Genomic DNA, 142861 nt, shown 5'->3' on the forward strand with positions numbered 1-142861 from the left:
CCTGTTAGGAACACTTTAAATCAAATGTGTCTTTTCCCAGTACATGCAGGAGAGACACCTTTGGTTTCAAGGTGTTTCCAACTAGTGCTACATTTTCACATCCTCCTACACATCATCACATTTTGCCCCTCAAATCTGGCTTGCTGCATAAACCAGGTAAAATAATCTTTTGGACTGATCTCACCAGCTGGACTCTTCTTGGGTTTGGATCCTGCTAGAGTGGAAAGAAAACAAGAAAAAGCAGGAGAATGTTGTCGGTAAAAAGGAATGAAAAACATAAGACAAGGCATTTGCACATAGATATGTGATCCTAAGATTGGGGATGCAAGATTGGGGATAGGCACCGCACATTTGGGAGAACCCAATAATCCCAGGTAGATTACACATACCATCAGCTGGCCAAAAATGTTTTGCTGCTTGAGATTCAAGTCAAGTCACAGAAGGTCAGCCAGATTTGCTGCGTGAACACTGCTGTCTGTGGCAGAGGTCTCACAGTCTGGTGGACACATCTGGAATTCTGAAATATTGTGGATGCCTAGAGCATCTGGGGCAAGAGTAAAAAAAAAAAAGTTAACACCGTGTGTCCAATAGACTGTGTGGTTGAATCCACCACCTCACCTTTCAGATTTTCCTGCTGGTTTCTCTCATTAAAAAATTTGCCCTACTGAATTTTATATTTACGCAATGGCTGCCAGGAAGAATGTGGCCGGCTGAAACATTAATTTACTGGAAGACAAGCAGGCAGGATTACTTCCAGCAACCCCTTTCTAACTCTTAGAGATGCTCTTGACCTCTCTATTTTATGCTGCCCCTCCCTCCATGTGTTACTTGCTTCTTGGTGACTGAATATTATCACACTGAAGGTGACTATTTCCTGGTTTGCCCATTGAGGACAGGATGAAGAGAAGATATATTCCAGCAAACTAAGGAAAGCAGATATGGTTCAAAAGATCTTGATTGCTGGCCTGATAGGTTTGCCATTTCAGTACTTGCTGGTAAAAATAGCAATTTTCAAAATCAAAGAGAGCCTCTCAAAAGATTTCATCTCTTCTTGGGTTTAATTTCAGTCCTTCTCTGAAGACCAATTGCTCCACTGCGTCATCCTTCCCAGCAGCCACTCTGGTCAGCCTAAAGATCCAGGAAACAAGCTGCAGAGAGAACAAACACCACTCTTCGGGGAAACTATTCCTTCCGGAAGCCATAATCCTGAAGAGTCTTTCTTCCACCTTTCTTATAGTCTCAGAATTGTCAGTGAATAGCATGGATAAATCTGTAGTGCTGGGTGCTAAAAGAGGATGCACAGCTGACTTTGCGATGACACATGGGGCCCTATAAGAGCCTATCGGCTAACGAGATATTTCTGCATGGTATCACAAGGCAAAGAGCAGTAGTAGAAAGCATCCCTGAGAATTAGAAAGGGTTTGCTGGGGTAAAAAAATCCTGGCTGTTTTGTCTTCTAGTTAAATAGGTGTTTGCAGCTGGCCACATTCTTCCTGGCAGCCAGGTACACAGTTTGCTAGTGGCCCTGATTTTTGGAAACTGCACACTCCCCGTCGCAGAAGATGTGAGCTGGGCTTCCTATCTGCCTTGTAAAGTAGGTTGGATTCATGAGGAAGTTGGAGGTGGGGGGGGGGGTACAGCAATCTGTGCTGCTTTCATCCAGCAAAGATGCAGCCACTTCTGCATCTCTCCACATCCAGCATCTTCCTGCTCAACGAGGCAATGTGCCATGGTCTCTTGGGTTGAATCGGAAATGAGAAGGAGGACTGGAAGGAATAATCCAGAGCCTGGGTTGGGGCTGGGGTGGTGGAACCGCAAAACCAAAAAATTTGAGAACCGAATTCAAGTGAGGCAGAGTGAACTGGGCCCCGAGGTAATTGGCAGATTCAAGCAGGCAGATGGCCTTGGCTACCACTGTGGCTCACAGCTTTTTTCAGCAGCTGAGAACCCCCAAGCAGATGCTCTGCCTTTTCAGTTTGTTCGCCAGGACAACACCCAATGCTTTATGTATTGCAATGCCCTTTGTCGAATAAAGTCATTTTGAGGGAAGCGCTCCCCACAAACACAAACACTTTAGCTGCACAAAATGCTGAAACTGCTAAATTCTTTGTCTGCCACTCATGCTCCAGCTCCTGGCATTGTTGTCCTCCTACAAGGCTGGATCATCTAGCCTCCCTGCTGCTTGTGTCACCTCCAGATGTGTTGTCCCTTCACTCCCAGCCACTGCCACGCAGGATGGGGGCAGTTGTAGCCCAAAACACCCAAAGGGCAGAAGGTCAGAACAGTTCTTTTGCACCCCCTCTTCTTTCCTATCAAATTGTGCTAGGATAGTGACAAAGCTAAATGCTTCTCTCTCTCCCTCCCTCTCTCTCTCTCTCTCCCACCCCCACCCCACCCGAAAAGCCAACAATATACAGACTTTGCTTGTATAGCTATGCTTTCCAATAGATTCATTTGTCTCACATCTGCTGCTCTCTCAAGAGAGTCAGGAGTATGATGCCTCCTATTCTTGTCCATCTTTCTCAAATCTAGCTGTTCAAGTGCCAAAAAATCCCACCTGGTTTCAAAACCAGCTTCTGAGCCAGGCCAGCCAAGGGAGCTGGAGACTGGCAAAAAAGAGGCTGAAGGAATGGATACTGAAGGGAAGGGGGAAAATTATAAGGGACATTTCCCAGTGGATCACTTTACCGGGCCAAAGCGGGATTCAGAAAAGAAAACATCATCACTTCCGGAGGGGGGGGGAGGAGGGAGAAACCCTCTGGTAGGTCCAAGTACCTGAAAATGAATTTCTCTGACTTAACGGGAGAGGCTTTTCCCCCCATTTCCTGTCGTGTGGAGATGCCTAGCAGTCATTCAGTGGACGTACCCTCTGCATTTAACTTTCAGTAACTGGCACTTTATTTGATCCCCGCCTAAGATTTTTCTGGATCCCTGGAAATCGGTTACACCGAGTTGGTTGAGCTCCGGGGATCCCAGACCAACACGAAAGGCTGAGAAAATGCGACGGGGATGGGAGCGAGGGTGGCGGGCTGAGTAGGAGGGAATGGGTGGGTGAGCCGCCACAATCTTATCTCCCGGTTTGCAAGGGGGCCGCCCTCCCTGCTGGAAGGGCATCCGAGAGAAGAAGCCGCCCGAAAAGGCCAACCGCAGCTGCAGCTTCTCCCGACGGTCCCGGCTGAGCCGTCTGCGAAGACGGAGAGTTGGGGGGTGGGAGTGGGTGGGGGGCGGAGACGGCGGGAAAAGGCGCGGGGCCGGGAGCGCGAGGACGCCGCCTGTCGCCGCGCGAAGTGAGCTCAATGGGTTCGGCTGCTGGGCGCACCCCCTGCCCCTCCCCCTCCCCGGAGTAATGTGATTATTTAGCGCTTGGCACGTCCCCGTCCTCGTCCCGTTTCCCCCCCACACACACATTATCCGAGCGGCGCGTAACGGGAGGAGGGGGAAGCGAAAAGGGGCGGAGAGGGATGCGCGGCGGCGGCGGCGGCGCGCGCGGCGCTGGACCTGGAGAGCGAGAGAAGAAGGCGAGGGCGAGGAAGGCGCTTGGGAGCGGCGCGGCGGGGAAAGCAGCGGGGGCGGGGGGCGCCTCCCTCCCTCCTTCCTTCCTTCCCAGCTGGCACCGCACTCCGGGCCTCGCCGGCCGGCCGGCTCCCTCCCCGTCTGTCTATGTCTTTTTCTGACTCCAGCGCTACCTTCCTGCTCAACGAGGTAACTTAACAGGCACCGCGCAGCCGCCGCCGCCGCCGCCGTTGCCATCGCCTATCACCACGCTGTACTCAACCCCTCTTACCTTCTCCTCTTCCTCCTCCTCCTCCTCCCTGTCTGCCTCCCTGCTCCGTTTTCTCCTGCTGCTGCTAAGCACCAGGACCGGCGCGGGAGATCCTGCCTAAGCTCTCTTTCCCCCCAGATTCCCCGTCCGCCTTGAATGCAACTCCTGGCAGAACCGGAGCCCTTGCCTGGCGGAATTATGGGCAGGAGGCGTCGGGGAGCAGGAAAAGAGGGACCGGGTTTTTGTTTTGTTTTTTCTCTCCCCCTCTCTTTCGGTCATGGTTCCCCTTCCCGGCATTCCGATGATGTGTGTGTGGTTTTTTTTTTGTTTTTTTTTTAAAAAACATCTCAGCCGGGAATAAGGTGAAAACTCCTGTTAGAAAACAGTGTGAAGAGACGATGAGATCGGATCTCCTTTTTTTGCAAAAAAGCTGGTGTTAACCCCTCCTCCGCCAAATATATTGGACAGCTCTCCAACTTTGGATGGGAAATGGGCGTGGGGCGGGAGATTAGGTTGTGCCAGCAGCTCTGGCACTGAAGTCAAAGAGGCAGATGGAACCAGCGCCTGGGGGATTGCAGGGGGAAAATCCCCATCTGGCCCATTTCCTGCAAAGTCCTGCCCTGTCCTCTTTGCCCCTGCAAGCCGTGTTCGTTTCTGTCAGCCCAGTGCAGGTGGGTAGGCATCATCTATCCCAGAGTTGGTAGGGTCAAGATGTAGGTAAGGGTGGAAATCTTGGTTGGGTCATGCATGTGCAATTGGGCATGCAAAGTTGAAGAGCTCTGCAAAAGTAAAATGGGTTGTAGTCTTCCACGATCTGGTGATGTCCAGAAGTATTGGACTGTAGCTCCCATCCTCTAGGGAATGATAGAAGTTGTCCAATGCAGCGAGGGAGAAGAAGTTGGTTGGTGAAGTATGAATCGAGGCATCTGTCCAAGAATGCCTCTCAAGATTGTCAAAGGTTACAGAAAAGACTGTGCTGGCATGAGGACTAGGAATGTAGTGTGCAGGAAATTAGGATTATTGGTAACTGGGTAAAAGCTGATACTAAGGAAACTGGTGTATGATAGAAGGACTATCTTCTGTGATTCCCTGTCCATGGACTTTGTTTGCCCCGTGTTGCTATGCCCATTCCAGCCCACCTTGCATTATTGTGGCAGGTAACCCCATGAGAGGTCCCCACCCACCCCCAGGTTAGATGTCTCAGTATGCTTTCCTGCATCTCGGTGGTAAATTATCTGGTACCCACTTAACTCTTGGGAAGCATTCTAACAAGGGTTGCATTTGCTGGAAAGTGTGGTTACACTTCTTGTTCTCCTCCCATCCGGTGGGATTGTTCCACACTTCCAAGAACCCTCTTCATGACCAGCTCTTTCCTTGTTGTGTCCCATTGCTTCATGCCCCCTGGCACCCCAAGCCTACATCTTCCGTGTCGCTATAAGGAGGTGCGGATAGAGCTGCACTGTCCAGATGCCACTGCCTGCCTCGCCTCCCTCCTTACTTGCCTGTCTCTGTGCCTGCCCCCAAGGGAGGGCTGGTGGGTGGGCGCTATTGTTTTTGCTGTTGCTGCTCAGCTGAGAATGAGAGCATCCAGGGTGGGGGAATCAGATCGATAGCAGGCTGAGTTGCTTTGCCACTGTGTGCCAGCCACCTGCTGCCCCCAACCCAACAAGGGCAGGGGGCACAGCTGTAGACCTCTGTCCATCTGGAAGAGCTATCTTTCTTCCCTCTCGGCTCGGCTTCCTCAACAATTATTTCCTTCCCCCATGTATGACGACTCCTATCTCCATGGATTCGAAGACTCTGAAGTGGTGAGTCGACAGGATGAGAGAAAGGGTCTATTTTAAGCTGGGAGACGCCCACTTAAAAGAACTTGGCCTCTTCCTAGTTGATTGTTGAGGGGTGATGATCTCTGGGAGCTGTTGTTAAGGACTGTTGGAAAGTTGGGGCTAAGGAACCTCGGGGGGGTGCAAGGGTTTGCCACCAGTTCATCGCACGGTTGCTGGGGATTGGGTTAATGGGCATCTGGGAGGAGGAGCAATATTTTCTTATTTACTGGGACCATCTTGACTGGCTTCCCAAATCAAGAGACAATATTTTGTAACAGAGAGATCTGTGGTGAAGAATCCCTGAGAAATAGATGGGGACTGAAGGGATTGCATTAGTTGGCTGGAGCAAGACTGGTAGATAGTTTTGGTCTCGAAGTCTTCCTCAAGGAGTAGAAGAGAGATGCTGTGGGTAGGTGAGCCATTTGGATATGGTCCAAACCTGGAGATTCCAGCTCATTAATAGCGCTCTCCAGACAGCTCCACCTGCTGGCTGGTGAGCCTAATGTATGTACTCTAGTCCCTTCAGAAGGGTGGTGGGGCATTGACAGATCCCGTGTGTTCCCATTTGGACATGTTCTACATCCCATCTTTGTGAAGGACGTGCTTTCTGCCTTTCTAAAGCTGGGAGGAGAAGGGGTAGTGTAGTCCATATAAATAGACAGCCCAGTTGAGGTTCTTTGACGCTGTTTTGGGGAATCATCAGTTGTTTCCGAAGCGGCTCCCTTAAGATAATCCCTTTCTGAAAGAGATAGAGAGCTTGAGAAGTAGCTTCGGAAATCCTGGATGGGAGTGCACGAGTGATAGATATGGTTAAGAAGAGAGGTTATTTGGGAACAACAATAGGAGGGAGAGAGAGTGAGATACCCAGGGAAGTCTCCACCGATATGCCAGTTCAGCAGTGTCGATCACTAGGGGAGCCCTCAGGGTTTGGGGTTTCCTGCAGGGGGGGGGCAGAGTTTTTCTTATCATCTCCAGACCTGGGGCTTCCTGCCTTCTAGGTTGGGGTCAGGCAGCCACAGTAGGCACATCTGCTTTGCTTTCAGATGTGTGGGTTGGAGCCAGTGGGGGAGGTGGATGATCAAATGGCATGACGGAACTAGGTCGTGGGGGGCTGTGGCATTTCCCCAAAGGCTCTGCTTGAGCTGGAGGGATGGGAGAGATGCACTGAAAGATGTTCAAAGGGTGAATTGTTCTCTTTCCCCCCCATCCTCACCTTCCGTTTTTAAGATGTCTTATCAAAATCAAAAACTCTTTCTGAAGATTGTACTGAGTTATTATTTCCCTTCTTCCCCTAGATTATGATCTATCTCAAGAAAAAGAGAGAAAGGGGAGGGGGTCTTTAGATAGAAACTGGGCAGATGATGCAAGGTCAAAAGCCAATTGAGGGTCATCACCTTTTCCTTCTCTATAGGTATCGTGGTTTCTGTCTGATATTTTTGGGGTGCAATTATAAATTCTAAGGAACAAGATCATGAATCAGGGATCATGGGAACTATAGTAAAAAACAAAAAATCTTAAGAGGCACCATATTATTAGAGAAAAGTATTCCTAAATGCTAATGTCAGGTTTCTAAATTCTCAGAAAAGTTGGCATTCTGCTTATTCTCTTTATAAACTTGTTGATTGTTTAAGTTTTGTTATTAGATTTATGATTATTGTGTATAGTGTTTATAGACCACTCAAATAACGGTTAGATTTTTGCTGAGTTTAGCTGTTTTCTTGCAGACTTTCGTTACCCAAACTTCATAACATCATCTGTGCTAGTGTTACCTAGTTAGCTACGTAGAAGTTACCTAGTTTGGGTAATGAAACACCTGCAAGTAAATGCCTGTGGAGGTTCTCAGTCATCCAGGTCATGGTTGTCCCAAAGGTGGTTTTTCAAAAGGCAACTGGATTTTCTTTGGTTTTCCTTGAAGATATTTTACTTCAGAACCACTGAAGAAGCTTCTTGGATGAGAAGCGAAACGTCTTCAAGGAAAAACAAAGAAAATCCAGTTGCCTTTTTAAAAAAAACATCTTTGGGCCTGCAAGAAAACGACCAAGCTCAGAGGAACCCCTCATTTCAACCCTGAGCTACAAATATTCTCCTTTATTTAGAGTTTCTTTCAAAACTTGAAGGCAGACTACATGGTTTTCCTCTACTCCTTTGATCTTCTTGCAGAATCCCAACCTTGCAGAGATAATTAGGCTGAGAAACAATGATTTGGACCCAGAAAACGTTTTGGGCCTTGTGGCTGGATTGGTGGTCCAGTGGGAGTTTTAAGTAATAGACCCATATTCTTACCTTGCCTTCCATTAATCCTGGTGGCTCTGATGGTTGGGAGTACATAGACTTAAAACCTGGGCAATCTGGAAGACCCTTAATTTGTGAAGGTTTCTGGATCCACTATACTACCAAAATGTGTACTGTGTACTTGTTTGAGGGTTAAGCCAGAAACAAGACAAACAGCCCTGATGATAAATTGAATTTGAGTGCCTTGGATCACAATCACAGCCGTTCCTCCTGTCATTTTGAATTCACCAAGTATAATGGTAAATTAAATAAAATAGCTGGTACAGGAGCAAAAGATGGGCCAAGTTCATGACTCTGGATATGAATACTTTGAAGATGGTTTCTTGTCTTCCTGTGTTTGTCTCCTCCTGTCCAATTACAATTGCTCAGGAAAAAAAAATACATTAAAAAAAGAGCCCAGTCCTGCCTTCTGGGTTTCTACTCCTCACTGTAATCCATAATCCCTCATTTGTAGTATTTGCTTTTAGTATCCTCTGGAGAAAGCAGGTGGTTGGCTGCCATTTACATTTGCCTTCAAAATAAGGAATCTTCCTTTCATTTTATATATATATATATATATATATATGGACTGGAGACTAAAACATATAAAGAATGGTTGCTGGAATTGGATATGTCTAGTTTAATGAAAAGAAGGGCTAGGGGAGACATAATAGCAGTGTTCCAATGTCTAAGGGGCTGCCACAAAGAAGAGGGAGTCAAGCTATTCTCCAAAGCACCTGAGGGCAGGACAAGAAGCAATGGGTGGAAACTAATCAAGGAGACAAGCAACCTAGAACTAAGGAGAAATTTCCTGACAATTAGAACAATTAACCAGTGGAACAACTTGCCTCCAGAAGTTGTGAATGCTCAAACACTGGAAGTTTGTAAGAAGAGATTGGACAACCATTTGTCTGAAATGGTATAGGACAGTGATGGCTAACCTTTTCCAGACTGAGTGCCCAAAGTGTGCGTATTTGTGTGCGAATGCATGTGAGCGTGCCCGAATCCCCAAAAAGCAATGTGCCCTGCCCCCACAAATGTGCAACAGAGACCTGAAGACCAGCTGGGAGGCGGGCACGCATGTGCGGAGGAGCTGAACTGGGACAACGGCTCGCGTGTCCACAGAGAGGGTGCTGCATGCCACCTCTGGCACACATGCCATAGATTTGCCATCACAGGTATAGGGCTTCCTGCCTGAGCAGGGGGTTGGATTAGAAGACCTCCAAGGTCCCTCCCAACTCTGTTATCCTGTTATGTCAGGACCATGCTGCTAAATTCCGTTTAAGGTGAATTATTGGTCATGCCTGTACCCAAGAATCTAATCAATGAATGGTCTGTACTAAACTGGATCTAGATGAGAGTTAATGAAATTCAAGAGGGACTAGATGTGGACCACTTTGAGAATGTAAGGACTTCATGCCGATTCCTCTCTTAGGTTTTTAAGGCATTGTGCAAAGCAGAAAGAAGATGGATTCAATAACGAGCTTAAACGAGCCTTGTGCGAACCACAGTCTCTTTGAATTTTTTTCACATTCTCCATATGCCCAAGTGACAGAATATTGAGTGGGGAAGAAAAAAGATAATTTTGGAAGAGGGGGGGAAATAACCCCAGTTCTGGGTCTTCATCACACTGCATTTGCACAAACAGAGATTGAGCAGGCACTTCTGAAAAAAGGAAAAAAGCATACAGACAGAAAAGGATGAGGAATCAGAGGAAACAGGTTCACTCTAGTATGCCCTACAGTATTCCAAAACAGGCTTTTATCAAGAGTTTGCAAAACATGGTGGTCAGAAGCGTTTTGTTGCCGAAGGAGAGTAGAAAATATTTCCCCGACACAACCAGCTTCTTTGGATCTGAAGCATAAATGCCCTTTGGGAGGGAATACAAATACAGTATGATCACCAGAATGTGTATCCAGTCACTGTACTAAGGTAAACTGCCTGTCTTCGTGGTACTCGTCTGCCCTGACACATGACAAATTTCCGATCATCTTGGACATAAACAAATGCAGCTTTGGAGGCTGTTAGTTTGGAGTGGAGGAGAGTAGCCTTCTCCCTACCAGCTGTTTCCACGGAGCTCACAATCACTGCAACCCCAAAGGAAGAAAGCTGCTTTTGTGTAAAAGGGAAAGAGAAACAACATCTGTCAAGAGCTTTTTGTTCCGTTCATGTGCACGTAATGGGTGGTTTGCAGCTTACACGGCACTGCTTTTTACTCCCACCCTTAGGAGATTGGGTGACTCTTGTGCTCTTGAAATACTCTGTAAATGTTTCAGTTTACAGAGCGTTTTGGGAACAACCTTTGTGAACGACTGCCGTCCGTCCAGGAATCTGAAGTTTGAGATTGTGATTGTGTCATGTTTGTGTTTGTGATTGTGACATGTTCGAGAACCAGAAACTAAACACTTGTTTGAAGGTCTCTGTCTGTATCGCAAAGCCTACCGAGTTAAGGCAGCTGGAACAGAAGAGACAGGGAAGCAGGTCGTAATTTCTTTTGGCTGGAGCTGGCATCCGTTCACTTTGCCACTTTTCTGCTTTCTTTTAGTTGAATGGGAAAGGGTGAGCCTACAGCTTTGGTTGCTGCTGGGATGATAATTGATTAATCTCAATTTTCAACGTGTCTCATTCCCTCTTTATATACTGGAGTCAGTCTGGTTTTCAGAATATTTCAAGACAGCATTAAGCTTCAAGATGTTTCATTCTTTCTGTATATGCTTCGCAGTTCCTACCGTCGGGGATCTTCAGCTAACTCCACCCCCCCTCCCATCTTTTCCTTGTCTTTGAACAAATCCTGCATGGATCTCTTTGTTAACATCTTCACAAAGATGTTAACATCTACTATTCTCCCCTTGTGCCCCACATTTGAACATAAAACCATTCTTCTTCTCAGACCAGCTTTGAAGCTCCAACCATTGCAAATGTCAAAACAGCACCAGTCATGCACAAGTGGGAAATACCAGCCTAATAGGGAGTAGAGGAACAGGGAATTGAGCATGCTCAGTTGCTGCAGATTGCCAACTAACTCTTGAGGGGAGGAAAATAGAAAACTCAAGAGGGAATAGCTGGAATCTTCATGTGTAGCATGCTGCACCGTCACATTTTGTTGCACATAGTTTTTGGTTCCCGGTTCCCCTTTACACAAAACTCAGGATGGGAGTGTATATGATGTTCTATTGTGTGTTAGGGTTAGAAGTGTATGGTCTTTATGGCTGAGTAAGGAGAGATGCAATATTTTGAGGCCAATGATGACTGATGATGAGACAACTGCCCTCTTTTCTAAGATGCAAGGAATCTACTAATGACAGCTCACTGAGTACTGTTTGTCTATTCCCCCAAAGGGGAGACCAGTTTAATAAAGTTTGTAAAACATGACTCTATGGGATTAAGTTATTTTCTGAAATGGGGAGATTTATCAATAAGTCCAGGGTAGACAGATTCGAGGCATTTGTTTGTTTGTTTGTTTGTTTTTAGTAGGGCCTTGGACTGCCCAAGCAGAGCGAAAGACAAAATAGTGGCTTGATAAAGCCTACCCTTGCTGAAAAAGTGCTTATGAGTGCTTGCTCTGTTCATCCCTATTTTATTTGACAGGGAAAAGTGCCTTAAGTTGACAGGTGCTATGCAGCTGAGGATGGATGGATGGATGGATGGATGGATGGATGGATGGATGGTTGGTTGGATGGATGGATGGATGGATGGACGGATGGATAGATGGACTGAAAAGTTTGAGGATGTTCATGCACGCACATATCCTCTGTTCCTCAGCAAGCAAGTCCTTTCTTGACACGAAGAGAGAAAACTTTCTCAAGGCTCCCCCCTTCATATGCACATTATCTGTTTTGTTTCAGATAATATAAATCTATATTGCACTTAGATTTTAATGGGGCATGGTCAAACAAAAAATGTTTCCTGGTTACACCAAGAAGAAAATATCTTTTTGTCCTGCTTGCACAGCTCTGTGGGATCCTTGCAAAGATCCATTCGTTTACTTACAGGAATGGGTCCCTTGTGTAACAGGCTCAAACTAGAAGTATTGCCTCTTATCTACTCTCCAAGCAAAATCTTCATTACAGTACTTCTCCACCTAAACCTAGGTTTGATTCTTTTGCAGAGAGAAGCCAGTGTGTGTCATTTACTCAGTCACCACCCAGGCATTGGTGCCTACCCTTCCAGGGTGGCTTGCGCTGTTGCTGGGAGCAACTTCCTTCCCCACCCTTGAGGAAGCTGCCATGCCCACAGTTAAAGGGAGGGGAGAGCAGTGGCTGGCATTCAGTGCTGTACTGAACAGTTTTATGCCAAGTTGGGAGGGGTGAGATTATTGCTTCGTGGGAGAAAGAAAGAGAGAAAGGGAGAGAGAGAACTTCACCCTTCTTCTTCTTCCTCTTCTTCTTCTTCTTCTTCTTCTTCTTCTTCTTCTTCTTCTTCTTCTTCTTCTTCTTCTTCTTCTTCTTCTTCTTCTTCTTCTTCTCTTTCTCTGCTTTATTTCTGTAAGGTGCATGTCTGAAGTGATGCAGTGTCCCATAAATGCATATTTTCAGTTCTTGGGGAAAGATAAGATAATCGCCTGGCAGCAACTGTGAGATACTACCAAGAATAAATACACAGTCTTGCTGCTATTGGTTTGTCCCAGATCTTAATCTGTGAAAACATAAATGGCAGAAACAAATGCAAATCTCCTTAGTTTATTAAGCCTCCACACTCTGTTTTTTAGAAGAGCCATGAAAATCTGGCTGTTCATCCACTTCTTCTTCAACAAGAGAAAGTGAATCTCTTATTTCATTGAGCTTGCCACCTTTTTTTTTACTTTTTTAAAAATGCTTTATTGTAATTTCTTTCTTTGATTGTTATGGGCCTTTCAGAGTCTTTGAGAGTTGGGCAGCTGATAAATTTAATGATTTATTTATTAATGAACCAAGTCATTAATTATTTATTAATGATCCAGGTCATCATATAATGAACCAAGCAGGGGTGATCATATTGTTACCTGTGACCCCTCATACGGTCATCTAATACACTAGCAATAGTATGACCAGATATTGGCACGATTACCTTGGTTCCATTTTCCACATGGGGTGGTTTTAAGAATTGGGAAGAGAGTAGAAGGCATCCCAGAAAAAAAAAAAAGCTTCCCTCTGTAACCTCCCTCCCAAATTTTCAGCCACATTTTTCCAATGATGCTAGATGGATTCACGTGGCGTTTGATTGAGTGGCTGACTGATTGATTGACTTCAAAGACTTCTGTCCTTCTCTCTCACAAGATTTGGGGTGGTTCACAATCCATAAAGCGGTACTTTGAAAACTCAAAAACATCCATCAAGATTATAGTCCAAAATGCAATGGCATTAAAATGAAATAATAACAAAAGTAACCCAATAGAAAGGTAGCTTCACAAACAGCCACTCAAACCTCAAGCACCTAGTGAAACAAGATCAGTTTCACCACCTTCCTAAAAAATCAACCATGTGGGAACTATTTAGATCTCTTCAAGCAACTCATTCTGTAACCAAGGGGTAAGCCTTAAGAAGGACTCTCTGTAAGAACCCAACTCTTCGTTTCTCATAGTACTTGAAGCATCCACTCAGGGTTCTGTATATTCTGTTAAGAGAAAATAGGGTTCCAGAGAATAAAGGGAAACCAAACCACTCAGAGTTGGCACCAGCATTTCAATCATACTTGGGAATCTATCAGCAGTCCATTCAGCACCCTCCAGCAAGAGGGCCACCTTCAACTAAAGTTTCCAGGCAGTCTTCAAAGGAGTTGATAGCATACCTACCATAGTCAGACTTAAAGGTGATGAAAGCACAAGTCATTGTTGCTATGAAGCATTTTTGCTCCAAAAAGAGATGGAATTGGTACACCAGCCAAGGCTCTGCAAAGTATTTATGCCCCAACAGTAACTCCCTCTTGCTAGAATTCTGTTTTAGCTTGGTCAAGTTTTTATTTGTTCGTTAGATTTAGCTCCCTCTTTTTATATAGCAAGTCAAGGTGACACACATAGTATTCTTCCTCTTTTTCTTCACAACAACACTCTGAAGTAGGATGGGTAAAGACAGTGAGTGACTGGCCCTCACACTCTGTCCTCCACATATTAAAGGTAATTTTAGATTCCTAGCAGAGGAAATGTTCCTTCGGTTAGGTCATTGTAGAAAGGAGAACTTCACTATTACAGCACAGAATTTACCACAGCAATGCTTTATTTTGCAGGATCCCAATCTGGGTCGATCACCAGAACCAGAGATTTAGTCTTCTGAGTTTTTGGATTCATGCTGGAGTCCATCCTCAAGAAACTTCTCTCTCACCAGAATTTGCATTCCAGTAGAAGTTCCCTGAGGATGGGCTCCAGCATGACACCAAAAGCTCAGAAGATTAAAGCCCTGGTCCCTGTGACCCATTCAGATTGGATCCTGCAGCATTATTCTGGGATACATAGTCATTCATTCATACTTTATTTTGCCCCAAACAATAAGTGCTGGCATCTGTCCTCTTTGCAATAGGGTTTGCTTTAACATTTGCAAATCATACACTTTCTTTTCTCAACTTTTTTTGAAACTTGGGAGTTCCTTACAGAGGCAGAGACCTGGAATTTTCTAGCAATTTGTGGCTTATTGTTTTTGTCACTGGTTATTGCAGTCTGGTTGAGTCTGCTGAGACATGGAATAACTGGAAGGTCCCAAGTTCCCTATTTTTTTTTAAAGTACATCCATTAAACCAGAATGTATTTCCAAAACAGATGTTCCACTTACAGCCCAGTTCATTATTGAAATAAAGTATATCCTTTAAGATGCTTTGAGTATTTTAAAGTGGCCCTATAAATTATTACTACTACTTTTCAAATGCTTTGAATATTTTAAATATGCCTTGCTTATTAATGCATTGCTTATTAATGTTGTCAGGTAGAATTTTGGCATGCCAATCATAAGCTTTTTCCTGGTGGCCTCACCGTTGATGTCTGGTATCTCAAATTCTTCTATTGAAAAATCACTCCTGACTTTCAAGATCAGCAAATGCTCCTTAAATCTGATCCCCCTGATAAGTGGCATTTTTAAAAAAATCTGTCAAATGGGTCCCTGGCATTTTTGTTGGTTTAACATACATCTACATGGCATATGTCAACATTTCATTTGTAAATGCCTGCTGACTCCTTTCCTGTAAGAAAGGAAAACTCCACAAAAGAGAGAACACCCCGGGAAGAGCAAAGAAACTGAAGGGTCATGAGAAATGAAGTTGTTGAAAGTAGCATATGGTGTTACATGGATTAATGTGGGACCTGGAGTCTGGGGCTTGGCCAAAGGGTGGAATGAGGGTAAATAGGTTTTGAGGAGGATTTTGTAGGTAGAGAATGCTTTAATAATACCCAATGCTATAGTGTGGTGGAAAGATTAGCTGTTTGTTCACAAGAACATGATTGTTAGCAAACTAATAAAAGCACGGACAAAATTTAGCACTGAACTTGTCACTAGAGAGCTGACAGCCCGAGTTTGAGGTTTGAGCTCTGTGCAACAGGGTGACCTGAGCTCCCATTACTTGCCCTAGCTCCTGTCCACCTAGCAGTTCGAAAGCAGGAAAACACAAGTAGATAAATAGGTATCACTTTGGTGGGAAGGTAACAGCATTCTTTGCACCTCGGCATATAGTCATGCTGGCTACATGACCATGGAAGGTTGGCTTCCATGCTGGCTGCCTCAGGTAAGAAACGGAGATAAAAACTGTGCCGTAAACTGACAGGGAAATCTTTACTTAAAGGGATTGCTAAATCCAGATTACTTTAGCAATCCTTTCCATAACAGTCATAGAGGGCAAAGCAAACCACCACCACCACCACCATCATCATTATTATTGTTGTTGTTGTTATTTACTGATTGCAAATCAAAAGGATGGAATGCATGGAGGCCACTATAGAGTCAGTCTTTGGAACGTGTTGAATTAGGACTTCTGAGTATTTTGGTACTAGCATCTTGTTTGTGTATAGTAGGAGCCTCCTTGGTCCACATCAACACAGAAAGTTGAGCTGCTCTTGTTCTGGCTGAGAAAAACTTCATTGGTCTGGGTTACAAAATAGAATAGGAGCAAAGCTGCAGCAATCCAGCAATTACTATACTATTCCAGCTATACCACATCATAAATTACAGTGACCTTATATTTCTACCTTTCTCTGTCTTATTTTGCCTTCAGTATTGTTTGTATTGACATCTGAGACAATGGCAGGCTTTCCATTCAAGGCAGCCATGGTGAATGTGGCTGCAAATGGGTGTGATTATAGCCACCCCATAAACATAACCATATCAGTTGTAACCAGGGGTGAAATCCATTTACCTTCTCTACCAGTTTGCAAATGGTAACACCTCGCACGTGACACCTCTGCGCATGCGCAGGACCTTCTGCGCATGCACAGAGTGTCAAAAATGGGACGTGATGACGTCCGGGTGGGTGGGCGGAGCTTCCCGCCGCTGGCGCTACGGGTTCACCCGAGCCAGATAGAACTGGCTGCATTTCACCACTGGTTGCAATTCACTGCTTTATTATGGGGTAGGAGTCAGTCTGTTTTCACCCAAGAGCCAATCTGACTCTGAGTAAATGGTCAGGGAGGGGTGCAGAGGTACCTGCAACAGATGGACAAAATAATCAAATAGGCAGGGCTGTCTCATTGGAGGCATATCACACATAAGCACTGAACTTCTTGAGTGCAACATATTCATTGGAAGCCAGCAAAGGAAAAGCTAGTACAAGTAGCCCTTGACTTATGACCACAATTGAGCCCAAAATTTATGTTGCTAAGCAAGACTAAGTAAGTTAACTTTGCTCCATTTTATGGCCTTTCTTGCCACAGTTGTTAAGTGAATCACTGCAGTTGTTAAATTACTAACATGGTTGTTCAGTGAATCTGGCTTCCCCATTGCCTTTGCTTATCAAAAGGTCGCAAAAGGGGATCACGTGATCCCAGGATATTGCAACCACCATAAATACGAGTCAGTTGCCAAGCATCTGAATTTTGTTCACATGACCATGGGGATACTACAACGGTTGTGAGCATGAAAGATGGGCATACATCACTTTTTTCAGTGCCGTTGTAAACTTCAAATGGTCACGAATTGTTGTAACTCAAGGACTACCTGTAGTAAGTATATCCCAGAAGAAGGGCCTCCAGTGCTTTCTATACTATAGAAGATGGAATGTTTTTTGACAATAATCTTTAGTATGAAGGGAGGCCTGTTTTAAATATACAAAAGTACCTTTTTAAATCTAGGAATGAAACTTTAAGAAATGGCTGCATTCATTCTACATACATTTAACCTTGTTGCTGACTTAACTAGTTTTCTGCATTCATACAATATACCAAGTAATGAAATAAGCTGGGTTCCAAAAATTCCCACAACAAATGAAGCAAAGTTAACTCTTAAGTAAGCTTAATATGTTGTGGAAAAGCACTTGCTAGGGCCTGGCATGTGCTGGTTAAACATAGATATTTCAGATTTCAACATTTTAATAGACCACTTTCACTACTTGTTGGTCTTCAAATGAGAAATTGTAATCCCATAACTCCTCCCAGAATATTATAACCTAATCAAAACCTAAATCCTTCATGCATCCAGTAGCCTGTAAAATTTGACATTAGGAATTGTGGCACAAATCACATTGGGGATGTACAGTAGTGGCCAAAATTGTGGAAACCCTTTGGGGAAAGTGTATTTTCGAGGTTTGATGGCTAATAACACCACTTTTTTTTGGAGTTTCAAGATAATCATATTCCACTGCTGGAATGGCCTGGGAATAGCCCAGACCTTAACCCAATTGAAAATCTATGGAGCCGACTAAAGAAACTTGTTAGTCAGAAGCGACCCAGCAATAAAACCCAGTTAATCAAAGCAATCATTCAATCTTGGTTTCACATTATAACAGCTGCAGAATTAAAAGACTTGGTTTACTCCATGGGAAGACATTGTAAGGCCATAATTCATGCTAAAGGTTACTCAATTAAGTATTAACTGACATGGTGATAATTTTTGGCATATCTCATTTTTTTCTACGTGTTTCACTTCTTTATACTGTAACTGCTATTCTAATAGCAAATCCTTCATAAAAGTTATTGCATTACATTCTTGATTAAATTATCTTTCCATTGATATATAATTTTATGGAACCACTCCAATAAAAAGTGGTGTTATTAGCTAGTTTTAGAAAATATACTTTTCCCAAAAGGTTTCCACAATTTTGGCCACTACTGGTGGTACACACTTATAGGTGATTGTTCTAAGACCCTTGGTTCTTATGGTTAGTAATACAGGTTTGAGACTAATTTCAATGTGTAAAATATCTCGGTAGCTGAGATCTTCACTCCAGCTGTGTTACTTGATAGTGTAATGGCATGTGGGAATGACTTTGAGTGATAGGAGAGAGGCACAAATTGGACAACCAGGTGTGAAAAAAAGAGAATGAGGGATGGTATGGGAAACATTTCAGAAGGGATTCTCCATAGTTTTCCAGAGAGTAAAAGGAAAAAAGGGAAGAAATACCTTTAGTCTTGCAATATTCTGCTAACATTATATTCTGGGCTAACAGGTAAGAGAGCCCAAAAAGCCAGTATGAATTCTAATCTCCAGTCCCCAAAATAGCAATAGCTATTACTGCTTCACAGTGATTTTTTTACAGTCCTCTCTAAAAGGTTTGCAGAGTCAGCATATTGCCTCCAACGATATGGCTCCTCATTTTGCTGACCTCAGAAGGATGGAAGGTTGAGTCAACTTTGAGCCGGTCAGGATCGAACTTCTGGCAGTCAACATAATTAACTTGCAATACTGCATTCTAACCACTGCGCCACCACGGCTCTTAACATATAAATAATTTGTGGTTATGTACATACATACATACATACATACATACATACATACATACATATATATTTCTTGCATTTGTCTCAGGGCTCTGCTGATTCCTACACTAGCCGCCCATCGTTGGATTCCGACGTGTCGCTAGAAGAGGAACGTGAAGGGGTGAAGCGCGAAGTGGAGAACCAGACCCAGCAGCAGCTTGAAAAAGCCAAGGTAATGGATGGGGTGGGCAAAATCTTGGTTTTTCTCAGGGTAAATAGGTTACAGCAGGTGAGGATGATTGCCCCTGTAACAGTCCAGGTTAGTATAATGCAGTCTAGTTTTTTTTTAATTGTTCAGTTGCTCTGCTTCAATTATGGAATTCCCCAGCTGGTTAGAACACTTGTCATCTTTCTCTGTTTTCCCACTCTTTCTGCCTTATTTTTCTTTTAAGCCATAGAGGATCAGCTAAACAGCTAAACAGAGGAAGTTGTAACAGCTACACGGTACAATGTTATTGGCAATGTGAGAAGCTGCTGTTTGGAAGCATGGATTAATTCCTGGTAGCCCTAATGAATCTGAATTACAATTTGATTAAAAGAAAAATATTATAAGCAGTAGAACTGTGGGATCATGTGACAACTATGAAGACAAGCTGCAGGATTGCAGAAAAAAGTATTTTTAAAGAGTATGCAGGTGCTATATTTATACTCATTTTTGGAATAAAATCTGAATTACTGCAGAGAGCTGACGAGGAGAGGGGGAAAAAGCAACTACTAATACTGATCTCTTTAAAGTTACTTATATAGCCAAAAAAAATGCCCCATCCTTGTCCAAAAGTTGGTATCATCAGGTTTGAGAGAACTCTTTAAGATTGTCAAAAGTACAAACTGTCTTGTGGAGAGGCGGTATTATGACTATAACTAAGGTGTCAGATTGCAGATTATAGACTCATAGTCCACATCCCTGTGAGTGAGAGAAGGTTCCTTGTCTCTCATACACAACCCAGCCCTTCCTTTTGCTAAGTAGTGTATAGAAGGTGGTTTGATCTTTTTAAAACATGGGAGAAAATGTCAAGGGAAAGAGGCTGGCTGGGTAAAACACAAGGTTTCCATCTCCTGAAATTTGTAATGAATATTTGGAAACACAGATCCATTTGCTTCAGTTGTATAGAAATAGAAAAAGGAATAGCCAAATAATAGCTTTTTATTATTATTATTATTATTATTTCCATTTCTCTTTAGTATGTTGGGCTAAGTCTTATTTTCTTTAATTTGGTGCACCAATTGTGGAATTTCAGCTTCTTTCATATTTCAAACTATGTACATGAACATATTTTTTTCTTTAGAATATTCTTGTGGTTTGTAGTAATAATTATAAATCTTATCATGGGGGGCTGTTACATGCTTTTTAGATAGAGGGTTCTTATTTATTTATTTATTTATTATTTAGATTTTTATACCGCCCCTTCTCCCGAAGGACTCGGGGCGGTGAACAGCCAGAATTCAAAAACATACAATATAAACATTAAAATACGTTTAAAACAGAATTAAATCCAAAATGGCTCCCCAATTTAAAACCCCGTACCCATGGCCCTATAAATAAGACGAATTTAAAATTTAAAATTTCCACAGTTAAAAGGGAGAAGATCTAGGCCAGGCCAGCTTGATAGAATAGAAAGGTCTTAAGCGCGCGGCGGAAGGTGCGCAGATCCGGGATCCTACGTATCTCCGGGGGGAGCTCGTTCCAAATCGTAGGTGCCCCCACAGAGAAGGCTCTCCCTCTAGGGGCCGACAGCCGGCATTGTTTGGCCGACGGCACCCGGAGGAGCCCCTCTCTATGGGAGCGTACTGGCCGGTGGGAGGCTATTGGTGGTAGCAGGCGGTCCCGTAGATAACCAGGTCCTAAGCCATGGAGCGCTTTAAAGGTGATAACCAGAACCTTGAAGCGCACTCGGAAGACCACCGGGAGCCAGTGCAGCTCGCGCAGGAGAGGTGTTACATGGGAGCTCCATAACGCTCCCATCACCACCCGCGCGGCCGCACTCTGCGCCAGTTGGAGTCTCCGAGTGCACCTCAAGGGGAGCCCCATGTAGAGAGCGTTGCAGTAGTCCAGACGAGAGGTAACGAGGGCATGAGTGACTGTGTGTAGGGAGTCCCGATCTAGATAGGGGCGCAACTGGCGGATCAGGCGAACCTGATGAAAAATCCTCCCGGTCACGGCCGTCAAATGCTCTTCTAAAGACAGCCGTGAATCCAGGAGGACACCCAAGTTGCGAGCCCTATCCGTGGGGGCCAATGATTCGCCCCCAATAGTCAGCGATGGCACAAGCTGACTATATCGGGACGACGGAAACCACAGCCACTCGGTCTTGGATGGGTTGAGCCTGAGCCTGTTCCTCCCCATCCAGATCCGTACGGCCTCCAGGCACTGGGACATCACTTCAAGGGCATCGTTGGGGTGGTCCGGGGTGGAGATGTACAGCTGGGTGTCATCAGCGTACTGGTGGTACTTCACCCCGAAACCACGGATGATCTCGCCCAGCGGCTTTACATAAATGTTGAACAAAAGGGGTGAGAGGACCGATCCCTGCGGCACCCCACATATGAGGGGCCTTGGGGTCGACCTCTGCCCCCCTGTCAACACAGACTGCGACCGGTCGGAGAGAAAGGAGGAGAACCACCGTAATACGGTGCCTCCCACCCCCAACTCTTCCAACCGGTGCAGCATGATACCATGGTCGATGGTATCAAAAGCCGCTGAGAGATCTAACAGGACCAGGACAGAGGAGCAACCCCTGTCCCGAGCCCTCCAGAGATCATCAACCAACGCGACCAATGCCGTTTCCGTGCTGTACCCAGGCCTGAAACCCGACTGGAACGGATCCAGATACGACGCTTCATCCAGGTACTGGGGAAGCTGTCCCGCAACCACACTCTCAACAACCTTCGCCACAAAACGAAGGTTGGAGACTGGACGATAATTAGCCAATATTGCCGGGTCCAGGGAAGGCTTCTTGAGGAGGGGCCTCACCACCGCCTCCTTAAGGGCGGCGGGGAAGACACCCTCACCCAATGAAGCATTTATAATCCCCTGGAGCCAGCCTCGCGTCACCTCCCGGGAAGCCAGCACTAACCAGGAGGGACACGGGTCCAACAAACATGTGGTCGCGTTCAGTCTACCCAGAATCCTGTCCACGTCATCTGGGGTCACAGGATCAAACTCATCCCAGATAACAGTCTCAAGACCCGCCTCTGTCGCTCTCGCTGGATCTACCCAGTCAGAGTCCAGACCTTCCCGAATCTGAGTGATTTTGTCATACAGATACTGAGCAAAATCCTCGGCTCTTCCCTCCAAGGGGTCCTCCCGCGCTTCCTGGTGGAGCAGGGAGCGGGTCACCCTAAACAGGGCGGCCGGGCGATTATCTGATGACGCAATAAGAGCAGCATAATGCGTACATTTTGCTGCTTTTATCGCCACTAGGTAAGTCCTAATATGGGATCTTACCAGTGTCCGGTCCGATTCAGAAAGACTAGCTCTCCAACTACTCTCTAGGCGTCTTTTCTGGCGCTTCATCTCCCTCAGCTCCTCGGTAAACCAAGGAGCCAGGCGAGATCCACGCCAGGTCAGAGGCCGCAAAGGCACGACTCGATCCAGAGCCCCAGCAGCCGCCCTATCCCAGGCGGCCACTAGGTCTCCAGTCGAGGTGCGAGCCAGAACCTCAGGAATTGGCCCAAGCTCCGTCTGGAACCTGTCGGGTTCCATCAGGCGCCTGGGGCGGTACCATCTTATTGGTTCCGCCTCCCTGCAGCGGGGTACTGCGGTACGAAGGTCAAGGCGAAGGAGAGAGTGATCCGACCATGACAAGGGCTCAATGACTACATCCCCTATCTCAAGATCACTCAACCACTGTCCAGAGACAAAAACCAAGTCCAGTGTGTTTCCCCCCATGTGCGTAGGGTCATGAATTAACTGGGTCAGGTCCATGGCCGTCATGGAAGCCATGAACTCCCGAGCCACCTCAGACGTCTCACCCACGGACGGCAGGTTGAAATCCCCCATGACCATAAGTCTGGGGGTATCAACCGCCACCGCGGCGATAACGTTGAGTAGCTCAGGCAGGGTTGCTGCCACGTGGCAGGGAGCCAGGTACGTGATCAGCAAACCCATCTGAACCCCATGGCCCCACTTCACAAGGAGGGACTCACAACCAGCTGTCTGAGGTACAGTGGTCTCCCTCGGCCTAAGGCCTTCTCTAATAATAACCGCTACTCCCCCGCCCCTCCCCTGTGACCTCAGCTGATGGAATGCATGGAAGCCTGGTGGGCACATTTCTACCAGAGGGACCCCTCCCTCTGGGCCCAACCAGGTCTCCGTAATACCCGCCAGGTCCGCTCCCCCCTCCTGAACAAGATCACAGATGAGGGGGGCTTTATTTACTACGGACCTGGCGTTGCACAACATCAGACGAAGGCCCGGGCCGTGAGGATCTGTGCAACCTGGCGAACGGGTGGAGCCTTGGGGGCCGGAGCACCCTACCGCTTGGAGACAGCGGGTGCGTGCTCCCTTAACATGATATGGCCCCCTGCTCCCGCCATATCTACCCCTCCCACTCACAGTACTGATGGTAAAAACACAATCTGAACAAGCTCGACCCCCTCCATTGCCCCCGGGTCCCGCACCCGCCCCGCCGCGCGTCGTGGCCGGGCCCAACCCTCCCCTTGGTGGGTTATCCCCCAAACCCACGACCCTAATTCCAATACCACCCCCCTCCCCCCTCCCCAAACCCCTTAAAAGATTAGACATAGACAATTTTAAAAAACCCCGCAACCCCCTCTTTGTGACATGCCACCTCTCGGGGTTCCAAAGCCCGTCATCGAGGTAGGCCCTCGATAGAGTGGAGGGCCAAGCCTGCGAGAGGGGGGAGTCTCGTAGACCAAGAAGCTCCGCTGCTGAGTACAATTTGGTCACAGTGGCTAGACATGACCATATCCTGAGGGTCCTTAAAGAGGACAGGGGAGAAGACAGAGAAATGGGGAATCTCACACATAATTCACAGGACCAAGTCCACTGTCCCCTCACAACAGAGGACACAGTCACAATCCACAACGACCACAATCCAAGGGGGAAAAACGATCCAACCACCCTCTCACGGTGGTTAGGTCAGCTGGTCCGCCCCCATTTGTGGTGAGGTGGCAGCAATAGAGTCAGTACATCCAAACAGTGTCCAGGGATCAGGTCCAAAAACCGCCCTCTCACGGCGGTTGGTCCGATGGTCGGTCCCCACCACTGGTAAAGTACTTATGTGTGAACCCATCTTGATTCAGCCCTCAGGAGGCCCCAACACCAAACCACCCTCTCACGGTGGCCAACTGGTGTCCAGCCCCCTTAGCTGAAGGGATGCAGCCATGAACCGACCTCCATTATCCAAAGTCCTCTCCACAGTCAGGGGGGTTTAGCTGGTAGTTAAAACATGGCGAAAGTGAGTCCCACAAACTAAAGTTGGTCCGAGTGGGCCCGATCTTAAAAGGGAGCGCTGAAGGAAAGAAAAGTGGGCCGGAAGTGGGGCAGTTGTTTCAAGTCCCCAGCCCCCGCACAACCATAGTTTGAGGCCACCTGAGGCCTGGGAAAAAAGTCACACCAGGTCCTTTTCGCCCCAACCATGGTTGGAGGTATCTCGGTCTTATTTAGTTCTCATTGGTTCGTTGCCCCCCAACTCCTAACTCCAGCTCCAAGGGGGGGTCGCCCTCTGACCGCCAGGTAACCTCCACCGCCGTCGCCATCGCCGCTGCGCCGTCACTGCGCCCTCGTCGCCAGAAAAGCCTGGCGACGCCCCAGAGATCTTCGGGGGTGCCCGGCATGTCTCATAACTCTTCGGGCAACCCCCCACGGGCTTAAGGATTTATCGCGCGGCGGCGGTCCGGCGCAACGCCGCCCCGGCGCAGCGCCGCCCCGGCGTTTGGATGGCCTCCGGCTCCGGCTCCGGCTTCGGAAAACGCCGCCGACGCCCAGCTGATCAGCCCCAGCACTCCCGACGTCGCGCTGTCCTCTCTGCTCAGTCACGGAGGAGAAAAAACCCTCTCCGTGCTGGCAGAGAGCTCCCCTGACCAGTCCTAGGGGTCATAGCTCTTCAAAGCGACCCCAAAGGACCCATAGGTAGGTCGGCGCCCCCATCCTCAAATTGCGGTCCCAGCGGACGCCGCCATCTTGGGCATGCGCATCTTCATATGTGGTAGGCCAGTGTCAACCTATGATCAAATGTTTCCATTTTCATTTGAATGCTTCTTTAACTACTTTGCAAGTATTACTGGGATCTGGACAGTTCTGTATTTATGTTCCCTTATATGGAAGGTTTACATTTTGGTACTTAAAAGTTTTTTTTTTTTAAATCTTGAAATAAAGTTTCATTTTGTTTATTTCCAGTGAGATTTGTCCACCTTTCAGGACACAGTTGAAGGGAGAGGAAAAGAAGGGCTGAATTCTTTAGTCATCGTGCCTATATGCCAGGAGGTGGCACTATGGAAATTATTTCCACATTTGCTTTTTTAATTATTAGAAAGGCATCAGAGAATGTGAAAACTCCATTTCTAATGCCTGCTAGGTTTAGGGATTGTTAATACTAGGTGAAGTGCCCTCTGCAACAGCTGAGATTCTGAGCTACTATGACAAAACTGGAGGTGGGAGCAAGGTGAGAAGAATTTTGGAACCTCCCTGCAGGCAGGGCCGGATTTTCCTATAGGCTAACTAGGCTTCAGCCTAGGGCCTCAAGATCAAGAGGGGCCTACATTCAAATTGTTAGCAAAATTAAAATTACACTTTCACTATAGGTGAAAGGGCCTCATACGTGGAATAGCCTAGGGCCTCTTTTCATCTAAATCCGGCCCTGCCTGCAGGCCTCAGCATTTACTAGAAGGGAGAAATACTAAAAAGGAAAAGCTTTCCTTTTTCTGTTCAGGTTTCCATCGATCCATTCCATCTCCTCTCCCCACTTTTACTTTTTCCCCATCAATATTCAGCCAGCATTCCATATGCCCTGCCTGGTTTGTTTGCTTGTTTGCAATGGAAAGGATTGGCATAAAGCAATTTAAAGCGTGGCCTGGGAACAGAAAGTGGATAATGGAGCTTTGGAATGGCCGGAGCATGCTCCTCCAGGAGACAGAGAGATGGACAACCCGGAAACTGTCCTACCACACTTTAGGGGTATATTAGAAAAAATATAATCTATGTACCCATCTCATTAAAGAAAGGCAGTAGAAACTGAAGAAGAAGAAGAAGAAATCCTATGCTTAGGCCCCGTGACATAAAAGTGAATCCTGCTTTAGATATAGGTAATCTCCAAGCAGTGTTGTGTCAAAAGGATCAACAAAGGCTGAGTGGTGTCTCCCTTTGAAGGCATGGTCCAGCTTTCTTGTTCGTGAATCCCTATAATTCAGGGGTGTCAAACTCAAGGCCTGGGGGCTGGATCCTAAGCCCGTGGGGTGCTTAGGTCTGTCGCTCGTGGCTGCCCTGGAAACAGCGAAAGACCAGCCCGCGGTGCCTCTGCCAGTGAAAACGGAGCTCTGTTTTCACTGGCAGAGGGTTGCAGGAGCCAGTCACAGCCAAAAACGGAGTTCGAGTGGGCCGCAGGCAGCCCTCCCGAGCTCCTTTTTTGCTGGCAGGGGATGGCAGGAGGTCAATGCAGCTGAAAAGAGAGCTTGCAAGGGCTGCCCACGGCCCTCTCGAGCTCCATGTTGCTGGCAAAGGGTTGCAGGGGGCCGTCGCAGCCTAAAATGGAGCTTGGGAGCCCGTTTTTACTGGCAGAGCACTTGGGCCGCTACAGGCACCCCTGACATTACTCATATCGAGCTGGCCATGCCCACCCCAGCCCCTCCTGAGGCCAAACACAACCCTGATGCGGCCCTCAATGAAATTGAGTTTGACACTCCTGTTATAACTGTTCTTGGGTGTCCCTTGAGCCAATCAAGGTGACAGAAATAGGAGAAAGAGGAGGAGAGACATTTTATTTAAGGTGTTATTTTAGATTGGGACTGACCTGGCACCGATAATTCCTCTTTGATTTCTTTTGCTCCTCAGAACAAACCAGTTGCATTTGCTGTCCGTACTAATGTCAGCTACTGTGGCGCATTGGATGAAGAATGTCCTGTGCAGGGATCTGCCATCAACTTTGAAGCCAAAGACTTCTTGCATATTAAAGAGGTGGGGCATTAGATGAGCAGAAGCGACCTGCACTTGGATTTGTGAGGGAAGACATTGCATTGCTGCTGCTCGGGGTTGAGGTGGAAAGGGGATGGTTTACAGGTAGTCCTCGACTTATGACCACAATTCAGAGCAGAATTTCTGTTCTAAGCAAGGCAGTTGTTAAATGAGTCACACACCTGATTTTACAACTGTTTTTGCCATAGTTGTTAAACGAATCACTGCAGTCCTTCAGCGAGTCTGGCTTCCCCGTTGACTTTGCTTATCAGAAGCCAGCTGGGAAGGTTGGAAATAGTGAACACATAATTCTGGGATGCTGCAACAGTTGTAAATACATGCTGGTGCCAAGCACCTGTGTTTTGATCTTGTGACTATGGGGATGCTGCAACAGGCATAAGTGCGAGGACTAGTTGCGAATCACTTTTTTCAAGGCCATTGTAACTTTGAATGGTCACTAAATGAATTGTAAGTTGAGGACTATCTGTACAGTGGTGAAGGTAAAAGGACTCTTAAGTTGAACTTGGTGAACATATCAACAAATTTTATGCAAGAAGCTAAACAGTAAAATTGATTTCCCTCCCCCAAGAATTCTATTGAAAAGTTCATCACAAATGAAGGCAAATATACGTGTCTCAGGATAATGTTTCAGGATCCAATCTGGGTTGGTCACTGGGACAGGAAGTTTAGTTTTCCTAGCTTTCGGATTCGTGTTTCTGAATCTCGGCAGCTTTAAGAAAAGTCGCTTCTCAAAAAATGTTCTCAAACTTCCCATATAGAAATGGAGTTTAGTTTTTCAAAATGAAATGGGCATTTGGGATAGGAGACTACCAGAAAATCCCAAGGCTCCAAGCAAAAGTGTCCGCAGGATCTCAAACTTTCACCAGAAGGATGAAAGCTGCATCATGCTGTTGTGATGCAAGCACAACCCATTTCACACGGGGGTGCGATGTATCAATACATGTACATAAGAGGTGGAGTTTATGTTGTGACATTGCAAACTGCTTTCCGCATTCTCCTCCACATGCCAATTTTCCCTGTGGATGTCTATGAGTACAGGTTAGGTAGGGAGAATATACAACCCAGAAATAGACAAAGTTGAAGTATTTGTATATTATTGCCAAGAAAACAATGTAGATATATTGATGGAAATTCCAGGAGTTGACTCGCTTTATTTTTGAATAGCCTAGAACTTTTGTTTCTCAACCTTGGCAGCCTTTGAGATGTGTGGCCTTCAACTCCTAGAATTTTCCAGCCAGAAAGCTGGGGGTGGATTCCATAAGCAAGTTACCAAGGTTGAGAAATACTGGCCTAGAAGGTATGGATGGGTTGCAATATGTAACACGTTAACTGATTTCAGAATCTTAATTAAAGTGCAGGTAATCCTTGATTTACAACTGTTGGAGTGATGATGGCCTCACAAAGGGTATTTTATAGCCTGTAAGGCATTTCTGGCTGTCATAAAATGTCACATACACACACACAGAGCTGTATTTTGGGTGTTTTATATTTATGACTTGTTGCAGCACCCCACGGTCACGTAACTGCAATTTGCAATATATTTTTTTTTGTCAGTTTCTGGAAATTCTGTTCCCAATTGCAGTTGTAAATCAAGGATTACCTATATCATAAATGTGAACCTATTTATTTCTGAAATTTATGTGTTGCTCAGTTTTAAAAAGGCTTCCATTTGATTGCAATAATAATAGGAAAATAATAAAAGAAGATATAATAATAACCCCATTCCAATAACAGCAATACACCTTCCATTCCATTATCATACCAGGAAGATCAGTTCTTACTATGAACCTTGCAAAGGTTTTCTGGAAGAGACAAGTCACAGTGACTTTTCTTGATCTCCAACAGGGTTAGGGCTGACTGCTTCAAAGATATTATCTTGTTAAACAGTTATTTGTTTAAATGGATATATAACCCAAACCCAATACAGGTTGAGGAAAAAAAAGAGGAAAAAGTAGTTATTCAGGAAAGGGAATTGGGGGGAAAGAGAAGAAATAAAAATCAGGCTTTTGAGAGCCCTAAATAGATAGGGTATAATTTAATTTAGGCCTAGCATCTCATTCCTTGGTTGCTGTATCCAGAAGATCAACTGTTTAATTTTAAATAATTTTTATTCCAGGGATGTAGCTTTCCAGTATTGGAGGAACAGATGTTTTGCTATAATGGCTACCCACCAAATGCTATGTTTAATGTATTAGTACTCATACTAAAAATATATAATTAGAAAAAAAAAGCACCTTCGAAATTCTGCTCTCATCCAAATAGCTTAAGAAGGAGAGAGAGAGAGGGGGGGGAGGGAGGGAGGGAGGGAGAGAGAGAGATGCGGGCAGACAGACCCTATATCCTCTCTTTTTTGCTTTAACAGAAAAGTTGAGTTCACTATTTGGCTTGCACATGACTTTCTTAGCCAAGCCAAGGGTTCACACATCGCACTAAACCTTAAACTATACTCTGCAAACGACAAAGGCCCAAACAAAATAAATCCCGTTATGATTATGTGTGATACATGACTTTAGCCCAGTGTTTCCCAACCTTGGCAAATTTTTTTTTAATTAAACAAATTTATATAGCAGCCCAACTCACATATAGATGGCTCTGACTGGCTTGCATTTAATTTTTAAAACATCCATTGTATAATAAAATCATTAAAAAAACACACACACCCCATTCCCCATGGCAACCACAATACAATCAGATTAACCACTTACTCAGCTGTCCCAAAGGTGCTTTTTTCAGGAGGCAACTGGACTTTCTTATGTTTTCTTTTGAAGACGTTTCACTTCTCATCCAAGAAGCTTCTTCAGCTCTGACAGGATAGTGGGGAATGGAAGGATTCATATTCCTTGCAGACAGCTGGTCATCTGCATCCTTTTAGAGGGTCATTGACTACAAGAACCAGGAGCAGTACTTAGGTGACCCTGAAGACACAGATAAACCTCCAAATGCTTCAATTACCAGCTGTCTGCAAGGAATATAAATCTTTCCATTCTCCACTATCCTGTCAGAGCTGAAGAAGCTTCTTGGATGAGAAGCGAAATGTCTTCAAAATAAAAAAGAAGAAGAAAGATCAGTTGCCTCCTGAAAAAGCACCTTTGGGACAACCATGACCTGGATGACTGAGAATCTCTACAGAGATTTGATCAATTCCATTTCCATTTGTAGTCGTTAGGCCTGCTGACAAAGCCATGTCATTAGGGCCTTTCAGTAAAACAGCAGGGATGGGAGCCAACTGCACTTGAGGGACAATGAAGTTCCATAAAGAAGGGGCCACCACCAAGAATACCCTTTTTTGTGGTCCCACCAGATCATCATCTCTAATCGATGCGACCCACAACCTACCCTGCCTTCCTGCCCTGATGGGAAGAGGTAGGGGGGAGAGGTGTTGCTTCAAATAACCTGTCCTCAAGCCAGGTTATAGTCTATAGGAGCTGTGGTGGTGCAGTGGTTAGAATGCAGCATTGCAGGCCAACTCAGCCCACAGCCACTAATTCAATCCTGACCTGCTCAAGGTTGACTCAACCTTCCATCCTTCTAAGGTCGGTAAAATGAGGACCTCAATTGTTGGGGACAATATGCTGACTCCATAAACCACCCAGAGAGTGCTATGAAGCACAATGGGGCAGTATATAAGTCTAAGTGCTATTACTATTTAAAGGTGATAACCAGCACCTTTAATTATTCCTAAAATTTTACATACAATGCCGGGGGGGGGGGGAGCTTCAATCCCTAGAATGCTCCACAACGGTTGTGTTGTTAAGCCCAAACATTTAGAAGCTGTCAAGGTTAAAAACATTAGTCTATCTTATATGCGTAAAGGTGACATGGAGATTAAGTTGGAGATCAAGCTTATGGCTTTTCCTGTGATATTCCCTTCAGAAATACAGCAATGACTGGTGGATCGGGCGGCTAGTGAAGGAAGGGGGAGACATCGCCTTCATCCCCAGCCCACAGAGGCTGGAGGCCATACGGCTGAAACAGGAGCAGAAAGCCAGGTGAGATGGGACAAGCATATATAGAGCGTTTAATTCCGGCAACAGAAGGAGATGTAAAAAGTGTCTCTGTATAGAAGTCTATGTGTGTCTAAATATTTAGATTACTTTGATGCTTCTTTTAAGGGTAACATCAATGGAAAATAATTTGGAAGGTCAACAGATATGTCAATATTTATTAATAAAATAGAACCTTGGGAGGGAATGTGTCATATGCAATAGATCGGGAGTGTCAAACTTGTGGCCTGCGGGCCGGATGTGTCACATGCTGGCCAGGAGTGAAATTCACTTACCTTCCCTACTGGTTCACAAATCTGCGCTCTGCATGCGCATAGGCTTAAAATTGTCGCAAAAAAGCGACGTCATGACATCTACACAGGTGGGTGGAGCCTCCCGCAGCCACCGCTATCGGTTCTCCCAAGCTGGATAGAACTGGCTGAATTTCACCCCTGCTGCTGGCTCCGCCCCGACCCGGTTTAGCAAATGGGAAAAAAGTCCCGATACATCACGTGACGCCACCCCACCGTGGTGATGTGAGTTTGACACCCCTGCAGTAGATGGATTCTGAATCTGTAAACACACAACACCACTTTTTAAATCGTAGGGTCTTACCATGTCTTTGCTTTCCTCTCCTACCACTAGGCAATCTGGGAATCCTGCTGCCAGCAACAGGCGATCGCCTCCCCCATCATTAGGTAAAGACATAAATAGAACTAACTTCTACATATTTCTGCTGATTTTTTTTTTTTATTTTTCATTTTTTTTAACTTGAGAAAAGATGTGTGTCGAATCACACTGCATATCATTATTTTGAAAAATCCCAACCGGTTAGAGTTGGAACTGACCCACCTTGCGTGTTTCACCTGTGCACTGGAAATGGGGAGGGGGTGATGAAAAAAGGGGGAACAGCTATTAAAGGAAGGAGGGTTTACCAGGTGTGAGATGAATGTTGTCTGGATTCTCAGAAAGAAATGTGTGGTGTGAAGTTGGTAACACCTTTTAGGAGTAAGGCAGATGCTAAACGAAATCTTCAGTAGCTAAGAGCCTTTTCCCATAATTAGCAAAATAAAAAAAAATGGTAGCAGCTAATTTAAATAGTGCAGAAAATGGGATATCGTAGTCATTAGATTTTGCTTACCTTGGCTTGTCTCAGATATATAACATTTTCAGTGAAGTTCTAAGTGCAAACAATGACTTCCAATTTTGTAAATTAAATACAGGTAGTCCTCGATTTACAATAGTTCATTTAGTGACCGTTCAAAGTTACAACGGCATTGAAAAAAAGAGACTTATGACCATTTTTCACACTTATGACCATTGAAGCATTTCTATGGTCACACGATCGAAGTTCAGATGCTTGGCAACTGACTCATATTTATGGCGGTTGCGGGGTCACCTTTTGCAAGCTTTTGACAAGCAATGGGGATGTCAGATTCACTTAACAACCATGTTACTAATTTAAAAAACTGCAGTGATTCACTTAACAACCGTGGCAAGAAAAGTCGTAAAATGGGGCAAAACTCACTTAACAAATGTCTCGCTTAACAACAGAAATTTGCGGCTCAATTGTGGTTGTAAGTCAAGGACTACCTGTATGTGTGTGAACATGTCTTGCTGCATTTGGGAAATATAATGTCAAGTATTTTCTGGGAGAAGCCTCCTTGTCTTGTTGCAATCCCAGGAGATCAAATCTCCACCACTGCAGAACGCCAGTCCTTCACATAGTTTTTCTCTTGCTAGTTCATGACTGTTGACAACCCCGTATCTTTTTTTTTTCTCTTCCAACAAGCCAAGCAGAAGCAAAAGCAGGTAAGGCCTTAACGCTGGGGTGCCTTTCTTGGATGCTACTCCCTTTCTTTTCCAGACAGTTCCCAAAGAAAAGGCAGGATGAATTCTGAGGCTGTCTTGTCTAACTTCATATTTGAGCAGGACAAATCTGGATGCTAGGACAAATCTGAGAGCCGCTTTTCCTGGAGTCAAAATAACTGTTCAGGAATGGTGGAGTTTCCTCTATCACAGGACTTTCAAAAGGCAGAGTGGGGCTGGAGTCTATTTGTCTTACAGAAAACCTGAAGCCTCCCCAAACCGGGATGTGATATTGTAGCAAAAGCAAAACAAAATGGATCCCAGGGGAGGTGGGGGGGTGATCCTGATGTTTGGGTCATATGTGTAAAGTATTTGGTGAAATGTGAGGCTTGGAGAAACCCCTCTCTGCCTTTACCACTTCCTTTTTTTCTCCTTACGATTAGCAGCAGACTTTTAGCTGCGGGATAGGGGAGAAGCCACTTCCTGTGACACACTGTCCTTTTTATAGACAGAGCACATCCCTCCATATGATGTGGTTCCTTCCATGCGGCCAGTGGTGCTGGTGGGACCCTCACTGAAAGGATACGAGGTATGGGGATGGGCAAGGGGATGAAATTCACCCCTATATTCTCTCCTAAACCCACACCAGATATGCTAATGCTGACTGTGGCTGTCAGCTAACTAGTGTTTTTGCTCACCTCTCAACTCACCTGTCTTTCTCTTTCCTCCAGGTGACGGACATGATGCAGAAAGCTCTTTTTGATTTCTTGAAGCACAGATTTGATGGCAGGTGAGGCATTAAAAAAACACACACCTTTCTCTTCCTCCTCTCCAACCTCCTCTCCAACCTCCCAACTATGTCGGCTGGCGACACCCAAGGGGAGAGCCTTCTCTGTGGGAGCTCCTGCCCTTTGGAACGAACTGCCCCCGGAAATACGCACAATCTCTGACCTCCGAGTTTTTCGCTGTGCCCTCAAGACCTTGCTCTTCCGACAGGCAGGGCTATCTTTGTAAAGGAGTTTTAAATTCGGAGTTTTAAATTTTTGGGTTTTTAACGAATCTTGGCCGTAAATGTAATAATTTTAATAATTTTTAAATTTAATTGGGATTTGTATTGTGTTTTTTACTTGGCTGTGCACCGCCTCGAGTCCTTCGGGAGAGGGGCGGTATAGAAATAAAATTATCTATCTATCTATCATCTATCTCCCGCCCACCATCTCCTAAAGCAGAGGTGGGGAACTATGGCCCCTCTCTGACCTATGGACTTCAACTCCCAGAATTCTAGGAGTTGAAGTCCACAAGTCTTCAAGAAAGGGCCATCATTCCCCACCCCTGTCCTAAGGGCATTTAGCAGAGCCATCCTATCTTTCAGAATCTCCATCACGCGTGTTACGGCAGACCTGTCCCTGGCCAAGCGCTCGGTGCTCAACAATCCTGGGAAACGGGCCATCATTGAGCGATCTACAACCCGGTCTAGTATCGGTGAGTCCTAAATAATTGGGATCAGTCTAGCCCCTGATTCGTTTCCAGAAGAACCTCAGTTTGGAGGGTGTCTCTGCCACCTAGAAGCTTGATATCTTCAGGGATTGACACAATCTTTTTAAAATGGTGCCTACTATTGTTTTATAAACAACTGTACAGAGATCTTTGAACCTGGAGTCAGCTGTGAAGTAGGTCTGGAAATTTGCATCTTATAAAAAATATAGGCAAGCAACATTCTTTTTTCTAAATCATTTTTGGGTTCAACTTCAGAGTTTTATAATCCACCTGAGACCTTATTAAAGAAATTCCAAACTGAAGCAGTTCAAAAGTGTCAACGTGTTTATGAAAAATTAGCAATAATATAGAAGTAGTTTTATAACCATCACACCTTGAAAGGCAAGGGAAATCCCTCTTTCTCATTTTTATTGTTGCTGCAACTATTTCATTGGTTAGTTGTGTGGAACCAGAGTAACACTTCCAAATCTCCTGGGCAGAAATCTGTCCTTCTCTTCTGCTCCTTTGGTATATCTCTTGTTGCTCAGGCAACTATGCCTAAAACGATATTTCCCATCTCATTCTTGTCATTTCGGCACAAGCATTTATGCAATTGAATGGTTTATATTAGGGGTATCAGTGGTGGGTTTCAAATTTTTTTACTACGGGTTCTGTGGGTGTGGCTTGGTGGGTGTGACATGGCTTCTTGGGCGTGGCAGGGGAAGGATACTGTAAAATCTCCATTCCCACCCCACTCCAGGGGAAGGTTACTGCAAAATCCCCATTTCCTCCCAATCAGCTGTGACTTGGGAGGCAGAGAATAGATGGGGGTGGGGCCAGTCAGAATTTTTACTACTGGTTCTCCGAAGTACTCAAAATTCCCGCTACCGGTTCTCCAGAACTGGTCAGAACCTACTGAAACCCACCTCTGATCTGCAACCTTAAACACTCAAAGAGCCATTTGGACCCATTTCCCACAGAAAACACTGGGAGCCACAAAACCTGGGTGGGCGTGGCCAACTCAACATCACTCCCACCCAGTCACATGACACCCTCCCAGCCATGCCTACCTGGGTTTTGTGGCTCTGGGTGTTTTCTGTGGGAAATGGGTCTCTCTCTCTCTCTCTCCCTCTTTCGTTTTTCTCTTTTTCCTCTCCCTCTCCCTCTCCCCCTCCCCCTCCCCCTCCCTCTTTCTTTTCTTTCTTTCCTTTCTCTCTCCTTCTTTCTCGTTTCCCTCTTTTCCCTCTCATTCTCTCCCCCCTTCTCTCTCTCTTATTTGATTTTCTCTTTTTCCTCTCTTTCATTCTCTCTCTCCATCATTTTCTCATTCCTCTCTCTTTTTCATCTTTTCTCTCTCTCTCTCTCTCTTTCTGTGTTCCTTCTTGAACCATTTCCAAAAACAGGCGAGGGTTGGGTTTTGGGTTTTTTTTTTGCTGATGTTCTTTCTTTTTCTTTGGGTGCTTTTTACCATATGATTTAAATCAAGAGTCATTTCAGGTTCCCAGATAAATGAAGCTCTTTTGTCCCCCTCCTTTGGCTCCCTGTCGGCTGGTTGGCCTTCTCTTCGCCCTCCCAGTCACTCCTCGCATGGCCTGAGAAGGTAAGGGTGACAGCAGGGATGGAGACTCGCTCCATATTCCAGAGCGGGAGGGAAGCGCCCCTATACTTGCCTCTCATCTCGCGGGTGCTTCTTCCAGTGCTTCTTGGTGCTGCGCGCACCTTGGTCACTTGGGGAGATGCGTGACTTTCTCTCCGCCCTGAGACACTGGCCCCAACCAGCTGCGGCTGATGCTCTGCTTTGTAATGGGCTCCAGGAGGAGGAGGGGACGCTGTCTCCCCTATTGTGAAGCATCTAAATTTAAGTTTGCTGCGCAAGGCGCTGCGAGAGCAGCGAGCAGGCCATGGAGGCGGCGAGAGCAGTGGCGTCAGTCACAGCCGGGCCGGGCCAGTGCACCAGACTTGCAACTTGCTCTCACCGCCTCCATGGCCTGCCCGCTGCTCTCGCAGTGCCTTCCGCAGCACACTTAAATTTAGCACACTTCACAATGGCCAGAAGAAGTGCCTGCGAGATGAGAGGCAAGTACAGGGGCACTTCCCTCCCACCCTTACCTTCTCAGACCATGCAAGGAGTGACTGGGAGGGCAAGAGGTGGGGGCAACCAGCCAGCAGGGAGCCACAGCAGGGGGACGAATGAGCCGCATGCGGCTTGGGAGCCGCACGTTGCCGACACCTGGTTTATAGAAACCATTTTCCCTAGGTTTCAGGAAAGGCATGGAGGAACCATTTCATATTGACTGTAATGTAAAGGGTGTTTATTGGAGTTTAAAGGCACATAGCTCAAAATAGGCATGAGTAGGAGGAAATGGGGGTATTGCTAAGTGAGTATAAATAGAGGAAGAGGAGGGAGGGAAGATTCAGGGGCAAGGCCAATACTAAAATATTGTAATTTGAATCATCAGTAGGGGTTTAGGACCAAATGACATTGTAACACCTAATCTTAAACAATGAGCCATGCATTTAACACCGCTGTTGTGGGGAATGACAATGTCATTTGAGCTGTTGAATTGTGCAAATTGTGCAAATTTTTCCCACTCTGCTGCCATCCCAAATAAAAATAATCTCAAAGCTGCTCCTATTGGAGATTCATGAAAACCTACCAGTTCAGTAAGAATTGTTAGTTATTGTCAAGAACCCTCATGGAAATATTAGCGTGTGCTAGCCATTAATATATGTAGCAACTTGTTTTCAACACACACACACACACACACACACACACACACACACACACACACTATGGAATCCCTTCTCTGTGTGAGGCACTCTGTTGATGGTATTTTTGCAAAATATAGGAGCTGCAAGTCATTAATATAGTGTTGCTCTTGTTATGAAGAAAACAAGAGGATGAGGCCCGTGCTAATAGATAGCAAGCAAAATATAGGTGAAGTAGTATTGCACAGGTCACATATTTTACAACCCAGGGCACTGCAGTTGAAGGTTCAAATTGCTGCAGTGTTTTAGTAATTCTGAAGTCTGTTCGTCCTCTCTTGGCATGCTGATCTGTGCAGAAATTAAGTTTAAAATTGGTAATAATTCATTTAAAAATTTTTATGCATTTGCACATTGAAAATAGCTTTTAGCTTTTGAAGCACGTGACCTTAGAAATGTATCCAAAAGAACTACTTTAAAAGCAATCTGTGAGCAAAGTGGAAGATTGATGGAAAGCCTGTCTGGAGGATAAATGGGAATATATACCACGGCCCTGGTGAATGACTTAGATGTCATAGTAAGGGAATAAAATATTTGTAGACACTAATACCTTTTTAAAGATGCAGCTACTACCCCAGATTAAGGCAATACAGTACTAGTATTATTGTTTATTAAATGTATGTGTGATCTAAAAACTCCTGCAATTTTTCCATGCCTCTTCACGGAATCAAACAATCTGTTCTAATATTTCTTGCTGATATCCAAGAAGTTACAAATGTGGTGGGTGTGAGCAGCCCATAGACCTATAGGCCAAATGCAGCTCTTTAGAGGGCTCATTTAAACTGCAAAATTATATTGGTGGGATTTTTAGCTTAAGTTTGAAAAAGAAGAGATGAATAGAGAGCTTATAATCGCTTTCCCCTCCTCTTTCCTGGTGGCCTCAGTGCTATATCTTCTGTAGCTCTTTCAAATCGGGGGAAAAAGTATGCAAATTTTTAGTTACAAAACGGTTATCCTTCCCTAACATATGGGCATGGATTTCCACTGGTTGAAGCAGAAGGCTGTGACGAGTGAAAAAAGTTGGAAAATTGTAGAGATTTTACTTTCATTTGACATTGCATAGCAAACATGGATCAGATAACCTGATCTCTCTGTCTAATCATTCTCCTTGAATATACTTGCTAGCTCGAATTTCTCAATTTCTGCTATAGTTAACACATTGTATTTATATTCCTTTTATGTTCCATCAGTGCAGACTGTAGTATTTCTATGCATTTACCCAAGCTTTGATTCAAGAACAGCGATCCTCCCAAATTCCATCAACAATGTCGTCTATGCATGCTTATTCAAAAATAAATCCTACTGAGTATTTTTCGCACTATAGGACGCACCTGACCATAAGACGCACCTAGGTTTAGAGGAGGAAAACAATAAAAAAAATATGAATATGGAGCGCCGTCTCACTGTGAATATGGCGCGCTGAATAATGAGCAGCAAAGTATGAGGGCAGGAGGCAGAGCCTGAGAGGACCACAGATAGGTGTCCTCTAATGTGCCAGCTCTGCCTATTGACTCCTGCACTGCGGAAAAGAGACAGAAGAGGCGGGGTTCAGCACTGTAAAAGGACCCTGCCGCCATGGCCCAGCTGCTATTCAGCCTATTTGCTCCATAAGATGCACAAACATTTCCTCCCACTTTTTTGGAGGGGAAGTGCGTCTTATGGAGGGAAAAATACAGTAACTCTGAAATACGCACAAAACCAACCTCTGGAAATATCCAACGACATCCCTTAAGCCAGGTGCTGAAAGTTTATGAGTTGTTTCAGCACCTTGCCTAGTGGTAAATGTATGAATATTCTGCATTCAAAAAGTTTCAGCATGTTTGTTTTGCTGTAAGCTTGCAATCACTGTATTATATGGGCCACTATTTATAGTACTGTAATACTAATCCCCAAATTGCAAATTAGTTGCTTATGAAAAATTGGTTGGTTACCTCTTGCTACTTTACCAGTTTTGGAAAAATGAATAAATAGAAAGTTTTTAGATGTGTGTGTGTGTGTGTGTGTGTGTGTGTGAGTGTGTGAATAGATTCCAAGATAAACCTATTTTTAGAATCAACAAATGATATTATTTTCAGGCAGTGGTTCTCAAAGTGCAGATCCTTTCAGGGAGTCCACAAAGTTAAATCAATAAATATTTTAAACTTTCTCAATTTTAATTTCTGACACAGTAATTATTGATAAATATAACCCACATAAATCAAAGTTCTTTAGGGTCCTCAATAAGTTTTAAGAATGGAAAGGGTTCCTGTGACCAAAATATTTGAGAAACCCTGTTGTAACATTAGCCTTGGTAGATGGCAACATCTGGCTGACCTTTCTTGGTTCAGAAACTATATTTAGCATTAGGATTCTTCGCACAGTCAGCCAGATGTTCAGACTGGATTTGGCTTTTTTGTCTGCCTATCGAGTTCTTTACAAGGACCTGGGATAGGCAGATATGGATGTTTGATGATGTTACAGATACTGTGGCAGGATGTAAGCTGTTCTGAGTAAAGCTGCCTTTTGCAATTGACTGGTGGTGAATTTGTAGTCAAGTGGTCCTCCAGTTATTTTGGGATCACACTATTATTACAGGTAGTCCTCAAATTATGACCACAATAGACACCAAAATTTCCGTTACTAAGTGAGACAGTTGTTAAGTGAATTTTGCTCCCTTTTATGACCTTTCTTGACACAGTTGTTAAGTGAATCACAAAAGGTGATCACATGAGCCCCCGGACTCTGAAACTGTCATAAATACGAACTAGTTGCCATACATCTAAATTTTGATCATGTGACCATGAGGATGCTGCAAAGGTCATAAGTGTGAAAAATGATCATAAGTCACTTTTTTCAGTACCGTTGTAACTTCGAACGGTCATTAACTGAACTGTGGTAAGGTTCTGGAGAACCGGCAGCAGAAATTTTGAGTAGTTCGGAGAACCGGCAAATAGCACTTCTGGCTGGCCCCAGAGTGGGGTGGGAATGGAGATTTTGCAATATCCTTCCCCTGGAGTGGGGTGGGAATGGAGATTTTGCAGTATCCTTCCCCTTCCACACCCACCAAGCCACGCCCACCTAGCCACACCGACAGAACCAATAGTAAAAAAAAATTGGATTTCACCAGTGGTTGAGCTTCACCTGACAGCATCTTTTTAATGTAGACTGAAAGCACTTCCTACACAACCACTCTTCCCTGTTGCTGTATTCTGTATCATTGTGTGAACATTCCCTTGCCTGCTTTCTGGGAATGGGAAATGGCTTTTCCTGTTGACCAATAAAGAAAGGGGGGGGGGCGGAAAGAAAGGGACCAATAAAGAAAAGAAGGGGAAAGGACTGCCTTCTACTGCATAGCTCCCAATAACTGGTAAGATCCCACAGAGTTGGTCTCCTCTGGGTCCCGTCAGCTAAGCAATGTCGGCTGGCGGGCCCGTGGGGGAGGGCCTTCTCTGTGGTTGCCCCAGCTCTCTGGAACCAATTACCTCCTGAGGTCCAGACCGTCCCCACCCTATTGGCCTTCCAGAAAGTGGTGAAGACCTGGCTTTTCCGGCAAGCCTGGGGCCTTTGATCTCGCTGCTGCAATCTTGCGAGACCCAGCCATGAATGGAGTGTATGGGTTTTTAATGTTTTTTTTTAAAACAACTTTTATTGTATATTGTTCACATTATTTTTTGTTGTAAGCCGCCCAGAGTCCCCAGGGAGTTGGGCGGCATAGAAATGCGACAAATAAATAAATAAAAAATAAAAAATACTGGTATTCCATCCAATGCCCAATCTCCTCAGTTCGTTTCCCCCCCCCCTCCTGTGAGGAGAAAATGCAGGGAAACAGCAAAGCCACTTTTCCAAGCATTCTTGAAAGGCGTCAGAAGGAGAAACCACGATTCCTTTCAGATGAATGGAGGCAAATCTCGGGAGACAGAATGAAAAAGGAAGGAACTTTCTTTCCTTCAGAGCTCAGGAGAAGATACTGCAAAATGTTTCTCGAAGCATTTCTCCTAGAGAAAGAGGCAAACAAGTTCAGCCTCTGAAGCGCCCCCACCCCCATCCCAGAAGCCCTATGAAGATGCAGTGAGTTGGCACCAGGATCTCCGATTGGCACTTCCTCAGTGTATGGAAATGGCTCAAGATAAAATTAAACTCATTGATCAGTTGTGAACTATTTTAGGAAAGCATCAATTCTATAACTAAATTCAGCTTTCTGAATAAAATATATGTTTGTTGTAATGTCCTTAATTTCACTTGGGTTAGTTCTCAAGAATCAGAGAGGGCAAAACCTCGTCTGTCACTTGAAATGGCTCTTTCATTCCTTGAGCTTTTCTCTTGAAAGTTAACTCAATTTTCTGCTTAAATCTTCCTTCTGATTGAGAACGAGGAGGCAAGTCAAGACATCATTGTTACCTTTCCTGAAAGTGACTTCTGCTGACTCTTTGCCCAAAAGTTCTTCTGAAGAACCACCTCCAGAAAACTTCCTTCTGGGGTAACTCTTGCAGCTTTTACTCTGGGAGATCACAGTTAGTTTTCAGCCTTTTCCTATACTTTGTTAGATACTATCTCTCCAGACATGCTACTCCATGTGTAAACCCAGAATGGTTTCAAGTTATCCCTTTTAAAACAGGTAGTCCTTGACCTACGACCACAATTGAGCCCAAAAGCTAAGCAAGACAGTTTTTAAATGAGTTTTATTTTACGACCTTTCTTGTCCAAGTTGATAAGTGAGTTCTGTGCTGCCAAGTTAGTCATATGATTGTTGAGTGAATTTGGCTTCCCCATTGACTTTGCTTGTCAGAAGGTTGCAAAAAATGGATATGTGACTTCGGGGACCCTGCAGTTGTCATAAATACATGCCGGGTGCCAAGTGTCTGGATATTGACCATGTGACCATGGGGATTCTGCAATGGTCATTAGTGTGAAAAATGATCATACGTCACATTTTTCAGCGCCGTTGTAACTTCAAACGGTCACTAAATGAATGGTTGTAAGTCATATAAGTGCTACCTGCACTATACTTGATAGGCTACTTCTCCACGAAGGGACATGAAAACTGGATTTGTTAAGCATGAGTTATTGAATAAATAAATTATTCAATAAATAAAATACATTCAATGCACTAAGCAATTAACAGTACCCGAATTTAGATACCACATTATGCCTAGCCCAAACAAACCACATTATAACTTAGTTTGATATGTGAACTCACTCACTCATAGTTTTATAATTTCTGCCTGTTCAGTGAGTGGCATCTGTCTTGGAACCAGTTCAAGTTGATTGTAAATTCTTAACTGACTTGTTTAACCAGGAATTTTGATTGGGTTTAATTTATAACCTTTAAAGATGCAATTGTGAGTTACTAGGAAGCAGCAGCACCAGTAATGGAATTTGGCAAATGGTCAGCAACAGGCCTCCATCATAAAGTGTCTTATTGGTAATCCTATCTGCCTTTCCCAGATAATATTATCATATTAGTCAAAATAAATTTATGAGCCATGTAATCAGCTTTTACCTCAGAATCGGTAAGTGATTAAAAATTCCTATTATATGCCTTTAACCTTTCCTTGTGACTCAGAGATATTCATTAGATTCATCTGATATTAGATTTAAATGGGAATTTAAGCTCCTGACAATCCTTACCGTAAAATCAATTTTTCACAAAAGGAGAAAAGAAAAAAAAAAAAGATGGGAAGGGTGGAACAGAAAAGAAAGCAAACTTGAACACAAATTCTTAGCCATAAGGTTCTTATTCTGACCAGGTGGATCCAAACGGCTTAAGAGCCATGGGCAGGGGTGGGCTTCAAAAACTTTAGCAAGGGGTTCTCTGCCCAGTTGCTGGGTGGGCGTGGCCATGGTGGGCGTGGCCTAGTCGGCCTCCTGCACAACGGGGGGAGGGGAGGCGTTTTTGCCCTCTCTGGACTCTGGAGGCTTTCCTCGAGTCTCCGGGAGGGTGAAAACGGCCTCCCCAGGCTCTGGAGGCCTTCCCAAACTTCCGGTAGGCCCGTTTTTTGCCCTCCCTGAGCCTCCGCGCGCACCCTGCACCTACCTGCATCCAAAACGGGCCACATGGGAACTCCTGGGAGGGGAGGGGAGGGGTGGGTAGGGCCAGCCAGGAATGGGATTTGGGGGTTCTCCGAACTGCACAGAATCTTAGCTAGAGGTTCTCCCGAACTCCTGCAAACCCCCAGCAGCCCACCCCTGCCCATGGGAACCAATTTGGTGCACACCAAGGAGGGAGGGGATGGTTAATGAACAAGCAGGGAGCAAAGCCTGATGGGCTGGTTTCCCATTAAAGCCAAGGGAAGAGGCTTCTGCTATATGTTACCTCAGCATGGCAGCTTTTGTGATTGCAAGTGGGTGTCCCTCTTTGGGACTTCTCCTGGGGATGATGGTTTCCCAGTGTGTAGTAAAAGTCTTGTCTTTTACTACAGAAGAGGAAGACGAAGAGGAATATTGGAGGTGAGAAATGCAAGAGATACAAGTAGTCTTCGACTTACAACCATTTGTTTACCATGGGTTCAACATAACAACAGCACTCAAAATAGTGACTTATAATCAATCCTTACACTTACGATTATTGCAGCTTCCCCATGATTAAAATTTGGATGCTTGGCAACTGGCGTGTATTTACAATGGTTGAGACAGGGGTGAAATTCAACAGGTTCTGGAGAACTGGTAGGGGAAATTTTGAGTAGTTCGGAGAACCGGCAAATACCACGTCTGGCTGGCCCCAGAGTGGGGTAGGAATGGAGATTTTGCAGTATCCTTCCCCTGCCATGCCCACCAAGCCATGCCCAGAGAACCAATAGGGAAAAATTTTGAATTTCAGCCCTGGGTTGCGGGGTCACGTGATCACCATTTGCAACCTTCCCAGCTGGCTTCCGACAAGCAGAGTCGGTGGGAGAAGCCAAATTCACTTAACAACCCTGACATTCACTTAACAACTGCAGTGATTTGCTTAACAACCATGGGGAAAAAATTGCAAAATTGGCAAGACTCACTCATAACAATGGTGTTGCCGAGTAATGGAAATTCAAGCCCCAATTGTAAGTTATAAGTCAAGGATTAACTGTATCTGAGACGTACAGAGGGAAGGAACCTGAGAAAATGGCATTTCCTCTTGGAGAGAAGGATGTCCAATTCACAGTCCTTCTGTTGCTTTTACAGCTGAAGTCCAGAGCGAGATTGAGCGGATCTTTGAATTGGCCAAGACCTTGCAACTGGTAGTGCTGGATGCAGACACCATCAACCACCCAGCCCAGCTGGCCAAAACCTCTCTGGCTCCCATCGTTGTCTATGTCAAAGTTTCTTCCCCAAAGGTGAGCTGGGAATAAGGGGGTTATGCCCAACCGGCAGCTTTGCTCCCATCCCAGAGGTGCTTTCCTGCTGCCTCCTTGTGGTGTTCCCTGGTGATGCTCCTGAGCTTACAAAACTCTAAGCCTTATTTATCTTTACAACAGGCCTCACAACAGGGAAACAAACAGTTGCCATCCAAATAAAGTTAGCAAGTCAGAACAATCTTTGAATACCACAGAGAGAGTCTCCTCCTCCTTCCTTCTCTGAATTTTGCCTTCCACTTCCATTCTCTGCTTTAAAAAAGACAAGACTCCAGGTGCATGTTCAATAGCAGATGGTGATGGAAAAATACTTAGTGCAGTCTTCAGGATTTTATGCTAAAGCTGCTTGTAACAGGGTGACCCGGATTGCCCTGCCGTTTTCTTTTTAAGGAAATTTGATGGGAAATGGTTGTTTTCCATGACCAGAGAAGAGGCAGAGCAATGCCAGCCTTGATCTCTGAGTGAATAGCCTGATAGCAATAGCAATTAGATTTATATACCGCTTCACAGTGCTTTACAGCCCTCTCTAAGCGGTTTACAGAGTCAGCATATTGCCCCCAACATTCTAGGTCCTCATTTTACCCACCTCGGGAGGATGGAAGGATGAGTCAACCTGGAGCCTGGTGAGATTTGAACTGCCAAATTGCAGGTAGCCGGCAGTCAGCAGAAGTACCCTGCAGTACCACACTCTAACCACTGCACTACTGTGGTTGATAGTCCCAAAGGTGTTTTGTTTTTTTATAGGAAATCCAGTTGCCTTTTGGAAAAAGCGCCTTTGGGATTACTAATCTCTACATTTTGTAAAAAACACCTTTGTCACAGCGATGACCTGGATGATTGAGAATCTCCATAGATATAGGGCCTGATAGGAAGGTGGGCTACTCTCATAACTAGCTGGTCTTCAAAGCTACCATATCAGAAGAAGAAGCCACATCAATCAAGAGAACACCCCTCCCTTCCTTAGGAAGCCCATATTCATTTCCAATGAGCCTGGATAGCTCTGCAGACAAAAGCACTGTAATTTAACACCAGCTGTCTGCAATTACTGTAAGTTTGAATCTCGCCAGGCTCAAGGTTGACTCAGCCTTCCATCCTTTCTAAGGTAGGTAAAATGAGGACCCAGTTTGTGGGGGCAATAAGCTGACTTTGTATAAAATATACAAAAGTATGAAAGCTATTGCTTAACGCACTGTAAGCCGCCCTGAGTCTCCGGAGAAGGGCGGCATATAAATTAAATTTAAAAAAAAAAAAAAATGAGGCCAATCAACCTTTGGGTGACTATGGGCTATCTGTCGTAATTAGGAGCAGTTGTATCTACAATACACGAGGGAATGATTCAAAGGGGTCTGGACAAGAATTTTGCTTGAGGAACAAACTTTGGAGATGTGTCTTTCTTTTTCAAGTTATTTTAGCCAAATCATATCGGCTGCGTAACTGTTTTCACACGTCTCCTGCCTCAGAATAGCTGAAAACTGTAACACCAATATTGCATATATGTACAGAGGGATATTTGACCTTCTGTGGACCAAGGAAAAGGGGCTAAGGGCCACATACAAGTTAGGCTGTAGCAGCATAGCTCAGCAGATCTGTAATTTTCTCAGTTGGCCAAGGCTGAGAAAAGGAACTGAATGTTTTTGAATGAATGTTCCTAGCCAGAAAGCCAAATTCATTCCTTGGCCACTGTCTTACTTATGTACAGCAATAGCTCTAGATCAGCTCTTCCCAATGGCTGTAGATCAGCTCCTCCCAACAACCTGCCAGATGTTGGGGTTAAGGAAACCCAAGGTAAGCAAGCCAAGACCGTTCTTGAGAGTTAATTAACCCACTTGGGCTTTCTTAAATTTGGGTAAGGGTGTTCTAGATGTATTCTAATTCTTAACCCAAATCTGTTGCTAAGACGTTACAGTAGCTCTAGATTTCATGTGGCAACTTTTAACTCTTTGCCTGTATCTTCTCCTTTTTCTGTCGAAGGTGTTGCAACGCCTTATTAAATCCAGAGGGAAATCACAGGTGAAGCATCTCAACGTGCAAATGATGGCTGCTGACAAGCTTGTCCAGTGTCCTCCGGTGAGCCTTTTATGCGTAATGTTTTTGATTCATCTCCCATCTCCTCCTTGTCCTGGCTCTGCTTGTGTCCACTTTGGTGGCATGAGCAAAATAAATTTCTCTGGCTGCACTTCTCTACTGATACCCTGCCCCTTTCTTAAAGAGACTGATATAAAGTTACATTCTAGAATCAGTTTGTTTTTGGAGATACACAAATGGTTTTCCCACAAACCCCAACCAACACTAGTCTGATTTTCTATACAGGTAGCCCTCGACTTACAACAGTTCACTTAGTGACCGTTCAAAGTTACATCACTGAAAAGTGACTTATGACCATTTTTCACACATACGACCATTGCAGTATCCCCATGGTCATATGATCAGACAGTTGGCGACCAAATCATATTTATGACGGTTGCTGTGTCCTGGGCAAGGGTGAAATGTAAAATTTGTTACTACGGGTTCTGTGGGCGTGGTTTGGTGGTGGTGGGGTAATGTGACTGGGTGGGCATGGCCAACTTTTTTTTTTTTTAACTTTTCAAAGCATTTTTTCTAATGGTTTGAAAAGCCTCTGCCAATCAGGCAACTCAGCTGGGATCGTCAGAGACTTTTCAAAGCATTTTTTTTACCACCTCTTCAGCCAAAAGGTTGCAGAAAAAAATGCTTTGAAAAGCCTCTGACTATCCCAGCTGAGCCACGCAATCATCAGAGGCTTTTTTTTTTACTTTTAAAAGCATTTTTTCGTTGGAAGAGATTGTAGAAAAAATGCTTTTAAAAGTAAAAAAAAAAAAAAAAAAGCCTCTGATGATCCTGCGGCTCAGCTGGGCATGGGGAGGGGGGGCAGGGATTTTTGCTACCGGTTCTCCGAATCACCCGCTGGCATCGCTACCGGATCAAGTGATCCGGTCTGAACCGGGAGCATTTCACCCCTGGTCCCGGGGTCATGTGATCCCCTTTTGTGACCTTCTGACAAGCAAAGTCAGTGGGGAAGCCAGATTCACTTAACAACCGTGTGACTAACTTAACGACCGCAGTGATTCCGTGATAACAACTGCGGCAAGAAAGGTCATCAAATGGGGCAAAAACTCACTAAATCAATGTCTCACGTAGCAACAGAAATTTTGGGCTCAATTGTGATCGTAAATCGAGGATTACCTCTACTTTGCAATGTCTAGCATCCATACAGGGAACATACGCAAGTTCTCAATTGATAGGTTTATTTATTCAGAAATCCAGGCTGTCCTTGAAATTTGGGAAACCATTGAAGCATTAAATTTACAATGATAGTTCTATACCTGTTTTAAGAGAGATGTCATTTTCCAGTACTTAATCATGCTCACTACTGAACACTGAATACTGAATACTGGATGCGGTGGCTCAGTGGTTAAGACACTGAGCTTGTTGATCGAAAGGTTGGCAGTTCAGCGTTTTGAATCCCTAGTGCCGCGTAATGGGGTGAGCTCCCATTACTTGTCCCAGCTTCTGCCAACCTAGTAGTTCGAAAGCAGGTAAAAAATACAAGTAGAAAAATAGGGACCACCTTTGGTGGGAAGGTAACAGCGTTCCGTGCGCCTTTGGCGTTTAGTCATGCCGGCCACATGACCACGGAGATGCCTTCGGACAGTGGTGGCTCTTTGGCTTTGAAACGGAGATGAGCACCGCCCTCTAGAGTCGGAAACAGCTAGTACATGTGTGTGCGAGGGGAACCTTTACTTTTACCTTACTGAACACTTGTATGATGCCTCAGCAGCTGTTGCCTCTGTTCCAGGCCTCCTTTGCCTGCCCCCTTAAAGATGTGTTGGACCAGAATTCCGATTCTTCCCCTGCCATTGTTGTTCAGAGTTTGGGATGATGGGAACAGGAATACACAATGCAGGTTGTCTTCGACTTAGGACAGTAAATGGAGACTGTCTATTATCAATAAAGGAGAATATTTGTAGCTCAGGGTTGAAATGAGGGGTCCTTGATGCTCTCTGAGCTTGTGTGTTTTCTTACAGACTAGCTTGTTTTTTTGCAGTGACTAGCACTGAAGAAGTTCCCTTGTTAGGGTAATGAAACATCTGCAACAAAACAAGCAAACTCAGAGAGCACCAAGGACCCCTCCATGTCTATTATGATTGTAATAATGGTCATAAAGTAGATTATTATGTGACGTCCTACAACCACTGTTACTTTACAGCGGTCGTGAAGCAAATCACCATATTTGTTAGGTAAATCTGCAGTTGTAAAGCAAAAGCTGTAGTTGCTAAACAAATCCATTGTTCGCTCTGACCTGCTTTTGCTGAAAACTAGAAGTAAACGCTGGGTTTTGGCAAAAACCTAAATTGCAGTCATATGACTACAGGATGCCGCAAACAGCTGTAAATGCAGGCCAATTGCCTGAAATGCGGTCATGTGACTGCAGGGGAGGGCAGCCATGAGAACTTCACCACCAGGTTGTAAGTACCTTTTGCGGGAAGGGGTGTGTATCTGTTGTAACTTTGAACAGTTGCCAAGTGACTGGTCTTAAGTTGAGGGCTAGCTGTACAAAGGCAGCAGCAAGGGCAGATTGCCGTGCAGTTTATAGGTCTTACTCCTTCCTCTTCCTTATTATCTTTGCTGTTTGTTTTCCCCCAAGGAACTCTTTGATGTGATCTTAGATGAGAACCAGCTGGAGGATGCTTGTGAACATCTGGCTGAGTATTTGGAGGTATACTGGCGAGCAACCCACCACCCTGCACAAGGCCTTGGGAGCCAAAACCTCCTGACTCCTTCCACTGCCATTTCTGGCCTGCAGGTACGACAAATTGCCTTCTTGCCCCAACTGAAAAGGCTCTCTAGTACAACATCCATTTTCTAGCAGTGACTGTGACAGATGTTTTGCAGCTCATTGGGGGACTCCAAAGGCAATAGGCTACCTTTGTTATCTCCAACCATTAGGAATTGCTATTATGCTATTATACTACATTCAGTTTTGGTCGCCACAATGTAAAAAAAAGATGTGGAGACTCTAGAAAGAGTGCAGAGAAGAACAACAAAGGTGATTAGGGGACTGGAGGCTAAAACATATGAAGAATGGTTGCAGGAACTGGATATGTCTAGTTTAATGAAAAGAAGGACTAGGGGAGACATGATAGCAGTGTTCCAAAATCTCAGGGGCTGCCACAAAGAAGAGGGAGTCAAGCTATTCTCCAAAGCACCTGAGGGTAGAACAAGAAGCAATGGGTGGAAACCAATCAAGGAGAGAAGCAACTTAGAACTAAGGAGAAATTTCCTGACACTTAGAACAAGTAATCCGTGGAACAACTTGCCTCCAGAAGTTGTGAATTCTACAACACTGGAAGTTTTTAAGAAGATGTTGGATAACCATTTGCCTGAAGTGGTGTAGGGTTTCCTGCCTAAGCAGGGGGTTGGACTAGAAGACCTCCAAGGTCCCTTCCAACTCTGTTATTCTATTCTATGTTGCCCCCAAACTAACCCTCAAATGGGGCAGTGAACCTTGGCCCCACCAGATATTGGACTTCAGATGCCATTAGCCATTTCCAGCATTGCCGGTGGTCATTCTTTGTGTCCAAAAATATTTTGACTGGCAGAGGTTTTCCGTTTTTGAGTTATTCTCTTAGAGAATCTTCAACCAGCTGCACCTCATTCCAAAAAGCTAACTTTGGGTGAAGATGAAGAGACCAGTATACAGGGTGTTCTGGACTTAAGAGCGCATTTCGGACCAAAACTTCTGTTGCTAAACAAGGCGATTGTTAAATGAATCAGGACCAATTTTATAACCTTTTGTGCTTCAGTTGTTAAACAAATCACTGTTGTTAAGTGAATCTGACTTCCTCCAGATGTTGGAAGTTGGCTAGGAATCTTGCAAATGGTGCCAGAATTTTGATCATGTGACCATGGGGAGACTGCAGTGGTTGTAAGTGTGAGGATCAGTTGTAAGTCACTTTTTTTAGCCCAATGGTAACTATGTAGTCATTAAATGAATGGTTGTAAGTCAAGGACTACCTAAACAGCTAAAAAAAATCCAACAACATACAGCCTTATTTAACCCATGAAGAAATATAAGCAAATTTATTGTTTCTCCTAGCTGATTGATTTGATTAAAATGTTTGTCGGGAGATTAATTAGTACTGAAGCAAAGAATCAGTCCTAATCCAATTGAAATTTCTTGATCATAAATACTGTAATTGGAAACAGAATGTATGAACCGTAATCCTATCTAGTGCAAATCAATAAATTGCAGGGCACGGGTAGAACTTATTTCTGGTCCATTTCCAAGGTTTCAATATTTTTGGTGAAAGTATAAGTGCAATGAACAGTGCTGTAAATCAGGGGTGGGGAACGATGGCTCCTTTACGACCTGTGGACTTTGACTCCCAGAATTCCTCAGCCAGCATGGAATTCAGGAATTCTGAGTGTCGAAGTCCACAGGTCGTAAAGGGACCATCGTTCCCCACCCCTGCTGTAGATGAATTGGGGATCCCGAATCTACAGTAGTCATATGGAAGCTCTTGGATGGAGCAAATTAAGGGCTGAATTCCAACCCAGCTCTGGCTGTCATGTTGGGAGAGCCCCAGGCAGCGGAAGACTTGCTAACAACTTCCTCCTGCCCTTCCTTCCCGCAGAGCCAGGCCCCGATGGGCGAGCAAGAGAGTGAGCGCTCCCCGGTGGAGCACGACAGCTTGATGCAATCTGACGAAGTGAGTGACGCCTCGCGCAAGACATGGACGGCGTCCTCTCAGCGAAGCTCTCGGCACCTGGAGGATGAATACTCCGACGCCTACACTGACCTGTACCAGCCTCACCGCAACCACAACAGTGGCCTCCGCAGCACCAACGGCCATGACTCGCAGGACCGTCTTCTGGAGCGCGACTCTGAGCACAATCACAATGACAGGAACTGGCAACGCAACCGGCCCTGGGCCAAAGATAGTTATTGAAACTTCCTGGCCAGGCCTCCAGGGACACAAGACACGGCTGCTACTGTCTTTGCCATCTCCCAAACTGAGTTAATTGCCTGATCTCAAGCCTTTGTCTCTTTCCCTTTGTAGCTGAGCCCCACAGAGTGCAGGTCCTGCCCCAGTACACAGGTGCTATCTAAGGAAGCCCAGACATAGCCATGGCTGCCTAAAAGAGGTTGGATGATTTGTCTGGCCCTCCTTCACTTTAGATTATGTAGGCCATGATAGTATCTTTGCAGGGTAAACTTCACATCCCAGTTCCGTTTGGGAGGGGTGGGGAGGCTAGGAGCTGGTTTGGGCTTCTGCATCTCAGAGGAAGAAAATTTTTCCAAGAGAGAAGCTGGTTGTAGCTCCATTTTTAACTGAGCAGGAGATCAGAGCTGAAGATTACAAGGGAGAAAGTAAGCCAGGCATGTAGAGACCTTAGGATGAGTTTACTTCTTCCAAGCGGGAGACCCAGAGCCTCACTTTTTGCCTTGCTGTAAGGTTAGACCTGTGTGCACATGTCCCAAGATCTGTCCGGAAATTGAGATTGGTGTAGATAACCAAGATTGCTAATTATAAGAGTGATACACTCTAGAAATTGATATGAACAGCCAATACTGATTCAATTACAGGGCGTGATCTTCACGGCATTGGCAGCCATTTTGTGCAAATGCTTTGGTGAATCATGTGCAATAAGCAGCAGGTGACACTGAGACACAATATTTCAGCCTGCACAGAAAAAAATAATATATCAGGAAAAAAGGTAGAACTAAAATGCTCCCTGACATTGAATGTTCTGCATTCGGGGGATTTAGTTTCATTTAAAGTCGATGAATGATGAAAGATCATTCAACTATGGCAGGATGATCTAAGAGATTATCGATAAATTATCTGCTGCTAATTTGGATATAATCCAAATATCACAAGGCCAAAAGATATCTATGTAGCGGTGGCTTTTCTACAAGAATATATAAATGTTCATGACTATCACTGAGAGGGCTACACAGCTTCCATCTTCTGTTGCCCTTGCAATTATTGATTAGATGGGTAGGGCCAGATACAAAAGAAAAAAAAAGTTGCTTCAGATTTACCCAAGATTTTCTTAGTTTTCATATTCTTTTACGTAATTCCCATGACCTTGAAGCGAGTTATTGATTCTAAGGAAGCTGAGATGCAAATTGTACTGTGCACTATTAGCACATGTAAAGCAAAGCCTCAAGGATCATTTGGTAGAGTAGCAGCAGGAGAGAGGTTTAACCCTTTCCATCCTAGCTCCAAAGTATTCTGTGTCCAACATATCCCAGCCAACTGGCTGCCTTTTCTAGATGGAGTTGTAGATTCAAAAGTGTGAGGGGAGGGGAGGAAAGGGAGTCTTCAGCAGAGAAAGTTATTTTGCACAAAAAATAGCTGGCAGAGAAAGGTTTAATTAGGCCTTTCCTGACTCTTGCTGGCCGTCTATTCCGAATCTATTTCATCCCCAAGTAGAGTGAAAGCCTTGAAATCCTTGGTTTCCTAGGAACCCCAACAACCCCAACGCTCAGTCTTGTTCCTCTTGTCCTGCTAGGTCATCCTCCTGCGCAGTCACTTCTGTTAGAGGACTAGTGGGAAGACATTTTTTAAAGCCACAGTATGGGATGCTTGAGTCTGTATCCTCCTCACTTGCTCCAAAATTCCTTGCTAATTGCATGCAACCTTGATCTTCCACATTCCACTTGTGTTGCGGGAAGTGGGAGGAAGATGAGGTGCCGAGTAATCGGTGCGTCCTGCTCTTTCATGGTGACTCCTACCCTCAGCACTTTGGGACTTCCATCTTGTGGAAGTGGCCCAGGGCTATAGACATCCTACTTCCTGCTTTTTCTAATGCGCAAACCCTGCTCTTCCATTCTCCCTCTTCCATTCTCGGGGCAGTGGGTGGCAGCCCCTTCTTTTCAAAAGCACGTACAGCTACCAGAAATCAGCCTGTAAATATTGCCCACTAGCATTGGGAGTTGTGTTGAGTGTGTGTTGTACCCCTGGATGGTCCAGAGCCGAAGGGGAAATGCTCTTCCCCTCTTTTGTAGCTTAGGTGGCTTGAGGACGGGGAAATATTTCTATCCCTGCGGTAGTGGTTGTTTGATGGGCTGCTGCAACAGCTTTGTTACTCTTCTTTTGTAGAGAGCACTTATTTCCCCCAAAACTTGTAAGCCTGTTTGAAACAACAAACATTTGCTATTTATAACATGTGGCTGAGTGGTTGTTATTTTGAGTACAGCTGCGAGGACATTGGAATGGACGGTTTGAAGGACAGAATTCAAGTTGGTGTTTTGGCTGGTGTTCATAACACCCTTCCCTGATGCAACACTAAACCCTGCATGATTCTTGAGCCAAAGATTGGGATGAAGAGATATCCCATGACCTGACTGTTCAGAATTGATCTATCACAATTTTCAATTGGTTCTAGAACTACTCTCTTCTGAGGTAGGAGTAAAGCTTAGACTCCTCTAATTTGTAGGACCTTAGGCTACAGTTGCCAGAGTTCCTTGGGCAAAATATATGGCAATTATATGGGATACATAAGCCACACATTAGCAGTATAATTAATTGTCTCAAGAGTTCAGGCACAAGCAGCTTTCATGTTAAAGCGGCAAAGGTTCAAATACAGTAGCCAGAATAAACAAGGCCCTCTTAGTTCAAATGGCATTTGTGCAAAGGAAAGTAAAAAGCAGGTAGGTCAATGAATGGGTTGCAGTCAAGTTCTTGATTTATTTACCCATCAATTGCATTCAACCTAGGAAAGGTGCGGATTGAGTGGCATCTAACCTTCCTCAGATAATAACCGAAACACTGAAATTGCCTTTTAATTAAAATGTCAGAAGTCTGCCTATTAACTGATACTCACGTAAATGCACGTTAACACACCATTTAAGTAGCATTTCTGCTTGCTCCCTATGCATCAATTCTGACTTTCAGATATATTAGAACAAACATCGCCTAGCATCAATCTTTCTCTAGCTGTCCGTCAGAGGGCTTCTTCCCATTCACAAAATGCATTTTGATGATTCTCACTTTGAAAATTATTGTTTTGAGGAGTGGGTACCTATAGAATGGCTCACTGCTTTCAAGAAATGTTTAAAAAAGGCTATGGTCTGGAAATCTTATCTTGTCCCAATACAAGTTAGTCTGTAAAGCCATACTTTTGCAGAAATTTCAAATTTGGTTAAAATTTGTGTGTGTGTGTGTGTGTGTGTATGAATTGCCTTTAAAGTACAAACCTAAACAACAGTATTTAGTAGAACCCATCAGTTGCAACAAGCTCATTTTAGACTGTACTGTTGCTTAACAAATATCTCCTCTTTGCCATCATCCTATTCTAGTTCTAGTCCTGCCATAGCCATGGAAGCCAATTGGGTGATCTTGGGACAGTCATTGTCTCTCAACCCAACCCACCTCACAGGGTTGTTGTTGTGGGGAAAATAGGAGGAGGAAGGTGTGTTGAAGATGTTTGCCGTCTTTGAGTTATTTGTAAAAATAATAAAGTTGGGATATAACCAATTAAATAAATAATATTGGGGATGAAAATTGAGAACAATCATGTTCATAAGCATAGACGTTTATGTTATCAGGTTTTGCAATTTTGCATAGTTTGAGATTCGGTGCCAGCAGCTTTTTCCAGACGTTTCTCAAGCTTGTGCTATTGAGTTCATGAACAGCCAGGAATATCACCTTAAGAGCATGAAAGTGTATATAAACAGGGGGCTCTATAGTAGCACTAATATAACTTATGGCACAATTGAAAACCTTCACCCTCAAACTCTTGGTATAGTAGTAACAATACTTTGTTGTAATAATGCAACGTTTTGTAAACAAAAGAGAACCCAACATTTGTCTCAATTGCTGGCTCTTTTTCCTGAGACTTTTGAAACTTGCACATGGTTATCACTGTTAATCATTAAATGAGAATTGGTCAAAGGAATTCCCCCTCCCCCGCCCTCCCAAATTCAACTTACAACCTACCTCAGAAGAAAACTATAGCAACTACTGCAGAGGAAATTATTGGCTTTTCAGGAAACAAAGACCTTCCTTTCCTTGATTTCCCCAGATTTCTCAATTTAAGTATTATTTTGCTACAAGCAGTGCTGCTGTTTCCCATTCACATATAATGTAAAATAGCACAGCATTAAGCCACCAACTTATTATTTCTAATTGGTAATCCTTTTAGTAGAACTGATTCATTCAAAAAGAACAGCAGCAGTATAGCTATGGCAGCAGTATCACAGGTCTTTACAACGTATATTTCTACTTATGAAAAACCAAGAATAAACAGGCAGGACAAAGTTTCATATGGATTTATAGTAATTTTTTTCAGGTCATTGAAAAAAAAAATAGGAGTCTTTCTGTACATTACCTGCCCTTTTTATGTGGACTGGGGGGGGGGGCAGTTGTAAATAAAACAAAAACACAATTGCATCGAAACATAACAGTTCAGGATTAGAAATGGGGAGAAGTCCTCATTGGAACAGGAAAAGAGAGTCTGGAGAAGTAGTGATCACAAACAGAATTCCCCTCTTCATTGGGCCATGTCCAAGAAGTCCTCCTTGTCTGATTTATGGAGAAGATGGCAAATGTAAAAATCGATAACTGAATCCTCCCCCCCTTCAAATATGTTTGGAAGTATCAATCAGGAAGGCAAGATTGCTAGCCATTCTCAACTGCCACAACAACAAAAAAATACAAGTTTTCTTATAAACACCATCTTCAAAAAGAAGAACATTAAAGTATCTGTGGAGATCAAGATTTGCAAGATGACACCCTATCTCTTGGAGAAATGTTCCCATTGTTCACTCTTCAATTCAATGCAGGGTTATATATATAGAGAGGGAAAAGTGTATTTACACTCACAGAAAATGAGAAAATGAAACAGCCACTTCACTATTAAAGACTGGAAGAGCCACTATGCTTTTACCCTGTGTCATTGCCTAGGCCTCAAATGGTGGTCAAAGAGTGACCCTTGATTATAATACAAGGGGGTGGGGTGGGGGGAGAGGGCTCTTTGTAGGCTAACTACACACTCAGGCAAAGATAGTCTCCTCCCGACGCTTCTTAGTGAGGATGGTTCCTGGTTTGTGTTGGGCATCTGGATGGTTGGCCAGTTCTGGGGGGCATGAAGACACCGGACTCTCAAGGATAGCTTGCTTAAGGTCATAGAAGACAGCAGAATCCTCTTTGGTGACAAAAGAAATAGCGACGCCACTTTTCCCAGCTCGTCCTGTTCGACCAATGCGATGGATGTAATCTGCAACAAAGAAGGAATTGAATTAAGGCACAGACACTGCTGGTACATCAGATGCAGTTTGGAGACCTAGCATAGAGTTCCCCAACCTTTCCGGCCTTGCGGACCAGCGGGGGGTGGATGGTGCTGCTTGAGCGGCCGGCAACTACGTGCGAGCCGCTCCATTTGCTTGAGCGGTGTGTATATGCACCCACTGCTCATTGCAAATGGAGCATGTGTGCACGCGCTCACCCACTGCTCGCACAAGTGGGGATACGCGTGTGTGCACTCGCCTGCCATTTCCACAGCCTGGTTGCAAACACGCCGCAGAGGTTGGAGACCCCTGATCTTGTGGACTCTGGAGAACTGTATGGCTATGCCTTAAGAATAGCATAACGTTTAAGAAAGCAATAAGCAATGGATAGAGCATTTCAAGGCTCCGAGTACTTTCCATACATTATTTCAACAATCCTGGGACTAGCCTGTAAAACAAGGTGCCAAGCGGTTCTGCTTTGTAAAAACTGTCTAATAAGAAGGCAACTGGGAGAAGATTTACAGTAAATTACATGTGGCTTTTGTATTTTGCCACGATACACCATCAGCAATGTACTGCTAGGAGAATCCACATCTCTACGAGATTGACTGGGGATATATCTTCTAATATTCCAGTCCCCCTGCCTTACTGGTATTCACACATGCTCACAAACACTAGTTCTTCCAAATTTCATTCAGAGAAAAAAACTATCAAACATTCCACAGATGGGGGAACTTGAAAGAAAGGAAAAATAAAAGGATAACTCACCTTCTATGTTTTTAGCCATATCGTAATTCACCACCATGGACACATCATGAATGTCAATACCACGACCGGCTACATCTGTGGCCACCAAAATGTCCTTGGCACCAGCTTTCAAATTGGAGAGGGCAAATTCACGTTGCTCTTGACCTTTACCACCATGAAGGGTGCAAGCATTGTACTGCAGAGATAGAGATAAGGAAAGTCAAATTGTTGTAGTGAGGTTGGTGCTGGAGAGAGCAGGAACTAATATTGATTATTTCAAAGGCACAGATATTTTGAAAGGGGACTGCAGCAGAAGTAGTTCTACCAATTTCCATATAATTTTAGAGGTATCTTGCAAGTTACTTTAGGGATAAAAATAATTGGCAGTCAGCAGAGACAGTCCTCTTTTAGTAACAAAGTTCCTAGATGAAAAGCTCCTGCGGACAGAGAGTTGTTTATAAAATTGATGAATACATATTACAAGCTATTTGTTCAACAGTCGACTGCAAGAGAACAGAGGAGAGAGAAGTACACATTGTCCAAAAGATAATGAAAGATTCCGTTCTGGGATGCCTCAAAAGACGGCCCTGGAAACCCTAAGAAACCTTGACCTCAACAAACATTTGCAATTCTGTAACTCTAAATAGGATAGTGACTCACCCCCATTTTCTCCAAAGATTTGGCCAATACATCACAGCCCTTCTTTTGATTGACAAAGATGATAATGGGAGGATCAAAACCTTGCTCCAAAATAGCCAACAGTTTCTTTCTGTGTAAGTAAAAGAGGGAAAATGGTAAGGAATAAACAGGAAATAGGATCTTTCAGTTGAGAGTGGAAGGTATCACATATTAAAACGAAATGTCCTGCTGCATTCTAGCTTTCTGCTCTAGTACTACATGTATATCACAGTACGCTGAAGCCTTTTTCATCCCTGGGCCACCATTTCAGGAATAATTTAATGCCCTGTCATGCAAGAACACCACAGACATAATCCTGCCTTGGAATCTGCCCACATCATTCATTTCAAATAGAGACACAAAGAGCAGACATGAAGAAAAACTCTAAGGCAACTAATAACAAAATAATCACCTGTTGCTACCTGTTACTTCTTCAAAACATTTTAATTTCTAATGGGGAGATTTTTATCTGAAATACCAGAGCAATGCATGCCATGTAAGCAAAGGATAAGCAGCATAAGACATCTCTCCAATGAACGAGAAAGATGCATTTCTGCCCCGTTAGGGACAGGGCATGGGGATTTTCACTCAAGAAGGTACAGTGCTTATGGACGTCTCCTCTGGACCAGCCCTCAGAGGATGCCAATTAAATTTTAAAAACATTTTAAAGTACACTTGACTAGTAAATGCAGTAAGTGTCCAAACTAATTAGCTTTATATTGAATAAGTATACAAATTGTAAGTGTATGAGTAAATCAAATTATCCATACAGATAATACTCTCTTAACAAACATTTGAATTAAAGATGGCTTCAGAAAGAGTGCCTTAGGGCCTGTAAAGCACTTCTCACTGTTGCAAAATATTGTGCGCGCACACCCCTCGCAGTCATGTGATGACGATCTCAATGCTTACCAATCTACTCGCATTTATGATGGGTTGCCAAGCGCCCCATGATAATGTGATCACCATCTGCAATCTTCTCTGCCAGCTTCCCCAGAAACTCAATGGCAAGGAAGGTTGCACACAGAGGGAAGGGGAAACCCTTCTGGGATTGCAGGAACTGAGCTGAAATCCTGAAGATGTCATCTCCGTTCCTGTAGCTCATTGAAGGATTTCCCCACCATGCACACACTGAAATCCTTTGGCAGGCTGCAGAAATGTTTGAGAGCGCAAGGGCTACTTGCTGGGAGGATTTCACCTCCACATGGAGCTGAAACCCTTTGGCAGGCAGCTCTTTTGCACCATCCATTTAATGACCCAGGAAACTGCTTAATGACCAAAACTGGGGAGTGCCAGGGTTGCAGTAATTGAACAAAGCAGTCACGTGGATGTTTCGCTTAACAATCATTTTGCTCAATGACCGAGATTCTGGCCCTGATTGTGGTTGTTAAGCAAGGACTACTTGAAATGCAGTTTAAGTTCTTAAAACAGGAAAGCAAATTTAGTTTAATAAAGGATAGCAGAAATGAATATTGGATATATTTCAATTTTTCCCAAAGTCCTATTTTTTTTCTTAGGGGAAAAAGAAAAAAGAAACCGAACAAAATTTGGTTGTTTTTACCTTCAAATTTTCTGGAAAATTTATGTCTTTAAACAAAGCTCAAGTTCCCATCCTTCACCTCCCATACTAATATTTACCTCTTCTCTGATTCTGACGTGAGGAAGACCTTTTGCTCCACACGCTCATGTGGCTTGCCAGCTGAGCCAATATAAACCACAGCTGGCCGGCGCAAGTAACTGCGTGCCAGACGTTCCACGGCAGGTGGCATGGTTGCTGTGAACATCACAGTCTATCATGGAAGCAGACACAGAGAGAAAGAAATAATATGCACACAGATTCTTATTTGACAGTACTTTTCTTCTGCTTATTCCACAGAACAAAACCCTTTTCTAAAAAAGCCCACTTTTGAGCTCTTTTTTTTTCTATTGAGAAAGCCTTTTTCCTTTATACCAAGACATTTGAATTCTCAAGCGAACAAAGCTTCCTAAGCATCATAAAATGCAATCACAATTTTTTCCCCATAATTGCCATGACCATTCAACTCCCAGCCAGAAGAAAATTCCTTTTAATCATGGGTAACTCTCATTTACATTTGAAAGATGACCATGTGAGATTAAGAGGCAGAATTCTAAACTCAGTTTAAACTGCTTTTTTTTAAAAAAACCAGAGTTGATAACAAGACATCTAAGTGCCACCAACCTGTCGGTATTTATGCTTGCCCGATTCAAAGTTGGCCAGCATCTTCTCTGGGTCCTCAGCCTCATCGGTATCTGGTTTCTGGTTAGTAACAGGCATGTGCTCCAGAATCTTTTGCACATCAGGTTCAAAACCCATGTCAATCATACGGTCGGCCTCATCCAATACCACATAGGTGCAACGGCTCAGCACCAGGTAGCGATTCTCCAACACATCAATCAATCGGCCAGGTGTGGCAATCACAATCTGGAATTCAGAGGGAAAAAGTTACTTGTGTCTACCCTGACACTGAAGGCCAAAATCAATCCTTCCCTTCCCTTCTCCAGCAAGTTCTGGAAGCAAAATACTTCTCAGAGTTTGGTCTAGTCAGGACATTGAGCCAGGCTCTGTGGAGTGAAGGGAATACTGTATTAAGCTATGCATAGTTGCCATTTATCTTTTATAGGGTACATTTGCCAATCTACAAGGCAAGCACTTGTGACCAGGAAATGTGATGAATTTTATTATTGCAATCGAACCTCGCAACCCATGCGGAGGCGGAAGCCTTGGTCCTCACGTGAGATGCCACCAATAACAGCCACGGTGCGGATGCCCAGGGGTTTTCCAAACTTAATGGTTTCTTCCTCAATTTGCTGAGCCAACTCACGAGTGGGAGCTAAGATGATAGCATAGGGACCTTGATCTGATTCCTCGATCCTGCAATGGAGAAAAATGGCAAGCTGAATGGTAATGTCCAATGGAACTGTGAAAATGTAAGGTGGTTTTTTTTAACATAATGTCTTTGCAATCTAGATCCCTCTGAATCATCTTGAAACATATTAAAAACACATTTGTCATTTTCACTCCTACTTTAACAAAGGATTTCCTTGGGTACTGGATTATCAAATTTAATGGGCTCCCGTTGGACCAGATTATTTCTAATCTATTGTATCTAGCGGCAATTGTTGAATGAAATCGTGCAGTATTTTACACAGATTATTTCAATGTCCAATCAGGGCTTCTTCCAAATGTACGGATGTCTACATATCCAGATGGTGTCCAGTTGGTGAACCATATAAAACAGGAACTCTAATAAGATCACTGCAGCGAAGGGGGAGGAGGGGAAAGTAGGGGATTATTTATGAACCACAATCTGGTTTATATTCAACATGCCTTGTTTGTGAACTTCCCCAAAGTATCTTGCTGATTTCTGTTGGCAACCTTAATGCTGGATTAACCTTTTGACTGACCAAATCTTAACTTCTGTATCAAATTGTGACTGTAGTCCTGTTCGTACACTATTATCTGGGAAGTGTGACTTGATTGTGCAGATTTTGTGTTCATTCCTACACAAAACATTTTTACAGCACTGAATCCCTTAGTGCAATTCTCTATTTTGCTCCAACACAGAGCTAAAAATTAAAGGAAATGATCGAATTTTCCTAGAATGGCCAATGGAACATTGTTTAATGTCAGTACTTGATATACAGGATAACTATCAACTCCTTAATATTTACTGTTTGCCCAATCTCCAACCTCCTCGAGTGATTTTTTCTCCTCCCCCTTTAGAAAGATGTCCCAACTTTCTCACCTATCAATCTTAGGCAGGGTGGTGATCCATACCAGAAGTGGAATAAGGAAGGCAGCTGTTTTACCACTACCAGTCTCTGCCACACCAATGATATCACGATTCTGCAAACCAATAGGGATGGCTTGGCGCTGGATAGGAGTAGGTTCCTGGGCGAAACAAGAAAGAGTTGTCAAGATATATTTGACCGTTTAGAAGAAATCATTCAAGTTCAAGGCACCATCCACAGAATCCAGGAAATGCAATGTTCGATTGTGGCTGCCACCACCAGCAGCAGCCTGCTTCTGAATTAAGTGCCTTGGATTCAATGTCCATCTGCGGTGGTAAGGCTAAATTATTTGAAACTGACAGTAAATAATACCCTACGTAGATTCTAGTTTTAAATGAACATCACTATAATAAAGCAAAGAACCCCGTCAGCCTGACAAACTGAACAGCCTCTCACCTTATAGCCACATTTGTCAATAACCTCCAAGATGTGAGGAGGCAATGAGGAGTCTTTCCAGGAACGAATGGGATTTGGAATCTTGCCTCCCTTGGTGGTGATGCTGTAATCTTCGCGGAAGATACGCCAGTCCCTGTCCGTCATTTCATCAAGTTTCTTTTGAGACCAGTGCCGGTCGTCCCATCGCTGCTTAGCCTCTTTTTTACGTAGCTTGCGCAAACGTGCCCTGGCAAGCAAGGGTGTTGAATCAAGAAATCAGGCAAAATCAGAAGGAAACATTTATCCAACAAAAATACAAATGGAGAAAATTTTCTTTAGTTAGCGGTATTCCCAGAACTATAGTATTTTGTTGCCAATACAGCATACAGTATAGAATACAATATAATAACAGAGTTGGAAGGGACCTTTGAGGTCTTCTAGTCTAACCCTCTGCTCAGGCAGGAAGCCCTATACCATTTCAGATAAATAGTTGTCCAATCTCTTCTTAAAAATTTCCAGTGTTGTAGAATTCACAACTTCTGGAGGCAAGTTGTTCCACGGATTACTTGTTCTAAGTGTCAGGAAATTTCTCCTTAGTTCTAGGTTTCTTCTCTCCTTGATTAGTTTCCACCCATTGCTTCTTGTCCTGCCCTCAGGTGCTTTGGAGAATAGCTTGACTCCTTCTTCTTTGTGGCAGCCCCTGAGATATTGGAACACTGCTATCATGTCCCCCCAGTCCTTCTTTTCATTAAACTAGACATATCCAATTCCAGCAACCAACCAATTCCAGCAGTATATGACAAAATTCATAAAATTCCCATTAGCAAGTTTCTCAAAGCTTCTTTTATGAATGGGGGTGTGGTTGGTTTTATTTTTTTGCAAAACTGTGGCAGAAAAAGAAAAGCCGTTTGATCTTCCCAATTCTCTCCCTTAGCCCAAGTTCTACTATTTTTTTTAATACTAAGTAACTTCACCACCACTTATTGCTGCCGTAATATTTGGGGAAATGATGGACTATAGTGCATTTACCACCTCCATTTGAACACCAGGATCCAATGAAAGTGCTGAAACATAAGCCAATATCACTCATACAGTGAGGATTCTTGTCTTCATCCTTTCAATTCCCAATATCTTTCACCAACCCAGCACAAAACCTACTCTTCTTGCTCCTTCTCTTCCAGTGTTCGCCGCTTCTCCATCAGGTCTCCATAGAAACGTGACTGTTCCCGCTTCTGCTGTTTCAAGTCAATGCCAGCAATGAAACCACGCCCCAGCAACTGAACCTGGTGTCGCTCCTTGTACCTGTTGAAGAACATATCAACAAGCCATGATGCGTCTTAACATGCAAGCTCTTACTCTTTTAGAAGTTTTCAGAAAGTTCCATCCCTGAGCTACATAAAACATATCGGCAGCTTCAAGGATGAAAAATTGTCTTTTTTGGTGGCCAGTGGCTTCTATGCACATATTGTACAAATGCCAATTTGCCACTTGAACCTCTACAAAGCTATCTCACAATAAATGTAACTTTGCACTGTCTCTTCTGCATACTAAACATTTATCCAGGCCTCATGAATATTACGAGTGCCAACTGGGCAGAGCCAAGTGAGAGGAGTGGGGTAACATCTTGCACTTCAACCTCCAATTCTTTTGAGCTTGTCAAATCTGACAACATGGCTGATTTTACTGTAGGAACTCTGCCACCTTTTGTTTACATATATGCTCCTCCTGGCTTTAGTGGGTACCTGGGAGGGACATGTGCATCTGGGCTTGGGAACAACATTAACAATCAAATGCAAGTGGCCTACCGACTCAAGTAGACAAATAATAGCAATAGCACTTAGACTTATATACCGCTTCACAGTGCTCTTACAGCCCTCTCTAAGTGGTTTAGAGTCAGCATATTGGCCCCAACAATCTGGATCCTCATTTTACCGACCTCAGAAGGATGGAAAGCTGAGTCAATTTTGAGCCTGGTGAGAGTCAATCTGCCAAATTGCAGGAAGCCGGCAGTCACCAGAAGTAGCCTGCAGTACTGCATTCTAACCACTGCACCATTGCAATAAAGCAATTTTCTACTGACTACTTAACTTGCCCAATTTATATCAATGGGAAAGTCTAAATATTTGCAAACCACCTAGTAAATCTAAATCCTTAGGACTTTCTCAACCATCCCTTCCTCACAGAAGTAAGACTGTCCTTGTTCTTTTGCATCACACCAAAATGCTTTTCCATGTTCCCTTCATTGCATTCTTCCCAGAAGAAAGCAAGCAGGCATAAACACTTCTCCACTCAGAGTTGAGCTGAGGACAATACGTATTATGAAGCAGCATGCCATGCTGAGGCTCTCCTTGAAGACATACTCACAAAGGATTGTAGTCAATAGAAGTATCTTCTGAAGCATCCCACTCAAAGACAAATTTGCGGTCGTTCAAATGTCGAGTGCGCCTCCTCTTCTTGATCCCACCCAAGTATCGCTCCTGGCAGGGATGAAACATTTTAACATTCCATTTTGATCCTATTTTCTCTATGAACAATATAGCTAACAGGATCAAACAATGTGTTCGTTTCTGTTTCGTATACTGCCAATAGGTAATGGTTGGAAGTAAGAGCATAATGAACCTGAATAAGGCCATCTAGTGGCAGAATATTTATGGAGGTTCTCAGTCACTCAGGTCACAGTTGTCCCAAAGATGCTTTTTAAAAGGCAACTGGACTTTCTCTGTTTTTTCCTTGAAGATGTTTTGTTTCTCCAAGAAGCTTCTTCAGTTCTGTCTGAATGGTGGGGAATGGAAAGATTTATATGCAATCCTGCCATTCCCCACCATTTAGTCAGAACTGAAGAAAAAAACCAAAACCAAAAACATCAAGAAAAAAACCAAAAATAAGTTCAGTTGTCTTTGAACATCTTTGGGACATCGAGTGGCAGGTGTACAAAATTGAGAATTCCTGATTCCCAATTCAAACCGTTCATCAATAAGCTTCACCATCTGTATATGAGCTTTCCTCATCTAGAGATCATCTCCCAGTTGTGTTTATTTTGGACTCATATACAGTACATATAAGAAGAATGGGCTTTAGTAGCCGAGAGTTATGAAACAGTTGGAAAAACTGCTCAGAACCAACTTGAATTTAAAGATGTTCTACTGAACCCCTATTCCCCTTTGAACAATGACTGCAATTGCCCAAGACGGCAAGCATTACTTTGATGGCATGCAGCTCCTTGGTCTTGTCTTTCTCCTCACGGATTTTTTGCCGTCCTTCCTCATCTTCATTGCCATTGGTCTCTCGTTCCATGCGTTCCCTGCGCTCACGCCGCTCTCTCTCCTGAGGGTCTTCTGCAAGTAGGGCAAATAATAAGATTTTCACAAAATCAATACAGAATCAGAGAAACCAACTCCGAGCATATAATGTGTTGATAGAGTATACAACACCCAAGGGGGAAAAAGTATACCTAGCATTTTTCTTCCCATTTCTTGGAACTGCTTTCTCTTTTTTCTCTCATCTTCCAGGAATCGCTGTCGTTCTTCCACTTCCTGCTGCCGACGCTTTAAGGCCTCAGCCTCTCGTTCTGCCTTGGAAAGGAACTTGGGCTGCAACGAATCACAAGCAGGTGAATACAAAGAAACATCCTTTTGTTGAAGTTGTAAAAAAAAAAAAACACCACAAAATGAGGTTGACACACATCTAGACTGCTACAATCTGGTGCTCTAACTTGGTGCTCTTTTGGAACGCAGGACTATAACTCCCCCCCACACACACACCAAATTTTCCCTGATGCAAATATCGCATCAGACTAGTCTGTAATAGGTTGCTGGAATCCAATATGTCTTCCAACAGGCCTTCCAAAGTTAATTAATATCTGGAAACGGAGAGATGCTCCTTGGGCTAACCTTGGCTTCAGCCTCTTCTTCAGCTTTCTTCTTGGCCAGTAGCTCCTCCAGAGAAAGTGGCTGAGCCTGTGAACAATACAGGCACTCATTAAGATACCAAGAAAGATCACTAAAAAAAGATGCTGCTATTATAAAAAGCTCAGCGGCTCTGGACAAGAGCAGCCCACAAATTATAAGAAAATAAAAATTTGAAGAATATAGGTAGTCCTCGACTTAAAACAGTTCATTTATTGACCATTCAAAGTTACAATAGCACTGAAAAAAGTAACTTGTCACTGTTTTTCACACTTACGACCGTCGCAGCATCTCTATGGCCACACGATCAAAATTCAGACGCTTGGCAACTGGTTCATATTTATGATGGTTGCAGCAACCCAGAGTCCTGCGATCACCTTTACAAGCTTTTGACAAGCAAAGACATTGGGGAAGCCAGATTCACTTAACAACCGTGTTATTAACAACCGCAGCGATCCACTTAACAACTGTGGCGAGAAAGGTCATAAAATGGGGTATATTGAAAATTCACTTAACAACTGTTTCACTTAGCAACACGAATTTTGGTCTGAATTGCAGTCATAAATTGTGGACTACCTATATATTCTTTTTAAGCAGATCATCAAAAAAGAATTATTCTTTAACATCAGAGGGCATACTTGACCATTATTCTGAACATTCAAGAAGTTGCATGCAGTACCTTTTCCTTCTTGGACAATGAATCATCATCGTCATCTTTGCGAGAGTCTCTATCTTTCCTTGATTTGGAATCTTTGTTCCGACCTGGGGAGGTGCTCCTGAAGCAGAGAGAGAAAAGAATCAAAGGGAAGCAACTGTTGCAGTCAGAATCCATACATTTTCCCTGGTACAGATAAAACAAAAAATATGTGAGCTTCAGGCCTCTCTCCCTCCCCCTTGGGAATAATAATAATAATAATAATAATAATAATAATAATAATAATAATAATAATAATAATTTTATTTGTTGAATGTCGTTCTGTTTCTGATATCACAGAGCACAGGACTGAAACAACCTCCTGATCCCCTCCAAAGCTAGGATTCTCGACTAATCCGAAACTGCTACAATTCAAAAATCAAATTAGCAATTCCAAGTACAGGGAGAAATTCTCAAGAGATATTTTAACAACAATAAACATAAGAAGCCCATCATTTTCTCTCAATATTGGAAATTAATAATTACTGCAGGTTCAAAAACCGACTTTTGAAGGCATTTGCTATATCTTGAAAATCAGGTGTAATAGAACAATCAGGATCATTGATGTGCAATTTCCAAATATTCCAAATACTCATCTACCAGAAAATACCCAAAATGAAAATATGTTTAGCCCTTTCCCAAAGCTGCAGTTGAAAGGTTTACTGCAGGGTTTATTATCTTTCTTGGAGGGTTTAGAGACTTGAAAATCATCCCCATATTATCACAAAATTGGAAAGATTTTGACACCATGTCAGTAAAGGGAGGCACATGGCAAACAAAATTAGGGGACCACACTATTAAAATATACTCCACAGATTTCCTAAGTGTATTTTTCAATTATGACTTCACTTTAAATGCAAACCTTGGGCCAAGACAAGAAATACGCATTTCAGTGCCACTATGCAAAATATAAGTACTGGAGACATTGGTTCACTGAATCAACAGCCGATTTCTGAATAGTGAGGAGCCAGAAAGACAATTTACACAACAAATTTTCTACAACTAGAAAATTCATAGCTGGAATACAATTTCAGCAAGTGGTGTCTCTTAAATCTTGAGCAAAATGTGTTTGATTTCTTAATTCTTGTAAGTCAGTGTTAAGTTATCTCTAGGCCTCTAGATATTGTTGCATTACACTAAGGATCCCTCTAGAATTACTGCAACATCTTTGAAGCAGCTTCTTTCTTTCTCTCAAAGCAATGTTTACCTGGATCGTTTTCGGTCTCTTCGATGCCCATCTTTATCACGATCTCGATCCTTCTTATTACGATCTCGTTCTTTGTCTCTTTCCCTCTCTTTATATCGCCGCTCTCTACAAACATATGATTTGCAAGAAGAGTGCTTAACACATATAGCTCCAGACGTTTACTGTCATTTGCTTAAATTCTGGAGAGTTTATTTACCATTCAAACACATCAAATTCAGAAAGCAAATTTCTCTATGATCTTCTCATACCCACCAAACCAGCTTCTGCTGAAATACACTTGTTGAACTTGCACAGGAGGAGACAGAAAAGCAGAGCACAGAAATTGTCAACAAATCTACAGTAATACATGTACACACAAGATGCCAATTTCTATGCCAATGCGATAGAACTTAATTTGACAATGAACATAAAAATCAAACTCTTATTTGGCAATCAAATTAAATCCCAACTACTTCATTTCATGTTATTATCATCATTCAAAATGAAGTCAAATTATCCCAATTATGCATAAAAAAGCCACCTCTCAATATGATGATGCACATTACCTCTCAGTTGATTTGGACCTAGATCGGGATCTTGATCGACTACCTCTCCTCCTGTCACGAGAGCGGTGTCGTTTTCTGTCTTTAGCAATAGGAGAGGGTTTTCTATCACGCTCCCGGTCACGTTCTCGTTCTGCTGACCGTGAGCGTCTCCGCTCTTCTTTGATAGGGGAAGAATCTCGCTCTCTCTTTTCAATCGTTTCCCCAGCCATCTAGATTAGGAGGATTATATTAATATGTGGAAGAAAAGCAAAGCAGTGAGAAGAGAGAATGCAATAGTCCATTCTTGCATATAATTATATCACATCTTCATGCCTGTAATCCTAAATAAGAATCCATGATATCTTCTTTATAAGATGTATGCATGACAGGGAACATAGAAAGCTACAGGTAGTCCTTGACTTACAACAGTTCATTTAGTGACCGTTCAAGTTACAACGGATTCCAGGGACAGAAGTTAGGACAAAGATGCACAACATGTGAAACTCAAGATGTTGCTCAATATCTCTTAATATCTCTCACAATAGGACAAATTGGCTGAGAAGTTACTTTTCAGCAACATCTGGACAGCTGCATGCTGTATACACCCATGGTATGAATATTTTACAAATGTTCTTTTCAATATGGTTGTCATGCCTTTTAAGATGTTCGTAGACTTGTCACGTATCTCAATTTTAGTCCTACTGACCTGTGCTTGAAAAAACAGAAATATTTTTCTGCTAAAACTAAATAAATCACTATGACATTATTTTAAATTAATTATCCTCTAAAGTTTCAGATCCATATATACACTGATAATGGTACTTTCTGTTACAAATATTGTATTTTTCTTTATGAATGTGGGGAATGATATGAGCATAAAGTCTACACATATAGGTTCTTGAGTACATTTCAGTATTTCATATAATGAGAAACCATGATTGTCAGTCAGTTAATTCCAGTATTATGCACATTCTGTATCCACAGTGCAAAACATGAAAATCTGGTTCTCAATCCACATACATACATATTCCAGGAAAATTACACTAATGTTTCTTGAAAGAATGTGATAATACATCATGGATGCCACTGTGATTTTTTGGGGGGAAAAGCCAAGCAAAATGAGCAAAATTGAAAAATAAAAAGTAAGTTCTCAAAGGAATTCTGTGCAAGAAAAAATAGGCAGTGTACAAAACAATAAAAAACAGTAATTGCAGTTGTTTATTGGTCTCTATGGTAAACCGAAACATATTTTCCTCGTAAAACCAATTAGGGCACTAAGGGTTCATTTTTCTCCATAAACTGAATAGAAATCAGAAATCTTAAATCTCAATATCATTTTAGGATTTTCCCAATATCTCTCTCTAAAAAATCAAGAAACAAATATTGGAGGAAAGGAGATAAATTTTAGTCTGACGAGAAACTGTTTTTGTTCCTAGAAATCTGTCCTCCCAATTCCAGAAGAATACATACATACATACATACATACATACATACATACAAGATTTCTGAAAAGGTGGCTCAGTGGCTAAGATGCTGAGCTTGTCGATCGAAAGGTCGGCAGTTCAGCGGTTCAAATCCCTAGTGCCACGTAACAGGGTGCTTGTCCCAGCTTCTGCCAACCTAGCAGTTTGAAAGCATGTAAAAAATGCAAGCAGAAAAATAGGGTCCACCTTTGGTGGGAATGTAACAACGTTCCGTGAGCCTTTGGCATTTAGTCATGCCGGCCACATGACCACGGAGACGTCTTCAGACAGCGCTGGCTCTTCGGCTTTGAAACAGAGATGAGCACCGCCCCCTAGAGTTGGGAACGACTAGCACATATGTGTGAAGGGAACCTTTACAATTTCTGATTTTTATCCGATTTATGTATATGTATGTATGTATGTATGTATATGTATGTGTATATATATATATATATATATATACACACATTCATATAGTTTTTTAGAGTGAGATAGTGGGAAAATCCTAAAATGATACTGAGATTTAAGATTTCTGATTTCTATCATACACACACACACACACACACACAGAGGAATACAATACACACACACACACACACACACACACACAGATATATCTATATCTATATCTAATGACAGCCTCTTCTAAAATATTTACAGAGTGAGGTAAACGCTACAAAATACATCCATCCAATAGGCTAAATTCGGTTAGCATTAACCTGTTTAGTTTTGTGTGAGTGGATGGATTAGCCTGTTGTATAAGTCGAGCCCATTTTGTTAGTTTATGGTTCCATGTACTCTGCGCATGTAGAAACATTCAATAAAATTCAATAAGCATCTTATTAAGCTGAAAACGTGAAAGGAACCAATGAAAAATGCAAATATATATTTTGCGCTTCCTCCTCTTGTAGAAAAGACTGTAAACAAAAAGAGGGAGTCTAATCAGCACTCACTTCCCTATGAGGACTGCTAGTGGCCATCGAGAACAAACTAATCCCCTCCCACACCGCCAATTCTTTCCTTTCCCGATCTTTAAAAACCCTCCTCTTGCTTGTAGCCTCTAACAGCAAAAGATTCCTGGGGAGGAGGAAAAAAGAAATCTATTTCACCTGTAACGTTTCTCGACGTCGGTAAATACAACGTTTCTATAGCCCCGCCATTTTAGCCAACCTCATTCCCGTCCCCATAGCCCCTTGCCAGGCAGCATGATGGGAAAGCGAGTCCATCCAGCCTAATGATCTCCCTTCAGGCACTGGGTTGAAACTACAACTCCTAAGAGGCCTCGCGAGAAAGGTTAACGTTCCAGCATGCACCACACCAAATCCAGCGTTTGAGGTTTGGAGGACTACAGTTCCCAGAAGGCCTTTGTATGAGAACGGAGGAAGAGGCGTGCCCGTAGGGAGATACGTTGTTCTGCGCAGACGCCTGAGCGTTTGCTCTCACGGTTGGTTTTTTTTTTTTTTTGGCTTCATTCAGGAGGTGGCTTTTCCGCATGGGAACAGATGATGCTGATGACAATTGACTGGCCGGATGTAGGGCAGTATAAATTTGGGCGACCGCTGGGCTACTGCAATGCGTTATAGAGGGTTCCCCCCCTTCTTAGTGAATCTCCAGATTTTTGCAGACCAACTGTAGTAATCCTAGCTGAACAGGTCACCAAAAAGGAAACAGTTCCACTAGCATGGATATGTCCATTTACGTTACATTTGTACATTTTCTGTCCCTTGGGGAACGATAGTAAAGGCTGAGAACGCCACTAAACACATAAAATGAAAAACCGTTTAAGCCATGTAGAAGTTTGATCCCTATCCACTTGGTTTATCAATCCATTCAGCTTTTCTTTGGCTAACAAAATAGCATCTAGTTATCTCACAGCCTTGATGTTTCAACTTCCTCTTTTGATTCTAACTCATGCTATCTTCCTGCCATTCCTTATATTGGTTGTATACATAGAATAACCACCCTACGGTCCCTGTCCTAATGTTTCCTCTATTTGTATCTATTTTATGTATTCAATTCATGCTTATACTTATATATATTACCTAATACGTTCTTCATAAAATAAAATAAATGGAAACAATAGGTCCCCTTATCTTACTGTATTTCCTGTTCTGAACCCTTTTATTTATCCAAACTCATTTTTTAAAAGAAACCTCCAATTCAAAAGTTCTTCAAATGAATAATCTGGTTTAGGCACCCCCATTAGTTTTACAGTAATATATTCAAAATTGTGGTGTAATGACCTGCACAAAAGCCAATAAAGCAAACAAAACCATTTTTAAGATATTATCAATCTTATATTTGCTGTTTGTTCAGGTGCCCTTTTGCCTTTTCTAAAAGGTGTCTGTTCATTTCAAATTTCCCTTTCTATTTTTCTTTGAAACTTAAGGAAACTAAGGAATTACTGCAACGGTTTGATGAGTAATTTCTTACTTGTTTGGTGATATAGTGATGGATCTAACCCAATAACTCACGAGACAGAGTAATGTCTTCTAGGAATTCTTTTATTGCAGGCCTGGATAGTTCCTAGGCCCATTCATCTAACAGCAACTGACCTTTTGTCCTTCTCTTGCAGATACACATCTGGAACTGCTGGATGGTGAGACCTCTTATATCCAGGGGGAGGAGTTAGAGGTAAGGTGGGATTGTGGGAATGATGGGATATGTGGTTATGTTAACCCTTGCAGGACTGTGAAGGGTTGTGGTACGAATGGGTTAGACATTTAACTTGACATTTGGTTCTTGGATATTTCATCTATATCTAGTGGTTTATTTGGTAGCTATAAGCTACCTGTTATAACTATCTAGTGGAATCTTCTGCTGAGCATGTTCTTTCTCTGCAAATGAACTTTTGTTGTAAATACTATGTGAACTCTTTTTTCCTTCTCATTTAGGAAAAACCTCTGGGTATCTAACAATATATTTGCTCTAAAATAACAGGCACAATTTCTGCATTTTATTCTCTATGCCATTTATCTCCTTCCACAGTCCTTGTGTATTTGTTCTTACCAAATGTGTTCGAGACCTAGTGGCAGGGTGGAAAAGAAATTTATTAGATTAACAGAATTATCTTCACATAATATTGAATTTGATCCTTTTTTTTCCGAGAGAAAATTTCTAACGGCTTCCTTGACATTGGCATTTCCTGATATTTGTCTTCATGGTTCCTAATGCAATGTATGAATTCCAGTTTGACAGTGTGTGACTGATCAGAAATTCTGAAAACTTTAGTCCCTACATTTAGGAGCTACACACAATATACCATAAATGCATATATAGATAGTCCTTGACTTACTCATTTAATGATGATCCAAAGTTTCAATGGCCTTGGAAAAAATGATTTATGACCTCTCCTTTGCACTTATGACCATTACACCACACTTGAGGTCATATAATCACAATTTGGGTGCTTGGTAACTGGCTTGTATTTACAACCATTTTCAGCATCCCATGGTCATGTGATCATGATTTGCAACTTTCTCAGCTGGCTTCTGACAAGTTGCATCAATTGGGGAAGCTGGATTCACTTAATGTCCACGTGATTTGCTTAATAGCCACATGATTTGCTTAATATCCATGGTAAAAATGATTGTAAAATCAGGTCCAGTTGACTTCACTGATTTACTGAACTGCATTACTTAGCAACCAAAATTCCAATCCCAATTGTAGTTGTAAATTGAGGATTACCTGTAGTCATCTAATGCTATGCAATTAGGTCTGCCTAACAGCAAACTCCCAAAATCTCATCAAGGGAAGTCCCATTAATTACTGTCTGAAACATGAAGGCTACATCTTCTGTACATTAACTAGTACTTTGCTCCTAAATATTGTTTGGGTTTGTGGAAAGACAACTTTGATATTTTAAGAAATTACAACTGGTATTAAACTGCTCTGAATCTCTGCTTGACCTAAGAAACATGAGTTGCAAACTGCAAGCCATAATGTGCTTTGCCTCTTGCCACATGTTTTGCATCTTTGTGGTATCCCTTGCAATGGCTATTCCCTTACAAGTGCAGGGTTGCAATACTGCACAGGTGTTTTGCAGAATTACCTAGTGACTCAATTTTCATGGCAGAAAGTGAAGAACTGAATTTTATTTAATAAAAAATTAAGTTATAAAAATCAAGTATTATCCTCCATCCCTTTGTTTAAATCCATGGCCCTTTTAAAGGATGTCAAGGATGGATCTCACTGCCTTCCCCAGTGAGTGCTGGAGGAAGTAAAACCCTTATTTTGTTCTCCATAACTCCAGTCAAAATGCAAAACATCAAGCTCATACATTTACATTGCCGCATTCAGTTTATTTGTTGTACTAGCTACAAAATTGTTTGAGATGCCTGTTTTTCTGTGTGCAAAATGGAGAAAAAGAAGATTTCATCAGAGGATAACAGTACTAGTTTTAAAAAGAAGAGGCTTGTTATTCTATTAAAGCAAAAATTGGATGTAATTGAATAACATGAATGTGGTCCTAGCAATGCTACAATAGGACTCAACGTTGAAATAGCTGAATCTATAGTGGAATTTGTTTTTACTTTGCTTTCTAAAACTACTCTGTGATTTTGTTAACCATACATTAAATTAAAAGTATATATTTTTTATCCTTTATGGTAATATACCTATAAAATTGTTTTTTTAAAAAAATCAGTATTACTATTGCGCTGTAATCAAATACCATATTTTCCATAAAAATATCACTTCAGATATTTCACAAACTGAAATAATGCGACCATTTTGTGGGATTCATTAACTGCACTGAGACCTACCTATATTTTTAAAGGTTGAATGGAACACTGAATGCAATAGTTTTTGGATTGATAGACAGTCTGAGAGCCATCTGGTATTTTGTGATTGACAGGAGTTATCAGCTTTTTATATGCCTTCTTTACTTAGCTACATTATTTGCTTTTGTTTTCGGTTCCAACAAAACATGCCAGAACATCCATTGTTTGGAAATTAGGATCTCTCTACTTTTACTGGCCACCTGGGCTGGAACAAGAAACTTTGCTACATGAAGCAAAGGTCAAGGAAATGGTCTTTTTCTAACTCATGTTGAATAGCTGGTATCAAGACAGCATCCTCCATTATGTTTTATAGGAACAAACTAACTTAGGGGATGAAAAGCAGGTCATATAAATCAGATGTCACTTTCTTGCCGCTCCCTATGTTCAAATATCCATCTGATCTAATAATGAATCTAGCACAGTTCATAACATGGGACTGTCTGCCCCATTTAATTCAGGGTAGTTACACCCATGGAAACTGCTATGATCAGTCTTCTTTCCCACAATCTACTCATGTACACTCATTTTGTAAATTTCCATACGAAAGTTTCATAGACCGGATGTGATTGCAGGCACCTATTTGCTCAGGGTATAAAGTCCAAAACATTTTGTGTTACTGTCTAGCTACGGTGTAGTATAGGACAAGCCAACAAAAGTGTAGATGAGGACTTTGGATTTGAGGCAAGATGAGGCATTGACATTTTGTCATCTTTGACTTCCTCTTAGAGGTAAGAATATGTTCCATTCCTACCCAAGATAATACTTATAATTTTATCATTTATAGAATTTTAGATCCCCCCCCTTCCTTTCCAATGGAAATAAGATAGATGAGTGTGAAGGATTGTTATCCAAGCTTGTGGATTGGTTTCTGAATGTTTCATTACCAGGCTAGATAACATCTTCAACGAGATTTTAGAGGATGTCAGTGTTAAATGTTCTTCTGTTGGATTCACTGAACTTCATTGGTTTAGCAACCAAAATTCCAACCCCAATTGTGGTTGTAAACCACAACCTAAACTCCGCTGAAGATATTATCTAGTCTTGGTAAGTAAACGTTCGGAAACCATCCACAAGCTTAAGAGAACGAACCTTCAACCTCATCCTACACCCAAGCTACAGATATTCGCCACTATTGGAAATGGAATTGTATCAGCTTCCTGGAAAACGTCTCAAAGCTTTCACGAAATGAGGATGTATATTAAATACAGTATATCCTGATTTCAAATAAAATATATTTTTATTTACCAAGCACAACTCTGTGACAACAAGAAGATAATTAAAATGTAATTCGGATATGGTGCTGTGTGTCCCAACAGCAGATTAACTGTGCTGTAGAAAGAAAGATTATTCAGCTAGTAATTAGGATGGAAGGCCTGGAGAAAAAATGTAATAAATGTGACTACATTTTATTATTGTCTACAAGAAGGCTAAAGCAAACCCACCATTTTATTACACAAGGTGAAATTCAGGTTCTGCTAGGCATCCTGTCTACTTTCGCTGGACCTACAGTTACAATACGGCACAACCATTCTGTAACACAAAGGTCACAAAATATAGGTGCGATAAAATAGCTGCCTTCAAAGGCTAACTAGTCCAACATTATCTTCAAGTCGGTGGGCTAATTTGAGGGAAGATGACTATTGGTGATTTGGACTGTGGGAGTATCATTAAACTCACAAAGGGTTCTGCGATCTAATGGTTCTTCTAGATGTGCTAGGACTGCAGAATTACCTTTGGTCTTACTAGTTTAAAATTCTGGTTATAGACTTAACATCTCCAAGGCAACTCATCTGGTTGGAAAAACCGGGAACAGGTTCTCAGGTTTAGAGTACTTCAATGAGTCATTGTTTTTTTATATTACATTTTGCAAACAAAGTCAACATAATAAGAGAAGCAGAATTCAAGGCTTGGTCTTTCAGTTGCATAGCTTTTAGCAATATTGAATAGATTTTAATTATCAAGCAGACTCTTTAGCTGGACCAGCCTTCCCCAGCTTGGGCACCCTTTAGTTGAATGGATTTTGAGTTCTATTGTTTCCAGCCAACCCAGGGATTGCTGAGAATTCTGAAATCTGAGGTTCAGACATCTAGAAGGTAGTAGATGGAGGAAGACTAATGTATATAAAGATCACTAGAAAACATGCACCTTTTAGTATTATTGTTGCCTGGAACTGCCATATCCCAAGCCTACAAGCGATGCTCAAACGGTAACCTTTTTTAATAGAGATCTGAGATTCCCATGTGTAACTGCAGCTTAACTTGTCTGCCTGTACCAGTTTATATTAGCTAGGAAAGGCATCTTATAATGAACGAGAATGCTCTTGCCACCAGCATTCAACTATATTTTTGACCTCTTCTGGACTTGTCCAGGTCTGAGAGCTAAACAGGATTAGAATTCGAGAATTACAGGTTGGCTCAGTGCCTTTCAATCTTGGCAATTTTAAGGTCTGTAGAGCTCCACTCCTCAAATCCCCCAGAAGCTTGCTGCCTCGAAAATTCTGGGGACTGAATTCCACACTCCATAAAGTTGTCATGGTTGAGAAACACTGGGCTACAATAAAAAATTTAAGAAGTATCCTGGAAGGCATTGGCAATCCTCTACCATGTAATTGTCAAGGGAACTACATGGCTACGTCATAAATTGACCTGATTCAGCAAGTTTACATAAGCTTTATATATGCATTCAAGTTAGGAGGAACCCGCCTTCAGCCTAGCAATAAAATCTTCTGCCAAGCTTGACCTCTTTCTTCTGCTCAATAATAGCAAAGCACCTGTCATACTGTCAGGTGCACTTTCTATTTGAGCAATGCATCACTGAAATTGGTGAACAGATTTGGCCAACAGGCTTTGCACCTATTGCAATGAAGAAATGTGTAACATCTTTGTGAAAAGGACCTCATCAAATGTAAAGTTAAATAAACTAGCAACATTACTCTTGTGCGACGCATTCAAATGTACCCTTTTCAGTCTGCGGCTATGTTGCAAAACATTTCTAATGGGTCATGAAGCTTAACCATTGGCAGATGAGCATCAGGCATCAACAATTGCTTGAAGCAAAAGTATTTATAAGAATCCATTAGGGAAAAAAAGACCTGGTCCCATATCCAAATAAGCAACCATTTATAGATCATTTCACCAAGGAAGACTACAGGTGGTCCTCAACTTACAACAGTTCATTTAGTGACCGTTCAAAGTTCAACAGCACTGAAAAAAGTGATGGCCATTTTTCACATTTAACGATCATTGCAGCATCCCCATGATCATGTGATCAAAACTCAGACCTTTGGCAAATTGACTCATCTTTATGATGGCTGCCGTGTCCTGAAGACATGTGATAACCTTTTGCAACCTTCTGACAAGCCAAGCCAATGGGGAGGCCAGATTCACTTAACCACCGGGTTACTAATTTAATAATTGCAGTGATTCACTTAACAACTGTGGCAAGATCATAAAATGGGGCAAAACTCAACATAAATTTTGGGTTTAATTGTCATAAATTGAGGACTACCCGTACTTGTCCTACAAGAGAATAAGCCCTCTTCCTTGATAAACATTCATTAACACAGGATTATCTTGGGGAAATGCAGGGGAGAGTGCTAGATATGCTTTGAACTCAACAAAATAAAATCTAAATAAATATACAATTAGTAGAGAGGCTGCTGTGACAGAAGCAGCAATGTGTTTTTTTCCAGAACCAAAGGATTTCTCCTACTCTGGTGATTGTATCAATCCGGCATTTTAAAGTCTTCAAATTCCATGACACCCTTAGCATTCACAGGATAATTGCAACCAGAAACATAGTTCAGATGCTACTGGATAGAGGCTCAGTTTGTCCATTAAAACCAGGCCACAATTAGCCCACATGAGCTATTGGGGCAATTTACGATCACCATACAGAAAGGAGATGTGGTTTAAATTAAAGATCTCTATTTAAAGTCAGGGGCCTCCAGCATAGCAGCATTTGCAGAATAGATTTCCAAATTAAAAATACAGCAAAATCCTGGCCTGGGAATATAAATCTGAAATAAAATGTTTATGTTTCAGGAACTAAAACAAAGCAGCCTCCCAAAAGCTATTGATTGCAACTGCCAGCATCCTTCCCTGTTGGCCAAAGAGACTAGGATTGGTGGGAGTTGGAATTTAAAAGCTGTATGTATTGCCTATCACCGATCCAGCTGATTTCCTATACTATGATTGACTAAAGCTGCGTCAGGTAGCTCCCAAAGTTCCTTGCTCGAGTCATTTGGAAGATTACTTTAAGACTTTGACCCACAGCTAGAACAACAGGAACCAACCCCAAAGACAGGGGGGCGGGGTATGAGGAAAAGGAATCAAATTCGAAGTTTTGTAAAATCATTGGGACAGCAGAAGAGAGGTGATGGCAAAGAAGAAAGCCCTTTGAATAAGACAGTTAATCTGTATTATATTTTCATTAATAAATAAGTTCTCTTTTAATAACACTGAACATTTCACAGATCTCCCCCCCCCCTCAATATTTCCTTTCTTTCCACACATATGCACAAGATCAATAGGTCATTCTCTCCTCCCACCCCCCAGCTTTATCTCCACAAGGAAGGATGTCTGGGCACCTGTATCCTAGATATAGAGGGGTACATGTGTCGGCACAGAGGGAGAAAGGAGAGATGCTTGCACTCAGTCCGCATCCAACAGGCAATTGACAAGCAGCAGATGGATGTGATGACCTAGGGCCAAAGGAAGATATTAACTGTGCAGTGGCAAGGCGGGATACTGGTGGTGATTTTTTTCCTCCCAGTTCCTTCAAATATGCGCAATAGTCACCAGAGCTGCTACTGTCCAAGTGTGGCTGTGCCAAGCCCCAAGACTTACAGAGCAGGCAAGTCTTGCACCCATCTTCATTCGAGCCGTCCAGCCATGTTTTGCCGTTTCCCTCTCCTCCCTCGATAGCAGGAAGAGAGGGAAACTGGATCCTTCTGAACTTTCCAGCTCTGGCTCGCAGGAGCCAAGCCATTCCATGAATCCCACCCTGGAGGGGCCACCCGGAGACCCAGAGTCCACAGCGGTTCCATCACCCCCCTCTGCAACCAGCTCTTCACATGACAGAACAACTTTTTGCTTTCTCCTTCTTAAAAGTAGAAGAAATGAGCTCCGATCGGCTGGGAAGGCGGAGAAGTCTCTTGGGAAAACTTCGGGTGGGGCTCTTGGGGGGCCCTGGGAGGCCAGGCTTGGTGAGACAGAGGGACGCCACTGTCCGGAAGATGCTGTGGACGCTCTTCTCTGATGTGAAGGCGGAGCATTCCAGGTAACTTTCTGCTCCCAGCTGCTTGGCTACAGAACAACCCTGGAAAGGAAAGTAGGCGTTAGGACTCCTTTTAGGGCTTTTGCCAGATGAACACCAGACTCAGGGTAGGGTCTTCAGAGGAATAAGGGATTCCCCATGAGGACTTGACTATTATCCTCATCCTTCAGGAGCTGACCAAGCAAAATGACCTTTCACTTTCTATGAAAGAGCACTTTTCTCACTCAGTCGGGGATCTTTTCAAGTTCCTTTCACATAGGAGAGAACAGTAGCCACCAACACTGATGCAATACAGCTTAGAATAGAAATCAGTCATCTAGTGTCCTCCAGAATTTTAGACTACAGTTCTCATAATAGCAATAGACTTGTATATACCGCTTCATAGAGCTTTACAGCCCTCTCTAAGCGATTTACAGCAGTGCCCCCTCCCCCAACCATTTGGGCACCAGGGACTGGTTCCGTGGAGAGAGGTTTTTCCCCTGGACTGGAGGAGGAGTAGTTTCGCATGCTGCCTGCATCCCGCAGATGGGACTTTGCTTGTTTATGCGCTCCAGTTTCTGACATGCCATGGCCCAGTGCCACTCCACAGACCAGAAGTTGGAAACCCCTGGTTTACAGAGTCAGCATATTTCCCCCAACAATCTGGATCCTCATTTTACCGACCTTGGAAGGATGGAAAGCTGAGTCAATTTAGAGCCAGCCAATGAGCAGATTTAGCCTGCAATACTGCATTCTAGCCACCACGGCTCTTCATTTTCACTTTTCCTTGATTAATCTTAGTAGAACTACCAGTCCAAACCATTTAGAGTATACCAGGTTTCTGCCTGTAGCCTAGAATCATCATCCCTGGATTAACTTTATGGATTTAGGTTTATCTGGCCACCCATCTCAAGTACATGGCTTTGATAACAAACAGGATGTTTTTGCAGGAATTGGCTGTGATCCAGCAGAGATTTTATATTCTTATAGAAATAATGCTTCATTGCAGGCATTTCCAATAACACAGCAATATTTGAAGGTGAAAGATGACAAGCTCATTAGCATATGCAAGTCTTAAGTCTAGCATTCCCGATACTATTTTAGTCATCTTGGGAAAAGGGAAAAAAAAAGGGAAACTAGAACAAGTTTGAAAATGAGGAAGCCTGATACTCCAAGAAGGGTCCGGGTTGAAAGAAAGAATTGCAATAGATATCCAGACCAGCACCAACATCCTGCATTGCCTCACCTGTTCATAAGAGACGGGGGCTTGCTTTTGGTGAGACAACTCCATTAGGGTGCTGAAGTCAGTACGCAGGTCTGTCTTGCATCCTATCAGCAGCACACGGGTATTGTGACAATAGTCCAAGATTTCAGTCTTCCACTGGAAAGGAAAAGCACAGTGAACGAAACATTCAAGTCATTTAATACAAGTCTGAAAAGCACATCTTGGTAGAGAAACTGCCCTGCTCTGCCACTGCAATGCCCTGCTATCCAGGCCCAGTTTTTTAAAAAATACATCACAAAGCAAAGTAATTAAACAATTGGTGCCACTATTTCCCTTTTTTGCCACAATGAATGCAGGGTTTTAAAAATATCAAATGTCCCGATGTGAAATATGAAGGTCCTTTCAAATGTACACAGAAGAAATCACTACAGTTTCCTTGATCTCAACAGTTCTAATTCTGAGCCGAGTTGCACTGAATACAAACCCATTCTTCTAAAATTAGGGAAATTGATTATTTAAAGAGGAAAATATGTTATTTGGATATCACTTCTGGAATTTGTGCTTGTGAAGAAAAAAAATGAAACTTTGATCTTGGTTTTGTTGATTAGAAAGATTTGGTGTTATAGAAATGGCTAGTTATATATTAATGTGTAAAAGCAAAAAGTTGAGATTGGAGTGTTTATCTTGTACTGTGCTAGGAAGAGTTGGAAGTCAATGCCCCCTTTTCTTTCTTTTTCTCTTCCTCTTTGTATCTCACACCCCCTTTTCCCCATTCCCTTTCCCTCCCTTAATTTCCTATTTTCTTTTTTTTTTTTTTTTTGCATTTTATATAATAAAATAAAAATGATAAAATTAGGGAAAGAGACGTATGGGTTGACATTTTTCACAAATGCAGTATATGGTTGAAAGTACCTAGGAAGGAAACCTCTGGAGTCTGAAACTTAGTTGTGATCTTGATTATGGTGGTGCACATTAAAAAAAAAGTGTAGAATTTCCTTCTCACAAAATACAACAAGCAGTTCTTCCTACAATCCTTGGCCTAATGTGATTTGATTGCTTATTTATTCCCTATGACTATCATTAAGTATTTTAAGTGTTGTACCTTATGATTCTTGACAAATGTATCTTTTCTTTCATGTACTCTGAGAGCGTAAGCACCAAGACAAATTCCTTGTGTGTCCAATCACACTTGGCCAATCAAGAATTCTATTCTATAAAAGTTCCAGAATAGTCAAAATGCTTGCTACAACAATGAAATTCATTTTGTGGCAAAAAAGCAAAATGATGTCATACAAAGTGAGTAATTATATGAACTATATTTAAAAGTACTGTATGCAAATTACGTTTAAAGTAGGGTTTTAAAACTGCAGCTATTTCTTTGTTCCGTCGTATTTTTAGCGATGTTAGCTTCTCTCTCCTCAGCCCCCCAAAGTCACTAATATTTCCTTATAAGGAGAGTCCTCTTTTTCCCTTTAAAGAGTAACATCCTCAAAGCTTTAGATCAAGTCAAGTCCCAGTAGGCAGGACAACGGGATCCTCTAGGCAAGTCACACCTTCCTTACCTTCTTCATTGCACTATCCATGGTCTCGGGGCGACTGACATCAAAACAGAGCAGGACAGCATCTGAGTCACTGTAGCATAGGGGGCGCACGTTGTCATAATATGGGGATCCTACGAGAAGCAGTGAGAAAAGCTATGAAGCGACTCAACGCATCCTGTCTTCCCCTTTGCCAATATCGTTGAGGGGGAAAAAAAAGTTGCTTGCTCTAATGCCAGATGATAGAACTGCCCACTGCTAGGATTAGATGCACTTCCAGGTTTTGTGCTTTTAACACCCCGCCCCCCAAGGAGTAACATTTATTTATTTATTTTATTTTATTCAATTTGTATACCGCCCTTCTCCTAATGGACTCAGGGCGGTGCACAGCCAAAACTAAAACACAAAGCAATACAAAATTTAAAATTTTTAAAAGAATTTCATAACTTTAGCCCCAAAATTTAAAACATTCAAACTAAAACCCATTGACAATTTAAAAAACTAAAAAAGCTAGAAAAGGGGGGGGGGTTCACGCCAGCCCTGGTTGATGGAAAAGTTTTTAGGGCACGCGAAAGACCCGGAGATCCGATATCCTTCGTATCTCCCGGGCAAATCGTTCCAGAGGGCAGGAGCTGCCACAGAGAAGGCCCTCCCTCTGGGGGTCGCCAGCTGACATTGCCTGGCTGACGGCACCCTGAGGAGTCCCTCTCTGTGAGAGCGTACTGGTCGGTGGGAGGCTATTGGCGGCAGAAGGCGGTCCCGCAAATACCCAGGTCCTATCCAACATGAAAAAGTAACAGGAATCAGAAACCTGCAGGGCTTTGCTTACTCACTCCCATCCTTAATATCCTCAGGAAATAGTTCAACCGTGGTTTTACATAACAAAGGCCATTTCCTCTTTCACACCTGACATGTAAGCAATACTGAATTTGAAAAAGGGGTACAGGCTTTTCCATTTAGAGATTTATGAGGGTATGCAGCTTAGAGGGAAGAATGGAGTTGCCTAGTAACATTTTTCATTAAACATGGAGAAAAATGAGTTGTGTGGGTTCTACGCATGCCATACATGCAGGAACAGAGAATGGACTATGGCAATGTACTGTTGGTTGGCTGCAAAGTGAGGGAGAGATGAATAATATACACAGGCTATTCTCTCTCCCCCCCCCTAGGAACCGCAGCATCCAAAATGTTTCTGCAGCCCAGACACTTCGTGCCTAGAATAGCAATCAGCCCCTGGTTCCCTGCACCAGCACAATCACCATGGCAACAAGGGGATCCAAATAGCCAGGGTCCCCCACTTACAGTCCCCTTCAAAAGAGGGGATGATGCCCATCCCTAGTTGCTAGGAGAACTCTCTACTTGGCACCTCCTCCATCACACATACAATACTTTCAAGAGCCCCCTTATTGTAAAGGGCTGCTTTCCCTTCTTGATTTCTCTTGCAGAATGCACTGAACCCCTTTGCGCCGGGATTCTTCCTCAATGTGTGTGAAAAATGGGCAAATCACAGACACACACACACCCCACATTCCAGGAGAGAAAAAACGAAGGGATGGAGGAAATATATGGGAGGCGGCTCAACAGCCTTCATAGGATTTATCAGGACGACTGGGAAAAAAACAGGTGCAAACAGCATGAGGGGTGGGACTGCTGCAGTTTTACTTAAAGCCTGGGATACCAGAGCATCTTATTTAAGCAGCTAGAGAAAGTCTCTAGCCCAGGTTTGAAATCTCAAAATAAATAGATGTTTAGAGTCACTTCCCTTTAAGGATTCTGAGGTGGTATTTGGTCAAGATGCAAGCCCTAACATCTTACTCTTACCAATCTCTTCTAGTTTCCCCATCATACCCACCCCCCAAAATAAATCCTTGAGATATTCGTTTCTGCATATAAATAAATGCAAAAAATGTCTTCTTCCAGTCCAAGACTGCAACACTACCATACGCAAACGCATTACCCTTTCTTTGTGCTAAAGCTTTGAAATACACATAGACGTTCTGACTTGCCTCAAAAACTACCTCTAAGCCAGGCCATGTATTGTTCCTTCCTACTTATGACAAAAAAAGCACCTTTGTGCAATTCTACTGGCAGTGTAGTCTTTGCGACCTCAAAACTAAACAGACTAAAAAGTCTTCTGCCTCCCCCTAACCTCCATTAGAAAGAGACAGGATCTCCTTCTCATTTCATACACCAGGCACTAATCTGTAGCAAAGGATTTTCAGGATTGATCTTCCTTAGGTCCTACACAAGGCTAGCCCTTCAACTCAGACCATTCCATTGCAGCATAAGGAGAGGATGTGGGTCGGTCCAGAGCAGCAGCAGGCAAGCACAGAAGGAAAGAGGTGCCCTTACCAGATGTGTCCCACAGACTGAGCTCCACCCGTTGCTCCTCCGTTTCCAGGCATGCTGTGTAGTTCTCAAAAACAGTGGGCACGTAAGTCTAGGATAAAGGGAAGGTAGAGAAGAGTCACCCGGTGAAAACGGCAAGTCTTTATGCTGCATGTGTTGCTACAAGAAGGGGGCTTACACGAGCAGAAATGGAGATTGGGGGTGGAGGGAGGGGGTCAATTCCTGCGCAGGACTTGCACACAGCCCCAAATCGTAATTACCATCAGGCAAGCAGCAGAGATGACCAGTGAATACATCTGCAACTCAAGCCGCTTACAGGAGAGGGAAGGAGGGAGGGAAGGAAATACCGACAGGCTGCAAACCGATGAAACGGCAGCAGCCCGCAACCGCCCCCCGCCCCCACCCCCCGAAGCAACCAACACAGACCCTTCGCGCGCAAAGTACTCCAGGAAAGCTACGAGGGGCGCAGAGGCGGAAACCGATGCTTTGCAAGAGGACCAGGGCTTAGATAAGACAGAGCCGAACCCCCCCCCCCCCCCCCAAAAAAAAAGGGCCGGGAGCCACGTGATTGCCATTCCAGCGAAGTGGATCTCCCGGCTGGAGGGAAAGCCGCATGGGGCAGGAAGGAAGCCCATCCGAGGTATCCCGCATGAGGGACGCATCCAATTCCCCGCGAAAGGCCAAGGGAGGCAAAAGAGAGCGCGGATACCCAAAGCCGCCGGGAAGCTTTTCGCCCTTCCCGCAATCGCAAAGAGGATGCCCCCCTCTCGGCTGTTCCTCTTACCTCCGGGTAGCAGTCTTTGGCCAGCACCTGAAGCATGGCCGTCTTGCCGCAATGCACATCCCCCACCAGAACCAACTTGCACCGGGCCACTACTGGCTGAGGAGTCCTTCTCTCCCTCATGGCGCTGGTAAATGAAGCGGGCGGCGGCGGCAACAGCTACAACACCAGCGTTCGCGACTTGCAGCAAAATCCCAGCAGTCCCACCCGCCGGCTAAATTAATACAGCAGGCGGGGCAGAGAGTCCTTATAAGGAATGTGGGGAGCCAATGAAACGTAGAGTTGGCTACCTATCAGCCAATCAGAAAAAGCTGGCCCATTGACCAGCACTTGGGAGGGGGAAGCTGAGTCAGAGGGTTTCCCCCCCCCCACACACACACACCTCCGTTGTTACCTGGTCGGGTCATTTTTCGCCACGGGAGTCAATCATCAGCCAAGAGACGATTTATCACCCACGCTGATAAGGGTTTCCCCGTATTTGTTTTTCCAGAGTACGCAGAATTAGAGTCGTCCCTCCGTCCGTGATAAAATAGGTCGATTCTTTCAATAAAGCAATGAGTGACTAAGACTTCTTCCCGCACCCTCCTCCGCCGGCCGCGGCAGGAGGAGGAAGGTGCATTGACAAACCTTTCAGAAACTCCTGGACGGATAACAGGCTCTTCGACGTACTCCTGAGCCTGCCCTCGGGTTTTCGCGTGATCCATTACTAAAGAGCAGTGGGTGTGTATGTGTGTGTTTCGTTTTCTGCCAGCCCAAACGCAGCCATTCGGATGGTCTGCAGCTCGTGGCCCCCCCAAGTAAGGTAAGGCGTGGGAGAAGGACCACCTGCCCTGTTCTTGGGGTCTCGGAGGCTGCCCTAGGGCCGCTGACAGGATTATTAAGTGTTGGAACAAGACTAATATGGGGCCCCTCACCTACACATGGACACATAAGTCAATAATGTCATAATTGTACATATATTAATTACATTCAAACATACTTGCAAATATATTAAAAAGAGGACAGGTACTTCTGTAAGAGATAATAAAAAACAATAATACACAGTATATAAACAATAATGAAACTATATACACAATTGAATTTAATACTTGATTGATTACAAGCTCATAACATTATTATGCCTCCCCCCCCCCCTTACACACAGGGGCTTTTGACTAGTCAAGACTTTCCCACTCAGCCAAAGTGACTCCCATCTCCCAATTTATTTTCAAATTAGGCCAGATCTGGCAGTAGATCTCCCAAGTTATTAGGACTGGGAAGGATGGCAAGGTAATTTTGCTGGGGGGTCGGAGTGGGGGCAGAAGAGCAGCTCTTTAAGCACCAGGTCTCCAATCCAGAGATCTTCCACAATTGGAGAAGGATTGGGGGAAGGGAAGTGGAAGAGAAGCCCTTGTTAGTGCCACCTTCCAGGGTGCAACTGCTTCCTGTTTGGGTGAGGCCATTTTTGACATGCAGAGAGGAGAGCGGAATATCTGTGTCACCGTCCAGGGTGCAACTGCTTCCTGCTCCAAAGGTTTGGGTGAGGATTTATTTATTTATTTATTTATTTTGTTTTATTTTATTTTGTTTTATTTTATTTTATTATATTATATTATATTATATTATATTATATTATATTATATTATATTATATTATATTATATTATATTATTATATTTCATTTCTATACCACTTTCTCCCGTAGGACTCAAGGCGGTGTACAGTCAAGAAAAATATCATAAAATTGCTAATTAAAATTATTACTTAGTTTGGTCAATTAAATAAAACACAGAATTTTGACATGTGACCAGTGAGGAGAGCTGAATATCTGTTTCGCTATGTGTTCAATGTTCTTCAACCCAACTGACACCCAAAATACATGCTTTTCCTCCATCCCTCCCCTCTCTTGCACACGCTGGCAAGAGAAGTGGGGAAATCAGGTCTCCTCCTTGCAGCTGTTCCCATGGCTAACAGGGAAGAGAGATGCACTAAAGGAAAGATCCTTTGGTGCCAGCTCTCTGATCCCATAGAGCAGGGGTCACCAACTGGTGATCTGTGGACCACTGATGGTACGTGAGAAAATTTTGGTGGTCCGCAGAAAAATTATTTGCATTTTTTTATATTGCACTAAATCAGGGGTCCCCAAACTATGGCCCCTGGGCTAGATACGTGCAATGAACATTTGTGTTGCTGCAGAGAGTCTCCCCCTCTGGGGTCTTTTTGTGCGGGTTGTGGGGGGCAGAAATTCCGACTTGGGTTCTGCTTCAGCCTCCTGGTGCAGGGCTTTGGGCAAAGGCTGGAGGGAAGCGCCGCTGGTGGCAAGGAGCCGGAGGGCCTTGTTCCAGTGGGACTGCATCATAGCCTGGAACTGGCTGACCATCTCAGCCCACTGAGCCTCCAGACGTCAGTACCTGGCCTTGCACTCCCGCAGATCTTCCCTCTGCTTAGAAAGCCTATGCTCGTAGTCCTCAGTGAGGTGCTTCTGCTGAGCCTCCTTCTTGGTCAGATCCAATTTGAACTGAGCCAGCTGTTTTGCCAACTCTTTCTCCTGGTGGCTGCTTAGCTCCAACAACTGCTTCCTGTTGGGGCCCTAAGGAGCCCAGGTGGGAAGGCAAGGAGTGGCTGAGAGGGGAGGGGGGAGTAGAGGCTGGCAAGACACCCCTTGACGTGAGTGACATTGAGTTGGCCAAGCCCACCCAGTCACATGACCACCTAGTCACGCCCACCCAGCTGGCCACTAGTGTTGTGACCAAGGCCCAAGTAGTGATTACCAAACACAATTCAGTCTTCAACAAACTTATTTCATTAAAACAGCTGAGAATTAATTCATTATCAGCTTAGTCCAAAACAAAATTCTTAATAACCAATCTGTAGGCCTTATCACCAACCTTTGATGTCTTTGGCAACCTGCCAAAGGCTTTTCTTGGCAAAAAACCCACAAAGTTCAAGAGGCGCTGACAAGAAGCAGGGGAATCAACGTTCCTTTTCTACAAACAATCCAACGGCTCATTTCTTCTCTTTTAAGCCTTACGGGAGTGGCCAATCATCTTCTGGCCTTATTCCCGAGTTGTCCTTTTTTGTTCAGCTGCTCTTGCCTTCAGGCAGCTCTTCGCATGCAGGCACTAGGAACAGGCTCCTCCTCTGCCTCTCTGCTGTCTGCCTCTGGAGGCTCTGGAGTCAGCATATCGCTACCAGATGGCCCTGGCCCCATCTCTGCCTCCGACGCAGAGCCCTCATCCAGGCCTTCCCCTGACTCCAGGACTGGCCCATTGTCCTCCCCAGCCTCCTCACTGTTTGACTCCGCTGCCAGGTCCGCAGGCTGCTGGCGGACCACAACAACTAGGGAAATCATTTTAGTTGTCCGTGGGATTTAAAATTATGAATTTAGTGGTCCCTGAGGTCCGAAAGGTTGGGGACCCCTGCCATAGAGCAGTACTTTTCAAATGGGGAATTCTGGGACTTGAAGTTCATACAGCTTAAAGTGGCCAAGTTTGAAAAACAGTGCCGTAGACATAGAGTGATGCTAAGGAGAGTTAGAGAACTGACAGCTGAAGATCCATGCTGGCAGAGAAGGCTTTCTTCATCCCACTTCTCTTCTCAGGTTCATACGAACAAAACCCCTTGTTCTGCTTCAGGGGTGTTAAACTCGCAGCCTGAGGGCCGGATGCATCATGCGCTGGCCATGTCCAGTTTAGCGAAGGGGGAAAAAAGTTGCAATATGTCATGTGACAATGCCATGACGATGCCAGTTTGCCCTGTTCTACTTCATTGCTAAAGTAGAAGAAGAGTTAGCAGTCAACCCAGAAGAGCTTGCATTCCTTCCAGCTTCCATACTGGAGAATAGTACTTAGATGCTATTGTGCAAAAGAGTCCTAACTTTGTTGGGCTAGTGACCGAGTATTGTTTTTCTTTCAGGGGTCCTACGTTAGAGGAAATGTGGAGGCATCTATATACAGTTTTCACCTACAAAACCAGGCTGCATCAATGAAATCCGCCCCCCCCCCGGTTCTATCCGGTTCGCCAAACCGGTAGCACCAGTGGCGTGAGGCTCCACCCACCTGCCAGGATGTCATTAGCAGGGGTGAAATCCAGCAGGTCCTAACAGGTTCTGGAGAACCGGTAGCGGAAATTTTGAGTAGTTCGGAGAACCGGCAAATACCACCTCTGGCTGGCCCCAGAGTGGGGTGGAAATGGAGATTTTGCAATATCCTTCCCCTACCACGCCCACCAAACCATGCCCACAGAACCGGTAGGGAAAAATTTTGGATTTCAACCTGGTCATTACATCCTGTTTTTTACCATCTGCGCATGTGCAGAAGGTTCTGCATATGTGCAGAAGAGGTGTGCATGCGCATAGCGCCTCCACGCTCCCATTCCTGAATCGGTAGTGAAAGTAAGTGGATTTCATCGCTAGCCTGCATGAGTATGTGTGCAGTCATGTGATTCAAGTCTGCAGTGGAATCTGCTTGTGTAAAATGTCAGGTGTTCATAAATTCAGAAAGGGGCACGTAAACTTTTCAGCACTGATATTTGAAATATAACCCTGAGAGCAGGTTGTATTAAATGTTTCGAGAGCTGAGATTGAAAAGAAGGTTTATAAGTATTAATTATTAAAAATAATACAGGTTATCCTCATTTAGTGGCTACAATTGGGACATTTAAGTGAAACAATGGCTGTGGCTTGTGATCCTACTTCAGCTTTCCTTTGCTTTAGAGACCTGCTGAGATTGTAAAAATTAGGATTGGTCATAAAAATTACTTTTTCATCACTGTCATAATTTTGAACAGTTTGCTACATGAGGCATTCACTAAAAGAGACAGTTGTTAAATGAGGCACTTGCTAAATGGGGACTACCTGTAATTATCCCAAGTCCCACTAATAACCTATTATGTACTCAAGTCAGCAGTGGCTCTTCCAGTTTACAGTCAGAGGTCTCTTGTCTTGGGGCTTTCCTTAGGCCTGAGTTAAGTGCTCCTTCTCTCCAGTCCACAGGGAACTATCCTAGCTTGTAACATGCCATCCTCATCACATGCCTCTTCTGCCTGCATTCTCAATCACGGTGGTTCCCTTACTTCTGGAATGGATGACGAAGTCTAACAGGTATCCCACACCTTGAGGCTAGTCTTAAATGTTGTCAGAAAAACATTATTTCAGCATTAGTCAAGAATGATCTAAGCTTATCTAACTCTGGGGATGGGGTTAGGGGCAGTGGTGGGTTGCCCCCGGTTTGGACCGGTTTACAAGAACCGGTAGTAAAACCGGCGGGAGGCTCCACCCACTGACCTGGACATCATCGGGAAGCTTCTGCGGATGTGCAGAAGCGCGCAAGCGAGCGAAGTGAGTGCCCATGCGCAGCCCCATTGCGAACCGTTAGTAAAGGTAAGTAGAACCCATCCCTGGGTTAGGTTAGGATTAGGGTTAGAAGAGGGGAAGGGAGTGTTGTGAGGGTGATTCAAAAAAACAAGATTGCAGGCCATATTTTACTGTAGTTTGGCACTAATTCAGCTGTAGAATTTCAGATCCTTTTTTATTACTCAACTGAGATAACTGAGATCCAATTGGCCTGCAGATCACGTGTGTTAGCACCAAACTGTAGTCTTTTCTCATGTAGTGGAGATCAAATGACATTTTTGCTTTTGTTTGTTGAGAAACAAGTTTCTCAAGTTTGACAATGTATGTTTCTCAATGGCATATTCACAGTTTTCTTGTTTTACTTTCATAATACTCACATAAGGACAATTATTGGCTGAGAGTTATTGGTTACCTGAAATACATTATTGAGCATGGAATTTAATTCAGGCCTCTTAAACCTAAATGCAGCAAGTCAGTTCACTGCAACAAGCAAGCGAAAATCTGAGCAAGCCGTGAAAAAGGTGCTTGGATCAAATTCTACTTGTTAGAAACCAAGATATACTTGCTTGGTTCTTAAAGCTGAATCATAGGCGTAGGTCATGTTGCACAGTGCTGACCTAATCCAGTGATAAACCAGCAGATGTATTATGGCCAGGCAGAATTGTTTGAGAATAATATCCCACTTCCAGAGAATTGTATCCACACACACGGTGTGTTCCTGTCATGCACACCAGTGGTGGGATTCAATTTTTTTTACTACCGGTTCTGTGGGTGTGGCTTGGGCGTGGCATGGCTTGGTGGGCATGGCAGGGGAAGGATACTGTAAAATCTCCATTCCCACCCCACTCCAGGGGAAGGATACTGTAAAATCTCCATTCTCTCCCCACTCCATGGGAAGGTTACTGCAAAATCCCCATTTCCTCCTGATCAGCTGGGACTTGGGAGGCAGAGAATAGATGGGGGCGGGCCCAGTCAGAGGTGGTATTTACCGGTTCTCCAAACTACTCAAAATTCCTGCTACCGGTTCTCCAGAACTGGTCAGAACCTGCTGAATACCACCTCTGATGCACACCCTGTCAACAATAAGGGCTATGGGTAAAAGCTGTGCGTTTACTAAAGCTAAGAACCACGGCTCTCCTTCAGTTCCCAAAATTGGATAGCAAGTAAGTGTGTATCCTGTTTCATTATGGACCATGTAACAGCCTGGCCTGCCTCCTCATCCATGATAATGCTACTAATGTGTGGAGAACATGAGTTCTTCCACAAATCTGCCATAACCTTCTATATTAGGATGTAGCTGAAGGTCAAATATGTATAAGAGGCTACACATGGCTTTGTTACCTAGTTGTAAGCAAAGAGTAGGCGGTGCAAGGTCCTCCATTACTCAACATTCTTGGAGGAAGCAAGGGTAAAGTAGTAGGCAGGAGCAGTAATAAATAACATGGTTCAATATTACCTTGGTTTCTGGACCCTATGACCTTCTGCTAATGCTGAAATTTGAGTAGACAATCCTCACACTACTTCAAATATAATTTGGAGGTAGGGATTGATGAGAGTTATGCTATGAATGTGTTTCGGAACAAATTTTGGTGTCTACTGCCAGCAAGTCCATGAGAGAATTAATTCATGGCGGCTGTCATATAACTCAACTAGCATTTATCTTTCCTTGAGAAGAAATCTGTCATGACACGAACTCCACTTTCTAAGCTATTCTAAATTGTTCCAATAACTGGATAAGGGTTGTCAGTGGGGACATCGTATGCTGGTATATTTTTTTGCTGACTGTAAGATAATTGATGCTATTTCAGCTCAGGAATGGGGGAAAGTCTTCTACTTCAAATCACTGCAGTCTTCTGACTTCCTTCCTAGATGCTGTGTAAGAAAGCCTAACAGCTTGTGATGTCGATAGGTATTATCAAAATAATAGGGAAAAGAATACTTGAATACCAGTTCAATGCGGGTAGCAGTTTCAGCCTGACTCATTCATGGACTGGGGATGAGATAAAGAGAACTTCATGGGGAATGGCAGAGGAAAGATGTGGTTTCAGCCCAGGGGTGAAATCCAGCAGGTTCTGACAGGTTCTGGAGAACCGGTAACGGAAATTTTGAGTAGTTTGGAGAACCGGCAAATACCACCTCTGGCTGGCCCCAGAGTGGGGTGGGAATGGAGATTTTGCAATATCCTTCCCCCAGGAGTGGGGAGGGAACGGGGCTTTTGCAGTATCCTTCCCCTGGAATGGGGTGGGAATGGAGATTTTGCAGTATCCTTTGCCTGGAGTGGGGTGGGAATGGGGATTTTGCGGTATCCTTCCCTTGCCATGCCCACCAAGCCACACCATGCCCACCAAGCCACGCCCACAGAACCGGTAGTAAAAAAAAATTTGGATTTCACCACTGTTACAGTGTGGTGTGCCATAGTTGTATGTAAAAGAGGGAAAGGCATAAAGGTTGATGTTGGAGGATGGAATTTGGTGAATGTAAGTAGGAATCTAGTGTAAGCAGAGGCCAACCTCTGCTTTAAAAATATAGAAGTAGTCTTTGATTGTTTCCTCAGGTATATCTAGAGTAGGCATGAATAGGCTTTTTATTTTTATTGGATAGCTATGTATACTTTTTAACTTTTCTATCTTTAATCTATGACTATATTTTAATAAACTAAGGGTGCAGATTGGTGATTACAAGTAGTCCTTGACTTACGACCACAATTGAACCCAAAATTTCTGTTGTTAAATGAGGCATTTGTTAAGTGAGTTTTGCCTCCTTTTACAACCTTTCTTGTTAAGTGAATCATAGCAGTCGTTAAGTTAGTAACATGGTTAAGTGAATTTGGCTTCCCCATTGACTTTCCTTGTCAGAAGGTCGCAGAAGGGGAGCACGTAATCCCAGGATGCCATGACCGTCATAAATATGAGTCAATTGCCAAGTGTCTGAATTTTGATCGCATGGCCAAGGGGATATTGCAATGGTCATAAGTGTGAAAACAGTCATATCACTTTTTTCAGTGCCGTTGTAACTTTCAACGGTCACTAAAGGAACTTTTGTTAAGTCGAGGACCACCTGTACAAAAGAAATAAGGCAAAGAGGGATAATTATAATGGCTACTAAGCCCTGGCTGCCAGTTGCTTAACATTAGTTTTGATTTAAAGTTATAGCTTGCTTTTTCTGTTCTCCAAGCAAACAAAGTTAAGAGATGAATAAAATATAGTAGGGTGGAAGTTTTATTTAAAACAAGATCAGGAAGGGTTTCAAATCTTCATTCAGATATGACCCAGCCACCAAAATTTGGAGGAAACCTCAAACCTTTAATGGAATATAATAACAAGACAGATTTGGGAGGGGCAGAATATGGTGGAAAGACTCTTCCTGACGCAGACATTGCCCTCTTTCCAGCTAAAAGCAAGACAGATCCTGGCAACCTCTTTTTCTCCCCCTGCCATTTCTTCATTTCATCCCCAACCCATATCTGAGGCAATTTATAATTCTTCTGGTGTTAAAGCTGCCTTTTCCTCCTTCAGCAGGCAACAACCCATCTAGTTTTAACAATTTAATTTAATATAATTTAATATTTAAATTTATATTTATATACCGCCCTTCTCCCGAAGGACTCAGGGCGGTGAACAGCCATAGATAAAAAACATAGAATACAAAATTTAAAAACAAGTTTAAAATATATTAAGCAATTTGGCCCGACAGTTAAAATCCCCCGTTTAAAACTCAAAATTACACCATTGGAGAGTTAGGCCAGCCCGGCTTGATGAAATAAAAAAGTTTTGAGGGCCCGACGGAAAGTACGTAGATCCGAAATCGTCCGTATCTCCGGGGGGAGCTCGTTCCAGAGGGCAGGTGCTCCCACAGAAAAAGCTCTCCCCCTGGGGGCCGCCAGTCGACATTGTTTGGCCGACGGCACCCGGAGGAGCCCCTCTCTGTGGGAGCGTACTGGCCAGTGGGAGGCTCTCGGTGGCAGAAGGCAGTCTCGTAAGTATCCAGGTCCTAAGCCATGGAGCGCTCTAAAGGTGGTCACCAACACCTTGAATCGCACCCGGAGGACCACCGGGAGCCAGTGCAGCTCACTCAGGAGAGGTGTTACATGGGAGCGCCATGACGTTCCCATAATCACCCACGCAGCCGCATTCTGGACCAGTTGGAGCCTCCGGGTGCTCTTCAAGGGTGTGATCCAATGTGTTTCACTGACCATTCTGTCAGTACAAGAGACGAATGGAGTTTGGGGTGAGGGAGATCAACCTAGCATGAATTGTATTGGCACATTAAGGTGATGCAGTTACATCTCCTCATACCTGATCAATGTTTTTAAGGGCCAGCCACAGCCTCTTACTTTTGAATGGGGGGGCGAGTAGTTGAGACCAGTGTGTTCTCACGTTGTTTGCTGCTGACCTTATTGGGTCTACCCTCAAAACCAATATGGGCAGGATAGGAATTGGCATTGGGACAATACTTTTATGATGATATAGCTTTCTGTCAGGGCAAAGAATGATGGGGACCACGTTAACTTGGCAGGGGTAAAGGCTCTTGCTGTGGAGTTCAAGGGCAAGAGAATTAATCCCGATCAGCAAGCATGACAGGAAATTCCCTGTAGTTCTTCTGAAATTATTTGGGAAATTCCCAAAATAGCTTGTAATGGAAAGTAACTTGGAATCAGTAGACTTGTTTTTGCATGCATACTTAGATCAAGGAAGTGTGAAATCTTCTGCTTTCTATTTTAAGGGTTGATTCACAGCCTGCCCGTAATTAGCCATTTCAGACAATTCACGTCAGTTTGTAGACTTGCTGCAAGTACGGTATATCTGAGAATTGTGAGATGGGAATTAAAAAATCTTATCCTAAAGTATGCATGGGTAGTTGAGCGTGTCAAAAATTTATACTTTGTGGCAGAAGGAAGAAAAAATTAGGCACTGAACTATGAAGATACCTTAAAGGTATGAAGATACTTTTAAGAGCCATGGTGGCACAGTGGTTAGAATGTAGTATTGCAGGTTACTTCTGCTGACTGCCAGCTACCTGCAATTTGGCAGTTCGAATCTCACCACGCTCACCAGGTTGACTCAGCCTTCCATCCTTCTGAGGTCGGTAAAATGAGGACCCAGATTGTTGGGGGCAACATGCTGATTCTGTAAACCGCTTAGAGAGGGCTGTAAAGCACTGTGAAGTGGTATATAAGTCTAAGTGCTATTGGTACTGTTATTAAATGCCATAGATTATTATAAAGTGCACTTACTTCCTGTTTTTAAACATATTGGCTCCATATTGAAAGCCAAGAAATGAAACTTGGAATCCTAGTAGTCTTCTTCTTGTAAATGGGACCAGCTCTTTTCCAGGTTGAACACATCCACAGTAACAGGCACTGGCTTCAGAAGGGGGGCAACGATTAGAGGTTTTTGGACTTGATTGTTTCCTCAGGTATATCTAGAGTAGGCATGAATAGGCTTTTTATTTTTATTGGATAGCTGTGTATACTTTTTAACTTTTCTATCTTTAATCTATGACTATATTTTAATAAACTAAGGGTGCAGATTGGTGATTACAAGTAGTCCTTGACTTACAACCACAATTGAACCCAAAATTTCTGTTGCTAAGTGAAACATTTGTTAAGCAAGTTTTACCCAATTTTCTTGCCACGGTTATTAAGTTAGTATCATGGTTTCCCCATTGACTTTGCTTGTCAGAAGGTTGCAAAAGGTGATTACATGACCCTGGGGATGCTGCAATCCTGCAACCGTTATATTTATAACGGTTTAACTCATATTTATGAGTCAGTTGCCAAGTATCTAAATATTGATCACATGACCATGGGAATGCTGCAACCGTCATAAGTGTAAAAAAACGGTCATGTTATTTTTTCAGTGCTGTTGCAACTTCGAAAGGTCACTAAATAAACTTGTAAATCAAGGACTACCTGAAATGCCCTGCCTCTACTTAGGTATATGTAATGCTTGCAACACACTTTAAAAGGGGAATAGGGCTTTGATCACCTGACACCCCTGCCATTTTATAACCAGTGATTGTCACTTCAGATGCCCCTGCCTTGGGCCTCCCTCAGTTGGTTCAATATATCTGTATTATTTGTTTAGAATGCTGATTTTTGGCAGCAGGAATATAAACTTTTAAGTGCATATTTCTTTTAATGATTGAACTCCTTAAAATATTTGCATAAATAACAAATAGGGAACTTCAACACAACATTTTATTCAAACTGTAGGCCATTTCATCACTGATGGCTAAGTTGCAGGCATTAATTTTTGCTGTATACATTGGATTTATGCTGTAATTGAACAGAGTAGATTGCTCTTTAGGGGTTTATCCAGCTAGCCCAGCTATGGTCCTTTTTGAGAAATTCTATTTGTCTTAACCTATTGTTCATTTTATCAACAGTCAGGTGATGTTCAGTTATCAATGATTTGTTTAGTAATAGTGTCCATAGGCTGCTCCGATCTGTACAGATGTTAGGTACTCTGTTTCCTCCCCAAATAAGATATCCTCTGATAATAAGCCCAATCGGGCTTTTGAGCGCATGGCAGTAAGGCCAAACGCTTATTTCAGGGTTCAAAAAAATATAAGACAGGGTCTTATTTTCAGGGAAACACGGTAAGTTTCAAGCACAATAAATTAAAAACCATAAAAATGAACTAAATATGATGGTTGCCCAGATACAACTAGAGGCCAAAAGCACACTGAAATAATACTCATTTATTTGCTTTTAGAGAGAGTTTGGGTCGTTCATACATAATTCAAGAGAAATAATTTTTGGTAGAGCAGAGACTACCCCTGAAAAGTCCTTTCACCTGCTCCACCACCCATGTGGCTCAGCAGGAGGTGGGACTGAAAATGTTGCATTGGACAGGTGGATTCTATTGTGGAGATGGTTGCCTTGTGTATCTCAGTGCTGCACTAGTTCTTTATTGTGTTATTTGTATCTATAATGCTGTTTTTATCTCTTTCTCTTTATCCATCCATCATGTATCTATCTATGTATCTATCTATCTATCCATCCATCCATCCATCCATCTATTATCTCTCCTCTCTCTCCCTCTCTCTCTCTGCTTGTATCTGTACTTCTGCAAATCCTTTTCAGAAATATCTTGCTTCCTTGTTGTTATATCTGACCCTGAGTGTAGGCTTTTTAAAATTCATCTATCATTCAGTGACAAGAAAAGAATTCAGTATTTTTGGTTACTGACTATCAGTGGTTACTCCCATTCTAGAAAAACAACAACCTTGAAATCCACTAGAATTAGTAATTCTTATCCACCCTCTCTTCTTTCTTTCTTTCCTTCCTATTTATCTTACTGGCCCAAATTCAAGTTCTTCACAAGAGTTCAGATAAGAACATCATTGCTTCCAGTAATATTATTATATCCCCTTTTTTTTTAAAGAAAAGAGCAACTACAATATGGCTCCTAGATGTGGTTTTCAATATAGGATTTCCTGCCAATTGCTTGCCAAAAATGATCACTGCAGCTCCCATTGGTCTCATATGTTTCAATACCAAGATGCAATAGTGGATTTCTCCTATTAACCCTCTAACTTTGACCCAAACATGTCCCACTATTTTTAAATGCAATATTTTTATAATGTTGCTTCTTCATCATCCTCAGCCCACAAGGGAGGCATCTTATTGTCAGGGTTCCAAGTAACACCCCCAACAAAAGATGACTCCGAGGCTAGAAGTTCCTCAAAGTTTCACTTTATTAGAGATGTCATATTGGCACATCTAGGAAAACCCGAATCTGAAAGCTTCCAGGTTTTCCCCATCCGAAGGAAAGTCAAAGTCCCTTCCCCTGCACCCACGTGTCCATCACACGGTCCAATCAATCCACCGTCCCAACTGGAGATGCCTCCTAGTTACATCACTTCAGGTACAGGCTGAACGTCCTTGACTCCCAGAGAAAAGAATGTTGTTATGGCAATCCATGCAACTCCATGCAATCCCCCCTCCCAATTTCCCACAGCACTAAGTGTGGCAGCCCTGAAGATCCAAAGAAAAAGATGGCCTCCAGGGCTGACCCTTATAGTCTTTTGCTTGTTCCATGTTTAATATAGTGCTTTCTCTTGCCTGGCTAGACAGCTTTTGTTATAGACCCAATCAAGTACACTTTATTGACAATGTGGTTGCTGAATAGATCACTATCATGATCTGCCCTGCAGCTATTGGACACCTCCTCCTCTACAGTTGATGGATTAAAAAAAAAATTTTTTTTTTGAGAGTGCTAATCTTATGTTGTTGAGAAGGGAGATTTAAAGTGGAAGCCAAATTCGGCCAGTTGTGGGTTGTTGGTTTTGGTCACCAATGAGAGCATTATAGGCTCTTTACTGCCTCTGTTTTATGTGGCCATAACTTTTAGGGTTAACATTTTGTTAGCTCTTAAGCTGTTTTGCTTATTCCACAGGGTATTTCTAGGTGCTATTGGTCATGGCCACTCCCTGCCAGCTCTGATAATTCTTGGCAGGCATGGTAGAGGATGAAACTTGCTTGTTATCAAACAGCCGCTCCCTCTTTATCCGGTACCACTCTTCCGTGCCTGTTGACCTGCCTAACTGGTCAGAGTTGCAACGGAAGGGTAAGGAATGAAGCAAGGAGAGTTTTTTTGTGAAAGTCATCAAGGCCACAAATACTTTCATTAAGACTTTGGAAAGGAAGAAGTGTGGAAGCTGAACTTGACTGAGTCATGCGGTGCAATACAGGTTACTAGAGGAAAGGCTAACCGGTTGGAAAAGAAGGGAGTTAGCCATCTATGGCAAAACATATTCCTAGATGCACTTGTCCTTCACATGGTGAAAAAGAACAGAGGCTCAGAGAGACCAGTGAATTGAAAGAAGTTGGATTTTGATTACTTAAATTTTCTGTACCTTATCCCTAAGCCTCCCTCCCATAATCTGGAGCAGAGGTGGGTTTCAGCAGGTTCTGACCAGTTTTGGAGAACCAGTAGTGGAAATTTTGAGTAGTTCTGAGAACTGGTAGTAAAAATTCTGATTGGTCCCGCCCCCATCTATTCTCTGCCTCCCAAGTCCCATCTGATCAGGAGGAAATGGGGATTTTGCAGTAACCTTCCCCTGGATTGGGGAGGGAATGGAGATTTTACAGTATCCTTCCACTGGAGTGGGGTGGGAATGGAGATTTTACAGTATCCTTCCCCTGCCACACCCACCAAGCCACACCCACCAAGCCATGCCACGCCCACCAAGCCACACCCACAGAACCGGTAGTAAAAAATTTTGAAACCCACCACTGATCTGGAGATTTTACTACTGTATATAGGTAGAATTTGCTTAATAACTGATTGCTTAGTGACTGTTTGAAGTTATGATAGGCCTCTCCAGAGCTACCGGTACTTACAACCTGTTTTGAAAGTTCTGACGACCACGCCTCTTGATGGTTATATGATTGAATTTTGGGTGCTTGGCAACCAGCTTGCATTTTACAGTTGTTTGCAGTGTCCCGTTGTTGCGTAACCATGATTTTCAGCATTTTTTGCAGGTTTCTGGCATTTGCCTCCTGTTTTTGGCAAAAAGTGACCATTGGGGAAAACAGGCTTGCTTAATGACCAGTGTGTTTACTTAATGACCACCACAAAAAAGATCATAAATTTGAGTGCAGTCATGTGATGAGCCATAACCACTGCCATGACTTACCACCGTAAAAGCCAGTTTGGTCTGGTGGTTAAGGCACCATGCTAGAAAGCGGAAGATCACGAGTTCAAGTCCCAACCTACTGCCTGGGTGACTTCAGGCCAGTCACTCTTTCTCAGCCCAACCCAGCTCACAGGGCTGTTGGTTGTTGCTGTTGGGAAAATAGGAGGAAGGTGTGTTGGATATGTTCACTGCCTTATTTGTAAACATAATAAAGGTGGGGTATAAATAAATAATAAACAAATAAATTAATTAAAAAATTCCTGTCTCAATTAAAGTTGTAAGTCAAAAACTATCTGTATAGTTTGGCAAATTAAAGGAGGTGCTATTAATCAGCGGGTCTATGCATTCGACATTAGCATGAAGTTCAGAATGGCTCCTTCCTCCTGCCAATATTTACGTACCTTTCTTGGTAGTTCACTGGTAGCAACTGGCATGATAAATTGACATTTACAGCTCGAAAATTAATGAGTACTTGTGATCGGCCTCTCCTCTCCTCTTCTCTCCCTCAGCCTTGTCCCACAGAAGCCTCCCCGATCCTATCCCCTTCTCTCCCTCAGGCTTGCCGCACAGAGGCCTCTCCTATCCCCTTCTCTCCCCCAGGCTTGCCCCACAGAAGCCTTCCTGATCCTATCCCCTTCTCTTCCTCAGGCTTGCCCCACAGAAGCCTCCCTATCCTATCCCCTGCTTGCTGCTGTGAAAGTAAAACTGAAACTGAAACTCCTCTCCTCTGCTTGTGTTTTGCATTTGGAACAAATTTCTTTTCAGGTGGGGAGGGGGAGTAGAACTCCTTAGCATCAGAGCCTGTTAATCATAATATAGAAAAAAATACTAATGCTGTGATGGTCATTTCAAAAAATCCTTTCTTAGTGAGCACCTAGAAGCCAAGAGGAACATATGTGGCAAATTTCAAGTTTGTAGGCTCTACGGTTCTGGAGATTTTGTGATGATGTGTGAGTGGTGTTTTGCTTTTATATATATACTGTAGATGGGAGACAGGTGGCATGTTGATTTAATAAATTACTATCATCGTTATTTGGTGATTGCGCTTGTGTGCGATGCGAACCGGTGGTAAAACTGATTAGAACCCACCACTACTTCATTGATCTTGATATGGAAGCACAGTCAATTTATGCTGGTGTAGTTTTCTAGAGAAAATCATGCTCATGCAGTCATGAAGAAGACCTTCTGTGTATGTGGTATGAGCAGGGGATGGAATGCAAGAAAAACTGATGCAGTTTTCATTTCAAGGAAAGAGGAAATCTTGCTTCTTGCTGTTGCTCTATCCACTAGGATGAGACCTCTTCTTCCCTGAAAACAACCATTTGTAACTTTTTGTTATTCAGTCGCTAAGTCACGTCTGACTTTTTACAACCCCATGAACCATAGCATGTCAGCCCCCTCCCCCCTTCCAGTGTCTCCTGAAATCCACCCAAACCCATGGCCACCACGTCGATGACACTATCTAACCATCTCATTCTTTGCTGTCCCCTTCTCCTTTTGCCTTCAATCTTTCCCAACATCAGCATCTTTTTCAGTGAGTCCTGTCTTCTCATTTGGTAGCCAAAGTACAGGTAGTCCTTGACTTATGACCACAATCGAGCCCAACATTTCTGTAGTTAAGTGAGACATGTGTTAAGTGAGTTTTGCCCCATTTTGCGACCTTTCTTGCATCAGTTGTTAAGTAATAAGTTAGTAACCTGGTTGTTAAGTGAATCTGGCTTCCCCATTGATTTTGCTTGTCAGAAGGTCACAAAAGGCAATCACATGACCTTGGACACTGCAATTATTTTGATCACATGATCATGGGGATGCTGCAAAGGTCATAACTGTGAACAAATGTCATAAGGTTTTCAGTGCCGTTGTAACTTTGAACAGTCACTAAGTGAATTGTAAATTGAGAACTACCTGTATTTGAGTTTCAGGAGAGAAGGACGATGGCTTCCTCCTCCCAGTACATATGCAATGAGGACAAACTCCTCTGTGAGCTAGAGAAGGAAGAAGTAAATTAAAGGGCCATCTGACATCTCTTTAAATTTTATTGTTTCCATGTCAATGGCCCCTTACTCTGATTGACCTAATAATGTGAGCATCTCTGAGAGCTTCTGATACTTTAAATAAATACCATAAAATAAATTTCAGGTGCGAAAGCAGAACTAACCTTGATACATATGAAATTAGGGGATATATTTTCAAGATGATGTAACTTCCAAGCAGCCTCAATTTCTGGCATGTTTAGTGAAGAATTTAAGCTGCTTTGGTTTCTTCAGAATGTCACAGATGTTGCAATGCATATATTAAACATTAGCTACTCTGAGAGAAAATTCCCTGGCAGACAAACAAAAGGTACTCTCAAATTCACCTTAACCCTGGATGGATGCCTTGTATTCTTGTGGTTTTCTTGGCATGATATGCCCTTGGCGTCTTCTGAAATACTGTTTTCTATTTCCTCATTTAACCAGCTTCTCTGGAATTTCCAGGTGGGACCCCATCCAAATATTAACCAAGCCCAATTCTCCTTAGCTTCTGAGATCAGTGGAGTGATTAAAACACTCAAACAGCAAGAGTACAAATATAGCAATAAACAGCATGGGGAATATGGAAAAAAAAAGTATGAATTCCATTATCCCTACAGAAAGTAGACATTAAGAAATTCTTATAACAATTTGCAGAATAAGTGCCTCCCCTTAGGAAAAGCTTTCCAGAGCTAGAGGCCCACAACTGAGATGGCCTCTTTCTTGTGGCCACCCACCTTCATTTGGTAGAAATATCTGAAGGACATCTTCACATGTTGTCAAAGAAGGAAGAAGGAGCTGGTTATTTCAGGATTCTCTTATTACTGTTCTACAGCACTGTGCTACAAATCTTGTAAGCAGTGGTGGGATTCAAATTTTTTAATACTGGTTCTGTGGGCGTGGTGTGGCTTGGTGGGCATGGCTTGGTGGGCATGGCAGGGGAAGGATATTGCAAAATCTCCATTCCCACCCCAATCCAGGGGAAGGTTACTGCAAAATCCCCATTTTCTCCCAATCAGCTGGGACTCGGGAGGCAGAGAATAGATGGGGGCGGGGCCAGTCAGAGGTGGTATTTACCGGTTCTCCAAACTACTCAAAATTTCTGCTACCGGTTCTCCAGAACTGGTCAGAACCTGCTGAATATCACCTCTGCTTATAAGACTCCAGAAGTTACTAAATCCTAACTCTCAGAAGACCATGCTACCATGGCCAGTGATGAGGAAAGCAGGGTCTTGATAATCTACCACACCTATCTCTTGTTAACCATAGCATATTCCAGTTTCTGTACAGAGAAACTGCAGGAAGATTCTGTGTGAATCTTCAGGGATCTGACAGTGATGAGTTAAAATTGTTGAAAATAAGTCACATGGGATGGGTAAACAAATCCAAGGTGAGGTTGTTTACTTGGGATAATAATCCCAATGTTACAACATTCCATGTTATAATACCTTCCTCTGTTTATTCTTTCTCTTCATTCTCCCCCCTCCTTTCAATAAATAATACAGACCAACCCATAAACAACAGGGAAAATGTATTATTTAATCCCCTTTGACTGCTGTTGCATCAGGGGAAAACATGGTTCTTAATTTAGCTAAGCTTTGGGCAGATTTACTTTCTGAATATACATTGTGAGCCCATTTTAGTGAATACACACTTATGTGTCCTTACATACACCTGTTTCAATATAACATAACATAGATCTGTGATGGTGAACCTATGGCACGCGTGCCACAGGTGGCATGTGTAGCCATATCAGTGGGCACGCAAGCTCAGCTCTGGCACGCATGCACGCGCTGGCCAGCTGATTTTCGGGCCTTCTGGGCCCACCAGAAGTAGGGAAACAGGCTGTTTCCTGCCTCCGGAGGTCCTCAGGGGGTGGTGGGAAAGGCCTGTTTTTTGCTGTCCCCAGCCTTCAGAGCCTCTCTAGGAGTCTGGGGAGGACGAAAACGGCTTCCCCACCACCCTGGAAGCCCTGTGGAGGCCAGAAACGGCCTGTTTGCCAACTTCCGGTGGGACTGGAAGTTGGTTAACGGGCCATTCTCTGCCTCCAGAGGGCCTCTGGGGGGGTGTGGGGAAGGCCGTTTTCACCCTCCCCAGACTTCTAGAGAGGCTCTGGAGGCTCGGGACAGCAAAAAACAGGCCTTCCGGTCCCACCGGAAGTTGGCAAACGGGCTGTGTCTGGCCTCCGGAGGGTCTCCGGGGCGGTGGGGAAGGCCATTTTCACCTTCCTCAGAGTCCTAGAAAAGCTCTGGTGCCAGGTGAGAGAGAAAAACAGGCCTACTGGGCCATCACATGCCAGGAGCGGGGTGAGGGGTGGGAGCAGGGGGCCACGCGCGCATGCATGGGGGCGGGGAGCATAGAATTATAGGTGTGGGCACACACGCGTGTGACCCCCCCAGTTCCCCCAGCACACGATGGCAAAAAGGTTAGCCATCACTGACATAGATGAATCCCTAAAATATACCCTAATGATTTTCAGCATATTGCATAAAGTCCAGTTTAAATCATGATTGCAAAATAATTTTTCTATTAGCTAAGTTTAAAAAACCCAGTGATGTAGAGGAGTTTTGAAAATTGCTTTGAAACTTTTGCTTTGAACTTTTTTTGTATGTTTGCTTTTGTTCCACTAGACCAGCTTATATGTTAAGCTACTTGATTGAGCTACTTGGATTTTGTTGTGTTTTGTTTGGCAAACTAGAATATGGAGGAAGTAGTGGGGGGAGACAGACCTATGTAGAATGACATGAATGTAGTGATGAATAGGAGAAAAATCTGTACCGCAGAGTTTCATTTTCTACCAATGTTTTCCTGGCTTTGGGATCATATGTGGAAATTCTGATGATATCAGTGTAAGTGAACAACAGTAAAAAGCACCTTTGATGCCTGGAAATTGTGAAATGGAATGCTTGAACCCAAAGTCAGTTAGAAAGAGGAAAAAGTTTAGCTGGATCTATTTTCCTTAGTAATCCCATATAGCTGGGTCTAGGAAGTCATGTATGGAACGAATTTAGTGGCTAACCAGTAAAATTATTCAGGAAATCCTGGTTCCAATCTCATTTCAGCCAAGAAGTATGTCTCAGATCCATGTGTCATTTAAAATAACATTGAATCAATATTGTATGAAGTACTCAACAATTGCTAAAGCATTGCAATAATTACCCAGGTATGTATGTATGTATGTATGTATGTATGTATGTATGTATGTATGTATTTATTTATTTATTTATTTATTTATTTATTTATTTATTTATTTATTTATAATATGCATATATCCCACACAGTAGTGGGATTCAAATGCAGTCACTACTGGTTCACTCATGGGCGTGTGGCACTCGTGTAATGCTTTTGCACATGCGCAGAAGCTTCTGCACATGTGCAGGTGGGTGGGCGGAGCCTCCCGCCACTGCCTCTACTGGTTTGCCCGATCCGGGGCGAACCAATAGCAACCCACCACTGATCCCACAGCTTCTTTATGGGCTAGAGAACAATCTTCACTAAATAGCCTGAGAGATTTGGAGGGTGAAAAAGGAACGGAAGGGACAATAAACATAAGTAATAAGTCTAATAAATGACAAATCAGCCCAGGTGACAAGAAAGCTGGGAAAAAGTGTTTCAAATTATTCAGAGACTCTGACCTGTTGAATGAATTCACTGAAAATGAGATGGGAAATTCCTCTGGCAGTTTCCAAGGCTCTGTATTTTTCCCAAAATTAATATTAAAGATATTTTACTTGAGTCTTTGTAGAAGGAGAACCATGTTAATCTATGGTAGTAAAAAAAATGAGAAGATGGTACTTTTTTCACGAATACATTTTATTAAAAGGCATCAAGAACTGCAGCCTACTTTAGCAGATGCATAGAGTGGCTAAATTGATACAGATTTAAATAAGGGAGGGGAAGACAAGTGTGGTTGTGCAGATGTAGGTTACCTCACCACAGTTTAAACCCTAATGCATTAAAAAGTGCATGCCTTTTAATTAAAGTTCATAATCAGAAAAGGTGCCATCAGACTCCTTCTGATCTTTTACTGAAGTCTTTGTATGTCAGCCCCTCAAGATAGCCCCTGGGTCAAGAAACAGACACCGGAGGGATTCTAAGACTGCTGTTTTTATTATTGTCAGTATACAGAATCTGAAAAGCTTATCCAAAACCTTCACTGCTCCTTTTTAAGAACAAGATCAAGACAGGAATATGAGAATGGGTTTCATTCAGTGACATTGTGAGCAATCTCACTGTCTGTCCTTCAATATTCATCCCTAATAACAAGTCACCTCATCCTTGGTGGCCTCAGGCTCCAGCTGTTGCTTCTGAATTCCATGGCAGTTTGTTATAAATTGTTCTCATTTGTTGTTTAATCAAAATGAGGCAGCCAAATTATTGTACTGTATATAACAAGGATCTGGGTAGGCCTGGTGGATGGGTGTGTCATTCTCTTTCAAAGCTGTGCGAGCTGGATTTCAACTTAGGCATTAGCTGTGAGTTCAGGGGAGAGAAGACAGGATAGCTATTGTAATGTGTGGGTCTGTCCTTAGAGCTGTGCCCCATAGATAACTGGAAGGGAGACCCTCTGGATCAAGTTGTGCTCTAGGAAGACTCAGGATTGATCCTGCTCTACTGCATTCTCTGTTGCCCACCATCATCCCTACCCCATTTGCTAGACTTCATTGCCAGGTAATCAGCAATTTCAACCTGCCTCTGGAGATATTTATTCTGGGGCAACTCAGAAGTTCAGAGCTGCTTTGGAAACCATGGACCTGTCCCAAGTTATTGAAGGTTCAACGCATACCAGTGGTCACACCTATTTGTCTCCGGGCAGTTGAAACAGATCTGGCAGTAAAGAACATTACTGTTGGTCCTTGTCAAGGTCAGAACACTTTCTGATTGCTTTTTGACTTGCTGGTGCAGCTACCCCAGGCACTGCAGAGAGGTAGGATCTGCTGAATTGGTCTATTCAATCAACTAATGGACTCCGTGGGGCTTCAGAGAGGGCTTGGGGTTTTCCTTGAAAATTTGGTAGGCAGTTTGGTCAAGGAATTAATTGATATCTTGGAATGGGTAGGTGATATAGGGGTCTTGGATTGAATTTCTCCTATGTGGCCTCTCAACTCTGTCAATCCCAGAGTGCTCCTTGATTCTTCAAGGAACTCTGGGAGAAGAACTGCCAGAAGAGATGCCTAGAGCATCACTGAAGAAAAATGAAGAGTGACATCCAACCAAACATGAATAAAAGACCACACTGTAGATCACATCTTGGCGACAAAAATAGCAAAATGTATTTATTTCTCTTATTGGGTATGCCAATAACTATCTGGCAGCCCTGATCAAGGATGATTTATTCCTTGCTGGAGAAGAACAATCCGTAGGACCATCAGATGCTGTGAGAAATCCAGCAGATAAGGCCGCTATCTGGAAGATAAAGTCTCTCTAATCTATTTGCAATTGGACTCTTGACTGGGCATGTCTGGATGAGCAGCCTGAGACATGGTCTTGTGATGGAGTGATTGAGCCTATGACTCCTAAGCCAGTAAACAGAGTCCTTCAGATTATGAACCTGGCCATTATTAAATCCATGTCCTTCTTGGCTTGTTAAGTCTCCTTGAGAAGTGTTGTGTGCTTGGGTCCATCTTGTGATGTCACTTCTTTGAGGCAGGGGTTGGTTTTACTGGCCTTAAAAGGAGGTGGGGAGGGGTGCATCCCTTCTCAAGGAGCTATTGCTGGACCCAACCATTCTGGACAGTTTTAATCTCTGGTGTTCCTTTTTAAAGAGAAGGTGGTTTATTCTTGACCCATTTTGGTTATGTTTCAGACTAGGACACAGTATGAAGATAACACTGATCACCTTTGTTGATGACTTCTGGTGGAGCTAGCACAGGGCTGGCATGTCCATACTGGTTCTCCGTGATTTCTCAGCAGTTTTTGATACCATTACACTGGTACCCTTCTGAGATTGTTATGGGGATTGGGAGTGGGAGGGTGGTACATCGTATTGCACTGGTTCTCCTTTCCATGTGGCTTGGTTCCTGTCAGTGTTGAAAGAAGGGAGAGTTCCTGTAAACAACCCCCCCCCCCTTTGTAGAGTACTTAGAGTTTAACACTCTCATGCTTTCTATTTACATTTACATGAAATCACTGGGTGAGAACTTGCATCAGTCTGGAGTCTGGTAGCGTCTGTCTGCTAATGATATCGAATAATACATCTCATCCCTGGGCTACCCAAGCAATGCTGTCAGTACCTTTGTGTGCTCTTACGACAACACTGTCTTGCAAGCTGAACTGGTTGCCAGTCTGCTTCAATTCAAGGTGTTAGTTATAATTTATAAAGCTATTAAAGGCCTAGGTCCTGGTCATTTCAGGGTTCATGTAACTATGATAATTCGTGCCCTTCCTATGCAATATGGCAGGATGGGCCTTTTGTGGGTTCCTTCACTTAAACAATGTGGGTCTGTCAGCTCTAGAAAACAGACCTTTTCTGTTGCAATGCCTGCTCTCTGTGTAGTGTTGCACACTGCTCAGAATTGTATGGCGTTATTGGCCTTCTAATCCCAAATTAAATAAAACAAAAAGGCAGTTCTGTTCTCTTTCTAGTGCTTTCTACTTTCTCAGGGCCAAGTAATCATTCCATTCCTCTTCCCCACTTCCTTTTCAAGGCCAGTGTTAAATTCCCCTGACCTCAGCTACCGGTAGCTATGTAAGCCTTCCAATTACAGGTAGTCTTCAACGTACAACAGTTCATTTAGTGACCATTCAAAGTTACAACAGCACTGAAAAATGTGACCTATGACCGTTTTTCATAGTTACGACCTTTGCAGCATCCCCATGATCATATGATCAAAATTCAGATGCTTGGCAACTGACTCATATTTATGTCGGTTGCAGTGTCCCAGGGTCATGTGATCCCCTTTTGCTCTTCCCTTCTGACAAGGAAAGTCAATGGGGAAGCCAGATTCACTTAACAACCGCATTATTAACTTATGAATTGCAATGACTCACTTAACAACTGTGGCAAGAAAAGTCATAAAATGGGGCAAAACTCTAACAAATGTCTCATTTAACAAAATAAATTTTGGGCTCAATTATGGTCATAAATCAGGGACTACCTATATAACCTTTAATTTGTATTGGGACTACAGTTCTCAGAATTCCTCTCAGCAAGTTTCACAGCCATGTTGATTTGGAATTACTGAATAAGAGGCCTCATATGGAGAGAGCCCACAGTTAAGAAAGACAAGGGTGGATATTTATCCCTTCTTTGGGGCTTTGGGAAGAATATTTATGTCCAGGAAACAAATTTGATTTCTATTCTAGGGTCAGTTTTTGGGCGTTTTCAGATAGATAAGTATGCAATAAGAAAATAACTGTATTCCCACTTCCCTCCAAAAAAACATGGAGCGAAAGAAAGAAAATCAGAAACAAATCTTATGCATTGGGACAATTATATGAATGATAAGAGTTCTATATTTTATTTATTATTTTGCCTCATTTATTTCATTGTCTGGGTATTTATTTATTTATTCAATTTCTATACCACCCAACTCAACTAAGTGAGCATTGTTGGACTCAGTTTTGGGAGAGAGGCAAACGAGATATATTTTAAGTTCTAAAAGGGAAGAAAAGAACAGCTATGTTAATGAGAGTATTATTTCATATTTTCCCAACTTTATTCCTTCAAGAGCAACTTAAGTGAATATTCCTGGGTAACTGATATGCTGCTTAAGGTACCATGTTTTCCCGAAAATAAGACCCTGTCTTATATTTTTTTGAACCCCGAAATAAGTGCTTGGCCTTATTTTGGGGGATGTCTTATTATTTTGGGGCACATGGAGCAAGACGGGGCTCCTCTTGCCATCTTACCTGATTTCCAGCTCTGTCTCCCTAACCCTAACTAGAGGAAATGGTGGGGACGGGCTGCGCATGTGTTTAAATATTTTCGGGGAGGGCTTATTCTCAGGAAGGGCTTATTTTCAGGGGGGCTTATTTTAGCCCATGCGATCAAAAGCCCGATTGGGATTATTATCAGGGGATGTCTTATTTTAAGGGAAATGGTATATATTATGAGAAGAGGGAGTGGGTTGAAGAAAAGAAAAAATCTATAGCCATTTGGGACTACAACCAAGCCTTTTCCTCTCATTCCATTTTCACACTCAGAAGTACTGCCACTGTTTCTCCCTTTGAACAGCTATTTACTTCAAATAGCATCTTTCAGGCCAAATAGTAGGTGACACTTTTAAAGAGGAGCTAGGTTGCACTTTTACAGGAACAAAATACCATTGGCAAAGCATTAAGTTTTGTCTGGAGACTACTTTTATTGGACCATGTATATGTTTTAGCAGCCAGTATGAATATGATTTAAATGCACGAATGAGGTGATTGCTGGTAGAGGTATTTGAACAGTTCATCTATATGTAAAGGAAAGAAGGAAGGTAAAGTAAGATAGACCAGATTTTAGAGCAGCTAAAAGAAAAGATAGTGCAAACTTAACTTTCTGCCCAAGGGCTCCCAAATTAGGATATATTTGGATCATTACTTAGGAGACCACTTCCCCAACCTCCAGAGTGCACAATGAGAAAAATTTCATAGCATCCTCAGTCCCTGTCTGCCAGTTATCTGTTGACAGCTCAAGAAGCTGATGGAACATAAAAATTAATCCTCTTCAGGCGAGATTTAATGTTTAAACTGGTGGTTTGAAAATGTTGGGAAATGTTTAATTTAGACTTCTCCAATTTGGTAGCCTCCAAATGTATCAGGGTCTCTCAATATATCCGGCAGGAGGAAGAAAGGGAAAGATTGATGGAAGTTCTATTGAATTTGATGGTCCTCAACAGAACTGCCTCTGTGTTCATCAGGGCACATCCTCAGACTAATAACAACTGGTTGAAAGGGCTGCCACCTTGTGGTATTTCATTTAGAGATATTCCGGGGCTGGGGGAAAACAGCAGGAAAGATTTGTTTGTAGTTTTATTAACGAGGTCGGTGACATTGTAAGTAGGAATATAACACTTTCAGAAGAAGTCGAGTGAGTTGTTTAACTTCCTTCCTTACTTCTCCAAGGCAATGTTGACAATAGTGTTCTGAGTGCTGAGTAGAAGAGAGTCTATTTGTCCAGTCTTTGGCACTGGCAATCCATCATTTCCATGCCTCCATTTGAAACAAATTCATATCAAAGCCCACTATTTAAAGAAGTACCCTCCCCTGCAAAAGTAAATCAGGAAACACATATGTGCATTTTATTTTTAATTTTATGGAGTACAGAAAGCTCTGTTGCAAGGGGAAAAAAACGGGTTTTTTTTTTCAAGCTGGGATATGCAAAATGGTCTCTTTTTTTTTTAACCAACAATACTTTACTGTTCTTAGACCAGGTTCTTCTAGGAACAGAAGAACATCAGTATCCAGATTCTACCAGGGTTCATTTTGACTGTGTTCCTGTAAAGCAGGGGTGTCAAATTCTATTTCATTGAGGGCTGCATCAGGGTTGTGTTTGACCTTGGGGGGGCTGGGGGCTGGCCAGGATGGGCATAGGTGTGGCTAGCTCGACATCACTCGTGTCGGGGGCATCTGTGGTGGCCTAGTGCTAAGGCAGGACTTCCCTCAGACCCTCCCTCCCTCTCATTATAATCTCCCTCCCTCCCTCCCTTCCTTTTCCCTTCCCTCTTCATTCTTTCTTCCTTCCCCTCTTTCCTTATTTTTCCTTCCTTGCTCTCATCTTTCCTTCTTTTTTTTTGTCTTTCCACTTTCCCTTTCTCTTTTCCTGTCCCTTCTTGCATGCTCCGATGCAAAAGGAGAAACATTTCTCCTTTTGTTTTGTTTTTACTTTGTTTTGCTAGCCCTCTGCCAGCGAAAATGGAGATGGGGGGCCACATGTGGGCCCCCAGGGCCCCGTTTTCAGCTGTAACGGCCTCCTGCAGCCCTCTGCCAGTGAAAATGTAGCTCCGTTTTCACTGGCAGAGGGTTGCAGGAGGCCATCATGGCCAAAAACAGAGCCTGAGAGGACTACCTGCGGCCCTCAAGCTCCATTTTTGCTGGCAGGCACCATGGACTGGTCCTTTGCTGTTTCCAGGGTGGCCCCGCAGGCCAGATCTAAGCACCCCTACTGTAAAGCCTTTTCTGAAACTCACTACATTTTAGCTTGTCCAGCTTTCCACTTGTATTTTTGAAATTCTAAAGAAACAGTTCCTCTGAGATTATCCAGTTCTTCTGGATGCTTTTTGTCATTTGAACATTGTAAAATTTTTGAACTCTTATTCCTTGAATATATACAAACAGGGTGCTTGAAGGATAAAGGAAATGGAAAAGCTCTTCAAGATTCATAGAAAAGGACATTGTGGATATTTGTATCTCTCCTTCATTCTTTTTTACAAATAAAGAGGTAGACATACTCAAGAACCTTCTTTCTCTTATTTTCACTCAGCTGGCCTTCATGGCTAAGGCAGAACTTGAACTCACGATCATCTGCTTTCTGGCCTGGTGCTTTTATACCAATTTATATAGCTGCCCATCTCACAAATGAGCGATTTGGGCAGCATACAAAAGAGCTAAAATATTAAAATATACAAAAACCAATATAAAGCAAAGAATGATACCGTGTTTTCCCGAAAATAAGACCCTGTCTTATATTTTTTTGAACCCTGAAATAAGTGCTTGGCCTTATTGCCATGCGCGCAAAAGCCCAATTGGACTTATTATGAGGGGATGTCTTATTTTGGGGGAAACAGGGTAGTTGAAGGGATGTTAAAAATAGTGGAGCCACCTTCACTAGTTCATATTTGTTTGTCTCCCATACTGAATCAAATACTTAAGAAATGGTTGTTTCAGGTTTCATTCCATTCTTCAAATTTGGCAATGAAAGTGGTGAGATGTTCTGTCCAGAGAGTGGTTAACATGGTCCCTTGGCAGCAGGCACTGTTTTTGTGTTCCTGCAGAAGCTTCTTGAAATAAAAAGCCAAACGTTTTCAAGGAAAAAAAGCCAAGAAAGGTCAATTGCTTTTTGGAAGTGCACTTGTGGGACAATTGTTCTTCAATTGTTCTTCAAGATAAAAGAAGAGGAAACCAGAAATATAAGCTGAAGTTAAATGCAAAACATCAGAGAGAGAGAGAGAGGGAGAGGGAGAGAGATCCAACTTCACTGATTGTTTGTGTTTCATAGGTGTGTATGTGTATGTGAAATAATTCCTCAATGCCATCTCTTTTTCACTTTCCATTCTAGACCCGACACCCTCCTCTTCACCAAAGGAGAAAAACAGATCGAATGTGTGTCCTCTTGAGTATTTATAACACTTTCAATAATAGTTTTTAGAATAGAAACATCTCCATGTGTACTTCTTAAAATTTGAGGCTGGTGAGGACTTCTTTGCTTTCAGTGTAGGGTTCTTATTGCTTCCTGACAAATGGAAAAGTAGCCAGGTATTAACACACATCTACTTGGGGATCATGTCTTCAGCTGAGAAACCTCTAGTCTGGTTTTCCTAAGTATGTTAATTTTTAGGAATAATCTTGGCAAGCACCTTTCATGTACTAAAGTTTGCCTAGTCACCCAACTAAGCTGCCTGACAAACTGCTCGGAAACTCCCCAAGAAATTGAGGCAACCAGATGGACCCACAACCGTAGACCATCTGGTAGAGATTGGTGGTAGCTATGAACCTCAAAGTCCTGAGAATACATTATGACTGTGATGCAATACTAGTTTCTAGCTTCAGATCATGTGTCTGAAGAAAAAAAACAGATCGAATGTGTGCCCTGCGGTGTAAATTTGGGCCTCAATTATTTGGGACGAGTACAGGATTTTCATGGTGGCAATGAAATCCCCATTTATCCAGACTGAGTTCAACACAGAAATGCTGATCCGGTTTAATATTTTACAGGTATTATTCCTTAAATACTGCGCTTTCCCTTCTGTTCTGTGTATTTTGCTGTCTTTCCACTGGAAATGTAGAAGATGACCTAAAATTAAAAGAGGGCTCCTTGGCTATATTTGGACTGCAGCTTTCTAAGTAGGTCCAGGTTATATCTGAATAAGTTGACTACCAAGTGCTGTTGCCATGGCAACTGAGACTCATCTTCAAACCAGGACATTGCTGTTAAATACTGAAGCAGGCATTAAAATATCTTAGGGGGGTATCTATAGGAGCACATATGGTGTGTTAACTGGCTCTATTTGGCAGGAGGATTCCATTTTCATCCCCAATTTTATTTTCCTTTGCTAAGGCTCAGACTAAGTAGATTTCATATGTCCTCCTTTGCCAAAGGGGAAAAAAAACCCGGAACCAAACCTCAAATACCAGAATTTAGAATTGTGGGATTCAAGGATTAACTTTCAGGTAGATTTTGAGTCACAACGGAGAAAGCTGCACTGCTGATCAGTAGATGACTCCCAATAATTTGCATTCTCTGGAAAACTAAGAAATGTCTTTTTTTTCCCCCTTTGTATTTTATACTTTGATAAACTAATAAAAATTTAAATGATAAAAAAATAATTTGGAGGAGAGGTAATCTTGAGCTTCTGTACAAAAGCAAGACTTAATTAATACCTACAGTCTACATTTTACTTATTTAATTATATTATCCGCCTGGTGCCAGTGGACTCTCTTGGCTTGCTTTCCAAAGTTCCATTCCAACTTTTGTAAAGCTCAGGGATTTTAACCGGGTGTGGGAATATCACAAGCCTATTCAAAGAATTAACTACTCAAAATTTGCAAATACGTTTCCTGGAAAGGTCTGGTTTTCCCTGGGGAGGTGTGGCCTGCAGCAGCCTCTCCAGTCTCTCTCTCAATTTCTTAGGCGTCGCTTTCGCTTCGTCTTTCCTCCCCCGGGGTTTTAATATACAGTACCAGCAAGGCGTAAGGGCACTCTTTTAAGGCCGTCCTACTGGACAGCCCAACTAGGGGGCGCTGTGGCGCTGAAACGTCTCCCCGGTGCGTCGCCGGGAAAGGGGCCGTTGCTAGGAGACCGGCAAGACGGCTTGGAGCAAGCGAGCCGTTCGCACGGAGGGACGCGGTGGGTCGAGGAGGAGAACGGGAGGGCCGGAGTAAATAATACACGAGCAGCAGGTTCTTTTGGTGGAAAGGTCGGTGTCAATTCGTAGGGAAAGTCTTGTGTTTGCGAGTGTGTGTGTGTGTGTGTGAGTGAGTGAGTGAGTGACGGTGTATCGGAGTCAATTCCTATTATGGGATTTAACAGTAACAGTTGGAAGGGACCTTGGAGGTCATCTAGTCCAACCTCCTGCTCACGCAGGAGACCTATACTAGGGATTCGAACTGCCGATGATGACAGAAAGGGAATTTTTGGGGAAAAAAAACACAAAACCGTAAAAACCAGTTTTGTTTGATCTGAATATCAAACAGGTAGCCCTTACAACAGTTCGTTTAATGACCCTTCAAAGTTACAACGGCCCTGGAAAAAGTGACTTTATTTATGACCGTTTTTCTCACTCACCACCTTTGCAGCATTGGTGGGATCAAAATTCAGCTGCTTGGCATGGGGTTCATATTGATGACCGTTGCTGTGTCTCAAGATCATGGGATCCTTTTCCTAACAAGAAAAGTCGGTGGGGGGGGCGGGGAAGCCAGATTCACTTAACAACCAGGTTACTAACTTAATCGACTGCAGTGATTCACTTAACAACTAAGGCAAGAAAGGGCATAAAATGGGGGCAAAGCTCACTTCACAAATGTCTCACTTAACAACAGAAATTTTGGGATCGATTGTGGTCGTAAGTCAAAGGACTACCTGTGTTATCTGAGACAGGTTTGTGTTTTAGCAAGTTTTGGCATGGCTCCTGTTTGGAAGAAGAGTCTACTAGACTGCTGGCCCCTGTAGTAAAGAAGCAGCTTCTTTTGAGAGTGAATTATTAGGCTATAGTCCTTCCCCCCACTGGTTTGAATTGAAGGATTCCGTCACAAGTAGAATTCCTTGTGGGAAGACTTGTCCCTACTTTCAACTGAGAAACCTTGAGCATGCTAGGCCAGGGGTGTCAAACTGGTGGCCCATGGGCCAGATGCATCACATGCAGGCCACACGCACCCCAACTTCACGAAGGGAAAAATGTCACGATATGTCATGCGATGGCAATGTGACGCAGCGAGTTTGACACATGTGCTAGACCAAACTAAATGCAAAAACACTAGGGAATTCTTGGAAGCTTACCATTCAGACAAATCACATAGACATAAACCACACTTATGCACCAGAAGAGACAATAAAAAGCTAAGAAGGAAACAGACCAGAAAACATCCTTTTCACCAACCAACACCCAGATAAGCAGGGATTAATACCAGAAAAACAATCTAGCAAAAACAGTATACATACTGACCATCCAGTATGGTCAGGCAGGGTAAGCTACTGTATACAAACAGGGAGCAAATCTCACACTCACTAGCAGTGATGATGTTACCTACTTGGGTAACGAGATGTCTGCCAAAAAAAAAAAAAAAAGACAACCTTAGAGAGCATCAAGGACTCTATAGAATTACCTCTTTGGTCAAGGCTAATTGGAAGGAGACATTGATTAAAAGCAGGAATCTAGAGCTTGTATTGTCACAACAATCTTAACCACGTCAGTTACAAATCTGGTGATTGCATTCCTATTAATTTTTAAATTGATTAGCTTATTTGTGGCTTAGCATGTGCTGTGAAGCCAGGGCATTTGTCATTTTTAGTAAAGGATTTTATTCAGTAATATAAACAAATATACAGATTTAAAGGGAAGAAAAAGAATAAAGAAAAAATGGAACATGAAAAAAAGGAAAGGAAAAAAGAAAATGTGTAAAGGATCCATTTTTTTATCAAACAAATGAATTTTCCCATTTCTGCAAATTCTGTCATCTTCCCCAATCGCTCTGTTGTGGGTATTTTGGAATCTTTCCATCTTTGTGGCTGCAGTAATCTCGCAGCAGTAACCATGTACAAAAACAGTCTTCTACAAGTCTTCTGGTTGACTGTCCATGAGCCCCAAGAAAATTTATGGTTCCAACTGAATATTAATCTTTAAAATTCCACTTTGGTCCAGTGTTTACGGCACCAGGCGAGAATCCCTGCAATTTTCTTGGCAAGATTGCAGAAGTGGCTTACCATTATCTGCTTTCTAGGGCTGAGAAGAATTGGCCCAAAGTTTGTGCCTAAGGTAGGCTTAGGGTTAGTGAGTAGAATTCATTGTCTCTAAACCAGTGCCTTAACCTCTATGGCAAATTATTTTAATTGATAGAGGCCATATGTGAAGAATTATATGCCAATTAAAGTTCAACATAATTAACAATTGGAACATAATTCAAGTCCAAGGTCAAGTTTCACCACTTGTTTTCAATTCCTTGCATTAGCATGCAACTTCTGGCTATAAGATTCAAGGCAACCTCTTGGGGGTGGGAATCTCCACAAAGAAAACTGTTAAACCAATTCATCATGACATGTGTATTTTGCTTTTGATTATTCGATATTTCAGGCTCAGGGATGGTTTTCTCCCTGCCTTCCAGCAAATGGATTTCACAGTTTGTATCCTCACTAGGTTTTAGAACCCTGCTGTAGAAATGGGAACAAGTGTGAAAAAGTGATCAAGGCTGGCACATGAGGAAAAAGAGGTCTGGTTTTGTGACTTCAGGCTTCAAAGGCATCTAAAGACAACAGGGATAGAATTAAAATAAAGGGGAAAAAACAGAAGAAAGAACAATGTATTTGTTTTATGTTATTTATTGAATTTACACACTTTTTTCTCCTAAAAGAGGCACTAAATGTATTGAACACCATAAAAATGAAGGGAAATCTAGACAAATGAATTGGTTAATTAAAATCCTGTTAATATAAAGACACAATATTCAGCCACGTTAAGACCAAATTGACAGATAATTAACTTTAATATTAACACATCTGCCTAAATAAAAACATATTTGCCTACTATTGGAAGAGTGGGAAGGAGAATATCAAATTGTATTTCTTTGGTAGGGAAGTTCAAAATGTGAACCATCCATTCAGAAGGAATTATTTTCTATTCTCCCTTAAACTGCTTCTGATAGCATATTAGGACCAAGAGAATTCCAGTTGTAAAGTTTGGAAAAGATTATACGGAGAACGTGATATTTCAAGTATCCACTTCTTATCAATCATCAGCAGAATTTTGAGTTATGGAAAGGAGCATAGTGACACTCAAAGAAGCAACTGTAACACTACTGTAGAGTAGTGTTCCTAAACACTAGAGTAGAGTAGTAGCTCCTAAAACTGGTTCCATTCAATAATTTGGCCAAAACATCCCTGATCAGCTGACGCTTCTAATATGTTCAAGTTAGATTGTGTTACAGTAGTTCACACAGGAAGTAATTTACCATTTGGGAAACCGCTTTAAATCCCAGCTCATCTGCAAAGCATATGGTTTCTGTTTCTCAGCCTGAACCTCCTCATAGGGTTATGAGGATGAAAGGATGGGATGGGGAAAATAATATACTATGTCTAAATATTTTAGAAGAAAGTGAGGGTAATTATATATAAAGAATGGTAAACAGACAGGATTAAAGGAATGAGTAATACAATCATTGAATTTAGGGATGTAAAATAGCAGCTTGGTTTAGCAGTCAGAATTGTATCTCTTAGCTTAAAATGGGATTTCTCAATTTAGGACTTTCCAGAAGTGTTAGCTTAACAATTTCCATAATCTTTAGACAGGATATGTCCAACTCAGAAAATATAATAGGCGTGCAATTTAATATCTCTAGATGCCAATATATTGGAAAATGGCTTTATATCAACTTTGTTAACTTGGGTCTTTCCTCTGTCTGACAGATCTCTCCATTTTCTAAGTATAAACATGCCCAAAAAGAAGGCACCCAAACGGGCTGTACTCACTGAAGAAGAACGGTTGCTTATGATGCAACAAAAGCTGCTGGCTGAGGAGGAAATGAGTAAGAAGAAGGAGGACATGTTGATCCAATTTCTAAAGGTACTACTTGGTACTCAAAAGTTAAAAAACACCATGCTACAATGAAGCCAAAAATAAGTGAGACGTACTCTGCTCTAAGGAGAGGACTGTAGGATCAGCAAAATGTACTGCATTCTATCAAATTTGAACGATAACTTTACAATATAGAAATAGTACTTGTATCAGATATTATTTCAGTGCATACTTGCTTCAGTTTGTACAAGAACTCTAATCAAACAAATGTAGATAGTTGATGAAAACAGTTTCCATTATTTTATTTATTTATTTATTTATTTATTTATTTATTTATTTATTCAAATTTCTATACCGCCCTTCTCCTTTCGGACTCATTATGAATTTTGCATGGCCATAGTTGCTTCATTTCCCATATTTTTCTCAGGGAAAAAATATTCAAGAAATTTTGATCTTCAGAATCATTTAATATTTAGTCACTGCCTGCATTGTCTACTTGATTCAGGGATAAATTCTGGGGGAATGCATTGTAAGATGTGACTTGCATTTCAGGACAAGTTGGCCAAAGAGGAACGCAACAGCTCGGTGAATCTGCATAAGATCAACTTGCAATGGCGCACTGTTCTCCGCGAAGTCAAGGCCAGGGAACTACGTAAAGATATTGAGATTCTCAGTCAGACATTTGAACGTGTTGTGGATTGCAAAGACAATGTCATTAAGGTGAGCAGCAATCTCTAAAAGTCCATGGAAGAAGACTGTATCAAGCAGTTGGGGATACTCTTATAGAAAGGCAAGGCAGGTAGGAATAGAAAGCAACTTGTGAAACTCTCTGGCTATATGGCATTATGCAAAAAGAGTATGAGCTGTGAGAACAAATTATATACCTTTAAATAAAAATTGTCTTCAGTTGGTATTATCTTGTGCAGTATTTATCTCTTTTATATATTTTAGTCGACTTTCAGGGATACACCGTCACATATTGTATACAGTGAGGAAAGGCAAGATTTATTAATATAACAGTCTGTTAGCAAACATACAGACATAGCTTTAAGAAGCTTCTCTGAAAAATAGAAGTGCTTACTATCTCACATAAAATTGAGATAGGTAATAAAGTAGTTTGCTTTTGTTCTTTGCATTCTCAAGCACAGAAAACCAGCAATATTACTTGTTCCCTCTCATCTGTCTAACGTTTAATTTTAAAGTATGCACAGTTATTCCAGGCTGCATAGTGCATTGTCTCATTATGAGGCTTGGTCCTTTCTACGAAAACAGAAAAGGGACAGGTAAACGTAGCACTCCAGTTGTGTGAAGTTGCCACACAAGCTCAGCATCAGGACCCAGCGTGATGCTCTTCAGGAAGAACCAATGGAAGACCCAAAGGTGCTTTTCAAAAGGCAGCTGGACTTTCTTGGTTTTTTTCCTTCATCCAAGAAGCTTCTTCAGGTCAGAACCGAAAAAGTTTCTTGGATGAGAAGCGAAACGTTTTCAAGGAAAAATCCCAAGAAAATCCTGAAGAACAACCATGACCTGTCCTGGATGATTGAGAAACTCCATAGACATTAAACCATGGAAGAAGCAAGGCACAAGTCAGTATGTCATCACTTTGGGACCACCTTCAGAAAACTGGTGACCATCAACATAACCCATCTTTATGGGTTTAAAAGGGTCCTCTGAAGGGTTGTTCAAAATAATAGAATTCCAAAATCTTTGAAGCTTTAGTGGGTAACTTCCCACATGTTCAGCTACATTGGCAGATAATGTAGCTTGTACTACTACTACTTTAGTAGTATTATCAGTATGGAGAACAAAAACAGAAAAATCAGTAGCTTTATATATTGCCTGCCTGATATAATTGGTCTGACTACTGTAGATTTCTGATTTTTTTTTTATGCTGATTTCCATAGTTTAATTTAATTTAATTTAATTTAATGTCCAATTTATATACCGCCCTTCTCCCTGAGGACTCAGGGTGGTGTACAGCCAAGATAAAAAACATAGAATACAAATATTAAAACCTGCCTTTTGTCCTGATTTTATGGTTTTCTCTGTCTCCCAGTCCCTTGCTAAAGACCTAGCTGAAGCAGAAGCTCAGTACACCCACGCCCTGCGTAGCCACTTACACAACATAGATCAACTGTTGAAACTCCAGAACTGCCGCCTGGGCTACTTAGAAGAGGATTACCAGACAGAGCTGCGGGCATTGCAGAAGGAATTTGACACAGAGAGGTAGGAATGTGAGAAAAGAAAGGACATAGGGTTGGGATAGATGGTCATGGGGCCTTGATTTGTGAAATCCTTGATGCTCATGGGACCATTTCCATTTCTGCCAGGAAGTTAATCATAGAACATCATGACGAGGAGAGTCTCTATCTTCAGGATGTATTGTTAGCGATGGAGCAGAACTTTGCTGAAAATGAATATGAAGCCAGACTTGACTTCCAAAGTACACGAGATGATGTCAAAAATAAGGTGTGAGTTAAGATAGGGGAGCAGACTTTATGATATTTTAAAATTTGCTGTTGAATGGGAGAATCTGATCACAATTTAGAGCAGTCCGATGAATCGGCAGGAAAAAAATCTTTACATGCAGGTTTTAGCAATCGTATAGCCCTTAATTTTTTCTTTAGCAAACTGTAATGACATATTGATAGTCATTACCTATGAAAATGTTCTCTTTTTCTTGAGTGTTATGGCTTTATTGAGTATTATCTGAGAATTATATTTCTGATATATATTGGTGTGTATTGATTTAAAAAGGAAGATGCTAGTACCGGTAGGAAGACCTTGGAGTTGTTTGGCAGTAACCAATCAAGACATCCTATCATGGTTCTAAATAGATCAGGTGTTTGATATCAGACATCACAACCTATTCTAGATACTGTGTTGTCTCTTGCTGACCATGGTATCATGTTGCGCCGGCTGGAGAGACTGGGAGTGGGGGGCACCGTTCTGCGGTGGTTCTCCTCCTATCTCTCCAACCGGTCGCAATCTGTGTTGACGGGGGCAGCGGTCGACCCCAAGGCGCCTTGTTTGTGGGGTGCCACAAGGGTCGGTCCTCTCTCCCCTCCTGTTCAACATTTATCTGAAGCCGCTGGGTGAGATCATCCGTGGTTTTGGGGTGGAGTTCCATCAGTACGCTGATGATACTCAGCTGTACATTTCCACCCCAGACCATCCCAATGATGCCTTGGAAGTGATGTCCCAGTGCCTGGAGGCCGTGCGGGTCTGGATGGGGAGAAACAGGCTTCAACTCAACCCTTCCAAGACCGAGTGGCTGTGGCTGCCGGCGTCCCGGTATAGCCAGCTGACGCCATCGCTGGTTATTGGGGGCGAATCATTGGCCCCCACGGAGAGGGCCCGCAACTTGGGTGTCCTCCTGGATGCGCGGCTGTCTTTAGAAGGGCATATGACAGCCGTGGCCAGGGGGCTTTTTGTCAGGTCCGCCTGATACGCCAGTTGCGCCCCTTTCTGGACCGGGACTCCCTACGCACGGTCACTCAAGCACTCGTCACTTCCCGTCTGGACTATTGTAACGCTCTCTACATGGGGCTCCCCTTGGGGTGCACCCGGAGGCTCCAACTGGTGCAGAATGCGGCTGCGCGGGGGATTATGGGAGCGACGGGGCGCTCCCATGTGACTCCTCTCCTGCGCGAGCTGCATTGGCTTCCGGTGGACTTCCGGGTGCACTTCAAGGTGTTGGTGATCACCTTTAAAGCGCTCCATGGCTTAGGGCCAGGGTACTTACGGGATCGCCTTCTGCCACCAATAGCCTCCCACCGGCCGGTTCGCTCCCACAGAGAGGGCCTCCTCAGGGTGCCGTCGGCCAGACAATGCCGGCTGACGACCCCCAGGAGGAGAGCCTTCTCTGTGGTGGCACCTACCCTATGGAACAATCTACCCCCAGAGATACGAGTGATCTCCGACCTCCGGATTTTTCGTCGGGCCCTAAAAACTTATTTTTTTCAGCTAGCCGGTCTGTCCTGATTTTAGGGTTAGTTTTAAAAATTTTAATATTTATTTTAATTGACAAGTTTTAAATTATGGGCCAAATTTATAAATTATTTTAACTTTATTTTTTAACTGTGATGTTTGTATAGATGTTTTTTATCTGGCTGTTCACCGCCCTGAGTCCGAAAGGAGAAGGGTGGTATAGAAATTCGAATAAATGAAATGAAAATGAAAAATTAACACTCAAATCTATATTCTTTGTTCTTTCTCCAGTGCATTGTCATCATAGTTAAGATGCACTAAACGCCCAGCTAGGATACATTGGCTAGGTTCATAAATTAAACTAAGCCATGGTGTGGTTTACATGGTTATAGTTTAGTGTGTTGTATGAATCCAGTTGGTGTCAATACCGGTAGTACTGTAGTTTTTGGCTTAAGAAGTGTGAACCTGGCTGATTATGACACCTTCAGTTAAATAAAGATTATGGCATATTCAGTGAAACAAAATATATTATGTTGAACCAGGCTTCTGTAATCAAACTACTTGGAGGAAACTCAACAATCTTTTTGTTATTTCAAGCTGATATGAATAGTTGAATTTTTTGTAGCTGAACTGGGCACAATCTGTTTAAAGATTGTGGGTTTGTTCACTGGGTTCATATCATTGTGCGACTGTGATAGATCGAAAACAACTACTATTAGGAGGGTTCATGCAACACAAAATCATATGCTACAAACTACCTTGATCAAATTTTCGCAGCTTTGCCAAACCAAAACCAAAGGGCTTAGTGTGTTTTGGGAACCAAGGCATTATAAAATATGGAGCCATTTCTGCTCTGCATTATTTTCTCTCCTCTTCTAGATATATCGTGGGGTATAACATGAGTCATGAGCTTGAAGTTGAGGAACTATGAAACATGCTAGTAGATTGGGAATCCAAACTGATTAACTCGTTATGAATACGGTCCTTATTTCCAATACTTCGAACTGCATCACCAGGAATAAGGGTTCGGCTAACAAATCAAGTGTATTTTCTTGTGCCTGCAAGGAAGCAGTTTTTTCTCTTGAGAAATGTCACCTGATCAGACAGATAAAAAGTACAGGTAGTTGGAGAACTCTCAAGCTAGCAGGGAGGGCATTGGGGGGAGTGTTGACCCATTTTCATTTCCTACAGAATTTGGAGGACAAACATTACCTTCGCATGCAGTTGGAAGGAAAAGTGGAAGAGCTGTGGAAGCGCTTTCAACAGGCTTTACGTAACTACACAGAAGCAACGGACGATCGTAAATTTGCTTTTGAAGGTCTGAAGCTCAGGGATGAAAGGAGCACCAGGGAGATAGAAATGCAGATGAAGAAATTGCAGAAGATTCAGGTAAGGATTCTTTCTGGATAAATCCGAATGAGTGACTAAAACTGCTTCAGCTATACAAGTAGTTCTAAACTTATGACCACAATTGAGCCCAAAATTTCTGTTGTCAAGTGGGACAATTTGTTAAGCGGGTTGCACCCCATTTTGTGGCCTTTTTTGCCACAGTTGTTAAGTGAATCACTGCAGTTGATAAGTTAGTAACCCAATTGTTAAATGAATCTTGCTTCCCCATTGACTTTGCTTGACAGAAGATCACAAAAAGGTGATCACATGACCTTGGGACACAGCACAGTCATAAGTAGGAACCAGTTGCCAAACATCTGAATTTTGATCACATGATCATGGGGATACGGCAACAGTTGTAAATGAAAAATAGTCATGTCACTTTTTTCAGTATCATTGTAACTTTGAATGGTCACTAAATGAACTGTTGTAAGTCGAGGACTACCTGTATTTTCACACTTTCTAACTTCAGGGAGCCTTCTCTGGGTTCAACTGTCCCTATCTTTGCACTTCTGTCCTGGCACATTGCAGAGGATTCTGTGGCATCTTCTAGGCATTTCCAATGAGATGTCCGTCTGGACCTAATTATCATGCTGCATGAATTCAAAAGTACCTCCTAAATTACAGTACTGGTTGGGCAACTACCTTTCGAGATTTTTGTCCAGAGTTGTTGGTTTTCTTATTGATGAACTGCTGAGCAGCTTCCACAGACCCCCAAGATCCCATTGGGAAGTGGTTTGGAAACCACATCCGTTGATCACTTTTACTTTTTCCCCCCCCATATAGTACATCTGTTATCCTCAGCATCCATGCTACAAAATTAGCCACAATGCTTCAGCCTGTGATTTCTTTGATGTATAATAACAGTAGATAGCATGTCTAAAACTGCCCTTTGGATGGATTTTCAACTGCTGTTCTTATTTTTCAACTTATAGCACCATAGAAAAACTTCCTTTTAAATCAGGGACTGCATTATGGATGTGGCAGGGGACCAGCGGGGGGATCCCATTCCTGTGGTAGGCAAAGCAATAGTGGTCAGGATTGGAACCAAAGAATGGAGCCAAATTTGTAAGAATATCTTTGTTCTCTTTCTCTCTCTATTCACTTTCTTTGCTTTTTTTCCCCTCCCGTTCTCAGTCATTACAAAGAATGTTCTGTAGTCTGAAAATATCTCCTCTGTGGTCACCAGGATCTCATTATCAGTCTGAAGAACAAGATTGCACTCCACGCAAAGGAGAGCGAGGAACAAAATCGGCGTGTCCGTGATGAGAAGGAAGTGGTTTTAAAACAGTTGCAGAAGTTAAAGTGCCAGATGAACCGGGCAAGAGCTAAAGCCCGTAACAATCTGGCTAAGCTGACGAAGGAAAGCAATGCAACTCTCAAGACCTTGGAACACGTGGTGGGAAAGGTAGGCTCTTTGGAGACTAGTTCATTCTTGGTTTGAGGCTATTTCCTTGCAGTATTATGACTCGGGTGGTTAAGGCGAAGCAGGCCTCTAGAGAATCCTTAATTTATCTCAACAAATGGTCCAGCAAACGGCCCTCCAATAAATGGTAAGGCTCCACCTCCACGTTACCTTGAAGGCAGCCACCCTTAGTTCCCCAAACAACAGCCCTTATAATACAAACAAAGTCCCCAGAGTAGGCGCACGATCACAGGGCAAGGTCCAGGGTTCCAAGTCCAGTGCACAAGGCAGAGTCCAGGTACGAGACAATGGCAGTCCTCAGGGCAAATAAAAGGTCCAAGTCAAGACACAGCAAAGCAAAGGCCCAAAGCAGTCCATAAAACAAGGGCAAGGTCCAAGACAAAAGAGCAATCTTCAAAGCAAGGCAAGGCAAACAGCAACAGGCATGAGTCGAAGCCAGGGGAGTGTAAGCCAAAGCAAACAATTGTTCCTGGCAAAGACTAACTCTCCATGGCTTCTCCTTAATTACTCCATTCCAGGTGATCCTTGTGAGGAAGGGGGGGGGGGGGTTTGATATCCTCCCGAATAGCCTCGCAGCTCTCCTTGCCCTTGGATCGACTGAAGGAGGGAGCTGTTCCTCATCAAAGGAGATCTGCTGCCTGTCAACACCATTGCCTGTCAGCAGCTGATCCTCCCCTGTGTCTGTAGGGGCAGGTAGCTTTCCATCTGGTTGACCACCTTCCCCAATGCCTGAAGGGCTTGGGACAACATCGTCCTCAGCCCCTGGCCTCTCCAAACATGCCAAGGGAGACAACCTGTTGGACGGTTGCAGTTCTAATTCCTCTTCCTCCTCCTCTGAACTGGGCTCCAATGAGGCCATGACACAGAGGCTCCTAAAGAAGAGATGGAAATAAAATTATACTTAAATACTGTATATTAAAAACTGCTTAACATGTACACATAATATAGGCAGTCCTTGACTTACAACTGTTCATTTAGTGACTGTTCAAAGCTACAATGGCATTGAAAAAAGGGACATGACAGTTTTTCACACTTATGACAGTTGCAGCATCCCCATAGACATGTGATCAAAATTCGGACGCATGGCAACTGACTCCTATTTATGATAGGATGTCATAAATGCAATGTCCCAGGGTCATGCGATCAGGTTTTGCGACCTTCTGGCTTGCAAAGTCAATAGGGAGGCCAGATTCACTTAACAACCATGTTACTAACTTATCAACTGGAGTGATTCACGTAGCCACAATGGCAAGACAAAGCACTCAGCCAAGCTGAAGTACAAAAAGGGAAAAAGGAATAAACTAACAGTAGTTGGGATTTTCAAACTGGACAGAAAGAATGATGGCTGGAGATTTTTGCAAAAAGGAAAAAATCTGTGCTGATGATGGATAAGCAATAGCAATGAAGATCTTGGTTACATTTTGGGCATGTGGCTATTTTTATTCGTCGTTCCTGATAGAGTTTATTGGAACTCAGTGGAAGATAGGTAGGCAACAAACTTTGGAGCATCTCTTGTTTGTCTTGAATGTCTGAAAACCTTTCCAGATATTATGTAGCATAAAATCTGTCACATATTCTCTACTTGCCAAGGAACTGCTGCCACTTATAGTTCTTCTGTGGTGGATGCATTTCCAAAGATTTATTTGTCACATTGACATATGTTCTCTTTAAATAAGCAATTTAGCAGCCTCAAAATTCCATGTAAGGTAAAATATGTATTAATGTGTGAAAATTGTGCAAATGTCTCATTTTGTCTTCATCATCTTGGGAGTTACTTTCAGATATGGAAGGGTAGCCAGAAAGATAACATCCCAACAACAACAACTTTCTAAAGCCTAGCCTGCTTGAATGAAGAGGAATTGAACAACCATAAATATAGCAGTTTTGAAAGCCTAATCATGAACATCTTTTGGTTATTATTGGAAGTACTGGCTTTTAAAATGTTAACTGGCTTATGGTTTAGGCTATCTGAGGGACTATCTTGATATCAGCCAATCCAGAAATTTTGGCTGGCTGAAAAGACTTTTTAAGGATATTCCACTTTAAGAGGCCCATTTGTTGGGTCTGTGACAAAGGGCTTTCTTTTGCATTGGTCCTACACTAGGGAATGTATCTGTTTTCTTCATTTTTAAAAAAGAATTCAAGGCCTTTCTCTGGAACTAGGTCATTTAATTATTAATAATGTCATGCATTTAGCCTTCACCATTGACTCCCAGTGACTGCCTGGGAGTCCCTGCCTAATCCCTGCAGTTTTCCTGGCAAGATTTTCAGAAGTGGTTGCCATTGCCTTCTTCCTAGGGCTGAGAGATAGTGACTGGCACAAGGTCACCAAACTACCTTTGTACCTAAGATGGGACTAGAACTCATGGTCTTTCAGTTTCTAGCCTCATGCCTTAAGCACTGCACAAACTGAGTCTCTATTAATATTAGTTGTTTGAACTTTGTTTTATGTTTGGATAACTATTGTCAGTGTCCTTGAACATCCTAGGAGATAGAAAGAGAACATAGATAGATAGCCAAATGATATGATGCCAAGAGAAACTTAGGAATTATAATTCCTAATTTATTACTAGAGGTAGTCCTCGACTTACAACCATTTGCTTGGTGAAGATTCAGAGTTACAAATGATCCAAAAAAGGGAACTTAGAATCTCATTCGAAATTCTGATAGTTGGGCCCCCTTTATGGTCACCATCATGACCAAGCTTTGTGTGCTTGGCAACATGGCTGCATTTATGGCTGTTTGCAGTGGCCCATGGTCACATGACAATTTTGCTGAAAACCAGCTCTTCCAGGTGTTCGCAAAACCTCACCCACAGCAAACCACTGGTTTGCTTAGCAACCATGACATTTACTTTGCAACTGTCACATTCGCTGAACAACCACTGCAAAAAGATCATAAAATGGTTTCATGACCATTACAACACATGACCAATATGCAAGCTCCATTGCTGTCATAGATCAAGGACTACTAAGCTCCAGTACTTTGTAAACACACTGTGCCAAAAACGTAGCGAAAACCAGATCCAATCTTTTTTTTCCCCTGTTTTTGCAGGCAGAGATAATTCTGCGCCTGGCTGAAATGTGCCGTAGGCTGGAGTCTGAGGAGGAGAAGGTGCTACCATTTTTCATGAATTCCCTGAACTGGGAAGAACAGAAAGCAGTTGATAAGTTGGCTTTGGAAAAACCAGTCGAACCACTTGCTCAGGTGAATCGTCTGAATTCAGAAATGGGTGGGATACCCCTTTGTCTTCTTCATTGCCAAATGGAAGAAATATTTCCTTGGTTTATTGTTTGGAATAATCTATCCGTATGTTTAAAATTAATCTGCATCTTCAGGGTTTATTGGTTGGCTTTTACTGTGCCTCTCCCAAGAGGGATGATAAGATTGAGGCAAAGACTCGTTGAAGTTTGGAGGGTTTATTTTCCTGAGTTGGGCAATAGCTGGTCAGAGGGATTTTCCTTGAAAACTTAGCAAAAGAGAAAAAACAGTTAAGTGTCACCCTCTTTCCTAATCCTCAATTATCTATGAATCTGCTTTTCATAGGGGAAAATCTGATGCAGATGATATGATTGGCATTTGGTGCAGGTTTGACTCTCTAATATTTGCTCAGAATTTGCCTCTGGTCTTTTAACATTTTAGCATTTTGCTTTCCCCTCTGCCAGAGCAAATTTGTCTGAAGTGCAGCTTTTCATTTTGGTATTGGGTTGTTACCCACCTAAGGGAACTGGTCTTTATAATCTTCCTAGTGGTTGTATATTTCCCGCAAGGATCTCCCAATTTAGAATTGGCTTGGAAATTGCATGCTTCACACAGCAGACATGAAGCTGGTGTTTTTATGTAGGCAGGGTCTTGGAACATTCAAAGTTATGATGTAGTTCCTTGCAACCAATCAAGGCTTTTCAACATTTTATAGATGATGCTGGACTACGTGGGTCTGGAACGCTTTTGGCAAAGATACAACAAGGTGAGGTTGGAACAGCTCTCGCTAGAGCGGACTAAAGATGTACTGATGCAAGACAATTTTAAGTTGAGGCATCTCCTCAAGCAGTACTTGGATGGCATCTCAGTGAATGATGAAGTCCTGAGCCAGGTCAATCCTCTGATGATAATTAATCAACCTGCAGTTGTCTCAGATGGGTCTCAGGCAGCACCTGCCAGAAGGTCCCAAGGCAAGCGGCCCATCTATAATATTATAGAGGCAGCACACGAAGTTTCACATATCCTCTGAATTGGCATTTGGTGAGTTCAAGTGGTCCTTTTCTGCTGTGTTAACACAGCTGCTGGGCACAAAGAAGAGCCAGTCCATTCCAGTTACAGTCTATGCTGGGCCCTTTTTAGAAAAATTCCCCCAAACTGCCATTAAATAGTAACTGATGTGTCTTGCAGCTTTTTCTTCCATGGCCAAGCCACTCCAGAAGCATGTACAACAGAAGCTGAAGATATACCCCATGCCTATGTGTAAACGTAGAAACACATCGGTCTGTGCCTTTGCAGAGTGGACATTTAATAAAGCTTTTTTTCCCTTTACCATACCCTCTTTTGCCTCTGTTATACTGTTATACACTATGTTTAAAATTCCCCTTTTTAAACAGAAGGTGGAAAGTAGGCTCCTTGGATGGAAACTCTAAGCTACTAAAGAAAACCCAACAAGGACATTATTTTGACACCTTCACAACCAGAACACACAGCTTGTGAGCCGCTAAGATGATCTTTATTCTAAGGTCTTGTCTATCTTACAAGCTTATACTTGATTTATACCAATGTAATTGATGTAGTTGTTCAGCTACAGGGCAGTAGTATTAATCTCTTACTATTCTTATAGATTCTCATGATTTCTTGGGAGAAGGAATGGCCATTAGAGCAGTGTAAGTTTGGACTGTAATTGGGGTTAGGCTACCTGGTACCATTTAAGTCCATTGGACAAATTCCTATCATTCTCAGGCACTTATTAAATGTAACTGAGGAATTGTAAAGCATTCTCCTATTTTTAGCTATCTTTAGTATGAATGTTTAAGTAAAATATATACTATAAAGGCATATGATTAATATATGCCCTATATAGAACCCACAGTGACTATTTCTTGAATTAATATGTTTAAGTCAAGTATGTAAAAAACACTCAAAATCACTCTTCTGTGCCACTTACATGATTAAATTTTGTGCAAACTATTAGATCAGCCTTCATGAATCCAGAGTCTTCTTAGAAGCTCATTGGCTACTGGAAGTAGTTGTGATCTCACATCTAAAGGGCAATACAATGAAGTTTGTGCAATGATGGGAACTGATTCCCCATCCTTGGCCTTTTGTGCAAGCGTTATGTCTAATTAAGTTGTTTAGATACTATGTGTGGAAAACAGTGTGAGCACCACCACCCCTACACACACATTCCACTGGGAAACAAAGTTGAAAAAGAGAAGAAGAACTTTATTTCTTTTTGGCCTTGTTTTTCTTTTCTTCCTTGAGTTTCTTCTTAGATATTCGGGGCATCTGGGCTTTCTTGTAGAGATAGTAGCCAATCAGTCCCAGCAGGGCTGGGACAAGCCCAATGCTCAGCAAGGGGAGTATATCGTTGAAAAGCTTCTGCCAGTAATTGGCTCTGGAGAGCTGGATTAATTCAACTTCAAATTGCAGAACAGCATCAGCTGGAAGAGACAAAATCTGTCTCTTAGAAGATCCTAAGAGATTATACATAATACCACATTCCACAAGGCAAACTAAACCTAGAAGTATTATTTTTGAGTTTATATATTTGCATGCAGTGATACTCCTAAGCTATCCTTTTGTGCATTTCCTCTTCACCAGAGTTTTATAACACTTTTTTCTTAAGTCCTCCCTTGGTTTACAAAATAAAAACTGCAGCACAGATGTGGCTTTACAATATTACTTCCTAAATACCCCCAGTCAATTCCTTTCCAGTATCTCTTTCCTGGCCCAGTTAGAGATAGCATGTGCAATCAACATTACAAAGCCACAGGACTGGACATCCTTGTCCATACAGTACTAAATATCTGGCTACCTCCTGCCCTAGTAGACTGACTGGTCATTAAATAATTGCTGGTAACTGAATCCTACCTGGTATAGCTGGGGGGGAACCACGCTTGCCATATGCCAGGTGAGGAGGGATAATGACTCTTCGTTTCTCCCTGCCAGAAAAAATGAGTAAAAGCCAGGTGGGTACTGATAAGATACAGGTGCACAAGGTTCTTGGTTTCAGTGGGATTTTGCCAACTGATCACCTCTAAGATAGAATAAGCATTGCAGCCTTCAGCAAAACAAGCTATGTCCTTGAGGGGAGGGGCAGTCCTGGTAAATACTGAGCAGACATGTTGGACCAGTTTTTCTGACCAGATTGCCTGTTTTCATGCGTGGAGTGACATTTACATAACTGGAACACAATTTCTGAAATTAAATTCTTGAAATTAAGGCCTAGAGCACTTTTGAATGTTAAGATGGGAACAGAATGAATTGGTGAGAGCTTGCATTAAGGTGTGAAAAAAACAAAATGAGATTTTTTTCAATTACATTTTGTTCTCCAAGCCTCATAACATTGTTTCGTTTTCCTCTGCACATATTCCATAATCTTAATCTTCAAGCATCAGGCTAGAAACTGGGAGGAGATTCTGAATTGTAGTCCCACTTTAGGCACAAAGCCAATTTAGGCCAGCCCCTCCCTCTCAGTTCTAGAAAGGTGGCAATGCAGTGGTGGGTTGCTCTCGGTTCTGTCTGGTTCTTGAGAACCGGTAGTAAAAGTGGCGGGAGGCTCTGCCCACCCGCCCGGACGTCATAAGGTATGATGTACGCATGTGCAAGGGCATGTGTGCGGTCCCGTTGTAAACCGGTAGAGTAAAAGTAAGTAGAACCCACCCCTGGGGCAATGCCAAACCACTTTTGAAATCTTACCAAGAAAATTGCAGGACTTTGTCCAGGCAATCACCAAGAGTCAAGATTGACTTGAAGGCAGCCCCTGTTGACCCTCAAATCTTTATCTTTGGCAAATGAAATCCTTTACTTCATTGTACTTCATTTACTTTCTTACTGATTTTCTTGTAATTTGTTTAATAAATGTGAGCAATCCAGAGTTGTTGAGAGTTGGGCAGCATGCGGTTAAAATATTGTGGTTGATCATACATACAGCTGTCAGATGTTTAGACTGGATTTGGCATTTTTATCCACCCACTGAGTCTTTCCCAAGGACTTGGGATAGGCAACTGCTGTTTGTTAAAGGCACTGTTGCAAGATGTAAGCTGCTCCAAGTATAGCTGCTTTCTGCAATTGACTGATGGTGATTTTGTCAATGCTGATGGTATTCAAGTGGCAGTCCAGAGGGTTTGGGATGGCACTGAAAGTGCCTATTACTCTTGGTACAATCTTTATTTTATTATGATTGTTCTTGCAAACACTTTTTCAGCCTCTTTCCCTTCTCTATTGATCACTGCCCTTTTAGCAGCAGCTCCTCTTTGATGCCCATCTCTGTATAATCACAAGGATGGGAACTATATTGTTTTTCAGATGTTCAATTCCATGTCCCATAACTTCTAGCAATACAGTCTCTAGTAAGGAATGCTGGCAACTGCAGCATTATATTTAAAGGGCCAGAGTTTTTCCACTGTCTGAACAAGCAAATAAGAAAAATATATCTGAATGCAGACAGTACTTTTTGTGTTGCTTGGAAAGTGCAGCCCACTTTGCCTTTTCACAGAGAATGAACAAAATTCAAATCAAGGAAGGCCACAGGCTTGACCTGAGTATAGCAACTATCTATGAAGATTTCCAGTTACTTATTGGGAGTTACTTACCCAACACACATATTCAGCAGACCCTGTTCTAAACCTGAATTGGGAGGAAAAAAGAACTTAATTAGAAGCCTTTCTGTTTTTTTCCCCTAGAACATTCAGATTTCTATAAAAGGAGCTCTTCATATTAAAATGATAAATCTCTGTCTGGTTGCCAGAACACAGGTTGAGATTAATCTATCAAATAATAATAATAAACAGGCAGGAAAAAAAGTTGGGAGCCTAGGACAAAAAGAATGGCATATATAATAGAACATGCCAATCACAATCTTACACAATCCCACAGATGATTACTGTAGTTAGCTTGTGCTGGAAGTCTTCTAAAAGAAAGCACTATACTAGGTTGCAGGATCTAATGCTTTTACCAGTAAAGATTTCTTCTAATCTTCAACTAAAATCTATCCTTCTACAGTTGGAAGTATGTTGAGTTTGGGTCTTCTTCACAGCCCAGTGGTTTCCATCAATCCTTGAGGTAGCATAAAAAGATACCAGTGAAATGTGTGCTAACTCATCAGCCTCTATCCTGCCACAAGCAAATGCTGCTGTCCTAACTCAAGCCATACAGAACAGTTTAAGGAAAAAGAATTGGTGGATACCCTTGGCTTTGTTTCCAGGTCTTTCCTACCAAACATCAGCAGTCATCAGGAAAACATCCATTATTAGCATAACATTTGGATGGAATTGGGAGGAGATGAGTTTTGCCTGCTGGCTAGCCCAGCAAATTTAGCCATTTGTCAAATCTTGCTCTGCTTTAGTACAGGTATTTTGCATGGATACCGTTCAATGGAAGACTTTTAAGCTACAATCAGGCTCCATTCCTTTTGATATTCCAAAAGAGCGTTAACCCCGTGTCCAAAAGCAGCCTGAACAATATTTAAAAGGGTTGGAAGCAACAGAGATATAGTCGTCTCCCTCTCTCCACTTCACCATGCAGCTTCATACTGCCATCATGAGTGTGCTCAAGGGAAGGAGCATATCTGCACAGACAAGAGAATTTGGGCTAATCCCATCTCCAAAAGTCAACTGAGTGCACCACTTGTTTGTGGACGCAGATTTTTTCCCCTCCCTACTGCTTTCTTTGGTGTGTTCCTCAGCTAAACTGAGCATCTTATGATAAAGAATGGAGGTCTACCTGGGATGACTTGTCTTTTGCCCAATTCCACTTGCAATGGATCACGGGAAAGTGAGGTATCAATAATGCGGCCATCTTCAAGAATACTCTATTAAAAAAAAATCCTTAAATTGAGGGTACGTGTGCATATTTATAACATCAAATGACAATTAGCAATTGCCCTATCCAAAATTGTTTTGTTTTAAATTAAAAGAAAGTGCTGAAACCTGTAACTTTGCAAGAAATGAAATATCATTATGTCCCATGAGGAAAAAGTATGGACAGCAACTTCATGTATGTCAATTTAATTTTCTATTATACTTCAAAACAAAAATAATGTATGCAAGCATGGGGTACCATTTTAGGAGAAGCCATTTTTCCCCTTTAGTCACAAGGATGTCTTTTTCATGACAGCATTTCCTGCAACTACTGTAATAGCAAGGTAATTCAGAATAGTTATTTTTATTCATATTCAAAGTTACAGTATGTAATCAATTTATGAATGGCTAATTCCCACTGAAATAAATCATGCTCCTTTCGTCCAGAAGATGATTAGACATACTAAGAGCTGGTTATGATGCTGTTCTGAGCAAAAATTACCTTTTTGTTTTACATACTGATACTTGGATCACTATCTCAGTTTGGCTCGGGGCACAAAGATAGGAGGCCCCAGAGGAGTGAACTGGCCATTTTCCTGTTAGGATAAAGTATCTGAAGATGATTTCAACTCTTACTCTGTAGAGCTCTAGGTAACAAGTGATAAAAAAAAATAAATTGCTTCAAAATAAAGCCAAGTCCAAGGATGCACAATATACTCTGACTAGTTGTGGCTAAAGTCTACTAAGTAATTAGTTTGTACTAACCAAGTTTCCACATTAGCTTCAAATATCTCCACTCATAAAGAATTACAGCAATTTAAACTAAAGGTTACCAGGTCTCTTTACATAATAAAAAGATGTGGGCAAGGCCTGTGCTACTGGACTCCGACAGGATGGGTTTCCTGCCTTCCCAGAGCAGAGCCTTTCCTATTTTTAATCTTTTCATCCATTTGCCTGCTTTACACCTCCTCTGCGCCTTTAACTGGCATAGCTCTTTTGCATTAGTAGTATAGACACCACAACTCACATCATCCCATCCCGGCAGCCACTTCCATCAACCTTGGCTAAAACATTTGGAGACACAGGATTATCCACACTGCATGTAGGAGAGCTGAGAAGCCTACAGCCCAGTGCTTTTCAAACTTGGCAACTTTAAGATGTGTGGACTTCAAATCCCAGGTGCATTCTATTGGGGAATTCTGGGAGCTGAAAATCTTAGTTGTCTTTTTTTTTTTTTTTTAAGATTTTTATCCTGCCCCTTTTTTTCCACTCAAGAGGCAAACATACCAATACTCTTCCTACTGTATTTCCCACAACAACCCTGTGAGGTGAGTTAGGCTGCGAAGGAATGACTTTGAAAAGCATTGGCCTATCAGATGTTACTACAAACAGTAAAGGTTTCCCCTGTCCAGTCATGTCTGACTCTAGGGGGCAGTGCTCATCTCCATTTCCTAGCAGAGAGAGCCAGGTTGTTCAAATTCAAACCCTCTACAGGTAGTCCTTGACTTACGACCACAATCGAGGCCAAACTTTCTGTTGCTAAGTGAAACATTTGTTAAGTGAGTTTGCCCCATTTTACAACTGGTCTTGCCACAGCTCTTAAGTGAATCACTGTCGTTAAATTAATCAAACTATTAAGTGAATCTGGCTCCCCTCATTAACTTTGCTTGTCAGAAAGTCGCAAAAGAGGATCATGTGACCCCGGGACACTGCAACGGTCATAAATGTGAGTCAATTGCCAAGCGTCTGGATTTTGATCACATGACCATGGGGCTGCTACAATGGTCATGTGAAAACTGGACATATAAAGTCACTTTTTTTTCAGTGCTGTTGTAAATTGGAACGGTCACTAAACAAACTGTAGTAAGTTGAGGATCTCCGGTAGTTAAATGGCTCTCTACCTCCACTGAACACACCCAGTGAAGAAGAGCCCACTTCCTCTAATGGGGACCCGGAGCCAATATAAACCCAATAATCAGAGATGGTGACAGGTGTCACACATAAATTGGGGGACCATACATCCCCATCCCTTCTATTTTGCGGGGGTAAAGCAATATAGAAACCTACGGAATAGGATTCTCACACACTTTGGCCCCTACGCGTTGGGCATAATAAAGCCTTCCAAAACTTCCAGAGGGCACGTGCGGTTTAAGCGGGTGACGAACTAAGCCTCCCTCCGCCTCTGCCTCTCCCCCAACGCAACGCAATTGGAAGGACGCTCTCTCTTAAAACCGCCCAACTCCTCCCAGCCGGCGCTGGGCATCCCACAGGAAACTCTACGCAGAGGTCTTCAAACTTGGCCGCTTTAAGACTTGTGGACTTCAACTCCCAGAATTCTCCAGCCAGCATTGCTGGCTGGAGAATTCTGGAAGTTGAAGTCCACAAGTCTTAAAGCGGCCAAGTTTGAAGACCTCTGAAAGTCTCTACAGTAGATTTTCGAGACTTCCTCCTCCATCTCGATTTGTGTTTCTGAAAGAAGAAGGTGGAGCCTTCGCAAACTCCGCCCACCCGTAGGGGAAACCCCCCGCCCTTTACCCCCCACAACTGGAGGAGACTGTGCTGACGTGTTCGTGCGGCTTTGCTTTAACCCCCCCCCGCCCGCCTCGCTTTACTCACTGTGTAGTGGATGGCCAGAGTGTCGCCTGTCGTCGAGCGCTCCGTGCAGCCTTCAGGGGACGCCACCTGTGGAAAGGGGAAAAGAAAAAAAAAAAAAAAAAGCGAGAGACGCGGAGAAGATGGGGGTGGGGGCGGCCAGCTGCTCAACCACCCCCCCCCCTCCTCTCTGTGTCTCCTCGGTTGAGTGAAATGCGCGTTAAGCCTTCGCGGGGGGAGACCGCAGCTTTCATCCTGGAGAGGCGCGCGCGCACGTCTCCGTGTCCCGGGAGAGTTATTCTTTCTTTTTTTTTGCCCTCCCCAATTCGCCCGCCAGGCGAAGCATTCGCACGTGAGGGAAGCGCCTCGACCCCGCTGCTGGGGATAGGCATCCTCTCGCCTCCAGCTGTCATTTAAACAGCCGGACGGAGGCACCCCCCCCCCCAGTCCTCCCCGAGGCGTGCCGGCTCCTCCCCGCAAGTAGCGGAGCAGCAGCAACAGCAGCAGCGGGAACCGAACGGTGTCGGTCGGTGCTTTCCGAGCCAGACGTGCCCCGCGCGCACACTTACCAGGGTTTCAATCTGCAGCGTCTGGAGCGGAGTTTCGCTTTTGCTCTCCTGCTCCTGGCCTCTCGTCCCACAGCTCAGGAGGAGGAGGAGGAGGAGGGAGAGGCTGACACGGAGCCGAAGTAACATAGCGAGGGGAGACGGAGGGGTGGGCAAAAGAAAGAACGAGCAACTACCACAGGGCTTATACCTCAAGGCTAAGGGTGCCTCCTGGCGCCGCCCCTTGCTGCCCACTTCCCCGCCCCAGAGGGAGGAGAGAGCGAGAGAGAGAGAGCAAGTGGGGCTCTCCTAGCAAACGGGAGCGAGATGGGAGACGGGGGCTTTGCGCCCTACCTCCATCCGAGAAATAGTCCGATGCAGCGATCGGCCCTTTCCTTTCGCGACTCATCGATAGTACCCGTGAATCCTGAAAATGGGGTGGATTAAACCGTGATTTAACATGGGGGATAGTCGTGGGCCTCATGAGAGAAGAGCCATCTCTTAGAAAGTGAATGAAAAGTTGTGCTTGGTAACTTGCATAAATAATAATAATAATAATAGCCTTTATTGTCATTGATTGTACATCAGGTATACAACGAAAATGGTGTGTATTAGAGGTGGGTTGCAGCAGGTTCTGATCAGTTCTGGAGAACCGGTAGCAGAAATTTTGAGTAGTTCGGAGAACCAGTAGTAAAAATTCTGACTGGCCCCGCCCCCATCTATTCTCTGCCTACCAAGTCCCAGCAGATCTGGAGGAAATGGGGATTTTGCAGTAACCTTCCCCTGGAGTGGGGTAGGAATGGAGATTTTACAGTATCCTTCCCCTGCCATGCCCACCAAACCACACCCACAGAACCCGTAGTAAAATTTTTGGAAACCCACCACTGGTGTGTATGTATATACATATACATATACATATACATATACATATACATATACATATACATATACTGTGGCAAGAAAAATTGTAAAATGGGGCAAAATTCACTTAACAAATGTTTCACTTAGCAACATAAATTTGAGGTTCAATTGTGGTTGTAAATTAAGGACTACCTGTACTGTGTTTTGCACCAGTTGAACTTTTGGATACTCTTCAAGGGCAGCCTCATGTAGAGCACATTACAGTAATCAATTTGAGAAGTGACCAGGGCATAAGTACATGAATAACATATGCTGTTTTGAGGTAGGAAACATCCTGAAATATAATGTATGTTCTAACATGGATAAGGAGTCTTTTTTAGTTTATATAAATTACAATTCTGTATAAAATAAAATTACGCTTTTTATATTACACCCCCAATTCACTTCCAAAAAAAAAGCTTTTGTTTCATGTTTTTGACATCATCATCATCCCACCCAAGCTGTGACCACCTTGAGTTATTTGTAAAAAATAATAAAGGTGGGATACAAATTTGTGTGTGCATAGGTGTGTGTAGTTATAAACTCAGATGTTCCTCTCCATGGAATCTTTAATAAAAGATGAAAAATTTATGTAATCTGAAGAGAAACTTGGTAATATGTGAAAGAAATGTGTGTTATGACTCAAAGTGGTGTGAAAAAATTGGGAGTTCTCCCCCAGCAAGGTGAAAAACAAAAAAAATCATCTGCTGTAAAATAAACTAAAATCCAAAAGTTTGATTCTTAGATTTCACAGAACAATTTTGGCTGAAGGAATTAGCAGAATGAGACTCCCAGATCATGTGGCCACCTGTTCTTTAAGTAAATAGTAAACCAGAAATATCCTGCAGATAAATTTTATATTCATTATTTTTTAAGTTTAAGGGATGATAACTCTTCTTTTACATTTCAGGCTGCAGAATACCTTTATCTAGCCACACAACTGCTCAAACCTTTGGCTCAAATAGATTGTTCTATTGCTTTATGACAATGGGGTGGTGGTGGTAATTGATTTTCTGTAGCAATCTAGTATTTTTCTTATTTATAACACTAGTTGAAGACTTGTGTTACAAATGTCTCTGCAAAAGCAGAAATGAGAACTGCATCAAAGACTGAAGAACTGGTGAGTAGAATAAGGAGAAGACAAGAGATTGCCCTTGTATGCTTTAGATGGTTGCAGCTTGTGAAGAGGCCATGGAACAGTGGCCTTCCATGGATTTGAGCAGTAGGAGATGAAGGGATTAGCTATTTTGCCTGCAATGGTGGCAGAGCCTTTAAAGAGACACTAAAGTTTGTAAGCTTCACATTCTAATGACTTTCAGAATTTGTTTATTAACCATCTTAAAGCTTGTTTGGAACAACAAGTTTGAAGAGTCTCCAAGTAGTTTAGTTTAGAAAATGAATTACTAGTTTAAGAACTTAAAGAATTTGAAATAAACAACAAAAAAAGCATATGATTTTGATCTAAATAAGCTACAAATGAATTAAAGGTCCGGTTAAATTTAGAACATTGAATTTTACTATAAGGTTTTGGAATTAATTATAAAAAATAAATAAGTTCTCATGGAAGCCAGAATTATTTTAGCTATCTTGTCTCGTAGCAGACATTTTTAGAAATTGGAAATTAGAGGGGATTAAGGATTCTTAGTAGAAGGAAAAAGAAATACAAGCCTGGTTTTGGTGTTGGTTAACTAAGACATACAAAATTATACAAACTGTCATAACATTGGAAATATTGAAGAATATCTTTGAAGAACAGAGCCAGAAATCAGTAGCTATGAAATGAACAGTAGCAGTAAGGATGTTTGATTCCATGACTAGATTATGTCAAAAAAATGATAACGAGGCAATGACAAATGTGGAGCAAATTTTATCTTGACAAGACGCAGTACAATTACAAATGATAAGGCTAAGAGATTGATTTGGAAAAGGAAGTTACAAGAGGCAGTGAACCATTTGATGCGATGAAGCCAACTGTTCTTTGGCAAATCATGGTTTAGCATCATGTTTGAAACTTAAGCAATGATCATATCTGTTGCCCTGTCAGATAATTAAACTCCTACACCAAGGTGACGCAGAATGAGTTATGTAAACAATCTTTTATGGAGTTTTGGTTTTATATGAAAACTGATATCATACTTAAATGCAGACATTCTACAAAGAATTAATGATTCAAACACCATGGACAACACCCCACCCTGGCCATAGAAATATATCAGAATAGAGAGACAAATGTTGACATGCTTAATTTGGGGGTGGGGGTGGGGAGCCCTTTAGAATTCAACATCTATTCAGCTACAAAGTTTCTCCAAACATACAGAATGAAAAGAATTTCAAGCTTTACACGTGCACTTTTTTAAAATTGCATAGCAATTGCCAACGTTTAAGGATGACGTAGAAAGCAAACAAGCTAGGTGTTTTGTAACACGTACTATGTTACCTTGACACTGTAAAGAATGACATGATTTCTGGAAGAATGAGTTAAAAATCAAATCTGGGTGGTTCTTGAAAACAGTTCACAATTCAATATAGATTGGAACCTTGAATCGCAAAGCTGTGAAAAAGATACATTTCATGTTGAGAAAAAATGAAAATGAATTTACCAATGTTGTAATCCCCCTATACAAATATTGAACTGCTCTGTAGGGTTCAGATCAGTACACTCAGCAAGGTAAACTGGAAAAGGTGTAAAAATGTTGTTCTAAGTTCTGAAATAATATTTTCTCTAGAATGAGATTCTTTTTCTCATGTTAAAATGAGAACTATATGAGGAGAGTGGGAGTGAGGTAGACGTGCATAAAAGTATGAGAGGTATAGAGAAAGTAGATACAGGTAGTCCCCATCTTACAACAGTTCATTTAGTGACCAAAGTTAAAAGGGCACTGAAAAAAGTGACATGACTGTTTTTCACACTTACAACCATTGCAGCATCCCCATGGTCGCATGGTCAAAATTCAGATACTTGGCAACTGACTCGTATTTATGACGTTTGCATGTTATGGGGTCATGTGATCACCTTTTGTAACTTTCTAACAAACAAAATCAATGGGGAAGCCAGATTCAAATTAACCACCATGTTACTAACTTAATACCTGCAGTGATTCACTTAACAATAGTGGCAAAAATTGTCATAAAATGAGGCAAATCTCACTTAACAAATGTCTCACTTAGCCACAGAGATTTTGGGCTCAATTGTGGTCGTAAGTCAAGGATTACCTGTATTGTATCCTCATTCTCTCATTGTACTAGAAGCCCTGTAATCATCGCAGAATAGAACATAAAACAATTGATCTATACACACTGGAGACAGTATAAAAATAGCTAGAAGCTAGAATGGATTTATTAAGAATTTGATTGGTCAAAGGAGTTCCTTGTTTATTTTTATTGTGGGAATGCAGCGGACATAGAATAGAGTAGA

At 42.8% G+C, this 142861-nt stretch overlaps 5 protein-coding genes and 1 long non-coding RNA gene across 8 annotated transcripts; 2 read left to right on the forward strand and 4 right to left on the reverse strand.

Annotated features, from left to right (window-relative positions):
* The first annotated feature begins 3461 nt into the window (after nt 1-3461).
* On the forward strand, nt 3462-54746 carry CACNB3 (calcium voltage-gated channel auxiliary subunit beta 3). 2 transcript variants are annotated; one of them, XM_034412311.3, is made up of 13 exons: nt 3462-3702; nt 18774-18896; nt 26736-26858; nt 30750-30865; nt 31505-31557; nt 32652-32671; nt 33177-33257; nt 33400-33458; nt 34041-34150; nt 44045-44196; nt 46186-46281; nt 48878-49036; nt 50868-54746. In XM_034412311.3, the coding sequence occupies exons 1-13, from the start codon at nt 3661-3663 to the stop codon at nt 51180-51182; spliced, it is 1449 nt and encodes a 482-aa protein (XP_034268202.1). In that variant the 5' UTR covers nt 3462-3660; the 3' UTR covers nt 51183-54746. The 2 variants fall into 2 exon arrangements, with proteins under 2 accessions (XP_034268202.1, XP_034268201.1); XM_034412310.3 differs by lacking the exon at nt 3462-3702 and adding an exon at nt 5388-5571.
* A 752-nt stretch (nt 54747-55498) lies between these two features.
* DDX23 (DEAD-box helicase 23) lies at nt 55499-71247 on the reverse strand. Its single transcript, XM_034412309.3, has 17 exons — nt 70986-71247; nt 68435-68643; nt 67890-67994; nt 66668-66764; nt 65974-66039; nt 65535-65673; nt 65285-65418; nt 64448-64560; nt 63242-63385; nt 62105-62330; nt 61663-61808; nt 60611-60788; nt 60096-60338; nt 59534-59685; nt 57878-57986; nt 57239-57413; nt 55499-56460 (listed from the first exon to the last, which is right to left on the reverse strand). The coding sequence occupies exons 2-17, from the start codon at nt 68641-68643 to the stop codon at nt 56237-56239; spliced, it is 2460 nt and encodes an 819-aa protein (XP_034268200.2). The 5' UTR covers nt 70986-71247; the 3' UTR covers nt 55499-56236.
* Nucleotides 71248-75875: 4628 nt separating this feature from the next.
* Nucleotides 75876-86048, reverse strand: RND1 (Rho family GTPase 1). The gene is made up of 5 exons (XM_034412313.3): nt 85810-86048; nt 85029-85116; nt 82701-82810; nt 81160-81294; nt 75876-79976 (listed from the first exon to the last, which is right to left on the reverse strand). Exons 1-5 carry the CDS (start codon nt 85927-85929, stop codon nt 79728-79730), a joined length of 702 nt encoding a protein of 233 aa, XP_034268204.2. The 5' UTR covers nt 85930-86048; the 3' UTR covers nt 75876-79727.
* A 15725-nt stretch (nt 86049-101773) lies between these two features.
* Nucleotides 101774-107922, reverse strand: LOC117662743 (uncharacterized). The gene is made up of 3 exons (XR_004590499.3): nt 107581-107922; nt 106430-106557; nt 101774-102090 (listed from the first exon to the last, which is right to left on the reverse strand). It is a non-coding gene; the product is annotated as an uncharacterized LOC117662743 (long non-coding RNA).
* Nucleotides 107923-115699: 7777 nt separating this feature from the next.
* Nucleotides 115700-130934, forward strand: DRC2 (dynein regulatory complex subunit 2). Its single transcript, XM_034412314.2, has 9 exons — nt 115700-115852; nt 119551-119707; nt 120212-120379; nt 121716-121885; nt 121990-122128; nt 124781-124978; nt 126168-126386; nt 129459-129611; nt 130321-130934. The coding sequence occupies exons 2-9, from the start codon at nt 119576-119578 to the stop codon at nt 130633-130635; spliced, it is 1494 nt and encodes a 497-aa protein (XP_034268205.2). The 5' UTR covers nt 115700-115852; nt 119551-119575; the 3' UTR covers nt 130636-130934.
* Nucleotides 130935-131810: 876 nt separating this feature from the next.
* On the reverse strand, nt 131811-138795 carry FKBP11 (FKBP prolyl isomerase 11). Of its 2 annotated transcripts, XM_087886855.1 has the most exons (7): nt 138571-138726; nt 138026-138091; nt 135912-136056; nt 135333-135420; nt 134204-134237; nt 132480-132550; nt 131811-132049 (listed from the first exon to the last, which is right to left on the reverse strand). In XM_087886855.1, the coding sequence occupies exons 5-7, from the start codon at nt 134212-134214 to the stop codon at nt 131832-131834; spliced, it is 300 nt and encodes a 99-aa protein (XP_087742981.1). In that variant the 5' UTR covers nt 134215-134237; nt 135333-135420; nt 135912-136056; nt 138026-138091; nt 138571-138726; the 3' UTR covers nt 131811-131831. The 2 variants fall into 2 exon arrangements, with proteins under 2 accessions (XP_087742981.1, XP_034268206.2); XM_034412315.3 differs by lacking the exon at nt 135912-136056 and having other exon boundaries at nt 138571-138795.
* Nucleotides 138796-142861: the final 4066 nt, after the last annotated feature.

The sequence above is a fragment of the Pantherophis guttatus genome, chromosome 2 (genome assembly GCF_059756535.1).
Source record: "Pantherophis guttatus breed Tessera chromosome 2, ASM5975653v1, whole genome shotgun sequence".
Taxonomy (NCBI): Eukaryota; Metazoa; Chordata; class Lepidosauria; order Squamata; family Colubridae; genus Pantherophis; species Pantherophis guttatus.

What these genes read in the sequence shown, in the direction of transcription:
- CACNB3 (XM_034412310.3), top strand. Translation starts at nt 5,527, where the DNA reads ATGTATGACGACTCCTATCTCCATGGATTCGAAGACTCTGAAGTG. An exon ending in CCAAGCAGAAGCAAAAGCAG is followed by an intron (nt 32,672 to 33,176) that starts GTAAGGCCTTAA and finishes TCCTTTTTATAG; the next exon opens with ACAGAGCACATCCCTCCATA. An exon ending in AGCTTGTCCAGTGTCCTCCG is followed by an intron (nt 46,282 to 48,877) that starts GTGAGCCTTTTA and finishes TTTTCCCCCAAG; the next exon opens with GAACTCTTTGATGTGATCTT.
- DDX23 (XM_034412309.3), bottom strand. Translation starts at nt 68,643, where the DNA reads ATGGCTGGGGAAACGATTGAAAAGAGAGAGCGAGATTCTTCCCCTATC. An exon ending in AGGAGCTGCATGCCATCAAA is followed by an intron (nt 64,561 to 65,284) that starts GTAATGCTTGCC and finishes CATCCCTGCCAG; the next exon opens with GAGCGATACTTGGGTGGGAT. An exon ending in AATCTTTGGAGAAAATGGGG is followed by an intron (nt 57,414 to 57,877) that starts GTGAGTCACTAT and finishes CTATCTCTGCAG; the next exon opens with TACAATGCTTGCACCCTTCA.
- RND1 (XM_034412313.3), bottom strand. Translation starts at nt 85,929, where the DNA reads ATGAGGGAGAGAAGGACTCCTCAGCCAGTAGTGGCCCGGTGCAAGTTG. An exon ending in TGGATAGTGCAATGAAGAAG is followed by an intron (nt 81,295 to 82,700) that starts GTAAGGAAGGTG and finishes TTTCCTTTCCAG; the next exon opens with TGGAAGACTGAAATCTTGGA. An exon ending in CCCCCGTCTCTTATGAACAG is followed by an intron (nt 79,977 to 81,159) that starts GTGAGGCAATGC and finishes TTTCCTTTCCAG; the next exon opens with GGTTGTTCTGTAGCCAAGCA.
- DRC2 (XM_034412314.2), top strand. Translation starts at nt 119,576, where the DNA reads ATGCCCAAAAAGAAGGCACCCAAACGGGCTGTACTCACTGAAGAAGAA. An exon ending in AGAAATTGCAGAAGATTCAG is followed by an intron (nt 124,979 to 126,167) that starts GTAAGGATTCTT and finishes TGTGGTCACCAG; the next exon opens with GATCTCATTATCAGTCTGAA. An exon ending in TGGAACACGTGGTGGGAAAG is followed by an intron (nt 126,387 to 129,458) that starts GTAGGCTCTTTG and finishes CTGTTTTTGCAG; the next exon opens with GCAGAGATAATTCTGCGCCT.
- FKBP11 (XM_034412315.3), bottom strand. Translation starts at nt 138,696, where the DNA reads ATGTTACTTCGGCTCCGTGTCAGCCTCTCCCTCCTCCTCCTCCTCCTC. An exon ending in CGCTGCAGATTGAAACCCTG is followed by an intron (nt 138,092 to 138,570) that starts GTAAGTGTGCGC and finishes CCCTTTCCACAG; the next exon opens with GTGGCGTCCCCTGAAGGCTG. An exon ending in CAAAAGACAAGTCATCCCAG is followed by an intron (nt 134,238 to 135,332) that starts GTAGACCTCCAT and finishes CTCCCAATTCAG; the next exon opens with GTTTAGAACAGGGTCTGCTG.